Raw genomic sequence first — 143455 nt, 5'->3', positions numbered from 1 at the left:
TCCCGTTGTGCGGCACCCGCTACCCACCCCGGCTTGGACTCTGTTGTGGGTCCACAGCGAGGGAGCGGGGAGAACATAGGCCATGGCACGCAGAACGCTGCCTCTGTTTGTGGTAATGGAGGCAGTGGGTCCAAGGTGTCTGATATGGAGCATGGCGCGGAGGGCGGCCCGATGGTGGGAGTCATCAGTGGAGGTGCTCAGGCTGGATCCCCTGTAAAAGGGGGGTCTGGCCTGGCACCTGGTGCGCCTGCTGGCGTGCGGGGGGCGGCGTGTACATCCGCCGCTGCCTCCTGCGCTGCCGGCGGTGCACCGACAGCCGGGGCCGCATCTCCGGCGGCGTGTGCTGGGGTGTCTGGGTCCCTCACGCACGGATCCACTAAATCTGGATCACTTTCAGGGACCCAGAGACCTGGTAAGGTGAAGGGCGCGGGGCCTGCGGCTCCGGCAGAGCCGGCTCATAAACGAAAGGTGGGGCTTGCTCCCCTGGCAAAATCCGTGGCGAGGTCGGGGCCCCCTGCGCAGGGGCCCAGTAATGGGTCAGCGCGGGGGGCTCCACCGCCGCTGGGTGCCGAGGGGGAGTGGCCTAGCCTGGGGCCGGCCACCGGTGCTGGGGTGGCCAGGCTTTTTGTGGCAACGGGTGTGACGGTAGGGGGTGCTATGCCCCTGAGAGCTGGTGCCGCTGGTCCAGGGGCCCCTGTGAGTAGACCCGGCTCCGGGTCAGCTTCGGGGGTCCCTGCGCGGCCGGCTTCGGGGTGTGTGGCCTCCCAGCCGTCCACAGCGCCAGTGGGAGTGGCCTCTGGGGCCCCCACCGTGCTGCCTGGTGCGGGGGGCGTGGCCTCCCTGTCACCAAAGGCACCGGTGGGAGTGGCCTCTGGGGCCCCCGCCGTGCTGCCTGGTGTGGGGGGCGTGGCCTCCCTGTCATCCACGGCACCGGTGGGAGTGGCCTCTGGGGCCCCCACTGTGCTGCCTGGTGCGGGGGGCGTGGCCTCCCTGTCACCCACGGCACCGGTGGGAGTGGCCTCCGGGGCCCCCACCGTGCTGCCTGGTGTGGGGGGCGTGGCCTCCCTGTCATCCACGGCACCGGTGGGAGTGGCCTCTGGGGCCCCCACTGTGCTGCCTGGTGCGGGGGGCGTGGCCTCGCGGGTAAATCCCGCACAAGTGGGCGTGGCTTCACCCGAAAAGGGGCGGGGCTTAGCGCCGGCAGCTGCTGGGAGCAGTGGTGCCACAGTTGTGGCTAAAAATGGAGGTGGTGCCTGCCTGCCGGTGTCCTCTGTGCCCACGGGCTTATCTGGGGCAGGGGCGCCGGCAAAAATAGCTGCAGCACCAGGCTCCCAAAACCCCCCGGCAGGGAAGGTGCTGCCAGCAGGTGGCAGCAGTAGTAATGCTGGTGGAAAACCTGCTGGCAGAAAGTGTGTGGAGAAAAGAAATAACTGTGACCCCAGTGTGCATGTGAGTGGGAGTGGGGCAAGTGGGGTCACTGTCGGTATGGATGTGTCTGTGGTGGAGGAAGCGAGTGCTGGTGTGTCTGTTGCTAGTGGGGGGAGTGGGGGTGGGGCTGGTCCATCTGCCCCCCCGGCTGCTGGTCCCCGGAGTTTTGCGGGGGTAGTAGCCGGGGCCTCGGGGTCTTCTCGGGGGGCTTCCTCACCTCTGGACCTCAGGGATGGTGACTTGCGACGCCGTTTCCTGGAGGCCCTCAAGAAGGGAGAACGGACGATCCAGGTAGAGGGAAGAGAGGTGGACCTGGCCTTTTGGCTAGATAGGCATGGCCTGGCCGCCTTCCAAGATAAAAAGGAGGGGGAGACAGCGTGGTCCCTCCCGACAGCCGGGCAGGGGGTGGCCAGGAGGAATGTAGTTCGTCTTCGGTGGAGGGGCAGTGAAGCGTGCCCGCCAAGAGCAAGGGTCGTGGAGCTCCTCCTGAAGATGAACTTCAGGGCGACTGACATCTTTGCCCTGATCCATCCTTTTGGTACCCCCATCTTCGACATCAGTTTTGTTCGGCCGGAGGGCCTAGAGCTTTTTTGGTCGAATTTTGAACTGGTGAAGGGGGAGCCCGGCTGGCGAGACTTTGCCGTGCAGGCGGTGTCTCGCCAAAATGGAGTAAAGAGAGTGACCGTTCTAACTAATAACGAGTCACTCTCTGGGGTCGATATTATGACGTGGCTTTCCCGCTATGGGGAGGTCACGGACGTCCCAAAAAAGAACAGGGACGAGTTTGGCATCTGGTCAGGGGGCTGGACCTTCATGATGAGGTTGAAGGTCTCAGGCGGTACTGTCACCCACATCCCCTCCTCAGCATTCCTGGGGAGGGACAGGATCCTGATCTTCTACCAGGGGCAACCAAAGGTCTGCCACAGGTGCGGTGATCCCCGCCACTTCAGCGCGGGCTGCAAGGTGCAGAAATGTGCCTTGTGTGGCGGGGTAGGTCATCTTGCCGCGGCCTGTGGTGACATTAGGTGTCACCTGTGTGGTGACCTAGGTCACCCGTACAGCCGCTGCCCCCGCTCCTTTTCTAACACCATCTCTGGTCAGGCGGGGGAGAGCCATGGGGGGGTCCCCAGCGGTGCATCCTCTGCTGGAGCCGGAGGTGGGGGCGGGAGAGGAGCTGAGGGGTCGGTGAAGGAAGGCGTGGCCAGTACATCTGCCCACCAGTGGCATCAGGTGAGGCGCCGTGGGGGTAGGGGGCAGGATAAGCCCCAGGCGACTGGGGTGATGTCTGTACCCTCCTCGGAAGCGGCAGCCGGTGCCCCTGAGGCCCTGGGGGAGGAGGCGGTGAGCGAGGAGATCAGGAGGATGGAGAGGGAGGAGGTGGCTGCTTCTGATGACTCCTCCCAGTATGAAAGTCTGGACGAGGAGGTGGTGGAGCAGCCTAAAACAAAAGGTGACAATAAGACCAGTAAGAGTCGGAGGAGGAAACGAAAAGGGGCAAAAACATCTAAGGCCCCCCCCCTGGCCACTAAGGTGCCTACGGAAGGGCTCACCGGCTCCCCTCTGATCCCCCTCTCCAACCGGTTCCATGCCCTCGATGACTCTGCTGTGTCGGAGGTCGGGGGTGAGGGACCGGCAGTAACATCTGAGGTGCCTTCAGGGAGCGGCGGGGTCCGTCCTCCGGAGGGCTCACTTTCCTCTGGGGGGGGGACTGCCCTGGGGTCCAGGGGTGAGGAACCCGGTACTGGGAAGGTGGTGACGGGTGCTATGGACACCTCGGTGTCACTAAAGAGGAGGGGAGAGTCTGGCTCCTCCTCTGAGGGTGAAAAAGGTAAATTGAGGGGTGCGGTTAAAAAGAAGGCCGTCTAACTCAATCACCCATGATGGCGGAACCTACCCCGCTGACTCTGGCGTCGATTAATGTCGCCAGTATAAAGTCAGATGCGGCCAGATTTATGGCCTTTGATTTTTTCAACCGAGTTGAGGCTGACATTTTATTTTTGCAGGAGACCAGACTAACAGACATGGGGGCCATTTACAAAGCAAGGAGGGAGTGGAGGTGCGGGCCCTCATACTGGTCTCTTGCGGCCGAGCCGTATAGCGGGGTAGCGGTCCTTTTTAAGGCCGCTTCGGTGGAATGCAGACGGGTGATCGAGGTAGAAATGGGGAGGTGCTTGGTCCTTGACGTCTTCATGGGGGGACAGGAGCTCCGGCTCATTAACATCTATGGTCCACAGTCAGAGTGGGACCGTAAATGTCTCTTCCTGAAGATCAAGCCCTATCTTTTTACCAGCCGGCAGGTGGTCTTCGGTGGGGACTTTAATACTATAACTAGACCCCGTGATAGGGGAGGCCCCGGAGACCGAAGGCTGGCTTTTGATAGTAATACCCTCAACAGCATAGCAAGCGAAGCTCGCCTGGTGGATGTCCACATCCGGCACACCCCAGGTCACGGGGGTTTCACCTTTCATAGGGGTAGTTGTAGGTCTAGGATAGATAGGTTTTTTTTAAAGGAGGAAGCCGTCTCTTCTGCAGTGTCCGCTGTTGAGGTGGAATTCTCCGATCACTGTTTCATTTCCTTTTCTTTGAATGTTGCAGAGACTCCCCGGATAGGGAGAGGCCTATGGAAGCTGAATTCGTCCCTGTTGGAAGAAGCGGATGTGAGACAATCCTTTGAGGAATTTCTTCAGAGCCAGGTACCTCTCTTGGGTCTCTGTAGCAGTAAGTCTGAGTGGTGGGAGATCTTCAAAACAAGGGTTGCGGGGTTCTTCCGTCGGCTTTCGAGCCTCAGAGGCCTGAACAGGTACCGCCTGTATCGGGAGCTGGGGAGGAAACTCGAGCAGCTCGTCTCGACTGGAGGGGACCGTGAGGAAATCTCCAGGGTGAAGGCCTTGCTCAAGGGGTGCCAGTATGATAGGCACACATCCTTAGTTTTTGAGAGGGATTTCGGGAGGTACCGCTCGCCCGACCCCTACAGGAACTGCAGGATGTCAGTGAGTTGCAAGATGGTAACAGGACTGATCGACAGTACAGGTTCCCTGAACAGATCCAAATCAGGGATCCTGGAGGTGGTCAGATCCTTCTACTCGCATCTCTTGGGAAGGAGGGATCCAGATCGGGATGAGATGTCGGCTTTCCTGGCTGAAACCATCCCTGAACCAGGGGATGACCCCTCTCTTCATGGTTTGGCAGAAGCAATCAGGGAAGAGGAAGTGAGACGGGCCATTGATGGGCTCCGGCCCAAAAAATCGCCCGGTCCGGATGGCTTAACATCCGAGTTTTACAGGACTTTTAGGGACTCTTTGGTCCCCCTCATGACTGAGGTTTTTAATGAATGTCTCTCCTCGGACATTCTTCCCGGTTCAATGAGGAAGTCCGCCCTGATTATCCTGTCAAAGGGTAAAGACTCGTCCCGTATTGAGAATTGGCGTCCCATAGCGCTTCTCGATACGGACCGAAAGGTTCTGGCAAAGGTGCTTTTCAATCGGTTGGTGAAGTTTGCACCCCGGCTCCTTTCGGGGGCCCAGCACTGCTCTGTTCCAGGCCGCAGTACTTTTAGTGCTGTGCTCGGTGTCCGAGAGGCAGTGGAGCAGGGCAGGGCAGGTCTCTGGAAGGGGTACTTGCTGTCCTTAGACCAGGCGAAGGCCTTTGACCGGGTTAACCATGAGTACCTCTGGTCCGTCCTTCTGAGGTACGGTCTGCCCGGGAGGTTTGTTGATTGGTTGAGAGTATTATACAATGGGGCAGAGACTTTTCCGCTTGTGAACGGTTGGGTCGGACCCCCTTTTGAGGTGAGGTCTGGTGTCCGCCAGGGCTGTCCTCTGAGCCCACTGTTATACGTGTTCGCGATCGACCCCTTTTTAAGGAGAGTGGAACGCGGACCGTTGGTGGGAGTCGGGATGGACTGGGCGGAGCCAGAGGCCACCTTGAGGGTAGTGGCGTACGCCGACGACGTTTCCCTCTTTGTATCCTCGAGAGAGGAGGCGGACTGGGTCATGTCTGAAGTTGAGCGCTACTCGGTGGCTTCTGGGTCCATGATCAACCGGGATAAGTGTGAGAGTCTCTGGCTGGGAGGGGGAGATCCAAGTTTCGATCTCCCGGACACCCTCCCAGGGCCTCAGGCCACAGCAAAAATTTTAGGCATCAGTTTCGGCCCGGGGGACTATCCCCAGCAAAACTGGGAGGGCAGACTTAAGATTGCCGCCCAGAAGGTGGATCAGTGGAAGGGTTGGTCCTTGACCCTGAGGGAAAGGGTTAACCTGGCCAAGGGGTATTTGCTCCCTTTATTAATATACCTGGGCAGCGTCTGCATCTTGCCAGAACCTCTTTGGACACGGGTCTACAGCCTGTTCTTCCAACTATTATGGGGGAATAGGCTGAACCTGATCAAGAGGGAGGTCACGTACCGCACGAGGAGACTAGGAGGGTTGGGTATGGTCAACCCGGTGGTGTTTCTAGTAAACACCTTTCTTAAGGCAAACATCGCCAACCTCTGGTTAGAGAGGGCTCCTCCGTGGGTATTCTCCTGTAGGGGGTGGTTTCGGCCTTTCTTCCAGGAATGGGAGACAGGAGGGCGGGTGAAGGACCTTCGCACGCCTCATGGGCATCTTCCGGCTTATGCTACCCTGGTTGTGAAGGCGATCCGCCGGTGGGGTCTGGGAGTGTGGGAGATCAGGACCTTGTCAAGGAGGTTACTTGACAATAGGGTTCTGTTGACCCACTTCCAGAAGCCCCTGGCCCTCAAGGATTGCCCAAGCCGGGATCTGGAGGTGGGGCTCGGGTTATTAAACTCTAAGCGGATCCCCTTGAAGTTTTGGGACTTGACTTGGCGCTGCTTCCATGGGAGACTGTATGTGAGGGGCAACCTGAAGTACAGGAACTCTGATGACCGGGATTGTCCCCGCGAGGAGTGTGGCGGCATGCTTGAAAGCATGGAGCACTTCCTGCTTCAATGTCCCTTTAATACAGAGGTCTACAGTAGGGTGGGTGCTTCCATTGGCTGGCCTAGGCTGGCAGGCCTTTCCTATGCGGAGTGGGCCTATGGGGCATTCAGGTCCCTTGGTGGCCGAGATCGGGGCACTGTCTTCTTAGTTAGTTTAGTGACTAGGTTTTACACGTGGAATGCACGGTGTTTAGTGTCCACCCAGCATAAAGTCCTCCCCCGGGAAGAGGTGATTAGGAACATCCTGGGTGACCTGGCAAAAGTGCGCTCGCTGGAGTATGAGAGGCTGGGTGCAGGGAGGGCTTCCCTTCTATGGAGGGGGTTCTCATTTAATGTGCCCTAGGGAGAGTTAGGGTATGTGTGTCTGTGATAGGGTTAGTTTAGTCCTTTCTATATTTTATATTTATTTGTAGGGTCAGATGGATGTGTAGGGTCAGGGAGGGACAGGTAGGGACAGTCTTTAGGGATAGGTAGTTAGCATTAGGTTGGTAGTGAGGGCCAGAGAGGGACAGGTAGGGACAGGTAGGGAAAGATTGGTAGGGCGGTAGGGACAGGTTTTTCTTTTTCTTTAATAGGGAGGGACAGGCTGTTTGTGTGTTAGAGCAGGGTGAGAGCCTCTGTAGTCTCCAGTTTCCTGGTGGTGGGCTGCTCCCCTCACATTTGTAGTTTTTTGTTTTACGGTTCAGAATCTGAATATAGGGCTTGCAAGCACTGAACTTGGGTCTGATCCTTTGGTTCATGTTTAGTAGTCTTAAAAAATCGGTTAAGTTGTTATGTCATGATGATTTGGTTAGTTGTTGTTACATCGTTATGTTGTGTTGTATATAAATAATGTATGTGTATTGTGTGTGTGGGGGGGTTAGTTTAGGTTGGGTGGGGGGCTTTAGGGGGGAGGGGGGAGGGGTTTGCGGTGGTTTTGTGAAAAATGTGGACGTCCTGCGGGATGCCGGAAGAGGCAAAGGGACCTTTTTGTGTGTGAAATGGCCACAAACTTTAGTGGGGCTTGTTGTGATAAGGCCACAGACTCTCGTGGGACCTTGGGTGTTAAAAAATGGTGGTGGGGAAAAAAAAAAAAAAAAAAAAAAAAAAAAAAAAAATATAAAAAAACTACAAAAAAAAGGTTTGCTGTGCATTAAGTTTTGTTTCGGCCAGGTGGCCTATTTCTTTGTTTTTGGCAGTGGGCCAGTTATTTAGTTTTCCTTTTTTGTTAGGGGGTTAGGTATGAATGTGCAGGTATGGATGTTGTGTATGCTGGGGGTCGGGTGCGTTTTAGGGCGCACCCTGGAGTTATGGTAGGGTCTTCCCTTGCTGGGGGGTCTCCTACAGAGTCTGCTGGAGGACTTGAACTTTGTGTCGTCTTATATTTCTTTGTTGGACTCTATATAATTTCAGATTTTAGGTTATGTCTTGCTGGGGTTTTGTTGGTTGTTAGTTGTTTGTTTGTTGTATAATTGTATCTGTGGTTTGGTTTTTGTGTTTTGTATATGTGTTTTTGTACTTTTATAATAAAAGAGCTCCAGTTCAGCCTGTTGCAGTTCCCTACAGGAAGTGGTGGAGGTGGAGCCTGCAGCGAGCTGTGTGCAGTGTGCTTCCTGGACTGTGTGGCTGCGTTTGGAGAGAGCTCCTGGGAAGGGAGGTTTTTTTTTCCATCTGGGACTTTTTGTCTGCCCCCTTCCCAGGAAGGAAAGCTTGTGGTGGGACTGGCCTCCGGGGCCGGGCCCCCGGCTCCCACCTCCCGGTCCAAGCTGGCGGGGGGTGGGAGAAACACCAAGCCGGCTAAGGCAACAAGATCTGGCCAAGACAGCAAGGGGTCCGGCATGAGGACCCGGAGGACCCCCGAGGCTATGACCGCGGCGGCTCCTCCCTCCGGAGGTGGGTCGAGTATGAGCGGAGGTGCTGCAGCGGTGCCCCCTGATTGGGGTACCAAGGCGTCGAGGGAGGCAACCGTCACCTATGCCTCCCGTATACATGCACACCTCTGCGAGTATGAGGACGCCACAAAGAAGCTGAGTTCCCTCTGGGGGGAGTTGAGGGTGGCTCAGGAGAGGTCCGTGAGGGCCTCTGGCAGTAAGAAGCCTGAGCTATCCGCCGCGGTCCGGAAGATCAAGCGGGCCATACAGGACCTGGAGGACCGCAGGAACACCATCATGGCGGGCAGCGGACCATTTAAGGAAAAGCTGCAGAATGATAGCCGGTTCAGAGCCATGACCGGTGGGGCTCTGGAGGGGTCGCAGGGCCCCGGCCAGGCGGTGGAGGAGGAGGAAGAAGAGGTATGCGTGGAGGAGGTCGCACCCTACCCACCGCCTGGTGGCCTGGTAAGTGATCTCCAGGCATCGTATAGCGGGATAGCCCCTGAGCAGATGGCTCTCCCGTCGGATTCTAGCCCTTCAGAGGGCAGCGGGAGCGAGGGGGAGGATGAGGAGGATGGGAGCAGTAGCAGTGAGGGGGGCTGCCTTATCATGCAGCAGATCCAGCAGATCGAGTCCCCGATACGTTTTGGTCAGCTTACGTTCGGGGATGAGATCTGCGAGGATGAGGCACCCGTGAGGGGGATGAAGAGAAAAGCAAAAAAAAAGAGAAAAACAACTGTTGCACACAAATTTGTGTATGTCCCCCTCTCTGGGGCCCCCCTGTCCCGTTGTGCGGCACCCGCTACCCACCCCGGCTTGGACTCTGTTGTGGGTCCACAGCGAGGGAGCGGGGAGAACATAGGCCATGGCACGCAGAGCGCTGCCTCTGTTTGTGGTAATGGAGGCAGTGGGTCCAAGGTGTCTGATATGGAGCATGGCGCGGAGGGCGGCCCGATGGTGGGAGTCATCAGTGGAGGTGCTCGGGCTGGATCCCCTGTAAAAGGGGGGTCTGGCCTGGCACCTGGTGCGCCTGCTGGCGTGCGGGGGGCGGCGTGTACATCCGCCGCTGCCTCCTGCGCTGCCGGCGGTGCACCGACAGCCGGGGCCGCATCTCCGGCGGCGTGTGCTGGGGTGTCTGGGTCCCTCACGCACGGATCCACTAAATCTGGATCACTTTCAGGGACCCAGAGACCTGGTAAGGTGAAGGGCGCGGGGCCTGCGGCTCCGGCAGAGCCGGCTCATAAACGAAAGGTGGGGCTTGCTCCCCTGGCAAAATCCGTGGCGAGGTCGGGGCCCCCTGCGCAGGGGCCCAGTAATGGGTCAGCGCGGGGGGCTCCACCGCCGCTGGGTGCCGAGGGGGAGTGGCCTAGCCTGGGGCCGGCCACCGGAGCTGGGGTGGCCAGGCTTTTTGTGGCAACGGGTGTGACGGTAGGGGGTGCTATGCCCCTGAGAGCTGGTGCCGCTGGTCCAGGGGCCCCTGTGAGTAGACCCGGCTCCGGGTCAGCTTCGGGGGTCCCTGCGCGGCCGGCTTCGGGGGGTGTGGCCTCCCAGCCGTCCACAGCGCCAGTGGGAGTGGCCTCTGGGGCCCCCACCGTGCTGCCTGGTGCGGGGGGCGTGGCCTCCCTGTCACCAAGGGCACCGGTGGGAGTGGCCTCTGGGGCCCCCGCCGTGCTGCCTGGTGTGGGGGGCGTGGCCTCCCTGTCATCCACGGCACCGGTGGGAGTGGCCTCTGGGGCCCCCACTGTGCTGCCTGGTGCGGGGGGCGTGGCCTCCCTGTCATCCACGGCACCGGTGGGAGTGGCCTCTGGGGCCCCCACTGTGCTGCCTGGTGCGGGGGGCGTGGCCTCGCGGGTAAATCCCGCACAAGTGGGCGTGGCTTCACCCGAAAAGGGGCGGGGCTTAGCGCCGGCAGCTGCTGGGAGCAGTGGTGCCACAGTTGTGGCTAAAAATGGAGGTGGTGCCTGCCTGCCGGTGTCCTCTGTGCCCACGGGCTTATCTGGGGCAGGGGCGCCGGCAAAAATAGCTGCAGCACCAGGCTCCCAAAACCCCCCGGCAGGGAAGGTGCTGCCAGCAGGTGGCAGCAGTGGTAATGCTGGTGGAAAACCTGCTGGCAGAAAGTGTGTGGAGAAAAGAAATAACTGTGACCCCAGTGTGCATGTGAGTGGGAGTGGGGCAAGTGGGGTCACTGTCGGTATGGATGTGTCTGTGGTGGAGGAAGCGAGTGCTGGTGTGTCTGTTGCTAGTGGGGGGAGTGGGGGTGGGGCTGGTCCATCTGCCCCCCCGGCTGCTGGTCCCCGGAGTTTTGCGGGGGTAGTAGCCGGGGCCTCGGGGTCTTCTCGGGGGGCTTCCTCACCTCTGGACCTCAGGGATGGTGACTTGCGACGCCGTTTCCTGGAGGCCCTCAAGAAGGGAGAACGGACGATCCAGGTAGAGGGAAGAGAGGTGGACCTGGCCTTTTGGCTAGATAGGCATGGCCTGGCCGCCTTCCAAGATAAAAAGGAGGGGGAGACAGCGTGGTCCCTCCCGACAGCCGGGCAGGGGGTGGCCAGGAGGAATGTAGTTCGTCTTCGGTGGAGGGGCAGTGAAGCGTGCCCGCCAAGAGCAAGGGTCGTGGAGCTCCTCCTGAAGATGAACTTCAGGGCGACTGACATCTTTGCCCTGATCCATCCTTTTGGTACCCCCATCTTCGACATCAGTTTTGTTCGGCCGGAGGGCCTAGAGCTTTTTTGGTCGAATTTTGAACTGGTGAAGGGGGAGCCCGGCTGGCGAGACTTTGCCGTGCAGGCGGTGTCTCGCCAAAATGGAGTAAAGAGAGTGACCGTTCTAACTAATAACGAGTCACTCTCTGGGGTCGATATTATGACGTGGCTTTCCCGCTATGGGGAGGTCACGGACGTCCCAAAAAAGAACAGGGACGAGTTTGGCATCTGGTCAGGGGGCTGGACCTTCATGATGAGGTTGAAGGTCTCAGGCGGTACTGTCACCCACATCCCCTCCTCAGCATTCCTGGGGAGGGACAGGATCCTGATCTTCTACCAGGGGCAACCAAAGGTCTGCCACAGGTGCGGTGATCCCCGCCACTTCAGCGCGGGCTGCAAGGTGCAGAAATGTGCCTTGTGTGGCGGGGTAGGTCATCTTGCCGCGGCCTGTGGTGACATTAGGTGTCACCTGTGTGGTGACCTAGGTCACCCGTACAGCCGCTGCCCCCGCTCCTTTTCTAACACCATCTCTGGTCAGGCGGGGGAGAGCCATGGGGGGGTCCCCAGCGGTGCATCCTCTGCTGGAGCCGGAGGTGGGGGCGGGAGAGGAGCTGAGGGGTCGGTGAAGGAAGGCGTGGCCAGTACATCTGCCCACCAGTGGCATCAGGTGAGGCGCCGTGGGGGTAGGGGGCAGGATAAGCCCCAGGCGACTGGGGTGATGTCTGTACCCTCCTTGGAAGCGGCAGCCGGTGCCCCTGAGGCCCTGGGGGAGGAGGCGGTGAGCGAGGAGATCAGGAGGATGGAGAGGGAGGAGGTGGCTGCTTCTGATGACTCCTCCCAGTATGAAAGTCTGGACGAGGAGGTGGTGGAGCAGCCTAAAACAAAAGGTGACAATAAGACCAGTAAGAGTCGGAGGAGGAAACGAAAAGGGGCAAAAACATCTAAGGCCCCCCCCCTGGCCACTAAGGTGCCTACGGAAGGGCTCACCGGCTCCCCTCTGATCCCCCTCTCCAACCGGTTCCATGCCCTCGATGACTCTGCTGTGTCGGAGGTCGGGGGTGAGGGACCGGCAGTAACATCTGAGGTGCCTTCAGGGAGCGGCGGGGTCCGTCCTCCGGAGGGCTCACTTTCCTCTGGGGGGGGGACTGCCCTGGGGTCCAGGGGTGAGGAACCCGGTACTGGGAGGGTGGTGACGGGTGCTATGGACACCTCGGTGTCACTAAAGAGGAGGGGAGAGTCTGGCTCCTCCTCTGAGGGTGAAAAAGGTAAATTGAGGGGTGCGGTTAAAAAGAAGGCCGTCTAACTCAATCACCCATGATGGCGGAACCTACCCCGTTGACTCTGGCGTCGATTAATGTCGCCAGTATAAAGTCAGATGCGGCCAGATTTATGGCCTTTGATTTTTTCAACCGAGTTGAGGCTGACATTTTATTTTTGCAGGAGACCAGACTAACAGACATGGGGGCCATTTACAAAGCAAGGAGGGAGTGGAGGTGCGGGCCCTCATACTGGTCTCTTGCGGCCGAGCCGTATAGCGGGGTAGCGGTCCTTTTTAAGGCTGCTTCGGTGGAATGCAGACGGGTGATCGAGGTAGAAATGGGGAGGTGCTTGGTCCTTGACGTCTTCATGGGGGGACAGGAGCTCCGGCTCATTAACATCTATGGTCCACAGTCAGAGTGGGACCGTAAATGTCTCTTCCTGAAGATCAAGCCCTATCTTTTTACCAGCCGGCAGGTGGTCTTCGGTGGGGACTTTAATACTATAACTAGACCCCGTGATAGGGGAGGCCCCGGAGACCGAAGGCTGGCTTTTGATAGTAATACCCTCAACAGCATAGCAAGCGAAGCTCGCCTGGTGGATGTCCACATCCGGCACACCCCAGGTCACGGGGGTTTCACCTTTCATAGGGGTAGTTGTAGGTCTAGGATAGATAGGTTTTTTTTAAAGGAGGAAGCCGTCTCTTCTGCAGTGTCCGCTGTTGAGGTGGAATTCTCCGATCACTGTTTCATTTCCTTTTCTTTGAATGTTGCAGAGACTCCCCGGATAGGGAGAGGCCTATGGAAGCTGAATTCGTCCCTGTTGGAAGAAGCGGATGTGAGACAATCCTTTGAGGAATTTTTTCAGAGCCAGGTGCCTCTCTTGGGTCTCTGTAGCAGTAAGTCTGAGTGGTGGGAGATCTTCAAAACAAGGGTTGCGGGGTTCTTCCGTCAGCTTTCGAGCCTCAGAGGCCTGAACAGGTACCGCCTGTATCGGGAGCTGGGGAGGAAACTCGAGCAGCTCGTCTCGACTGGAGGGGACCGTGAGGAAATCTCCAGGGTGAAGGCCTTGCTCAAGGGGTGCCAGTATGATAGGCACACATCCTTAGTTTTTGAGAGGGATTTCGGGAGGTACCGCTCGCCCGACCCCTACAGGAACTGCAGGATGTCAGTGAGTTGCAAGATGGTAACAGGACTGATCGACAGTACGGGTTCCCTGAACAGATCCAAATCAGGGATCCTGGAGGTGGTCAGATCCTTCTACTCGCATCTCTTGGGAAGGAGGGATCCAGATCGGGATGAGATGTCGGCTTTCCTGGCTGAAACCATCCCTGAACCAGGGGATGACCCCTCTCTTCATGGTTTGGCAGAAGCAATCAGGGAAGAGGAAGTGAGACGGGCCATTGATGGGCTCCGGCCCAAAAAATCGCCCGGTCCGGATGGCTTAACATCCGAGTTTTACAGGACTTTTAGGGACTCTTTGGTCCCCCTCATGACTGAGGTTTTTAATGAATGTCTTTCCTCGGACATTCTTCCCGGTTCAATGAGGAAGTCCGCCCTGATTATCCTGTCAAAGGGTAAAGACTCGTCCCGTATTGAGAATTGGCGTCCCATAGCGCTTCTCAATACGGACCGAAAGGTTCTGGCAAAGGTGCTTTTCAATCGGTTGGTGAAGTTTGCACCCCGGCTCCTTTCGGGGGCCCAGCACTGCTCTGTTCCAGGCCGCAGTACTTTTAGTGCTGTGCTCGGTGTCCGGGAGGCAGTGGAGCAGGGCAGGGCAGGTCTCTGGAAGGGGTACTTGCTGTCCTTAGACCAAGCGAAGGCCTTTGACCGGGTTAACCATGAGTACCTCTGGTCCGTCCTTCTGAGGTACGGTCTGCCCGGGAGGTTTGTTGATTGGTTGAGAGTATTATACAATGGGGCAGAGACTTTTCCGCTTGTGAACGGTTGGGTCGGACCCCCTTTTGAGGTGAGGTCTGGTGTCCGCCAGGGCTGTCCTCTGAGCCCACTGTTATACGTGTTCGCGATCGACCCCTTTTTAAGGAGAGTGGAACGCGGACCGTTGGTGGGAGTCGGGATGGACCGGGCGGAGCCAGAGGCCACCTTGAGGGTAGTGGCGTACGCCGACGACGTTTCCCTCTTTGTATCCTCGAGAGAGGAGGCGGACTGGGTCATGTCTGAAGTTGAGCGCTACTCGGTGGCTTCTGGGTCCATGATCAACCGGGATAAGTGTGAGAGTCTCTGGCTGGGAGGGGGAGATCCAAGTTTCGATCTCCCGGACACCCTTCCAGGGCCTCAGGCCACAGCAAAAATTTTAGGCATCAGTTTCGGCCCGGGGGACTATCCCCAGCAAAACTGGGAGGGCAGACTTAAGATTGCCGCCCAGAAGGTGGATCAGTGGAAGGGTTGGTCCTTGACCCTGAGGGAAAGGGTTAACCTGGCCAAGGGGTATTTGCTCCCTTTATTAATATACCTGGGCAGCGTCTGCATCTTGCCAGAACCTCTTTGGACACGGGTCTACAGCCTGTTCTTCCAACTATTATGGGGGAATAGGCTGAACCTGATCAAGAGGGAGGTCACGTACCGCACGAGGAGACTAGGAGGGTTGGGTATGGTCAACCCGGTGGTGTTTCTAGTAAACACCTTTCTTAAGGCAAACATCGCCAACCTCTGGTTAGAGAGGGCTCCTCCGTGGGTATTCTCCTGTAGGGGGTGGTTTCGGCCTTTCTTCCAGGAATGGGAGACAGGAGGGCGGGTGAAGGACCTTCGCACGCCTCATGGGCATCTTCCGGCTTATGCTACCCTGGTTGTGAAGGCGATCCGCCGGTGGGGTCTGGGAGTGTGGGAGATCAGGACCTTGTCAAGGAGGTTACTTGACAATAGGGTTCTGTTGACCCACTTCCAGAAGCCCCTGGCCCTCAAGGATTGCCCAAGCCGGGATCTGGAGGTGGGGCTCGGGTTATTAAACTCTAAGCGGATCCCCTTGAAGTTTTGGGACTTGACTTGGCGCTGCTTCCATGGGAGACTGTATGTGAGGGGCAACCTGAAGTACAGGAACTCTGATGACCGGGATTGTCCCCGCGAGGAGTGTGGCGGCATGCTTGAAAGCATGGAGCACTTCCTGCTTCAATGTCCCTTTAATACAGAGGTCTACAGTAGGGTGGGTGCTTCCATTGGCTGGCCTAGGCTGGCAGGCCTTTCCTATGCGGAGTGGGCCTATGGGGCATTCAGATCCCTTGGTGGCCGAGATCGGGGCACTGTCTTCTTAGTTAGTTTAGTGACTAGGTTTTACACGTGGAACGCACGGTGTTTAGTGTCCACCCAGCATAAAGTCCTCCCCCGGGAAGAGGTGATTAGGAACATCCTGGGTGACCTGGCAAAAGTGCGCTCGCTGGAGTATGAGAGGCTGGGTGCAGGGAGGGCTTCCCTTCTATGGAGGGGGTTCTCATTTAATGTGCCCTAGGGAGAGTTAGGGTATGTGTGTCTGTGATAGGGTTAGTTTAGTCCTTTCTATATTTTATATTTATTTGTAGGGTCAGATGGATGTGTAGGGTCAGGGAGGGACAGGTAGGGACAGTCTTTAGGGATAGGTAGTTAGCATTAGGTTGGTAGTGAGGGTCAGAGAGGGACAGGTAGGGACAGGTAGGGAAAGATTGGTAGGGCGGTAGGGACAGGTTTTTCTTTTTCTTTAATAGGGAGGGACAGGCTGTTTGTGTGTTAGAGCAGGGTGAGAGCCTCTGTAGTCTCCAGTTTCCTGGTGGTGGGCTGCTCCCCTCACATTTGTAGTTTTTTGTTTTACGGTTCAGAATCTGAATATAGGGCTTGCAAGCACTGAACTTGGGTCTGATCCTTTGGTTCATGTTTAGTAGTCTTACGGTTAAGTTGTTATGTCATGATGATTTGGTTAGTTGTTGTTACATCGTTATGTTGTGTTGTATATAAATAATGTATGTGTATTGTGTGTGTGGGGGGGTTAGTTTAGGTTGGGTGGGGGGCTTTAGGGGGGAGGGGGGAGGGGTTTGCGGTGGTTTTGTGAAAAATGTGGACGTCCTGCGGGATGCCGGAAGAGGCAAAGGGACCTTTTTGTGTGTGAAATGGCCACAAACTTTAGTGGGGCTTGTTGTGATAAGGCCACAGACTCTCGTGGGACCTTGGGTGTTAAAAAATGGTGGTGGGGGAAAAAAAAAAAAAAAAAAAAAAATATAAAAAACTACAAAAAAAAGGTTTGCTGTGCATTAAGTTTTGTTTCGGCCAGGTGGCCTATTTCTTTGTTTTTGGCAGTGGGCCAGTTATTTAGTTTTCCTTTTTTGTTAGGGGGTTAGGTATGAATGTGCAGGTATGGATGTTGTGTATGCTGGGGGTCGGGTGCGTTTTAGGGCGCACCCTGGAGTTATGGTAGGGTCTTCCCTTGCTGGGGGGTCTCCTACAGAGTCTGCTGGAGGACTTGAACTTTGTGTCGTCTTATATTTCTTTGTTGGACTCTATATAATTTCAGATTTTAGGTTATGTCTTGCTGGGGTTTTGTTGGTTGTTAGTTGTTTGTTTGTTGTATAATTGTATCTGTGGTTTGGTTTTTGTGTTTTGTATATGTGTTTTTGTACTTTTATAATAAAAGAGCTCCAGTTCAGCCTGTTGCAGTTCCCTACAGGAAGTGGTGGAGGTGGAGCCTGCAGCGAGCTCTGCTGAGTGTGCTGTCTGGACTGTGTGGCTGCGTTTGGAGAGAGCTCCTGGGAAGGGAGGTTTTTTTTTTCCATCTGGGACTTTTTGTCTGCCCCCTTCCCAGGAAGGAAAGCTTGTGGTGGGACTGGCCTCCGGGGCCGGGCCCCCGGCTCCCACCTCCCGGTCCAAGCTGGCGGGGGGTGGGAGAAACACCAAGCCGGCTAAGGCAACAAGATCTGGCCAAGACAGCAAGGGGTCCGGCATGAGGACCCGGAGGACCCCCGAGGCTATGACCGCGGCGGCTCCTCCCTCCGGAGGTGGGTCGAGTATGAGCGGAGGTGCTGCAGCGGTGCCCCCTGATTGGGGTACCAAGGCGTCGAGGGAGGCAACCGTCACCTATGCCTCCCGTATACATGCACACCTCTGCGAGTATGAGGACGCCACAAAGAAGCTAAGTTCCCTCTGGGGGGAGTTGAGGGTGGCTCAGGAGAGGTCCGTGAGGGCCTCTGGCAGTAAGAAGCCTGAGCTATCCGCCGCGGTCCGGAAGATCAAGCGGGCCATACAGGACCTGGAGGACCGCAGGAACACCATCATGGCGGGCAGCGGACCATTTAAGGAAAAGCTGCAGAATGATAGCCGGTTCAGAGCCATGACCGGTGGGGCTCTGGAGGGGTCGCAGGGCCCCGGCCAGGCGGTGGAGGAGGAGGAAGAAGAGGTATGCGTGGAGGAGGTCGCACCCTACCCACCGCCTGGTGGCCTGGTAAGTGATCTCCAGGCATCGTATAGCGGGATAGCCCCTGAGCAGATGGCTCTCCCGTCGGATTCTAGCCCTTCAGAGGGCAGCGGGAGCGAGGGGGAGGATGAGGAGGATGGGAGCAGTAGCAGTGAGGGGGGCTGCCTTATCATGCAGCAGATCCAGCAGATCGAGTCCCCGATACGTTTTGGTCAGCTTACGTTCGGGGATGAGATCTGCGAGGATGAGGCACCCGTGAGGGGGATGAAGAGAAAAGCAAAAAAAAAGAGAAAAACAACTGTTGCACACAAATTTGTGTATGTCCCCCTCTCTGGGGCCCCCCTGTCCCGTTGTGCGGCACCCGCTACCCACCCCGGCTTGGACTCTGTTGTGGGTCCACAGCGAGGGAGCGGGGAGAACATAGGCCATGGCACGCAGAGCGCTGCCTCTGTTTGTGGTAATGGAGGCAGTGGGTCCAAGGTGTCTGATATGGAGCATGGCGCGGAGGGCGGCCCGATGGTGGGAGTCATCAGTGGAGGTGCTCGGGCTGGATCCCCTGTAAAAGGGGGGTCTGGCCTGGCACCTGGTGCGCCTGCTGGCGTGCGGGGGGCGGCGTGTACATCCGCCGCTGCCTCCTGCGCTGCCGGCGGTGCACCGACAGCCGGGGCCGCATCTCCGGCGGCGTGTGCTGGGGTGTCTGGGTCCCTCACGCACGGATCCACTAAATCTGGATCACTTTCAGGGACCCAGAGACCTGGTAAGGTGAAGGGCGCGGGGCCTGCGGCTCCGGCAGAGCCGGCTCATAAACGAAAGGTGGGGCTTGCTCCCCTGGCAAAATCCGTGGCGAGGTCGGGGCCCCCTGCGCAGGGGCCCAGTAATGGGTCAGCGCGGGGGGCTCCACCGCCGCTGGGTGCCGAGGGGGAGTGGCCTAGCCTGGGGCCGGCCACCGGAGCTGGGGTGGCCAGGCTTTTTGTGGCAACGGGTGTGACGGTAGGGGGTGCTATGCCCCTGAGAGCTGGTGCCGCTGGTCCAGGGGCCCCTGTGAGTAGACCCGGCTCCGGGTCAGCTTCGGGGGTCCCTGCGCGGCCGGCTTCGGGGGGTGTGGCCTCCCAGCCGTCCACAGCGCCAGTGGGAGTGGCCTCTGGGGCCCCCACCGTGCTGCCTGGTGCGGGGGGCGTGGCCTCCCTGTCACCAAAGGCACCGGTGGGAGTGGCCTCTGGGGCCCCCGCCGTGCTGCCTGGTGTGGGGGGCGTGGCCTCCCTGTCATCCACGGCACCGGTGGGAGTGGCCTCTGGGGCCCCCACTGTGCTGCCTGGTGCGGGGGGCGTGGCCTCCCTGTCACCCACGGCACCGGTGGGAGTGGCCTCCGGGGCCCCCACCGTGCTGCCTGGTGTGGGGGGCGTGGCCTCCCTGTCATCCACGGCACCGGTGGGAGTGGCCTCTGGGGCCCCCACTGTGCTGCCTGGTGCGGGGGGCGTGGCCTCGCGGGTAAATCCCGCACAAGTGGGCGTGGCTTCACCCGAAAAGGGGCGGGGCTTAGCGCCGGCAGCTGCTGGGAGCAGTGGTGCCACAGTTGTGGCTAAAAATGGAGGTGGTGCCTGCCTGCCGGTGTCCTCTGTGCCCACGGGCTTATCTGGGGCAGGGGCGCCGGCAAAAATAGCTGCAGCACCAGGCTCCCAAAACCCCCCGGCAGGGAAGGTGCTGCCAGCAGGTGGCAGTAGTAGTAATGCTGGTGGAAAACCTGCTGGCAGAAAGTGTGTGGAGAAAAGAAATAACTGTGACCCCAGTGTGCATGTGAGTGGGAGTGGGGCAAGTGGGGTCACTGTCGGTATGGATGTGTCTGTGGTGGAGGAAGCGAGTGCTGGTGTGTCTGTTGCTAGTGGGGGGAGTGGGGGTGGGGCTGGTCCATCTGCCCCCCCGGCTGCTGGTCCCCGGAGTTTTGCGGGGGTAGTAGCCGGGGCCTCGGGGTCTTCTCGGGGGGCTTCCTCACCTCTGGACCTCAGGGATGGTGACTTGCGACGCCGTTTCCTGGAGGCCCTCAAGAAGGGAGAACGGACGATCCAGGTAGAGGGAAGAGAGGTGGACCTGGCCTTTTGGCTAGATAGGCATGGCCTGGCCGCCTTCCAAGATAAAAAGGAGGGGGAGACAGCGTGGTCCCTCCCGACAGCCGGGCAGGGGGTGGCCAGGAGGAATGTAGTTCGTCTTCGGTGGAGGGGCAGTGAAGCGTGCCCGCCAAGAGCAAGGGTCGTGGAGCTCCTCCTGAAGATGAATTTCAGGGCGACTGACATCTTTGCCCTGATCCATCCTTTTGGTACCCCCATCTTCGACATCAGTTTTGTTCGGCCGGAGGGCCTAGAGCTTTTTTGGTCGAATTTTGAACTGGTGAAGGGGGAGCCCGGCTGGCGAGACTTTGCCGTGCAGGCGGTGTCTCGCCAAAATGGAGTAAAGAGAGTGACCGTTCTAACTAATAACGAGTCACTCTCTGGGGTCGATATTATGACGTGGCTTTCCCGCTATGGGGAGGTCACGGACGTCCCAAAAAAGAACAGGGACGAGTTTGGCATCTGGTCAGGGGGCTGGACCTTCATGATGAGGTTGAAGGTCTCAGGCGGTACTGTCACCCACATCCCCTCCTCAGCATTCCTGGGGAGGGACAGGATCCTGATCTTCTACCAGGGGCAACCAAAGGTCTGCCACAGGTGCGGTGATCCCCGCCACTTCAGCGCGGGCTGCAAGGTGCAGAAATGTGCCTTGTGTGGCGGGGTAGGTCATCTTGCCGCGGCCTGTGGTGACATTAGGTGTCACCTGTGTGGTGACCTAGGTCACCCGTACAGCCGCTGCCCCCGCTCCTTTTCTAACACCATCTCTGGTCAGGCGGGGGAGAGCCATGGGGGGGTCCCCAGCGGTGCATCCTCTGCTGGAGCCGGAGGTGGGGGCGGAAGAGGAGCTGAGGGGTCGGTGAAGGAAGGCGTGGCCAGTACATCTGCCCACCAGTGGCATCAGGTGAGGCGCCGTGGGGGTAGGGGGCAGGATAAGCCCCAGGCGACTGGGGTGATGTCTGTACCCTCCTTGGAAGCGGCAGCCGGTGCCCCTGAGGCCCTGGGGGAGGAGGCGGTGAGCGAGGAGATCAGTAGGATGGAGAGGGAGGAGGTGGCTGCTTCTGATGACTCCTCCCAGTATGAAAGTCTGGACGAGGAGGTGGTGGAGCAGCCTAAAACAAAAGGTGACAATAAGACCAGTAAGAGTCGGAGGAGGAAACGAAAAGGGGCAAAAACATCTAAGGCCCCCCCCCTGGCCACTAAGGTGCCTACGGAAGGGCTCACCGGCTCCCCTCTGATCCCCCTCTCCAACCGGTTCCATGCCCTCGATGACTCTGCTGTGTCGGAGGTCGGGGGTGAGGGACCGGCAGTAACATCTGAGGTGCCTTCAGGGAGCGGCGGGGTCCGTCCTCCGGAGGGCTCACTTTCCTCTGGGGGGGGGACTGCCCTGGGGTCCAGGGGTGAGGAACCCGGTACTGGGAGGGTGGTGACGGGTGCTATGGACACCTCGGTGTCACTAAAGAGGAGGGGAGAGTCTGGCTCCTCCTCTGAGGGTGAGCACAAAAAATCTGGGGGTACGGTCAAAAAGAAGGCCGTCTAACTCAATCACCCATGATGGCGGAACCTACCCCGTTGACTCTGGCGTCGATTAATGTCGCCAGTATAAAGTCAGATGCGGCCAGATTTATGGCCTTTGATTTTTTCAACCGAGTTGAGGCTGACATTTTATTTTTGCAGGAGACCAGACTAACAGACATGGGGGCCATTTACAAAGCAAGGAGGGAGTGGAGGTGCGGGCCCTCATACTGGTCTCTTGCGGCCGAGCCGTATAGCGGGGTAGCGGTCCTTTTTAAGGCTGCTTCGGTGGAATGCAGACGGGTGATCGAGGTAGAAATGGGGAGGTGCTTGGTCCTTGACGTCTTCATGGGGGGACAGGAGCTCCGGCTCATTAACATCTATGGTCCACAGTCAGAGTGGGACCGTAAATGTCTCTTCCTGAAGATCAAGCCCTATCTTTTTACCAGCCGGCAGGTGGTCTTCGGTGGGGACTTTAATACTATAACTAGACCCCGTGATAGGGGAGGCCCCGGAGACCGAAGGCTGGCTTTTGATAGTAATACCCTCAACAGCATAGCAAGCGAAGCTCGCCTGGTGGATGTCCACATCCGGCACACCCCAGGTCACGGGGGTTTCACCTTTCATAGGGGTAGTTGTAGGTCTAGGATAGATAGGTTTTTTTTAAAGGAGGAAGCCGTCTCTTCTGCAGTGTCCGCTGTTGAGGTGGAATTCTCCGATCACTGTTTCATTTCCTTTTCTTTGAATGTTGCAGAGACTCCCCGGATAGGGAGAGGCCTATGGAAGCTGAATTCGTCCCTGTTGGAAGAAGCGGATGTGAGACAATCCTTTGAGGAATTTCTTCAGAGCCAGGTGCCTCTCTTGGGTCTCTGTAGCAGTAAGTCTGAGTGGTGGGAGATCTTCAAAACAAGGGTTGCGGGGTTCTTCCGTCGGCTTTCGAGCCTCAGAGGCCTGAACAGGTACCGCCTGTATCGGGAGCTGGGGAGGAAACTCGAGCAGCTCGTCTCGACTGGAGGGGACCGTGAGGAAATCTCCAGGGTGAAGGCCTTGCTCAAGGGGTGCCAGTATGATAGGCACACATCCTTAGTTTTTGAGAGGGATTTCGGGAGGTACCGCTCGCCCGACCCCTACAGGAACTGCAGGATGTCAGTGAGTTGCAAGATGGTAACAGGACTGATCGACAGTACAGGTTCCCTGAACAGATCCAAATCAGGGATCCTGGAGGTGGTCAGATCCTTCTACTCGCATCTCTTGGGAAGGAGGGATCCAGATCGGGATGAGATGTCGGCTTTCCTGGCTGAAACCATCCCTGAACCAGGGGATGACCCCTCTCTTCATGGTTTGGCAGAAGCAATCAGGGAAGAGGAAGTGAGACGGGCCATTGATGGGCTCCGGCCCAAAAAATCGCCCGGTCCGGATGGCTTAACATCCGAGTTTTACAGGACTTTTAGGGACTCTTTGGTCCCCCTCATGACTGAGGTTTTTAATGAATGTCTCTCCTCGGACATTCTTCCCGGTTCAATGAGGAAGTCCGCCCTGATTATCCTGTCAAAGGGTAAAGACTCGTCCCGTATTGAGAATTGGCGTCCCATAGCGCTTCTCGATACGGACCGAAAGGTTCTGGCAAAGGTGCTTTTCAATCGGTTGGTGAAGTTTGCACCCCGGCTCCTTTCGGGGGCCCAGCACTGCTCTGTTCCAGGCCGCAGTACTTTTAGTGCTGTGCTCGGTGTCCGAGAGGCAGTGGAGCAGGGCAGGGCAGGTCTCTGGAAGGGGTACTTGCTGTCCTTAGACCAGGCGAAGGCCTTTGACCGGGTTAACCATGAGTACCTCTGGTCCGTCCTTCTGAGGTACGGTCTGCCCGGGAGGTTTGTTGATTGGTTGAGAGTATTATACAATGGGGCAGAGACTTTTCCGCTTGTGAACGGTTGGGTCGGACCCCCTTTTGAGGTGAGGTCTGGTGTCCGCCAGGGCTGTCCTCTGAGCCCACTGTTATACGTGTTCGCGATCGACCCCTTTTTAAGGAGAGTGGAACGCGGACCGTTGGTGGGAGTCGGGATGGACTGGGCGGAGCCAGAGGCCACCTTGAGGGTAGTGGCGTACGCCGACGACGTTTCCCTCTTTGTATCCTCGAGAGAGGAGGCGGACTGGGTCATGTCTGAAGTTGAGCGCTACTCGGTGGCTTCTGGGTCCATGATCAACCGGGATAAGTGTGAGAGTCTCTGGCTGGGAGGGGGAGATCCAAGTTTCGATCTCCCGGACACCCTCCCAGGGCCTCAGGCCACAGCAAAAATTTTAGGCATCAGTTTCGGCCCGGGGGACTATCCCCAGCAAAACTGGGAGGGCAGACTTAAGATTGCCGCCCAGAAGGTGGATCAGTGGAAGGGTTGGTCCTTGACCCTGAGGGAAAGGGTTAACCTGGCCAAGGGGTATTTGCTCCCTTTATTAATATACCTGGGCAGCGTCTGCATCTTGCCAGAACCTCTTTGGACACGGGTCTACAGCCTGTTCTTCCAACTATTATGGGGGAATAGGCTGAACCTGATCAAGAGGGAGGTCACGTACCGCACGAGGAGACTAGGAGGGTTGGGTATGGTCAACCCGGTGGTGTTTCTAGTAAACACCTTTCTTAAGGCAAACATCGCCAACCTCTGGTTAGAGAGGGCTCCTCCGTGGGTATTCTCCTGTAGGGGGTGGTTTCGGCCTTTCTTCCAGGAATGGGAGACAGGAGGGCGGGTGAAGGACCTTCGCACGCCTCATGGGCATCTTCCGGCTTATGCTACCCTGGTTGTGAAGGCGATCCGCCGGTGGGGTCTGGGAGTGTGGGAGATCAGGACCTTGTCAAGGAGGTTACTTGACAATAGGGTTCTGTTGACCCACTTCCAGAAGCCCCTGGCCCTCAAGGATTGCCCAAGCCGGGATCTGGAGGTGGGGCTCGGGTTATTAAACTCTAAGCGGATCCCCTTGAAGTTTTGGGACTTGACTTGGCGCTGCTTCCATGGGAGACTGTATGTGAGGGGCAACCTGAAGTACAGGAACTCTGATGACCGGGATTGTCCCCGCGAGGAGTGTGGCGGCATGCTTGAAAGCATGGAGCACTTCCTGCTTCAATGTCCCTTTAATACAGAGGTCTACAGTAGGGTGGGTGCTTCCATTGGCTGGCCTAGGCTGGCAGGCCTTTCCTATGCGGAGTGGGCCTATGGGGCATTCAGGTCCCTTGGTGGCCGAGATCGGGGCACTGTCTTCTTAGTTAGTTTAGTGACTAGGTTTTACACGTGGAATGCACGGTGTTTAGTGTCCACCCAGCATAAAGTCCTCCCCCGGGAAGAGGTGATTAGGAACATCCTGGGTGACCTGGCAAAAGTGCGCTCGCTGGAGTATGAGAGGCTGGGTGCAGGGAGGGCTTCCCTTCTATGGAGGGGGTTCTCATTTAATGTGCCCTAGGGAGAGTTAGGGTATGTGTGTCTGTGATAGGGTTAGTTTAGTCCTTTCTATATTTTATATTTATTTGTAGGGTCAGATGGATGTGTAGGGTCAGGGAGGGACAGGTAGGGACAGTCTTTAGGGATAGGTAGTTAGCATTAGGTTGGTAGTGAGGGTCAGAGAGGGACAGGTAGGGACAGGTAGGGAAAGATTGGTAGGGCGGTAGGGGCAGGTTTTTCTTTTTCTTTAATAGGGAGGGACAGGCTGTTTGTGTGTTAGAGCAGGGTGAGAGCCTCTGTAGTCTCCAGTTTCCTGGTGGTGGGCTGCTCCCCTCACATTTGTAGTTTTTTGTTTTACGGTTCAGAATCTGAATATAGGGCTTGCAAGCACTGAACTTGGGTCTGATCCTTTGGTTCATGTTTAGTAGTCTTAAAAAATCGGTTAAGTTGTTATGTCATGATGATTTGGTTAGTTGTTGTTACATCGTTATGTTGTGTTGTATATAAATAATGTATGTGTATTGTGTGTGTGGGGGGGTTAGTTTAGGTTGGGTGGGGGGCTTTAGGGGGGAGGGGGGAGGGGTTTGCGGTGGTTTTGTGAAAAATGTGGACGTCCTGCGGGATGCCGGAAGAGGCAAAGGGACCTTTTTGTGTGTGAAATGGCCACAAACTTTAGTGGGGCTTGTTGTGATAAGGCCACAGACTCTCGTGGGACCTTGGGTGTTAAAAAATGGTGGTGGGGAAAAAAAAAAAAAATATAAAAAAACTACAAAAAAAAGGTTTGCTGTGCATTAAGTTTTGTTTCGGCCAGGTGGCCTATTTCTTTGTTTTTGGCAGTGGGCCAGTTATTTAGTTTTCCTTTTTTGTTAGGGGGTTAGGTATGAATGTGCAGGTATGGATGTTGTGTATGCTGGGGGTCGGGTGCGTTTTAGGGCGCACCCTGGAGTTATGGTAGGGTCTTCCCTTGCTGGGGGGTCTCCTACAGAGTCTGCTGGAGGACTTGAACTTTGTGTCGTCTTATATTTCTTTGTTGGACTCTATATAATTTCAGATTTTAGGTTATGTCTTGCTGGGGTTTTGTTGGTTGTTAGTTGTTTGTTTGTTGTATAATTGTATCTGTGGTTTGGTTTTTGTGTTTTGTATATGTGTTTTTGTACTTTTATAATAAAAGAGCTCCAGTTCAGCCTGTTGCAGTTCCCTACAGGAAGTGGTGGAGGTGGAGCCTGCAGCGAGCTCTGCTGAGTGTGCTGTCTGGACTGTGTGGCTGCGTTTGGAGAGAGCTCCTGGGAAGGGAGGTTTTTTTTTTCCATCTGGGACTTTTTGTCTGCCCCCTTCCCAGGAAGGAAAGCTTGTGGTGGGACTGGCCTCCGGGGCCGGGCCCCCGGCTCCCACCTCCCGGTCCAAGCTGGCGGGGGGTGGGAGAAACACCAAGCCGGCTAAGGCAACAAGATCTGGCCAAGACAGCAAGGGGTCCGGCATGAGGACCCGGAGGACCCCCGAGGCTATGACCGCGGCGGCTCCTCCCTCCGGAGGTGGGTCGAGTATGAGCGGAGGTGCTGCAGCGGTGCCCCCTGATTGGGGTACCAAGGCGTCGAGGGAGGCAACCGTCACCTATGCCTCCCGTATACATGCACACCTCTGCGAGTATGAGGACGCCACAAAGAAGCTAAGTTCCCTCTGGGGGGAGTTGAGGGTGGCTCAGGAGAGGTCCGTGAGGGCCTCTGGCAGTAAGAAGCCTGAGCTATCCGCCGCGGTCCGGAAGATCAAGCGGGCCATACAGGACCTGGAGGACCGCAGGAACACCATCATGGCGGGCAGCGGACCATTTAAGGAAAAGCTGCAGAATGATAGCCGGTTCAGAGCCATGACCGGTGGGGCTCTGGAGGGGTCGCAGGGCCCCGGCCAGGCGGTGGAGGAGGAGGAAGAAGAGGTATGCGTGGAGGAGGTCGCACCCTACCCGCCGCCTGGTGGCCTGGTAAGTGATCTCCAGGCATCGTATAGCGGGATAGCCCCTGAGCAGATGGCTCTCCCGTCGGATTCTAGCCCTTCAGAGGGCAGCGGGAGCGAGGGGGAGGATGAGGAGGATGGGAGCAGTAGCAGTGAGGGGGGCTGCCTTATCATGCAGCAGATCCAGCAGATCGAGTCCCCGATACGTTTTGGTCAGCTTACGTTCGGGGATGAGATCTGCGAGGATGAGGCACCCGTGAGGGGGATGAAGAGAAAAGCAAAAAAAAAGAGAAAAACAACTGTTGCGCACAAATTTGTGTATGTCCCCCTCTCTGGGGCCCCCCTGTCCCGTTGTGCGGCACCCGCTACCCACCCCGGCTTGGACTCTGTTGTGGGTCCACAGCGAGGGAGCGGGGAGAACATAGGCCATGGCACGCAGAACGCTGCCTCTGTTTGTGGTAATGGAGGCAGTGGGTCCAAGGTGTCTGATATGGAGCATGGCGCGGAGGGCGGCCCGATGGTGGGAGTCATCAGTGGAGGTGCTCAGGCTGGATCCCCTGTAAAAGGGGGGTCTGGCTTGGCACCTGGTGCGCCTGCTGGCGTGCGGGGGGCGGCGTGTACATCCGCCGCTGCCTCCTGCGCTGCCGGCGGTGCACCGACAGCCGGGGCCGCATCTCCGGCGGCGTGTGCTGGGGTGTCTGGGTCCCTCACGCACGGATCCACTAAATCTGGATCACTTTCAGGGACCCAGAGACCTGGTAAGGTGAAGGGCGCGGGGCCTGCGGCTCCGGCAGAGCCGGCTCATAAACGAAAGGTGGGGCTTGCTCCCCTGGCAAAATCCGTGGCGAGGTCGGGGCCCCCTGCGCAGGGGCCCAGTAATGGGTCAGCGCGGGGGGCTCCACCGCCGCTGGGTGCCGAGGGGGAGTGGCCTAGCCTGGGGCCGGCCACCGGAGCTGGGGTGGCCAGGCTTTTTGTGGCAACGGGTGTGACGGTAGGGGGTGCTATGCCCCTGAGAGCTGGTGCCGCTGGTCCAGGGGCCCCTGTGAGTAGACCCGGCTCCGGGTCAGCTTCGGGGGTCCCTGCGCGGCCGGCTTCGGGGGGTGTGGCCTCCCAGCCGTCCACAGCGCCAGTGGGAGTGGCCTCTGGGGCCCCCACCGTGCTGCCTGGTGCGGGGGGCGTGGCCTCCCTGTCACCAAAGGCACCGGTGGGAGTGGCCTCTGGGGCCCCCGCCGTGCTGCCTGGTGTGGGGGGCGTGGCCTCCCTGTCATCCACGGCACCGGTGGGAGTGGCCTCTGGGGCCCCCACTGTGCTGCCTGGTGCGGGGGGCGTGGCCTCCCTGTCATCCACGGCACCGGTGGGAGTGGCCTCTGGGGCCCCCACTGTGCTGCCTGGTGCGGGGGGCGTGGCCTCGCGGGTAAATCCCGCACAAGTGGGCGTGGCTTCACCCGAAAAGGGGCGGGGCTTAGCGCCGGCAGCTGCTGGGAGCAGTGGTGCCACAGTTGTGGCTAAAAATGGAGGTGGTGCCTGCCTGCCGGTGTCCTCTGTGCCCACGGGCTTATTTGGGGCAGGGGCGCCGGCAAAAATAGCTGCAGCACCAGGCTCCCAAAACCCCCCGGCAGGGAAGGTGCTGCCAGCAGGTGGCAGCAGTAGTAATGCTGGTGGAAAACCTGCTGGCAGAAAGTGTGTGGAGAAAAGAAATAACTGTGACCCCAGTGTGCATGTGAGTGGGAGTGGGGCAAGTGGGGTCACTGTCGGTATGGATGTGTCTGTGGTGGAGGAAGCGAGTGCTGGTGTGTCTGTTGCTAGTGGGGGGAGTGGGGGTGGGGCTGGTCCATCTGCCCCCCCGGCTGCTGGTCCCCGGAGTTTTGCGGGGGTAGTAGCCGGGGCCTCGGGGTCTTCTCGGGGGGCTTCCTCACCTCTGGACCTCAGGGATGGTGACTTGCGACGCCGTTTCCTGGAGGCCCTCAAGAAGGGAGAACGGACGATCCAGGTAGAGGGAAGAGAGGTGGACCTGGCCTTTTGGCTAGATAGGCATGGCCTGGCCGCCTTCCAAGATAAAAAGGAGGGGGAGACAGCGTGGTCCCTCCCGACAGCCGGGCAGGGGGTGGCCAGGAGGAATGTAGTTCGTCTTCGGTGGAGGGGCAGTGAAGCGTGCCCGCCAAGAGCAAGGGTCGTGGAGCTCCTCCTGAAGATGAACTTCAGGGCGACTGACATCTTTGCCCTGATCCATCCTTTTGGTACCCCCATCTTCGACATCAGTTTTGTTCGGCCGGAGGGCCTAGAGCTTTTTTGGTCGAATTTTGAACTGGTGAAGGGGGAGCCCGGCTGGCGAGACTTTGCCGTGCAGGCGGTGTCTCGCCAAAATGGAGTAAAGAGAGTGACCGTTCTAACTAATAACGAGTCACTCTCTGGGGTCGATATTATGACGTGGCTTTCCCGCTATGGGGAGGTCACGGACGTCCCAAAAAAGAACAGGGACGAGTTTGGCATCTGGTCAGGGGGCTGGACCTTCATGATGAGGTTGAAGGTCTCAGGCGGTACTGTCACCCACATCCCCTCCTCAGCATTCCTGGGGAGGGACAGGATCCTGATCTTCTACCAGGGGCAACCAAAGGTCTGCCACAGGTGCGGTGATCCCCGCCACTTCAGCGCGGGCTGCAAGGTGCAGAAATGTGCCTTGTGTGGCGGGGTAGGTCATCTTGCCGCGGCCTGTGGTGACATTAGGTGTCACCTGTGTGGTGACCTAGGTCACCCGTACAGCCGCTGCCCCCGCTCCTTTTCTAACACCATCTCTGGTCAGGCGGGGGAGAGCCATGGGGGGGTCCCCAGCGGTGCATCCTCTGCTGGAGCCGGAGGTGGGGGCGGGAGAGGAGCTGAGGGGTCGGTGAAGGAAGGCGTGGCCAGTACATCTGCCCACCAGTGGCATCAGGTGAGGCGCCGTGGGGGTAGGGGGCAGGATAAGCCCCAGGCGACTGGGGTGATGTCTGTACCCTCCTTGGAAGCGGCAGCCGGTGCCCCTGAGGCCCTGGGGGAGGAGGCGGTGAGCGAGGAGATCAGGAGGATGGAGAGGGAGGAGGTGGCTGCTTCTGATGACTCCTCCCAGTATGAAAGTCTGGACGAGGAGGTGGTGGAGCAGCCTAAAACAAAAGGTGACAATAAGACCAGTAAGAGTCGGAGGAGGAAACGAAAAGGGGCAAAAACATCTAAGGCCCCCCCCCTGGCCACTAAGGTGCCTACGGAAGGGCTCACCGGCTCCCCTCTGATCCCCCTCTCCGACCGGTTCCATGCCCTCGATGACTCTGCTGTGTCGGAGGTCGGGGGTGAGGGACCGGCAGTAACATCTGAGGTGCCTTCAGGGAGCGGCGGGGTCCGTCCTCCGGAGGGCTCACTTTCCTCTGGGGGGGGGACTGCCCTGGGGTCCAGGGGTGAGGAACCCGGTACTGGGAGGGTGGTGACGGGTGCTATGGACACCTCGGTGTCACTAAAGAGGAGGGGAGAGTCTGGCTCCTCCTCTGAGGGTGAAAAAGGTAAATTGAGGGGTGCGGTTAAAAAGAAGGCCGTCTAACTCAATCACCCATGATGGCGGAACCTACCCCGTTGACTCTGGCGTCGATTAATGTCGCCAGTATAAAGTCAGATGCGGCCAGATTTATGGCCTTTGATTTTTTCAACCGAGTTGAGGCTGACATTTTATTTTTGCAGGAGACCAGACTAACAGACATGGGGGCCATTTACAAAGCAAGGAGGGAGTGGAGGTGCGGGCCCTCATACTGGTCTCTTGCGGCCGAGCCGTATAGCGGGGTAGCGGTCCTTTTTAAGGCTGCTTCGGTGGAATGCAGACGGGTGATCGAGGTAGAAATGGGGAGGTGCTTGGTCCTTGACGTCTTCATGGGGGGACAGGAGCTCCGGCTCATTAACATCTATGGTCCACAGTCAGAGTGGGACCGTAAATGTCTCTTCCTGAAGATCAAGCCCTATCTTTTTACCAGCCGGCAGGTGGTCTTCGGTGGGGACTTTAATACTATAACTAGACCCCGTGATAGGGGAGGCCCCGGAGACCGAAGGCTGGCTTTTGATAGTAATACCCTCAACAGCATAGCAAGCGAAGCTCGCCTGGTGGATGTCCACATCCGGCACACCCCAGGTCACGGGGGTTTCACCTTTCATAGGGGTAGTTGTAGGTCTAGGATAGATAGGTTTTTTTTAAAGGAGGAAGCCGTCTCTTCTGCAGTGTCCGCTGTTGAGGTGGAATTCTCCGATCACTGTTTCATTTCCTTTTCTTTGAATGTTGCAGAGACTCCCCGGATAGGGAGAGGCCTATGGAAGCTGAATTCGTCCCTGTTGGAAGAAGCGGATGTGAGACAATCCTTTGAGGAATTTCTTCAGAGCCAGGTGCCTCTCTTGGGTCTCTGTAGCAGTAAGTCTGAGTGGTGGGAGATCTTCAAAACAAGGGTTGCGGGGTTCTTCCGTCAGCTTTCGAGCCTCAGAGGCCTGAACAGGTACCGCCTGTATCGGGAGCTGGGGAGGAAACTCGAGCAGCTCGTCTCGACTGGAGGGGACCGTGAGGAAATCTCCAGGGTGAAGGCCTTGCTCAAGGGGTGCCAGTATGATAGGCACACATCCTTAGTTTTTGAGAGGGATTTCGGGAGGTACCGCTCGCCCGACCCCTACAGGAACTGCAGGATGTCAGTGAGTTGCAAGATGGTAACAGGACTGATCGACAGTACGGGTTCCCTGAACAGATCCAAATCAGGGATCCTGGAGGTGGTCAGATCCTTCTACTCGCATCTCTTGGGAAGGAGGGATCCAGATCGGGATGAGATGTCGGCTTTCCTGGCTGAAACCATCCCTGAACCAGGGGATGACCCCTCTCTTCATGGTTTGGCAGAAGCAATCAGGGAAGAGGAAGTGAGACGGGCCATTGATGGGCTCCGGCCCAAAAAATCGCCCGGTCCGGATGGCTTAACATCCGAGTTTTACAGGACTTTTAGGGACTCTTTGGTCCCCCTCATGACTGAGGTTTTTAATGAATGTCTTTCCTCGGACATTCTTCCCGGTTCAATGAGGAAGTCCGCCCTGATTATCCTGTCAAAGGGTAAAGACTCGTCCCGTATTGAGAATTGGCGTCCCATAGCGCTTCTCAATACGGACCGAAAGGTTCTGGCAAAGGTGCTTTTCAATCGGTTGGTGAAGTTTGCACCCCGGCTCCTTTCGGGGGCCCAGCACTGCTCTGTTCCAGGCCGCAGTACTTTTAGTGCTGTGCTCGGTGTCCGGGAGGCAGTGGAGCGGGGCAGGGCAGGTCTCTGGAAGGGGTACTTGCTGTCCTTAGACCAAGCGAAGGCCTTTGACCGGGTTAACCATGAGTACCTCTGGTCCGTCCTTCTGAGGTCCGGTCTGCCCGGGAGGTTTGTTGATTGGTTGAGAGTATTATACAATGGGGCAGAGACTTTTCCGCTTGTGAACGGTTGGGTCGGACCCCCTTTTGAGGTGAGGTCTGGTGTCCGCCAGGGCTGTCCTCTGAGCCCACTGTTATACGTGTTCGCGATCGACCCCTTTTTAAGGAGAGTGGAACGCGGACCGTTGGTGGGAGTCGGGATGGACCGGGCGGAGCCAGAGGCCACCTTGAGGGTAGTGGCGTACGCCGACGACGTTTCCCTCTTTGTATCCTCGAGAGAGGAGGCGGACTGGGTCATGTCTGAAGTTGAGCGCTACTCGGTGGATTCTGGGTCCATGATCAACCGGGATAAGTGTGAGAGTCTCTGGCTGGGAGGGGGAGATCCAAGTTTCGATCTCCCGGACACCCTTCCAGGGCCTCAGGCCACAGCAAAAATTTTAGGCATCAGTTTCGGCCCGGGGGACTATCCCCAGCAAAACTGGGAGGGCAGACTTAAGATTGCCGCCCAGAAGGTGGATCAGTGGAAGGGTTGGTCCTTGACCCTGAGGGAAAGGGTTAACCTGGCCAAGGGGTATTTGCTCCCTTTATTAATATACCTGGGCAGCGTCTGCATCTTGCCAGAACCTCTTTGGACACGGGTCTACAGCCTGTTCTTCCAACTATTATGGGGGAATAGGCTGAACCTGATCAAGAGGGAGGTCACGTACCGCACGAGGAGACTAGGAGGGTTGGGTATGGTCAACCCGGTGGTGTTTCTAGTAAACACCTTTCTTAAGGCAAACATCGCCAACCTCTGGTTAGAGAGGGCTCCTCCGTGGGTATTCTCCTGTAGGGGGTGGTTTCGGCCTTTCTTCCAGGAATGGGAGACAGGAGGGCGGGTGAAGGACCTTCGCACGCCTCATGGGCATCTTCCGGCTTATGCTACCCTGGTTGTGAAGGCGATCCGCCGGTGGGGTCTGGGAGTGTGGGAGATCAGGACCTTGTCAAGGAGGTTACTTGACAATAGGGTTCTGTTGACCCACTTCCAGAAGCCCCTGGCCCTCAAGGATTGCCCAAGCCGGGATCTGGAGGTGGGGCTCGGGTTATTAAACTCTAAGCGGATCCCCTTGAAGTTTTGGGACTTGACTTGGCGCTGCTTCCATGGGAGACTGTATGTGAGGGGCAACCTGAAGTACAGGAACTCTGATGACCGGGATTGTCCCCGCGAGGAGTGTGGCGGCATGCTTGAAAGCATGGAGCACTTCCTGCTTCAATGTCCCTTTAATACAGAGGTCTACAGTAGGGTGGGTGCTTCCATTGGCTGGCCTAGGCTGGCAGGCCTTTCCTATGCGGAGTGGGCCTATGGGGCATTCAGATCCCTTGGTGGCCGAGATCGGGGCACTGTCTTCTTAGTTAGTTTAGTGACTAGGTTTTACACGTGGAACGCACGGTGTTTAGTGTCCACCCAGCATAAAGTCCTCCCCCGGGAAGAGGTGATTAGGAACATCCTGGGTGACCTGGCAAAAGTGCGCTCGCTGGAGTATGAGAGGCTGGGTGCAGGGAGGGCTTCCCTTCTATGGAGGGGGTTCTCATTTAATGTGCCCTAGGGAGAGTTAGGGTATGTGTGTCTGTGATAGGGTTAGTTTAGTCCTTTCTATATTTTATATTTATTTGTAGGGTCAGATGGATGTGTAGGGTCAGGGAGGGACAGGTAGGGACAGTCTTTAGGGATAGGTAGTTAGCATTAGGTTGGTAGTGAGGGTCAGAGAGGGACAGGTAGGGACAGGTAGGGAAAGATTGGTAGGGCGGTAGGGACAGGTTTTTCTTTTTCTTTAATAGGGAGGGACAGGCTGTTTGTGTGTTAGAGCAGGGTGAGAGCCTCTGTAGTCTCCAGTTTCCTGGTGGTGGGCTGCTCCCCTCACATTTGTAGTTTTTTGTTTTACGGTTCGGAATCTGAATATAGGGCTTGCAAGCACTGAACTTGGGTCTGATCCTTTGGTTCATGTTTAGTAGTCTTAAAAAATCGGTTAAGTTGTTATGTCATGATGATTTGGTTAGTTGTTGTTACATCGTTATGTTGTGTTGTATATAAATAATGTATGTGTATTGTGTGTGTGGGGGGGTTAGTTTAGGTTGGGTGGGGGGCTTTAGGGGGGAGGGGGGAGGGGTTTGCGGTGGTTTTGTGAAAAATGTGGACGTCCTGCGGGATGCCGGAAGAGGCAAAGGGACCTTTTTGTGTGTGAAATGGCCACAAACTTTAGTGGGGCTTGTTGTGATAAGGCCACAGACTCTCGTGGGACCTTGGGTGTTAAAAAATGGTGGTGGGGGAAAAAAAAAAAAAAAAAAAAAAAAAAATATATAAAAAACTACAAAAAAAAGGTTTGCTGTGCATTAAGTTTTGTTTCGGCCAGGTGGCCTATTTCTTTGTTTTTGGCAGTGGGCCAGTTATTTAGTTTTCCTTTTTTGTTAGGGGGTTAGGTATGAATGTGCAGGTATGGATGTTGTGTATGCTGGGGGTCGGGTGCGTTTTAGGGCGCACCCTGGAGTTATGGTAGGGTCTTCCCTTGCTGGGGGGTCTCCTACAGAGTCTGCTGGAGGACTTGAACTTTGTGTCGTCTTATATTTCTTTGTTGGACTCTATATAATTTCAGATTTTAGGTTATATCTTGCTGGGGTTTTGTTGGTTGTTAGTTGTTTGTTTGTTGTATAATTGTATCTGTGGTTTGGTTTTTGTGTTTTGTATATGTGTTTTTGTACTTTTATAATAAAAGAGCTCCAGTTCAGCCTGTTGCAGTTCCCTACAGGAAGTGGTGGAGGTGGAGCCTGCAGCGAGCTCTGCTGAGTGTGCTGTCTGGACTGTGTGGCTGCGTTTGGAGAGAGCTCCTGGGAAGGGAGGTTTTTTTTTCCATCTGGGACTTTTTGTCTGCCCCCTTCCCAGGAAGGAAAGCTTGTGGTGGGACTGGCCTCCGGGGCCGGGCCCCCGGCTCCCACCTCCCGGTCCAAGCTGGCGGGGGGTGGGAGAAACACCAAGCCGGCTAAGGCAACAAGATCTGGCCAAGACAGCAAGGGGTCCGGCATGAGGACCCGGAGGACCCCCGAGGCTATGACCGCGGCGGCTCCTCCCTCCGGAGGTGGGTCGAGTATGAGCGGAGGTGCTGCAGCGGTGCCCCCTGATTGGGGTACCAAGGCGTCGAGGGAGGCAACCGTCACCTATGCCTCCCGTATACATGCACACCTCTGCGAGTATGAGGACGCCACAAAGAAGCTGAGTTCCCTCTGGGGGGAGTTGAGGGTGGCTCAGGAGAGGTCCGTGAGGGCCTCTGGCAGTAAGAAGCCTGAGCTATCCGCCGCGGTCCGGAAGATCAAGCGGGCCATACAGGACCTGGAGGACCGCAGGAACACCATCATGGCGGGCAGCGGACCATTTAAGGAAAAGCTGCAGAATGATAGCCGGTTCAGAGCCATGACCGGTGGGGCTCTGGAGGGGTCGCAGGGCCCCGGCCAGGCGGTGGAGGAGGAGGAAGAAGAGGTATGCGTGGAGGAGGTCGCACCCTACCCACCGCCTGGTGGCCTGGTAAGTGATCTCCAGGCATCGTATAGCGGGATAGCCCCTGAGCAGATGGCTCTCCCGTCGGATTCTAGCCCTTCAGAGGGCAGCGGGAGCGAGGGGGAGGATGAGGAGGATGGGAGCAGTAGCAGTGAGGGGGGCTGCCTTATCATGCAGCAGATCCAGCAGATCGAGTCCCCGATACGTTTTGGTCAGCTTACGTTCGGGGATGAGATCTGCGAGGATGAGGCACCCGTGAGGGGGATGAAGAGAAAAGCAAAAAAAAAGAGAAAAACAACTGTTGCACACAAATTTGTGTATGTCCCCCTCTCTGGGGCCCCCCTGTCCCGTTGTGCGGCACCCGCTACCCACCCCGGCTTGGACTCTGTTGTGGGTCCACAGCGAGGGAGCGGGGAGAACATAGGCCATGGCACGCAGAGCGCTGCCTCTGTTTGTGGTAATGGAGGCAGTGGGTCCAAGGTGTCTGATATGGAGCATGGCGCGGAGGGCGGCCCGATGGTGGGAGTCATCAGTGGAGGTGCTCGGGCTGGATCCCCTGTAAAAGGGGGGTCTGGCCTGGCACCTGGTGCGCCTGCTGGCGTGCGGGGGGCGGCGTGTACATCCGCCGCTGCCTCCTGCGCTGCCGGCGGTGCACCGACAGCCGGGGCCGCATCTCCGGCGGCGTGTGCTGGGGTGTCTGGGTCCCTCACGCACGGATCCACTAAATCTGGATCACTTTCAGGGACCCAGAGACCTGGTAAGGTGAAGGGCGCGGGGCCTGCGGCTCCGGCAGAGCCGGCTCATAAACGAAAGGTGGGGCTTGCTCCCCTGGCAAAATCCGTGGCGAGGTCGGGGCCCCCTGCGCAGGGGCCCAGTAATGGGTCAGCGCGGGGGGCTCCACCGCCGCTGGGTGCCGAGGGGGAGTGGCCTAGCCTGGGGCCGGCCACCGGAGCTGGGGTGGCCAGGCTTTTTGTGGCAACGGGTGTGACGGTAGGGGGTGCTATGCCCCTGAGAGCTGGTGCCGCTGGTCCAGGGGCCCCTGTGAGTAGACCCGGCTCCGGGTCAGCTTCGGGGGTCCCTGCGCGGCCGGCTTCGGGGGGTGTGGCCTCCCAGCCGTCCACAGCGCCAGTGGGAGTGGCCTCTGGGGCCCCCACCGTGCTGCCTGGTGCGGGGGGCGTGGCCTCCCTGTCATCCACGGCACCGGTGGGAGTGGCCTCTGGGGCCCCCACTGTGCTGCCTGGTGCGGGGGGCGTGGCCTCCCTGTCATCCACGGCACCGGTGGGAGTGGCCTCTGGGGCCCCCACTGTGCTGCCTGGTGCGGGGGGCGTGGCCTCGCGGGTAAATCCCGCACAAGTGGGCGTGGCTTCACCCGAAAAGGGGCGGGGCTTAGCGCCGGCAGCTGCTGGGAGCAGTGGTGCCACAGTTGTGGCTAAAAATGGAGGTGGTGCCTGCCTGCCGGTGTCCTCTGTGCCCACGGGCTTATCTGGGGCAGGGGCGCCGGCAAAAATAGCTGCAGCACCAGGCTCCCAAAACCCCCCGGCAGGGAAGGTGCTGCCAGCAGGTGGCAGCAGTGGTAATGCTGGTGGAAAACCTGCTGGCAGAAAGTGTGTGGAGAAAAGAAATAACTGTGACCCCAGTGTGCATGTGAGTGGGAGTGGGGCAAGTGGGGTCACTGTCGGTATGGATGTGTCTGTGGTGGAGGAAGCGAGTGCTGGTGTGTCTGTTGCTAGTGGGGGGAGTGGGGGTGGGGCTGGTCCATCTGCCCCCCCGGCTGCTGGTCCCCGGAGTTTTGCGGGGGTAGTAGCCGGGGCCTCGGGGTCTTCTCGGGGGGCTTCCTCACCTCTGGACCTCAGGGATGGTGACTTGCGACGCCGTTTCCTGGAGGCCCTCAAGAAGGGAGAACGGACGATCCAGGTAGAGGGAAGAGAGGTGGACCTGGCCTTTTGGCTAGATAGGCATGGCCTGGCCGCCTTCCAAGATAAAAAGGAGGGGGAGACAGCGTGGTCCCTCCCGACAGCCGGGCAGGGGGTGGCCAGGAGGAATGTAGTTCGTCTTCGGTGGAGGGGCAGTGAAGCGTGCCCGCCAAGAGCAAGGGTCGTGGAGCTCCTCCTGAAGATGAACTTCAGGGCGACTGACATCTTTGCCCTGATCCATCCTTTTGGTACCCCCATCTTCGACATCAGTTTTGTTCGGCCGGAGGGCCTAGAGCTTTTTTGGTCGAATTTTGAACTGGTGAAGGGGGAGCCCGGCTGGCGAGACTTTGCCGTGCAGGCGGTGTCTCGCCAAAATGGAGTAAAGAGAGTGACCGTTCTAACTAATAACGAGTCACTCTCTGGGGTCGATATTATGACGTGGCTTTCCCGCTATGGGGAGGTCACGGACGTCCCAAAAAAGAACAGGGACGAGTTTGGCATCTGGTCAGGGGGCTGGACCTTCATGATGAGGTTGAAGGTCTCAGGCGGTACTGTCACCCACATCCCCTCCTCAGCATTCCTGGGGAGGGACAGGATCCTGATCTTCTACCAGGGGCAACCAAAGGTCTGCCACAGGTGCGGTGATCCCCGCCACTTCAGCGCGGGCTGCAAGGTGCAGAAATGTGCCTTGTGTGGCGGGGTAGGTCATCTTGCCGCGGCCTGTGGTGACATTAGGTGTCACCTGTGTGGTGACCTAGGTCACCCGTACAGCCGCTGCCCCCGCTCCTTTTCTAACACCATCTCTGGTCAGGCGGGGGAGAGCCATGGGGGGGTCCCCAGCGGTGCATCCTCTGCTGGAGCCGGAGGTGGGGGCGGGAGAGGAGCTGAGGGGTCGGTGAAGGAAGGCGTGGCCAGTACATCTGCCCACCAGTGGCATCAGGTGAGGCGCCGTGGGGGTAGGGGGCAGGATAAGCCCCAGGCGACTGGGGTGATGTCTGTACCCTCCTTGGAAGCGGCAGCCGGTGCCCCTGAGGCCCTGGGGGAGGAGGCGGTGAGCGAGGAGATCAGGAGGATGGAGAGGGAGGAGGTGGCTGCTTCTGATGACTCCTCCCAGTATGAAAGTCTGGACGAGGAGGTGGTGGAGCAGCCTAAAACAAAAGGTGACAATAAGACCAGTAAGAGTCGGAGGAGGAAACGAAAAGGGGCAAAAACATCTAAGGCCCCCCCCCTGGCCACTAAGGTGCCTACGGAAGGGCTCACCGGCTCCCCTCTGATCCCCCTCTCCAACCGGTTCCATGCCCTCGATGACTCTGCTGTGTCGGAGGTTGGGGGTGAGGGACCGGCAGTAACATCTGAGGTGCCTTCAGGGAGCGGCGGGGTCCGTCCTCCGGAGGGCTCACTTTCCTCTGGGGGGGGGACTGCCCTGGGGTCCAGGGGTGAGGAACCCGGTACTGGGAGGGTGGTGACGGGTGCTATGGACACCTCGGTGTCACTAAAGAGGAGGGGAGAGTCTGGCTCCTCCTCTGAGGGTGAAAAAGGTAAATTGAGGGGTGCGGTTAAAAAGAAGGCCGTCTAACTCAATCACCCATGATGGCGGAACCTACCCCGTTGACTCTGGCGTCGATTAATGTCGCCAGTATAAAGTCAGATGCGGCCAGATTTATGGCCTTTGATTTTTTCAACCGAGTTGAGGCTGACATTTTATTTTTGCAGGAGACCAGACTAACAGACATGGGGGCCATTTACAAAGCAAGGAGGGAGTGGAGGTGCGGGCCCTCATACTGGTCTCTTGCGGCCGAGCCGTATAGCGGGGTAGCGGTCCTTTTTAAGGCTGCTTCGGTGGAATGCAGACGGGTGATCGAGGTAGAAATGGGGAGGTGCTTGGTCCTTGACGTCTTCATGGGGGGACAGGAGCTCCGGCTCATTAACATCTATGGTCCACAGTCAGAGTGGGACCGTAAATGTCTCTTCCTGAAGATCAAGCCCTATCTTTTTACCAGCCGGCAGGTGGTCTTCGGTGGGGACTTTAATACTATAACTAGACCCCGTGATAGGGGAGGCCCCGGAGACCGAAGGCTGGCTTTTGATAGTAATACCCTCAACAGCATAGCAAGCGAAGCTCGCCTGGTGGATGTCCACATCCGGCACACCCCAGGTCACGGGGGTTTCACCTTTCATAGGGGTAGTTGTAGGTCTAGGATAGATAGGTTTTTTTTAAAGGAGGAAGCCGTCTCTTCTGCAGTGTCCGCTGTTGAGGTGGAATTCTCCGATCACTGTTTCATTTCCTTTTCTTTGAATGTTGCAGAGACTCCCCGGATAGGGAGAGGCCTATGGAAGCTGAATTCGTCCCTGTTGGAAGAAGCGGATGTGAGACAATCCTTTGAGGAATTTTTTCAGAGCCAGGTGCCTCTCTTGGGTCTCTGTAGCAGTAAGTCTGAGTGGTGGGAGATCTTCAAAACAAGGGTTGCGGGGTTCTTCCGTCAGCTTTCGAGCCTCAGAGGCCTGAACAGGTACCGCCTGTATCGGGAGCTGGGGAGGAAACTCGAGCAGCTCGTCTCGACTGGAGGGGACCGTGAGGAAATCTCCAGGGTGAAGGCCTTGCTCAAGGGGTGCCAGTATGATAGGCACACATCCTTAGTTTTTGAGAGGGATTTCGGGAGGTACCGCTCGCCCGACCCCTACAGGAACTGCAGGATGTCAGTGAGTTGCAAGATGGTAACAGGACTGATCGACAGTACGGGTTCCCTGAACAGATCCAAATCAGGGATCCTGGAGGTGGTCAGATCCTTCTACTCGCATCTCTTGGGAAGGAGGGATCCAGATCGGGATGAGATGTCGGCTTTCCTGGCTGAAACCATCCCTGAACCAGGGGATGACCCCTCTCTTCATGGTTTGGCAGAAGCAATCAGGGAAGAGGAAGTGAGACGGGCCATTGATGGGCTCCGGCCCAAAAAATCGCCCGGTCCGGATGGCTTAACATCCGAGTTTTACAGGACTTTTAGGGACTCTTTGGTCCCCCTCATGACTGAGGTTTTTAATGAATGTCTTTCCTCGGACATTCTTCCCGGTTCAATGAGGAAGTCCGCCCTGATTATCCTGTCAAAGGGTAAAGACTCGTCCCGTATTGAGAATTGGCGTCCCATAGCGCTTCTCAATACGGACCGAAAGGTTCTGGCAAAGGTGCTTTTCAATCGGTTGGTGAAGTTTGCACCCCGGCTCCTTTCGGGGGCCCAGCACTGCTCTGTTCCAGGCCGCAGTACTTTTAGTGCTGTGCTCGGTGTCCGGGAGGCAGTGGAGCAGGGCAGGGCAGGTCTCTGGAAGGGGTACTTGCTGTCCTTAGACCAAGCGAAGGCCTTTGACCGGGTTAACCATGAGTACCTCTGGTCCGTCCTTCTGAGGTACGGTCTGCCCGGGAGGTTTGTTGATTGGTTGAGAGTATTATACAATGGGGCAGAGACTTTTCCGCTTGTGAACGGTTGGGTCGGACCCCCTTTTGAGGTGAGGTCTGGTGTCCGCCAGGGCTGTCCTCTGAGCCCACTGTTATACGTGTTCGCGATCGACCCCTTTTTAAGGAGAGTGGAACGCGGACCGTTGGTGGGAGTCGGGATGGACCGGGCGGAGCCAGAGGCCACCTTGAGGGTAGTGGCGTACGCCGACGACGTTTCCCTCTTTGTATCCTCGAGAGAGGAGGCGGACTGGGTCATGTCTGAAGTTGAGCGCTACTCGGTGGCTTCTGGGTCCATGATCAACCGGGATAAGTGTGAGAGTCTCTGGCTGGGAGGGGGAGATCCAAGTTTCGATCTCCCGGACACCCTTCCAGGGCCTCAGGCCACAGCAAAAATTTTAGGCATCAGTTTCGGCCCGGGGGACTATCCCCAGCAAAACTGGGAGGGCAGACTTAAGATTGCCGCCCAGAAGGTGGATCAGTGGAAGGGTTGGTCCTTGACCCTGAGGGAAAGGGTTAACCTGGCCAAGGGGTATTTGCTCCCTTTATTAATATACCTGGGCAGCGTCTGCATCTTGCCAGAACCTCTTTGGACACGGGTCTACAGCCTGTTCTTCCAACTATTATGGGGGAATAGGCTGAACCTGATCAAGAGGGAGGTCACGTACCGCACGAGGAGACTAGGAGGGTTGGGTATGGTCAACCCGGTGGTGTTTCTAGTAAACACCTTTCTTAAGGCAAACATCGCCAACCTCTGGTTAGAGAGGGCTCCTCCGTGGGTATTCTCCTGTAGGGGGTGGTTTCGGCCTTTCTTCCAGGAATGGGAGACAGGAGGGCGGGTGAAGGACCTTCGCACGCCTCATGGGCATCTTCCGGCTTATGCTACCCTGGTTGTGAAGGCGATCCGCCGGTGGGGTCTGGGAGTGTGGGAGATCAGGACCTTGTCAAGGAGGTTACTTGACAATAGGGTTCTGTTGACCCACTTCCAGAAGCCCCTGGCCCTCAAGGATTGCCCAAGCCGGGATCTGGAGGTGGGGCTCGGGTTATTAAACTCTAAGCGGATCCCCTTGAAGTTTTGGGACTTGACTTGGCGCTGCTTCCATGGGAGACTGTATGTGAGGGGCAACCTGAAGTACAGGAACTCTGATGACCGGGATTGTCCCCGCGAGGAGTGTGGCGGCATGCTTGAAAGCATGGAGCACTTCCTGCTTCAATGTCCCTTTAATACAGAGGTCTACAGTAGGGTGGGTGCTTCCATTGGCTGGCCTAGGCTGGCAGGCCTTTCCTATGCGGAGTGGGCCTATGGGGCATTCAGATCCCTTGGTGGCCGAGATCGGGGCACTGTCTTCTTAGTTAGTTTAGTGACTAGGTTTTACACGTGGAACGCACGGTGTTTAGTGTCCACCCAGCATAAAGTCCTCCCCCGGGAAGAGGTGATTAGGAACATCCTGGGTGACCTGGCAAAAGTGCGCTCGCTGGAGTATGAGAGGCTGGGTGCAGGGAGGGCTTCCCTTCTATGGAGGGGGTTCTCATTTAATGTGCCCTAGGGAGAGTTAGGGTATGTGTGTCTGTGATAGGGTTAGTTTAGTCCTTTCTATATTTTATATTTATTTGTAGGGTCAGATGGATGTGTAGGGTCAGGGAGGGACAGGTAGGGACAGTCTTTAGGGATAGGTAGTTAGCATTAGGTTGGTAGTGAGGGTCAGAGAGGGACAGGTAGGGACAGGTAGGGATAGATTGGTAGGGCGGTAGGGACAGGTTTTTCTTTTTCTTTAATAGGGAGGGACAGGGTGTTTGTGTGCTAGATTAGGGTGAGAACCTCGGTAGTCTCCAGTTTCCTGGTGGTGGGCTGCTCCCCTCACATTATAGTTTTTTGTTTTACGGTATTGGAAACCCGAATATAGGGCTTGCAAGTACTGAACTTGGGTCTGACTTTTGTTCATGGTTATGGTCATTTGTTTATATTGTGCTATTGTTATGTTGTGCTTGCTTTGGTTATGTTGAGTACTGTATATATATATGTATAGTTTTGTGTATTGTATGTATGTGTAATTTGCGCACGGGGGGGTTTAGTGTAGGTTGGGTGGGGGGTTTCAGGGGGGGAGGGGGAGGGGTTTTTGGGAGAATGGACGTCCTACGGGATGCGGGAAAAAGGACCCGTTATTTGTGGGCCACAAACTTTCGTGGGACCTAAAAAGAGATGCTGTGATAAGGCCACAGACTTTCGTGGGACCTTGGGTGTTTTAAAAAATGGTGGTGGGAAAAAAAAAAAAAAAAAAAAAAAAAAAAATATATAAAAAAAAACTACAAAAAAAAAAAAGGTTTGCTGTGTAAGTTTTGTTTCGGCCAGGTGGCCTATTTCTTTGTTTTTGGCAGTGGGCCAGTTTGTTGTTTTGTTTTGGGGGTTTAGGTATGAATGTGGAGTGAAGGGGATATTTTTGGAAAAAAAAGGTTTAAGGTCTTCCCTTGCTGGGGGGATTTTGGGAAATGGACTTTATATTATGAACATTGTAGGACATTTTTGCTTTGCTTTATAATTTATACTGGACATTATAATTTTGGATTTGTTTGTGTTTCATTGGGGTTTGTGTCTTGGTTATTTGTGTAGTGTGTTTTTATGGTTTGTTTTATATTTTTATAATAAAAGAGCTCCAGTTCTGTCTGCTGCTGGTGCTTTTACAGATATTTCTAGAAATAGCCCCAGGTATCAAGGGTCAGAAATTTTTCTTTTGGGATCTTAATCCTGATCATTTGCTTAAAAAGCAATCCAGAGAACATGATTTTTCTGCACCATTTGCTTGTTGGCACTGCAGAATACAGCCAGGTCCTTTCCATATTACAGCGCTAGAAATCCAGCTATTTAAAACTGTGGTTTGTCCATCACACGGATCACATATAATTGCGCTGAAAATTCTGCCATTTCTGGCCTCCATTGAAATTTTGTTGCAGTGTGTCAGCAAAGTTATTGACACCAGTCTGCTGTGAAAAATAGTTACCTACAGGCTATTTAAAACTGTGGTTTTCCATCACATGTATCACATATCACTGTGGTTCAAATCCAGCCACTTGTAGTGAATGTGGAAAATATTGTCCTCCATTTAAAATGGGCAAGGCGCGTGGCAAGGGACGGGGAAGTGGATGTGATGGTGATGATGGTGCATGCAGAAGAAGAGGCAGTGGACTAGCTGAAATTGTACCACAACAAACACCCACATCTTCTCGCTCGACCTTCCTGTCCCAATTAATAGGGGACCGCAGGACACCACTATTGAACCCAGAGCAGTGTCAAAAGGTTATTGGTTGGATAGCAGATAATGCTTTCAGTCACTTAGCCACCACCACCACCCTGTCTTCCACACGGTCAAGTGTCAGTAGCCGTGAGTCTGGACCGCATATTCCTCACCCTGATCCTCCTTCCTCCCACCATGCCGAGTGCCAGGAGACAACTGATCCCACATTTGGACACTCCGAAGAGCTGTTCACTTTTCCCATTTATAGATACGGGCCTCTCGTGCGGTCCACTTGAAGCAAGGCAAGAGGAGATTGCATGGAGTGATGCCCAAATATTTGAGCAGCCACGGTCACACGAAGGCGACGGTGGGAAACTGTCACAAGAGGTGGACGATGATGAGACACAATTGCCAGAAAATCAGGAGGAGGACCAGGGTGCGGAAGTGGAAGACGAGGTGGTGGATGATATAGTAACTGACCCAACCTGGCAGGGAGACATACAGAGCGAGGACAGCAGCACACATGGGGGAGGGAGGCGTAGCACCACAACAGGCAGGAAGAAGCAGTGTGGTGGCCGAAGACAGAAGGCGGGCAACCGTTCCCAGTAACATCAACATGACGGAAGTTGCCAGTACAACTGTTAGGTCTTCCTGAGTTTGGTTGTTTTTTTAACCCAAAAGGCCATTTGCACCACCTGCCAGGCTAGCATCAGCAGGGGTAGCAAAACTAGCAGCCTGACCACCACCAGCATGATCCGGCACATAGCAGCAAAGCACCCCACTAAGTGGGCAGAACCCCAGGGTCCAGGAACAGTGTCTGCGGGTGGCATCACTGCTTCTTCTGCTGTTGTGCGTGCAAGCCAATCCCTGTCCATGGCGCATGCGAAGATGCCTCCTGCCCTGCACCTGTCGTTGCACACTCTCAACTAGCACCTTCAGCAAGCACATCCACGTCCTTCTTCGAGGAGGTGGAGAAGGCAGGACACTTAAGGTACCGTCACACTTAGCGATGCTACAGCGATGCCGACAACGATACGACCTGGCAAGGATCATTGCTGCGTCACTATGTGGTCGCTGGTGAGTATCAAATCGCCAGGACTTGACGGGCTTCCCACAGAAATATATAAGAAATTTGGAGATATTCTACTTCCCCACTTACTGGCTACATTCGAGGAAGCGGTGAGGTGGGGAACCCTACCCCATTCAATGCAAGAGGCGGTGATAGTAGTCATACCTAAGCCAGGTAAAGACCCTTTAATCCCTGACTCATACAGGCCCATATCCTTGTTATCAACTGATGTTAAAATTATTGCGACGGTTCTGGCATCTAGATTGAATACAGTAATTTCTACAGTTATCCATACTGACCAGTCAGGCTTCATGCCTGCTAGATCCACAGCTCTTAACATCCGGAGATTGTTTCTTAATCTTCAATTGCCGGTGGATGGTGATAGAGCTGTACGTTCTCTGGACGCCGCTAAGGCATTCGATTCTGTTGAGTGGGAATATTTATGGGCGGTGTTGGAAAAGTTTGGTATAGGACCTAGTTTTATTTCATGGGTTAACCTGTATGGTAGGCCGGTGGCTAGAATTTGGCTTTTGGATTGAGTAGAGGAATGAGGCAGGGGTGCCTATTGTCCCCCCTGCTCTTTGCAATGGCCATTGAACCCCTGGCATCGGTTATCAGGGAGCATCCAGGAATAGTTGGATTTCGTAGAGGGAACAGCGAAGATAAGGTCACTTTATACGCTGACGACACTCTATTATTTTTGGCTAAAACTTCTGAGTCCCTTCCTATAGCAATGGAAACGATATAAACATTTGGAAAATACTCTGGTCTGAAGATAAACTGGAGCAAATCAGTCATACTTCCAGTGGATAATACAGATGAGAATGCTTCCCACTACATTAACTCAGGTTTACAAGTGGTATCGGAGTTTAGGCTTCAATATATCGGCAAAAATAAATGATTATGAGAAGTTGAATCTTGATCCAGTCTTAATTAAATTTAGAGGTAAACTAGGCGCCTGGTCTAAGTTACCGTTGTCGGTGGTGGGCCGTGCTGAACTGGTCAAAATGATCTGGATGCCACAATTGCTGTATGTTCTACACAACTCCCCAATATGGATAAACCGGACACTTTTCAGTCCGTCAGGAGTTTAGAAAATTAATATGGGTCAAACAGACTCAGAATTAAACTGGAAACATTGCAAAGAAACAAAACAATGGGAGGGCTTGCGTTTCCTAACCCATGGGTATATTATATGACATCTCAGCTTCAACATATCCGGGGATGCGACGACCCTGGGGGAGGGGGAGCTCAGCGTATGTGAAGATGCGACGACCCTGGGGGAGGGGGAGCTCAGCGTATGTGGAGATGGGACGACCCTGGGGGAGGGGGAGCTCAGCGTATGTGGAGATGGGACGACCCTGGGGGAGCGGGAGCTCAGCGTATGTGAAGATGCGACGACCCTGGGGGAGGGGGAGCTCAGCGTATGTGAAGATGCGACGACCCTGGGGGAGGGGGAGCTCAGCGTATGTGGAGATGGGACGACCCTGGGGGAGGGGGAGCTCAGCATACGTTGCTACAGCATTATTTCCAATCAGATAAACTCTATGAGGTACTGGAGGCGCATAAGTTTGGGACACTTGGAGCCAAAATACCGTCTATGCTGTTATGTCACAAACTTTGAGGGAAGGTAAAAAAATTATAAGGATTAAAATGGTGTTTCGCAATTTACTTCATTATGGAACACTCCATGGCATCCAAACCTATACCAATTGGTGGGATTTGGTTCCTGGAGCGCCAAGGGATTAAACAGACTTAATCAAGTGCTGACAGGTGATGTGATTAAGGACTTCTCACAGCTGCAAAACGAATATGGGTTACCTCCCTCTGAATTCTATAGATACTTACAATTTAGGCATGCAGAAGGCTTTGTTCTGGAAGGAGGGATACCTCGAAACTCAATAATACAGAGAATAGCTAATCTACACAGTTCTCGTGGACTGATCTCATTACTTTATAACATTCTCTTAGACATTATATTGACAAACCAGCCGATGCGATCAAAAGAGAAATCGAGAGTGTAATGGGACCCATAGAGGAAAATCACTGGTCAGATATACTGGAAAGAGTTCCACAACTGTCTTTAAGTGAATCCCATAGACTGTCCCATATATATGTGACACACCAGGTATACAGGACACCTCAATTCTTATTTAGCATAGGATTTCGCTCAAGTCCCCACTGTCCTAGATGCAAGACTAACATAGCAGATATGCTTCATATGATGGGGAACTGTCCTAACTTGGTGTCCTTTTGGAAGAGTGTTGTAGCAATGATTAACAGGGTTTATTCAACTGATGTGGAACTTTCACCATTGGTATGTATACTGGGATATGTTGAAGATCTGACTACTGATGAGTATGGCACAATTGCGGTGGAAGGTATGTTATACATGGCAAGAAAATCGATAGCCCAAAAATGGATAGCAGATCAGGAGCCTATGATATCAGAATTTATTGATAAAGTTAACTGGCTAGTAAATTTGGGAAAATGTATATACCTAAAAAGAGATGCTAAATTTGACAAGATATGGTGTTTATGGATTGATGGTGTAGCATCGGCGTCTCTGCCCCCTGACAGGTAGAGACGCCGCCCCCCTTACCGCCGTGCTCCCGGCGTCTTCCTGCTCTCCTGCTGCTGCTGCTGCCAGCGCTCGCACCTTCCCGGGCACTGTGCTTAGGGCGCATGCGCGCTCCCTCTTAAAGGGGCCGCACGCGCCGTCCTAAGGAGTCCCTGGCCAATGGCCGGAGGACCTCTCATATAAAAGGCACCTCCTCCAAAATGGAGGTGCCCGTGCAAGGTTGTAGCTTTGTGTTCTAAACTCTGCTTCAGCCCTCAAGTCCCGCTGCTAGTCTAACTACCAGTCCAGCCCGCCAGCCTGACTACCAGTCCAGCCCGCCAGCCTGACTACCAGTCCAGTCTGTCAGCCTGACTACCAGTTCAGTCTGCCAGCCTAACTACCAGTTCAGTCTGCCAGCCTGACTACCAGTCCAGTCCGCCAGCCTGACTACCTGTCTCCGCCAGCCAAATGTACTCTCCAGCCCGACAGTCTGCCTACGATCCAAATCCGCCAGTCTGTCTATGGGCCAGGCTTGCCACCCTACCCGGAGAACGTACCAGTTACATGCCGTGCCTACCAGCCAGCCTACCTGGAGGCTCCTACCAGTTACCTGCCGTGCCTATCTGCCAACCTACCTGGAGGATCCTACCAGTTACCTGCCATGCCTACTAGCCAGCCTACCTGGAGGCTCCTACTAGTTACCTGCTGTGCCTACCAGCCAGCCTACCTGGAGGCTTCTGCCAGTTACCCGTGGGAGTCACCTGCTCTCATACAAGGACTGGCCCAGAGTAGCACCTGGTCCCTCTGCTCGGTCCTTCCCTGGTTAACGGAGTCGATTGAGCCGCCGTGCGACCTTGGTCAGTCCAAGTTGATACCTAGTTACGCCCCTCTAGTCCCTCCTTGCACCGCAGCACAGAGGTTCCACCACCCGGATCCATAACAGTTTGCACGGGCCATGGAACCCGGTGGCCCCCAGGCTCCTTCGCTTGCTAACCTGTACCAGGAGGTTTCTCGTCAGAGATCCCAACAAGAAACCATCCTGACCTACCTGCGGTCTGTCAACTCTCGCCTTGACACGCTGTCTGTCCCACCTGTGCCCGCCTTGAGCCGAGCGACACCCGCTCCGTCAACGCCTCTCCCTACCAATACCACGGCATCCAGCTTAGGACCCCGGCTTTCTGCGCCTCCTCGTTTTGGGGGTGACCCCATCTTATGTCGGGATTTTCTGAACCAGTGCACGCTGCACTTTGAACTTCTGGCACATCAGTTTCCCTCCGACCGGGCCAAGGTGGCGTTCATCATGTCTCACCTCACCGGGGAAGCATTGGCATGGCTAAACCCTCTATGGGATAGAGGGGATTCCCTGGTGTCTGATCTTCCGGCTTTCCTCACTGCCTTCCGGAGGGTCTTCAATGAGCCCGGACTTAGGACTTCTACTGCCTCCTCATTGCTCCGTCTCCGCCAAGGGAGTCTCACCGTGGGCCAGTATGCCATACAGTTCCATACCCTCACTTCTGAGCTTGCCTGGAACAACGAGGCCCTGGTGTCCACCGGCCGGGACATTCCTACTACCCTGGATGACCTGGTGTCACTAGCTACCCGGATTGACATCCGTTTCCTAGAACGTGCTAAGGAGACTACCCGGGAGAGAAGATTTCCTTGTCTTGCTCCTGTTTTCCAGAAATCTGCCTCCCAACCAGCAGCTCCCCGGGCACGCTCGCCCGAACCCATGCAGATCGACCAGATCAAGATGGTCAAGTCTCGCCAAGAAACACGCCGAGCCGAGGGGAGCTGTTTCTACTGTGGTAGTAAGGAGCACCTGATCCGTTCCTGTCCGGTGAAGCCGGGAAACTCCAGTGTCTAGGACCGCTCGGAGAGGTCATCCTAGGCAAGAGTAAATCCTCTCCGTTCTTGACTTTATCCATCTCTATTTCCTGTGGAGAGAACCGCTTCTTTGAAACCGCCTATCTGGATTCCGGAGCCGCTGGGAATCTCATTTCCCAGTCCCTTGTAGAGAAGTATCAGATTCCTACCAAACCTCTGGCTGAACCATTGGCAGTCGCTTCCGTGGATGGAAGACTCCTTCCGGTGACCATCTTGCTCATCACTGAGCCCGTAACTCTTCAGGTGGGAATGCTGCACTCAGAGAGGATTTCCTTCCATGTGCTTTCTGGACTCTCTCACTCCCTTTTGCTAGGTCTACCCTGGCTACAGAGACATGAACCCGTTCTGAATTGGCAATCTGGTGAGGTGCTCCATTGGGGGCAGGATTGCCATGAGACCTGCCTGGTCCCGGTTCGCCCGGCTCGACCTCCGTCTACCGGCACCTTACTGGTCCTATGCAGATGTCTTCAACAAGAAGGAAGCAGAGACACTGCCACCTCATAGGCCATATGATTGCCTTATCGACCTGGTACCCGGTGCCACTCCACCCCGTGGGCATATCTACCCGTTGTCGTTGGCCGAAACCCGGGCCATGTCGGAGTACATCAAAGAAAATCTGGCTAGGGGATTCATCCAGAAATCTACCTCCCCGGCTGGAGTCGGATTCTTCTTCGTAAAAAATAAAGACGGTTCACTACGCCCCTGTATCGATTATAGAGGACTCAACCAGATTACCATCAAAAACAAATACCCCCTGCCGCTCATCTCTGAGCTGTTCGACTGCCTTAAAGGCGTGAAGATCTTCACCAAGCTCGATCTTCGTGGGGCGTATAACTTGTTCCAGATCCGCCAAGGAGACGAGTGGAAAACGGCATTCAATACCCGGGATGGCCACTATGAATACCGTGTGATGCCCTTCGGCCTCTGTAATGCTCCAGCCGTCTTCCAAGAATTAGTTAACGACATCTTCCGTGACCTTATATTCTTGCGTGGTGGTGTACCTGGACGACATCTTGGTCTTCTCTCCGGATCTTCCCACACACCGGAGGGATGTTCGTCAGGTCCTGCTTAGGCTCAGGCCGAATCACCTATACGCAAAATTTGAGAAATGCCTCTTCGAGCAGACCTCTCTTCCGTTCCTGGGCTATATTATCTCTAAGACAGGTCTACGGATGGACCCCGAGAAGGTCTCTGCCGTCTTAAAGTGGCCCCGTCCGGAGGAGTTGAAGGCGATTCAGCGATTCCTGGGCTTCGCCAACTATTACCATCTCTTCATCCCACATTTCTCTTCCCGGACTGCTCCCATCTCTGCGCTCACCCGTAAGGGAGCAAATCCTAAGGAATGGCCGCCCGAAGCGGAGGAGGCCTCCCTCTCCTTAGAACAAGCCTTCTCTTCTGCCCCAGTGCTGCACCGTCCGGATTGCAACAAACAGTTCTTTCTGGAGGTTGATGCTTCCTCTTCCGGAGCCGGAGCGGTGCTCACCCAGAAATCTCCGTCCGGGAGAATTGTAACCTGCGGCTTCTTCTCCAAGCTCTTCTCCTCGTCCGAGCACAACTACTCCATAGGAGACCGAGAACTGCTAGCCATCAAATTGGCACTGGAGGAGTGGTGTTACCTGCTTGAGGGGGCTCTGCACCCGGTGGTCATCTACACTGACCACAAAAACCTGGCATATCTACAGAATGCCCAAAGACTCAATCCGCGTCAGGCCCGGTGGTCTTTGTTCTTCGTCCGCTTCAACTTTACCCTACATTACCGCCCTGCGGACAAGAACGTTAAAGCCGACGCCTTGTCCCGATCCTTCCTGTCTTCCGATCAAGAGGAGGAGCCTATGCATATCATCGATCCCTCCAAAGTGATGAATGTGGCTCCCTTGGACCTGTCTCGTCTCCCACCCGGTAACACGTTTTTAGCGGTTCCGGATCGTAAGAAGGTTCTTCACTGGGGTCATTCATCTAAACTAGCCGGCCATGCTGGCCAGAAGAAGACCTTCCTGCTCATTACCCGGCATTACTGGTGGCCTACCCTGTGCAAGGATGTTGTAGACTTCGTCACGGCCTGTTCGTCCTGTGCCTGCAACAAGGTTCCCAGACATCTTCCAGCCGGCCGTCTCCTGCCTCTTCCAGTACCTGCTGCCCCGTGGCAACACATTGCTATGGACTTTATTATTGATCTCCCTGTTTCTGCCGGTTGTACTGTCATTTGGGCGGTCGCTGACCACTTTTCTAAAATGGCCCACTTCATCCCCCTGCCTGGTCTCCCGTCTGCTTCTGTGCTGGCTAAGGACTTCATCCATCATATCTTTCGTCTTCAAGGCCTACCCCTCTACATTGTGTCTGATCGCGGGGTCCAGTTTACTTCACGTTTCTGGAGAGCTACATGTAAGCTGCTAGATGTCACCCTGGATTTCTCCTCTGCTTACCATCTACAGGCCAATGGCCAAGTGGGACATATCAACCAGATCCTTACCAACTTCCTCCGGCACTTCGTCAACGCTCACCATACCGATTGGGTAGAGCTCCTACCATGGGCCGAGTTCTCCTATAACAACCATGAGAGCGAATCTTCTTCCAAGTCCCCGTTCTTTGTGGTCTACGGTCAACATCCCCGGATTCCGTTTCCCGTCTCCACTTCAGTGGACAACCCTGCCGCGGAGTCTCCGGTCAGCGAATTTTCCACCATTTGGGAGGACACTAGATCCGCACTTCTTCAATTCTCCGAGCGGATTAAGAAACATGCTGATAAGAGACGCCTGGACCCACCTCAATTCCATCCGGGAGACTAGGTTTGGCTCTCCTCCAAACATGTTACTCTCAAAATACCCTCCTATAAGTTGGGTCCACGGTTCATGGGTCCATTTGAAGTCCTCAAGCAAATCAATCCAGTAGCCTACAAGTTAAAACTCCCGGCCACCTCCTTACGGATTCCCAATTCCTTCCACGTATCTCTCCTCAAACCAGTTGTGCTTAATTCTTTTTCCGACAATCCAGCTACCTCCCAAGCTCCGGTCTCCGCTGTGGACGTCTATGAGGTAGAGAACATTCTGGACACCAAGAGGGTAAGAGGAAAAACCTTTTTTCTGGTGGATTGGAAGAGGTTTGGCCCAGAGGAGAGAACTTGCGAACCCAGGGAGAACATCCAAGCCCCGCTTCTCCTTAAAAAAATTTCTTTCCGGCCTAAAAAGAGGGGGTGTAAAGGGGGGGGGTACTGTAGCATCGACGTCTCTGCCCCCTGACAGGCAGAGACGCCGTCCCCCTTACCACTGCGCTCCCTGCCCGGCGTCTTCCAGCTCTCCTGCTGCTGCCGGCGCGCAGCTTCCCGGGCACTGTGCTTAGTGCGCTCCCTCCCTCTTAAAGGGGCCGCGCGCGCCGTCCTAAGGAATCCCCGGCCAATGGCTGGAGGACCTCTCATATAAAAGGCACCTCCTCCAAAATGGAGGTGCCCGTGCAAGGTTGTAGCTTTGTGTTCTAAACTCTGCTTCAGCCCTCAGGTCCCGCTGCTAGTCTGACTACCAGTCCAGTCCACCAGCCTGTCTACCAGTTTAGTCCGCCAGCCTGACTACCAGTCCAGTCCGCCAGCCTGACTACCAGTCCTGTCCGCCAGCCTGACTACCTGTCTCCGCCAGCCAAGTGTACTCTCCAGCCAAACGGTTGGCCTACGATCCAAATACGCCAGTCTGTCTATGGGCCAGGTTTGCCTGCCTACCCGGAGAACGTACCAGTTACCTGCTGTGCCTACCAGCCAGCCTACCTGGAGGCTCCTACCAGTTACCTGCCGTGCCTATCTGTCAGCCTACCTGGAGGCTCCTACCAGTTACCTGCCGTGCCTACCAGCCAGCCTACCTGGAGGCTCCTACTAGTTACCTGCTGTGCCTACCAGCCAGCCTACCTGGAGGCTCCTACCAGTTACCTGCCGTGCCTACCAGCCAGCCTACCTGGAGGCTTCTGCCAGTTACCCGTGGGAGTCACCTGCTCTCATACAAGAACTGGCCCAGAGTAGCACCTGGTCCCTCTGCTCGGTCCTTCCCTGGTTCATGGAGTCTATTGAGCCGCCGTGCGACCTTGGTCAGTCTGAGTTGATACCTAGTTACGCCCCTCTGGTCCCTCCTTGCACCGCAGCACAGAGGTTCCACCACCCGGATCTGTAACAGATGGCTCTGGTTTCACGTCTAGAGAACTGAGGAGATGTCGCCTTGGCTCGCTTTGAGTTACGTTTATATGATCCTCAAATCAAACTTCTCTGAATATTAAAAAGCATGTTATTATTGCTTCCACAAGTTATGTTTGGTTGGATTGACTATCGTTATTATGTTCAAATATTCGTCAGTCTAATTATGCTGGTTTTGCAGAGCCAAGATGTATAAATAACTCATGTTTAATGTTTCTGTATGTTGGGGGTGGAGAACTGTGCTTCTCCAATGTTTGTCTTGTTGAGTTTTTTTTTATTTTTACCTTTTTGAGAATCTTTATAAAAATCAATAAAAAAACATTTGATTTAAAAAAAAAAAAAAAAAAGGACAGACCACTATTTGTATAACCCTGATTGTTGTCTTCTCTTGGTTCTGAAACAATGAGGTTTGTTACCATGCTAATTGCATATAATACTAAAGCCTGCTAGATGTTGATTTAAAGAGCCCCCCCCTGCTATGACGACTGTGTGGGTTTATTGAACACTCAAACAATGAGACCTGAGCCCTGTGGAATAATACCCTCCTCATCCCTTGCCCTTTGGATGTGTACTTGGAAGAACAAATGTGAACTATTTAAGGTAACATATGCCTCTGTAGCAGCCATATTTGAAACAGAGAATTGAAAGAGACTTTACAAGGGTTAGGGTTATGCTATCAGACCATCAGCTTGATAGCATGGCTTTATCCAAAGAGACACAGATTTGGATTCTACATGATTCCAGCTTAACGGTAAATTACCCTGACTGGAAAGATACGGATCTGCTCCATTGACCATCAGAGAGCCTATGGATACATTTGGGAGACCAGGTTAGGGCGATGAAGTCATCTGGCCCAATGGATATGTTTTTGGGGTTGCCTGGTGGGACCCTCAGGTCACCTGGAACCCATGGAGACATTCAGAGAAGCCAGATTGGGACCAGCAGGCTATTTTGATGATGGCTCCTCACATGCCCAGGCCCCCTTGAAGGACACCAATGACTATCTGGATGATCCAGAGGAGGCATCGGAGAATGTCATTTGGTCAGATGAGACCAAAATAAAACTTTTTGATATCAACTTCACTCACTGTGTTTGGAGGAAGAAGAAGGATGAGTACAACCCCAAGAACATCGTCCCAACAGTGAAGCATGGTGGAGGAAACATCATACTTTGGTAGTGCTTTTCTGCAAAGTGGACAAGACGACTGCACCGTTTTGAAGGGAGTGGCTCCGTAAGAAGTATTTCAAGGTCATGGAGTGGCCTAACCAGTCTCCAGACCTGAACCCAATAGAAAATCTTTGGAGGGAGCTGAAACTCAATGTTGCTCAGGGACAGCCCTGAAACATGAAAGATCTGGAGAAGATGTGTATGGAGGAGTGAGCCAAAATCCTAGCTTCAGTGTGTGCAAACTTGGTCAAGAACTACAGAAAACGTCTGACCTCTGTAATTGCAAATAAAGGTTTCTGGACCAAATAATAAGTTCTGTTTTTCTATTGTAGTAAATACTTATTTCATGCAATAAAATGCAAATTAATTATGTAAAAATCATACAATGTCATTTTCTGTTTTTTAATTTTAGATTCTGTCGCTTACAGATGAAGTGTATCTACGATAAAAATTACAGACCTCTCAAGTCTCAAACTTGCAAAATTGGAAGTGTATCAAATACTTATTTTCCCCACTGTACACACACATATAGCACATACGGTACATACCAGCCCATCTCCTCTTCAGTCCCTATAGACTCACATGACCGTGATGTCACCAAAGGTCTTTAAGCAGTCTTAACCTCAGAACAGAAATACTGATGGCTCCTAGGAGAGTGAGAACCTTGAAAAATTGCCCAGTGTGTCCTCCCCCTTCCCTCCAATACCAGCCCTGCATACCAGCCCGTCTCCTCTTCAGTTCCTCTAGACTCCTGCAGTTTAAGAACCTTTTTGGCATATGACTACTTTGCCGGTAACTATTGTATTTTTTGTATGATCTGTCAAATGAATACGTTTAAAAAAATAAAAATGATTATTTCCCCTTGTGAGCGCTTTGAATACTATGAAGTTGTGTGGGTAAACATTTCCAACATACTAAACATAATTATGATTTACCCACAATGTGAGTTTTTAAGATGGTGTATAAGACTTGATCTCCTGCTAAAACATTTCTCACATTCTGGGCATGAAATGGCTTTTCCCTTGTGTGGCTTCTTTGATGTGTAACGAGATCTACTTTACCCCTGTAACATTTCCCACATTCTGAACATCACTATGGCTTCTCCCCGTATGAATTCTGTGATGTATAACAAAATCTGATTGACAGCGAAACCATTTCCCACATTCTGAAAATGAAAAAGGCTCCTCCTATGTGTGAGTTTTCTCATGCTCAACAAGATTTGATCTCCGATAAAAACATTTCCCACATTCTGAACATGAAAAAGGCTTCTCCCCTGTGTGGGTTCTCTGGTGGATATCAAGATCCGCTTTCCGAATAAAACATTTCCCACATTCTGAACACGAAAAAGGCTTCTCCCCTGTGTGGGTTCTCTGGTGGATATCAAGATCCGCTTTCTGAATAAAACATTTCCCACATTCTGAACATGAAAAAGGCTTCTCCCCTGTGTGGATTCTCTGATGTTTGATAAGAGTTGATTTCTCTGTAAAAGATTTCCCACATTCTGGGCATGAAAAAGGCTTCTCCCTTGTGTGGGTTCTCTGGTGGATATCAAGATCCGCTTTCCGAATAAAACATTTCCCACATTCTGAACATGGAAAAGGCTTCTCCCCTGTGTGGGTTTTCTGGTGGTAATCAAGTGGTTCTTTCCGAATAAAACATTTCCCACATTCTGAACATGAAAAAGGCTTCTCCCCTGTGTGGGTTCTCTGGTGGATATCAAGATGTGCTTTCCGAATAAAACATTTCCCACATTCTGAACATGAAAAAGGCTTCTCCCCTGTGTGGGTTCTCTGGTGGATATCAAGAATCGCTTTCCGAATAAAACATTTCCCACATTCTGAACATGGAAAAGGCTCCTCCCCTGTGTGGGTTTTCTGGTGGTAATCAAGATGCTCTTTCCGAATAAAAGATTTCCCACATTCTGAACATGAAAAAGGCTTCTCCCCTGTGTGGGTTCTCTGGTGGATATCAAGATGCGCTTTCAGAATAAAACATTTCCCACATTCTGAACATGAAAAAGGCTTCTCCCCGGTGTGGGTTCTCTGATGTTTGATAAGACTTGATTTCTCTGTAAAACATTTCCCACATTCTGAACATGAAAAAGGCTTCTCCCCTGTGTGGGTTTTCTGGTGGTTCTTAAGATGCGCTTTCCGAATAAAACATTTCCCACATTCTGAACATGAAAAAGGCTTCTCTCCTGTGTGGGTTTTCTGGTGGTTCTTAAGATGCGCTTTCCGAATAAAACATTTCCCACATTCTGAACATGAATATGGCTTCTCCCCTGTGTGAATTCTCTGATGCATAACAAGATCTGATTTATAATGAAAAGGTTTCCAACATTCTGAACATGATAGTGGCTTCACCCCTGAGTGAGCTCTCCGCTCCTTAGCTTCCTTTCTGTGACTTTTACTTTGCTCAGCATTCTGTAATGAATCAGAAGATAAGACCACTTGATCATAAAATAGATCTTTTCTGTGAAGAGCTGAGGTTATATCTGAAGCAATGGCATGCTCTTCATATGTATCTGGTGTGATACCGTGATCATCGGCTTTCAAATCTAAGGATATCATATGTCTCTCTGAGTTCCCGGTAAAGACATCTGCCAAGAATAAAACAAATATATTTGTAATAATGTAACTGTATCTTTATATTGTTAATGTTATATTTATTAGTATTTCTATATGAAATAGCAAAATTCAGTTATTAACCAACTAAAAGTGTGATGCCAAAATAGATCTCAATCTATCGATAGAGCAAGATACTGATATTAGGGCACTACACAGTTTTCTAGCAGTTTTCTGATTTCACAGTTGACCGTTAAATGCACTTCAGCAGAGAGCAGGGCAGCGCGGTGGAGCAGGGCAGCGCGGAGGGGCAGGGCAGCGCGGAGGGGCAGGGCAGCGCGGTGGAGCAGGGCAGCGTGGTGGAGCAGGGCAGCGCGGTGGAGCAGGGCAGCGCGGAGGGGCAGCGCGGTGGAGCAGGGCAGCGTGGTGGAGCAGGGCAGCGTGGTGGAGCAGGGCAGCGCGGTGGAGCAGGGCAGAGCGGAGAGGCAGGGTAGTGTGGTGGAGCAGGGCAGAGCGGAGGGGCAGGGCAGCGCGGTGGAGCAGGGCAGCGCGGTGGGACAGGGAAGCGGTGGAGCTGGGCAGCGAGGTGGAGCAGTATGGTAATGAATGGAGAAGCACTGCCATTGAACGTGATGCAAGACTGAACTTATTTTTTAATCTATTTGCAATCACATAATGTAAAATTATGCCATGCGGTCGAGGCGGTGTAGGAATTTTGTTACACAGTCCCCAGTGGCTCCCAATGCGCGGACGGTGTACAGAAGACACTGGCTGTATGATGTCGGCCAGGTACGTTTCATTCTGAAACACTGCAGTATTTCAGAGAAATTCATACTTTAATAGACTAGTCGGACAGGCGGGTTCCCGGCGGCTTCTCTCCGCCCGCTGTCTTGGATTGACAGGTCTCTGCCTACGTGATCTATTACTTGTATATGGGGAATTATTTTTGCATAAAGAGCTTTGGTTTTTAATTTATTGGCAGAATTGGGAATTTGGGCATTTTTCTACATTGCTTAACAATTTTTTTTAGATTTTATTTTCAGAATAATGTAATTGATTGTTTAGATAATACAGCGCAGAACCAGAATAGATTCTTAGTTAGAAAAAATATATTGGCACAATAGAGGGGCACAGGGCCGGCGTCAGCACCCGGTGCACCCGGGCAAGTGCCAGGGCCAGAGCAGGCGGGGGGGGGGCCCACTCGCCGTCGGGCTCCCAGCCAAGCTATGGGACCCGTGAGTGGAGGAGAGCGGTGTCAGCGCCCGCCACCCCCCGCTAGCTCAGGGCCCCGGCACAATATTTACCTCTCCCCGTGCCTCTGCAGCAGCTCCGGTCTCTACCGCGTCCTCTGACTGTCGTCTCAGGTCAGAGGGTGCGGTGACGTCTTTACACCGTGCTCTCTTCTGAGCAGTCACAGCGCAGAGCAGGAAGACGCCGGCGACGCTGAGGGGTCTGGAGCAGCGGCAGCAAGTGAGAAGTGAGGTGAGTATTTGATTTTTTTTTATTTAATGCATGGGGCATTATATGGAGGGGGGGGCTGACATCCTGTATGGGGCATTAAAAGGTGGGGAAGTGACATCCTGCATGGGGCACTATAAGGGGGGGGTAGAGAGGTGACATCCTGCATGGGGCATTAAAAGGAGGGGGGAGTGACATCCTGCATGGGGGCATTATAAGGGAGGGGGGTCACATCCTGCATGGGGCATTATAAGGGAGGGGGGTCACATCCTGCATGGGGCATTAAGAGGGGGGGAGTAAGTGACATTCTACATGGGGCATTATAAGGGAGGGGGTGACATCCTGCACGGGGCATTAAGAGGGGGGAAGTGACATCCTGCATGGAGCATTATAAGGGAGGGGGGTGACATCCTGCATGGGGCATTAAGAGGGGGGGAGTAAGTGACATTCTACATGGGGCATTATAAGGGAGGGGGTGACATCCTGCACGGGGCATTAAGAGGGGGGAAGTGACATCCTGCATGGGGCATTAAGAGGGGGGGGGAGTGACATCCTGCATGGGGCATTAAAAGGGGGGGGGGGGGAGTGATATCCTGCATGGGGCATTAAGAGGGGGGGAAGAGACATCCTGCATGGGGCATTAAGAGGGGGGGGAAGTGACATCCTGCATGGGGCATTAGGAGGGGGGGAGTGACATCCTGCATGGGGCATTATAAGGGAGGGGGTGACATCCTGAATGGGGCATTAAGAGGGGGAGAAGTGACATCCTGCATGGGGCATTATAAGGGGGGGGTAGAGAGGTGACATCCTGCATGGGGCATTAAAAGGAGGGGGGAGTGACATCCTGCATGGGGGCATTATAAGGGAGGGGGGTCACATCCTGCATGGGGCATTATAAGGGAGGGGGGTCACATCCTGCATGGGGCATTAAGAGGGGGGGAGTAAGTGACATTCTACATGGGGCATTATAAGGGAGGGGGTGACATCCTGCACGGGGCATTAAGAGGGGGAAGTGACATCCTGCATGGAGCATTATAAGGGAGGGGGGTGACATCCTGCATGGGGCATTAAGAGGGGGGAAGTGACATCCTGCATGGAGCATTATAAGGGAGGGGGGTGACATCCTGCATGGGGCATTAAGAGGGGGGAAGTGACATCCTGCATGGGGCATTAAGAGGGGGGGGGAGTGACATCCTGCATGGGGCATTAAAAGGGGGGGGGAGTGATATCCTGCATGGGGCATTAAGAGGGGGGGAAGAGACATCCTGCATAGGGCATTAAGAGGGGGGGGAAGTGACATCCTGCATGGGGCATTAGGAGGGGGGGAGTGACATCCTGCATGGGGCATTATAAGGGAGGGGGTGACATCCTGAATGGGGCATTAAGAGGGGGAGAAGTGACATCCTGCATGGGGCATTATGAGGGCGGGAAGTGACATCCTGCACGGGGCATTAAAAGGGGGGGAAGGGACATCCTGCATGGGGCATTATAAGGGAGGGGGGTGACATCCTGCATGGGGCATTAAGAGGGGGGGGGAGTGACATCCTGCATGGAGCATTATAAGGGAGGGCGTTGACATCCTGCATGGGGCATTAAAAGGGGGGGAAGTGACATCCTGCATGGGGCATTATATGGGGGAAGTGACATCCTGCATGGGGCATTATAAGGGAGGTGGGGTGTGACATCCTGCATGAGACATTAAAAGGTGGGGAAGTGACATCCTGCATGGGGCACTATAAGGGGGGGGGAGAGGTGACATCCTGCATGGGGCATTAAAAGGGGGGGTGACATCCTGCATGGGGCATTATAAGGGAGGGCGGTGACATCCTGCATAGGGCATTGAAAGGGGGGGAAGTCACATCCTGCATGGGGCAATATATGGGGGGAGAAGTGACATCCTGCATGGGGCATTATAACGGAGGGGTGGTGTGACATCCTGCATGGGGCATTAAAAGGGGGGGGGGAGTGACATCCTGCATGGGGCATTATAAGGGAGGGGGGGGTGACATCCTACATGGGGCATTATAAGGGGGGGGACATCCTACATGGGGCATTATAAGGGGGGTGACATAATGTATGGGGCATTATAAGGGGGGGTGACATCCTGCATGGGGCATTATTGGGGGGTAACAGCCTGCATGGAGCATTATATGGGGGCACAGCCTGCATGGAGCATTATATGGGGGCCAATATCCTGTATGGAGCATTTTATGGGGACCAGTATTCTGTATGGAACGATTCGCCAGTTTCTGAGCTATTGTGGAATTTACAATAGATATCACTGATATAATGTAAGAAGTGAAATCTTTGGCATTGTACTATATATACAGTGGGTATGGAAAGTATTCAGACCCCTTTCAATTTTTCACTCTTTGTTTCATTGCAGCCATTTGGTAAATTCTAAAAAGTTCATTTTTTTTCTCATTAAAGTCCACTCTGCACCCCATCTTGACTGAAAAAAACAGAAATGTAGAACTTTTTGCAAATTTATTAAAAAATAAAAGCTGAAATATCACATGGTCATAAGTATTCAGACTCTTTGCTCAGCAATGAGTAGAAGCCCCCTTTTGAGCTAGTACAGCCGTGAGTCTTCTTGGGAATGATGCAACAAGTTTTTCGCACCTGGATTTGGGGATCCTCGGCCATTCTTCTTTGCAGATCCTCTCCAGTTCCGTCAAGTTGGATGGTGAACGTTGGTGGACAGCCATTATCAGGTCTCTCCAGAGATGCTCAATTGGGTTAGGTCAGGGCTCTGGCTGGGCCAGTCAAGAATTGTCACAGAGATGTTCTGAAGCCACTCCTTTTTTATTTTAGCCATCTGCTTAGGGTCATTGTCTTGTTGGAAGGTGAACGTTTGGCCAAGTCTGAGGTCCAGAGCACTCTGGAAGAGGTTTTCATCCAGGATATCTCTGTACTTGGCCACATTCATGTTTCCCTCAATTGCAACCGGTCTTGTCCCTGCAGCTGAAAAACACCCCCATAGCATGATGCTGCCACCACCATGTTTCACTGTTGGGATTGTATTGGGCGGGTGATGAGCATTGCCTGGTGTTCTCCACACATACCGCTTACAATTATCACCAAAAAGCTCTATCTTCATTTCATCCGACCAGAGAATCTTATTTCTCATAGTCTGGGAGTCCTTCATGGGCTTTTGAGCAAACTCTATGTGGGCTTTCATATGTCTTGCACTGAGGAGAGGCTTCCATCGGGCCACTCTGCCATAAAGTCCCGGCTAGTGGAGGGCTGCAGTGATAGTTGACTTTGTGGAACTTTCTCCCATCTACCTACTTCATCTCTGGAGCTCAGCCACAGTGATCTTGGGGTTCTTCTTTACCTCTCTCACCAACGCTCTTATCCCACGATTACTCAGTTTGGCTGGACGGCCAGGTCTAGGAAGACTTCTGGTGGTCCCAAACTTCTTCCATTTAAGGATTATGGAGGCCACTGTGCTCTTAGGAACCTTGAGTAACGCAGAAATTCTTTTGTAACCTTGGCCAGATCTGTGCCTTGCCACAATTCTGTCTCTGAGCTCCTTGGGCAGTTCCTTTGAGCTCATGATTCTCATTTGGTCTGACATGCACTGTGAGCTGTGGGGTCTTATATAGACAGGTGTGTGCCTTTCCAAATCACGTCCTATCAGTTTAATTAAACACAGCTGGACTCCAATGAAGGAGTAGAACCATCTCAAGGAGGATCACAAGGAAATGGACAGCATGTGACTTAAATGTGAGTGTCTGAGCAAAGGGTCAGAATACTTATGACCATGTGATATTTCAGTTTTTCTTTTTTAATAAATTTGCAAAAAATTCTACATCTGTTTTTTTCAGTCAAGATGGGGTGCAGAGTGGACTTTAATGAGAAAAAAAATGAACTTTTTAGAATTTACCAAATAGCAGCAATGAAACAAAGGGTGAAAAATGTAAAGGGGTCTGAATACTTTCCGTACCCACTGTATATATATTTCTCTGCGGTATCTGTGCATCATGAATCGTGGTATGTGTTAAAGGGGCCACTGAGACTCTTTTGCCCGGGGCCCACAAAAACCTTGAGCCGGCCCTGAAGGGGCATTCATTTTATATAATTCATCAATTAAGTTTACAAAACTCATTCCAGATATTTTCGACCTGCAGCACTTGCCACAAGAACAGTATCCATGTCGGCCTTCTATAAAGTCATCTAAGTGGCAGTATTCTTTAAGAAACAATTAATATACAGATAACAAATCCGGTCAGGACACAGATTATTACATGATTTTATTTCACCTGTGACCTCTATGCATTTAGTGGTCTCTACTCACCTGGGTGGTCATATGTAGGAATCTCCTCTTTACACCGCTCATCACCCCTCACATATGTCTCTGTAGTATTAATATGGGCCAGACCTTCACCCTGAAACAAATATTGTAAAAGTCACAGACAGGTGGAGAAGTCCCATCTATGATCAGCTCTAATCCTGCCATCTCCACCGTTCTCAAGTATAAAACATATAATACTGGTGGATAAAATCTTAGTTACTTACTGGTAATGGGATTTTACAGAGGCCATGACAGCACCACCTGATAGAGAGGGTATCCACCCATCAACGACGGAAAACCTACTGAATAGGCGGTACCTCTCCTCCGCATCAGTTGGGTTTCAGAGCATGAGAGGACCTCCAGATAGTTACTAATACAATCATCACCAACCAAAACATTCCCAACTATACACCCAATAACGTAGAGCACACCAACCAGTGATAAAAGGGAGGGAATATAAGGGTGCGGTCATGGGCTCTGTAAAATCCCGTTACCGGTAAGTAACTACAATTTTTCCCCTTCTCCCATGACAGCACCACCTGAGAGATTTATATAGAACAAACACCTTAGGGAGGGATCACAACGCTTATAACACCTTTCTTCCAAAGGATAGATCATCAGAGGAAGACATCAAGTCGGTAATGCTTATAGTAGGTGGAAGGAGAGGACCATGTAACCGCCTTACATATCCTGCCGATAGACACTTCCTCCTCCTCTGCCCAGGAGGTCGCTACGACCCTAGTAGAATGAGCCTCCAAGTTCTCTGGAACTGACCTATTACTAGAGGAGTAGGCTAACCTAATGGCCTCCCTGATCCATCCAGCTAGGGTACCCCTTGTTACTTTCCTAACTCCCTGGAAGGAAACAAACAAAGTTTCATTTATTTCTCCACTGTTTTGTCACAGCCAAGTACTCAACCAGAACCTGTTTAGCATCTAGGGGGTGAAGCCGCTGCTCCTCTGCATTTTAATGATTACTAAAAAAAGGAGGGGGGAGAACAATTTCTTGGCTTCTATGAAATTTGGTGGCCACTTTCAGAAGATAGAGTTGTATTAAGACTAGACCCAGCCTATCATCAGCAATGTGCGTAAACGAGTGGTTAACCGATAACGCCTGTGTGTCGCTGATTCTACGGGCCGAAGTTAGAGCTACCAATATCACCATCTGTCTTGACTGGCAATCCTTTTAGTGGTTTAAAGGGGGCTTTAGTTAATGCTTCCAAGACAAGATGTAAATCCCAGGGAGGTATTCTTGGGGCAGGTTTTGGCCTGCATCTGTTTTGATGAATCTAATAATCCACCTGTTAACCACCTAATTATAGTTATATAAGGCCCCATAGGGCCGACACCTGCACCGTAAGAGTACTAGTAGCTAAGCCCATTTCCATACCTTTCTGGAGAAATTGTAATATGGCATTTATTGGTATTTCACCTCCCAAGTTTTGTCCCGACCTAGCCCAAAGCTTTACCCAGGTTCTACCATATATCTTAGTTGTTACTGGTTTTCTTCTTTTAAGCAGAGTAGTGACTAAGTTCAGAGAGAAACCCTTGTGAATCAAGAATGCCTTTTCAAACTCCAGGACGTCAAATGAAGGTTCGATCTCTGCGGATGGAAAACTGGACCCTGACTGAGGAGATCTGGAACATCTGGGAAGATCCATGGATCCGATAATGACATCATCCTTATCCATAAGAACCTTGGTCTCTTGGGACAGAATGGAGCAATCAGAATGATCCGCGCTTGCTCCTCCCTGACTTTCCTCAACACCGTGGGAATCAACATCAATTGGAGAAATCCGGAGGACAGGTTGAAGTCCCAAGGAATCTGCGGAGCATCCACTGCGTAGGTTTTATTTCTTGGATCTAGAGAACAGAACTTCCCTATTTTCCTGTTTTGTCTGTTTGCAAACAGGTCTACATTTGGCTGACCCCAACGATCCACAATCTGTTGGAATACTGCCGTATTTAGTTCTCATTCCCCGTGTTTTAGTGGGATTCGATTCAGGAAATCTGCTCTTTCGTTTTCCTTCCCCTTTATGTGAAGTGCTGTCAGTATCAACCAATGTTGTTCCGCAAACTGAAGGATCTCTTCTGCCACCACCATTAGAGAGCGGGATCTTGTGCCCTCTTCATGATTGATGTAGGCGACTCTTGTCCGGTTGTCTGTCATGATGCAAACATGATGCCCTTGCAGGAAATAAAGGAACTTCATTATTGTGTTCCTTACTGTTACTGTTCCTTACTTCCTTAATATGAAGCAACTCCTTCATATTTGACGAATAACCTTTTTCGGTTTTTGACCAGACTCCCTGGACTACGCAATCCCTCAGAAGTGCACCCCAGCCATCCGAGCTTGCATCTGTCGTTATTGTATCCTTGATCTGATATGGCCAAGGGACTCCCTGTGACAGATTCTCTAGTTCCGACCACAATGTCATGGAATCGATAGTCACCGGGGAAAGTGTTTCCCTCCAAACAGCCCTTGAGTCTTTTTCGCCCCTTAGAATGTCCTGTTGTAAAATCCTGGAGTGTATCTGGGCCCATTGAACTGCTGGAATACAGTAAGTCACTGTCCCTAGTAGTGACATTGTCCTTCTTAGAGTCATAACAGGTTTTGTGACTGCTGCTGAGACTTAGACTATGAACTTGTCCTTCTTTTCTTCCGGCAGTAGATAAGTATGCTCCCTTGCGTTCAAGATAAGTCCTGAGAAAGATTGAACCCTCTGTGGTTCCAGTTTTGATTTTTTCAGGTTTAGTAGTCCTCCCAGCCTGGTCAGGATGGTCCTGATTGTTATCAGTTGACAACGGCAGTGCTCTATTGACCTGCCCACCACTAGAATATCGTCCACGTACAGGACTATTAGGGTACTAGATGGTGGCCCGACCGGGCGCTAACAGCAGAGCGGTGTTTAAATTTGGCGGCAATATCGGTGATTGGTTGCAGGCGGCGGCCGCGACCAATCAGCAAACCGTGTTAGTGAGGACTGGAGAGCATGTTTAAATTTGGCGCCATAATCGCTGATTGGTCACGGCCAGCGAACGTGACCAATCAGCAGAGCGGTGTTTAAATTTGGCACCAATCATGCTGATTAGTCGCGGCCGGCAACCGCGACCAATCAGCAGAGCGGTGTTTAAATTTGGCACCAATACTGCTGATTGGTTGCGGGCGGCGGCCGCGACCCATCAGCGAACCGTGTTAGTGAGGACTGGAGAGCATGTTTAAATTTGGTGCCAAAATCGCTGATTAGTCGCGACCAATCAGCAACGCGGGGTTTAAATTTGGCGCCAATACTAGTGCTGCTGATCTCCCGACGGTGGCCTGCGTGTTTAAAATCCGGCGCCAATTTGCGGCCGTGCTGCGGCAGTCGCTGATTGATCGCGGCCGGCTGGACGCGACCAATCAGAGAAGCGGGCTTTTAAATTTCACGCCAATATCGCTGATTAATCGCGGCCGCGACCAATCAGCTTCGTATTAGTGAGGACCGGGGAGCGGCGCTGCCTGTGCGGGTACTTCCGCTGCGAGCAGCTGGGAGATGAGCGGCTGCTCGCAGCAGAAGCATCTCGACCGGCGGCGCCGCTCCCCGGTCCTCCGTTCGCACTTGCCGTCGGGAGATCAGTGGGCCAAGCCGCTGATCTCCCGACTTTAGCCGCATGGAGGTTAGCGGCGCCGCCGGTCGGGGTAGTTCTGCTTCTAGCGCCGCTCATCTCCCGACTGCATTGCCGCTGAGCTCCGTGCGGCAGATGAGCCACTAACGGCCGCCATCTTTTTTCTGAAATCCCGCGTCGCTGATTGGCCGCGGCCGGACCAACGAGCGACGCGGGATTTCCTGGACAGACAGCGGCCGGACCAATGAGCGACGCGGGATTTCCTGGACAGACAGACAGAAGGGATAAGACAATTATATATATATAGATTCTGCTCCCGAAGATGCGCTGCGACTTCCGTATAATTTTTGTAAATACCCTCTGAGCCATAGATAGGCCAAAGGGTAGCGCTCTGTACTGGAAGTGCCCGACTTGTTAGTTTATATACAAGGCCAAGCTCAAGAATTTCTGTTCTTCCATATAGATTGAGACGTGGTAATACATGTCCTTCTGGTCTAGCAATCTCATAGAACACTCTGGAAATAGCATTTTTATGGCCGATTTTATGGTCACCATTTTGAAGGGCCGGTAAACTAGAAATTTGATCTCCCCTTTCTTTCAAGTTCACTATGGTCCTGAAGGTGCCATCTATTTCTTTTTTATTAGGAATAAGGGGAACAGAATCCCTTCCCCTGCTCCTGCACTGGCACCTCCGTCAGCACTTGCTTCTGTACCAGGTTCAAAACTTCCGCCTCCAGAACCAATTATTCCCTGGGACCCCAGGGAGATGATATTCTGAAGGTGTGCCGGGGATCAGATTTGAATCACAGTCTTAGCCCTGATCGTACTATCCCAAGAATCCAGGTGCTGGATGAAATCTTCTCCCAGGCACGCAGTAAGTGGGACAGCCTTCCTCCTACCTGGGGAAGCCTGCCACTTGGAAGTCTTCCTTGTCTCAGAGGAAGGGTCCCCAAACATGAAACTTCCACTTTTTGGTTTCCTATCTTTCCTGAGGGGATTTGTTTCGATTATGCCTTCTTTTATGAAAGCACTTCCTATATTGTGGCATGGGCACACTGGGAAATCTTTTCTTCTTGTCTCCCGCCTAGTCCAGTATATCATTTAGTACTCGTCAAAGAGAAACTCTCCTTCGCATGGAATCAAGCATAGCTTGGCCTTGGACTGAACATCTCCCAGCCAGCTCTTGAGCCATAGTGCTCTATGGGCAGCATTTGACAGGTTTGCTGACCTGGCTGCAAACCTCACTGAATCTTCCAAGGCGTCTGCGAGGAAGGTAGCCGATTCTTACATTAACGGGAGATTAGACAGGATCTTATCCCTAGGGACGTTGTTCTTAATCTCATCCTCTAACTGCTGTAACCAAATCAGCATTGATCTGGCCGTGCAGGTTGCCCAAACTGCTGGTTTTAATGCCCCTGCTGAAGACATCCATGTCTGCTTCAGATACACATTCACTTTTTTATCAAGAGGATCCTTAAGAGTTCCCAGATCTTCAAAGGGCAGTGTGGATCTTTTGGATGACTTGGCCACCATCATGTCTATTTTAGGGGGTTTTGTCCCACATGGCCGCTTCTTCCTCAACAATCGGACACCTCCTTTTGGATGACGAGGGCAGCGGATCCTTCTTCTGAGGCTTCCTCCATTCCCTATTAATGAACATTTTAATTTTCTCGGAAATCTGCTTCTTTTCTTTTGTTCTAAACCCCGAAACATAATGTCGTGGACTGTTCTTGGGGTTTTAGGATCGGATATGCCCATAGTGGTTCTAACGGCCTTTACCAACTTATCTGTTTTCTATCTGTAAGTGACGCAGGAAAACACGACCTACCCCGTCTATCACTATCAAAGGATGAGTAGGAGGAAGAAGAGGAGTCCGATTCTTCTCTATCCTCAGATATTACCGACTCATCTGAATCAGCTGCCTGCCGTTTGGATCTTTTCTCCCTTTTACCTCTTTCCTGCTGAATCAGTGAATTAATTCCACCCCAATTACGGATTTTAAATCCATGGCAAAGTTGGGGGTTTCTTCGGAGATGGTCTTCAGAATACAATCAGGGCAGAGTCTCTTCATATATGTGCTGGGTAAGTTATCCCCGCACAGCGCCTTCTTAGGCCCCTCCTAGCAAAGATCACAGAGAGAAAGTCATAAGTTACTCACCGGTAACGGGATTTTTCGGAGACCATGACAGCACCACGAGAGACGGGATCCGCCCACCAAGGACAGGAAACCTACAGGCTTAAAAGGGGGCGGCGCTCTCTCTCGCCTCAGTTTGGATTACAGAGCATTGAGAGGACCACCAGGTTAGTAGACATAGCAAACAATCATAGAAATAATATTTTTATACAACACCACTAAGTGAGAAAAATTGTAATTAATAGATGAGGAGTGCTCCCATAAAGTGAAGGGAGGGAATATAAGGGTGCTGTCATGGTCTCCGAAAAATCCTGTTACCGGTAAGTAACTTATGACTTTATCGGTCGACCATGACAGCACCACGAGAGAATTGCAGAGATAAAAAAGTCTAGGGAGGGACCACAGCCTGGAGCACCCTTCTCCCAAATGTGAGGTCAGATGAAACACCCAAATCCAGTCTATAGTGCCTATAGAAGGTAGATGGAGAAGACCAGGTAGCAGCCTTACATATGTCTTCCATCGCCCATGAGGTTGCCGCTGCTCGGGTAGAGTGAGCCTTCAACCCCTGTGGCGCTTTGTCACCGCTGGAGACATAGGCTAGGGTAATAGCCTCCCTGATCCACCTAGTTATGGTGGACTTAGCAACCTTAAGCCCCGTTTTAACCCCTTGGTAGGAGATAAACAAGGAACTATCTTTCCTGAAAGCCTGGGGACCTATTTAACATGGTGAACATATATGAAGATCACTCACCACTCTGCCATTCAGTCTAGGGTACCGGAGATGGAGGCTGGATCAGTTCACATGGCCGTTCTCCCCTGGAGATTTCCCTCTCCACCCCCCCCCCCCTTTTTTTTCCTCCCTCTCCATTTTTATCCCCTTTTCTTTCTTTTTCTAACAAACTAGACTACTATACGTAGATCATTATCCCATTTATTATTTTTTTTTTATATATACCGTATTTTTCGGATTATAAGACGCACTTTTTTCCCTCCAAATTTGGGGGGAAAATGGGGATGCGTCTTATAATGCAAAATCACCGGCATTGATGGAGCCAGGATCGCTGCAGTCGGAAGATGACTTGCGATGCCCTGCGCTTGCGGTTCCCTGCGCTGCGGTCTGGTAGGAGCCTGGTGGTGCGGGCCGACATTTTGTAGACAAAGGAGCCCCGCACCTTCCATACTGTTACATGCAGCGGTCTCCGGGAAAATGGCCGTAGGAGGCGGCGCATGCGCAACCGAGATCTCGGTGCCGTGATCTCAATCTGAGCATGCGCCGCCTGAGGCGGCCATTTCCCGCCGCATGTAACAGTATGGAAGGTGCGGGGCTCCAGCGTTTACAAAATGTCAGCGGCGCCCCCGAACCACACGACACCTGCCGGACCGCAAGACAGTGCAGGCAAGTCAGGGGACAGCAGCCCAGGGCATCGCAAGCCAGGGGACCGCAGCCATCCTCCGACTCCTGCCTCTGCCGGAAGGCTGAAACTTCCGGCAGCACCGATCTCCCGACTCCTGCCTCAACCCTGCCACCTGGGACCCCGCTCCACCCAACACCTCAGCCCCCCAGGTAAGCCCATTATAACATGCACTGGTTTATTAAAAAACATTTTTTTCCTATTCTTCTCCCCAAAATTTGGGGAGCATCTTATATACCCGATGCGTCTTATAATCCGCAAAATATGGTATTTCAAAAAAAAATTTTCATCACACCCGCAATTTTCATAAATATATTTCATACATATTCAGAATGACCTGAGTTACATGCCTCCCACCCATATGATGTGATTAAACAAACACTTGATTCATTTCATGCCATGATTGACAATGACTGGAAATCTACAGCACCCTGAAGTCCCTACCATCAGAATACCTGCATTCTATCATTTTCTATGAACATTTGCCTATATTGCTACTGAATAAAAGAAGTTGTATAGTTTCGATGGAGCGCATTATCCTATGTAATATTTATTTAATTTTTTTTCTCTTTTTCTTTGTTTAATTTTCTATTTTGTTTTTTGTAGTCTGATGAAGGTCAGAATGTTATGGCCGAAACGTTACACATATAATGGATTGCAGGTTCCGAATAAATTATCTTCTCTTCTGCATAAAGAGTTTTATCCTTTATATCATAAGGAGTAGTTTCCTTTCTGTGCACCAAATACCACAGAGAGTGACGTATATATCCAAATCCATCTACCTTGTTCTTCTGGCCACTTGTATGGCCGCCGCTGCTGCGTCTCTGATGATGACGCTGCAGCTGCCATGGTGGCTATGGCATCAGGAAGAAAGTTGCAGACCTCCACCATCTGGTAGTCATCCCTCCATTACATACCAGAGGGACGCCACAGCCACATCTCCAACGTCCGCTCCCGACCTCACCCAGAAATCTCACATTATTTCCGGGTCAGACTTTTCCTTTCGGCGCGTCGTTTGCAGGGAGCCGACTGGCGAGCCTTGCGCATGCGTAGACCCAACATTTTACTGCTTCATTGCTTTCTGGCACGCTTCATCACCAGGGCCACACTGGATATCTCACTAGCGTGCCACGCGCTTGCACAGACCCGGGTTGCCGTGGAGCCTGCGCACTCAACACATGGCATGCCAACCACATGGTGCCCCGGCATGCGTAGACAAGGGACAGCGTGTCGGATGGAGGTCAACAATGAGGTCATGTAACCACACACCCCAACCTCCTGGCCGGCAGTGGCGTCTCCATACCTGTCAGCATCCCGGATCCTTGTGGACACTAACCAGACTTGGGTAAGTTCAATCGTAGAGTTCCTTTACTCTTTAAGTTCCTTCAAGGACAGGAAGCCAAACTGACGCGGAGGAGAGGTACCATCCTTTTGTTCAGTAGGTTTCCTGTCCTTGATTAGCGGATACCCTCTCTCTCAGGTGGTGTTGTCATGGGAGAAGGGGAAAAACAAGACTGAGAATAAGACCTTCACAGCCGTCTACACATCATAGGGGAGATCTCATGACACCTTCTCTCCATCTACCTGATGATCCTGAGGAACATTGGGATCTTCTTGTTTACAGTCCTGTGGAAGAAGAGGACGCGGACATCTCTCTGGTGTTGTCCTCTTACTGGATAGATCTGGAGGAAACACATACAGGGACTGAATTCATTCTTTACATTCAGATACTTATAGGCCGTGTGTATTTAGTCCTGTCTATTACCTGGTGTGGGGTGCATGCACGTGTCTTCTTCAGCAAAGTGTCCTGTTCGACAAATGTCTGACAGTCATTTCAATGGCAGTCATTCAGGGCAGGAGTCCGGTAACTCACACTTTGTACTCTCGTCTAACTATGTACTTTATTCCTGCCTCCATATTCCTGTGTGCTTTTTTCATCCACATTCACCGCCCTATCCTCCCTCCATCACCACTCATCCATATCTGCCCCACTCTCCTTCCCTCTCCCATGTACAGCTCCCATGCTCTTTTGAACTTCATGACAAATCTCACTCTGTCTCATCCAAAGGTATTGCACAAGAAACCATGTCACAAATCCAAAAACTATCTGCTCTTTCTCTTTTTACTGCTACTACTCATTTCAGGGGATATCTCTCCTAACCCCGGACCACCCTCTGCCAACCTGAACCCTCCCCCCACCTCATATCGAAACCCTGCTAACCTTATTAACATCAGCTGTACTCCTTCGTCTCCCTCCTTCAGTTGCGCACTGTGGAATCCACGGTCTATATGCAACAAGCTTCCTTTCCTGCACAATTACTTTCTGACCAACTCTCTCAATCTGCTGGCCCTCACTGAAACCGGGATCGAGGATTCTGACACTGTCTCCCCTGCCGCTATTTCTCATGGTAGCTTGCATTTTTCCCATTCCCCGAGACCTGCAAACAGACTTGGTGGTGGGGTCGGCATACTCCTGTCCCCACATTGCACCTTCCAGGTCATCCCCCCTGTACCATCACTCTCATTCCCTTCTTTTGAGGTCCACACCATCAGGCTCTTCCATCCCCTCTCCCTCAGAGTAGCGGTCGTATACCGTCCCCCAGGCTCACCCACCCAGTTCCTTGACCATTTTTCTGCCTGGCTGCCGCACTTCATGTCCTCAGATTTACTGACCCTTATCCTGGGAGACTTCAACATCCCCATAAACAGCACCACCTCCTCATCCGCATCCCAGCTTCTATCTTTAACCACTTCTCTTGGCCTCTCACAGCTTTCAACCTCTGTGACACACAAACATGGAAACACCCTTGATCTGGTCTTTGTCCGGCTTAGTTCAATCCCCCACCTAAATAACTCTCCTCTTCCCCTCTCTGATCATAACATTCTCTCCTCCACGCTCACAAATCCTCGCCCGCCCCAGCACACTCCTATCTATCACACATTCAGAAATCTACAAGCCATTAACCCTCATACACTTACAGACTCCCTTCACTCATCACTGTCCCCAATCTCCTCTTTTTCCTGTCCTGATCTGGCTGTAAACCACTACAATGACACTCTCAGAAGCACGCTGGACCAAGTAGCGCCCCTCACCCTCAGAACCTCTAAACACAGAGTAAAACAGCCCTGGTTCACACCGCAAACCCGATTTCTCCAGCGTTGCTCTAGAAGTGCCGAAAGCCTATGGAGGAAAACTCGGACACCATAAAAGTTTATCCACTACAAATTTATTTTAAAAACATATAACTCTGCCCTTCACCTCGCCAAACAGACCTACTTCACCACCCTGATATCCTCACTATCCAACAACCCCAAAAAACTCTTTGATACCTTTCACTCCCTCCTCAGTCCTAAAGCACAGGCCCCCATCACGGACATTTGTGCCGAGGACTTGGCCTCCTACTTCACAGAGAAAATAGACACCATCCGTCAGGAAATCAGCTCCCAGCCACCAAGTGCATTGACTCCCATCCCCCCCCACATCACTTCTGGATCACTCTCCACATTTGACCCAGTCACAGAAGACGAAGTCTCCAGGCTCCTCTCTTCTTCTCATCCCACTACATGCACCACTGACCCCATCCCCTCTCATCTACTCCAGTGTCTTTCTTCAGTCGTCACTACTCACCTAACTAAAATTTTCAACCTCTCCGTCTCTTCTGGTATTTTCCCCTCCTCCTTCAAACACTCCATCATTAAAAAATCCCTCTCTTAACCCTTCCTGAACAAACAACTACAGACCAGTCTCCAATCTTCCCTTCATCTCTAAACTCTTGGAGCGCCTGGTCTACTCCCACCTTACCAGTTACCTCTCCACTCACTCTCTTCTAGACCCATCACAGTCCGGCTTCCGCCCCCTACATTCTACAGAAACTGCACTCATCAAAGTAACCAATGACCTTCTGACAGCAAAACGTAATGGCGATCACTCTCTGCTCATTCTTCTTGACCTCTCTGCTGCCTTCGACACCGTTGACCACCACCTCCTACTCTCTATGCTCCACTCAATCGGCATAAAAGACACTGCTCTCTCCTGGTTCTCCTCCTACCTATCTGACCGCTCTTTCAGTGTATCGTTTGCTGGCTCCACTTCTTCCCTTCTTCCGCTCACTGTTGGGTTTCCTCAGGGTTCAGTCCTTGGCCCTCTTCTCTTCTCTCTCTACACAGCCCCAATTGGACAGACCATCAGCAAATTTGGTTTGCAGTACCATCTTTATGCTGATGACACACAACTATACACCTCATACCCTGACCTTACCCCTGCTGTACTACAGAACACCAGGGACTGTCTGGCCGCAGTTTCTACCATCATGTCCGCTCTCTACCTGAAACTGAACCTTTCCAAAACTGAACTTCATCTACTCCCGGCGTCTACTCACCTCTCTAAATCTGACATCTCTCTCTCTCTGTGTGGCACCACAATTATGCCGAGCCAGCAGGCGCGTTGTCTGGGCATTGTGTTTGACACCAATCTCTCCTTCACCTTCCACATACAATCTCTTGCCCGCTCTTGTCGCTTGCACCTGAAGAACATCTCTAGAATCCCCCCCTTTCTCACCTTGGAAACAACAAAAACCCTCACTGTTGCCCTGATCCACTCCCGCCTTGACTACTGTAACTCTCTATTAATTGCCCCCCCCCCCCCCCCACTCGACTCTCCCCCCTCCAGTCCATCCTTAATGCTGCAGCCAGGAACATCTATTTGGCTAACTGTTACTCAGACTCCTCCGCTCTGTGCCAGTCATTGCACGGGCTACCCATGAATTATAGGATCCAACTTAAATTGCTTATTCTCACCCACAAAGCCCTCCACAGTGTGGCACCCCCCTACATCTCTTCCCTCATTTCTGTTTATGGGCCCACCCGTTCTCTACGCTCCGCAAGCGACTTTAGACTAACATCCGCACTAATCCGTACCTCCCACTCCCGGCTTCAAGACTTCTCCCGAGCTGCACCTATTTTTTGGAATGCTCTACCCCAAGAAATTAGGATGAACCACAACTTACGCAGTTTTTGGCGCTCCCTAAAAACACACCTGTTTAAAGCAGCCTATCACCTTCCCTAATAGAAGTCCTTTTATATTCTTATAGCCCATCCCTTATTTCTCCAAACATAAGTCTCCACCGAACCCAAAAGCACTACAGATACTGGCTGGTGATGAGCTCATGCAGCCTTTATCTATCCCTCATCCCCTCAAGATGGCCGGACCATCCTTGTAAATAAGCCATTGTCCGTTGTGTCACCCCCACCTCATTGTAGATTGTAAGCTCTTACGAGCAGGGTTGTCATTATTTTTGCTGTAACTATTGTATTATCTTTAGCTATGTTACTTATGACTGTTGTATATGAACCTGTGAATTGTTAAGCGCTGCGGAATATGTCGGCGCTATATAAATAAAGATTATTATTATTATTACCTGGTGATGTGAGGGGCTGGGGATCCCCCATCATGACGTCCTTGTACAGATCTTTGTGTTCTTCGAAATACTCCCACTCCTCCATGGAGAAATAGACAGCGACATCCTGACACCTTATAGGAACCTGACACACACAATGATACCGTCATCCCCCCGATCCCTCCATAGCGTTACTGTATAATGTCCCAGCATTCCCAGCAGTGTCACCTCTCCAGTCAGCAGCTCAATCATCTTGTAGGTGAGTTCTAGGATCTTCTGGGCATTAATGTCCTCATGTATCAGGGGGTGAGGTGGAGGCCCCGTGATTGGGCTCAGGGGTCTTCCCCATCCCTCAGACACAGGGTCCTGACAGCGCTCACTAGAGGTCTTCTTCACTACTGTGTAATCCTGGTTATGGAGAGACACATTAATAAATCTCCCTCCAGACATTTCCAGAGTCCTCACCTCTCCAGTTCTGTCCATCTGTTATTCCCATAGATAAGAATGATGTAATGTGACGTCATCAGAATCTCTCACCTCTCCAGTAATCCGGAAGAGGATCTCTAGGGTGAGGTGGAATATCCTCTCCGCCATCTTCTTCTTGTCCTTCTCCATCCACTAAGGTTTAAGGTAAATTTTCTAGAAGATGGAAGATAATGATGAGAACGACTGAATCTACAGGATCCTAAATGGAAGGAAGATGGCTGCTCTGTGCGCCCAGGAGCTGTGATGAGGTCACAGGAGGGGAGGAGTCAGGGGTCACATGATCAGGGGCCTCAGTGGATGCAGGACTCTGCTGTGCTGGTTGTCATGGTGCTGGATGAGCTGAAGTTTATGTGTGGGGTCAGGAGGGGTTTACAGTGTGGATGTAGCAGAGCCGCGTGTGTACGAGGTGTACGGAGCAGAGCCGTGTGTACGAGGTGTACGGAGCAGAGCCGCGTGTGTACGAGGTGTACGGAGCAGAGCCGTGTGTACGAGGTGTACGGAGCGGAGCCGTGTGTGTACGAGGTGTACGGAGCAGAGCCGCGCGTGTACGAGGTGTACGGAGCGGAGCCGCGCGTGTACGAGGCGTACGGAGCGGAGCCGCGCGTGTACGAGGCGTACGGAGCGGAGCCGTGTGTGTACGAGGTTTACGGAGCGGAGCCGTGTGTACGAGGTGTACGGAGCAGAGCCGCGTGTGTACGAGGTTTACGGAGCGGAGCCGTGTGTACGAGGTGTACGGAGCAGAGCCGTGTGTGTACGAGGTGTACGGAGCAGAGCCGTGTGTACGAGGTGTACGGAGCAGAGCCGCGTGTGTACGAGGTGTACGGAGCAGAGCCGCGTGTGTACGAGGTGTACGGAGCAGAGCCGCACGTGTACGAGGTGTACGGAGCAGAGCCGCACGTGTACGAGGTGTACGGAGCAGAGCCGCACGTGTACGAGGTGTACGGAGCAGAGCCGTGTGTGTACGAGGTGTACGGAGCAGAGCCGCACGTGTACGAGGTGTACGGAGCAGAGCCGCACGTGTACGAGGTGTACGGAGCAGAGCCGCGTGTGTACGAGGTGTACGGAGCAGAGCCGTGTGTGTACGAGGTGTACGGAGCAGAGCCGTGTGTGTACGAGGTGTACGGAGCAGAGCCGCGCGTGTACGAAGTGTACGGAGCGGAGCCGCGCGTGTACGAGGTGTACGGAGCAGAGCCGCGCGTGTACGAGGTGTACGGAGCGGAGCCGCGCGTGTACGAGGTGTACGGAGCGGAGCCGTGTGTGTACGAGGTGTACGGAGCAGAGCCGCGTGTGTACGAGGTGTACGGAGCGGAGCCGTGTGTGTACGAGGTGTACGGAGCGGAGCCGCACGTGTACGAGGTGTACGGAGCAGAGCCGCGTGTGTACGAGGTGTACGGAGCGGGGCCGCGCGTGTACGAGGTGTACGGAGCAGAGCCGCGTGTGTACGAGGTGTACGGAGCAGGGCCGCGCGTGTACGAGGTGTACGGAGCGGAGTCGCGTGTGTACGAGGTGTACGGAGCAGAGCCGTGTGTACGAGGTGTACGGAGCAGAGCCGCGTGTGTACGAGGTGTACGGAGCAGAGCCGCGTGTGTACGAGGTGTACGGAGCGGAGCCGCGTGTGTACGAGGTGTACGGAGCGGAGCCGCGCGTGTACGAGGTGTACGGAGCGGAGCCGCGCGTGTACGAGGTGTACGGAGCGGAGCCGCGCGTGTACGAGGTGTACGGAGCGGAGCCGCGCGTGTACGAGGTGTACGGAGCGGAGCCGCGCGTGTACGAGGTGTACGGAGCGGGGCCGCGCGTGTACGAGGCGTACGGAGCGGGGCCGCGCGTGTACGAGGCGTACGGAGCGGGGCCGCGCGTGTACGAGGCGTACGGAGCGGAGCCGCGCGTGTACGAGGCGTACGGAGCGGAGCCGCGCGTGTACGAGACGTACGGAGCGGAGCCACGTGTGTACGAGGTGTACAGAGCGGAGCCGCATGTGTACGGAGCAGAGGCGTGCGTGTACGAGGCGTACGGAGCCCCGTAGCCAATTTTGTAAAGCTGAAAAACCCAACCACATCTGCCATTGTTGTATGAGCTTGTATCGTACCTTCCATACTCCGTGAATATTATATGCCTTACAGCATACATGTCAAACTCTGGCTTGTGGGCCAAATCTGGCCAGCAGGGTTGTTATATTTGGCTCGCAACACCAGAACCGCCACCCCCATGTGGGGCTATTATTTGTATGGAGAACTATATGGAGCCCATCATACTATATACTGGTTGACCCGTGACTTTGTCCTATTTTTTCATTTTGGGCCTCTGTGTGTTGGATCTTGACATCCCTGCCTTACAGCAATGTTCTCAGGATTATATACTTTGCCAAACTGTCTTTATCTGGTAATAAACATCACAAGAAGGGGTTAAACAATAAAGTCCCAGTTTGTTTTCTTGTACCATATACCCCCCATAATAAAACCTTCAGATAAGCTTTAGTGGTTCCTGAAATGACCCCGATAGAGGACTCAAACCTGCACAATGGCTACAAGACTGAAGAATGTTCAAGTTACCTCTGTGTCAAAAGAACTGGGGTGAATATGGAGAGTTGTGTCCAGTGGCGGAAAACTGAGGCTTCAGATGATGGGCAAGCTCAGATGATGTTCATCACCATTATACACAAGCTTGTGAATCAACTTGTGAAGACTCAGCATGATGGGGAGTACAGATGATTAAAGTGGTTGTTTGGTCACAGAATACTGATTCATTGGATCGGTCATCCATAGGAGATCGGTGGGGTTCAACATCTAACAACCCCGTAATCAACTGTTATTTGTTCTGGTGTCTGCAGGTTAGAAACACTAAGAGCAAAGCTGCAAAGTATAGCTGCATTTAATCTGTAGTAGTCACTACAAATTACTTGTGAGGCCACATCTAGAATGTGGGATCCAGTTTTGGGCTTCGCATTTTAAAACAGATATTCAGAAGTTAGAGCTAGTTCAAAGGCGGCAGCTAGATTATTACAAGGGACGGAGGCCTCTCATATGATGAGGGGTTGGAACAGTTGGGCTTGTTTAGCTTAGAAAAAAGACGTCTCCAGAGGAGATCTCACTTATATGTATAAATACACGTGAGATCAATACAAAGGACTTGTGTAACGGGACGGGTGGTGGAACCACTGTGCCATGGTGTGAGGAGAGCCTAGGGGTGTAACTAGAGACCTCACCAAATCCAACTTGGTATCTACAGCGGCTTGTCTACTCCGTGACCCAAGGAGGGACGAGGAATGTGGACAACGTGCTACTCCAGGACTGACCCCGGGAGGATGGCAAATGACCCCCAAGTGACAAGAGGCAGGCACGGCTGGTGGACAGGCAGGCAGGCACAGTTGGTAGACAGGCAGGCTGATAGACAGGCAGGTGGGCATGGCAGGTTGACAGGCATGCTGATGAACAGGCAGGTAAATGGAGATACATGCACTGGGACCTGAGAACTAACAAGAGTGTGTAGCAAACAAACTTACAACTTTGCACAGGCTCCTCCATGTTGGAGGAGGTGCCTTAAGTAGTTAGTGTAATCCAGTCATTGGCCGGGGACACTTCAGAATTGCGTGCGGCCCCTTAAGAAGCAGGGAGTGCGCGTGCCCCCCAAGCACAGTACTCGGGGATCTGTTAGTTGTGCGTGTACCCCGGGCAGTGTCAGTGTGTAAGGAGGACGGAGGAGTGGGACACTCTAGGCGGGGGCCGCAGCGGTAAGGGGGTCGGCGTCTCTGCCGGGGGAGAGGGGCAGGAGGCAGAGATGCCGGCGGTACAACTTGCACATGGCTTATTCCTTCCAAGAACCACGGGCACTCATTACGTTTGGAGGAAAGGAGATTCCGGCAGCTAAATAGGAAAGGGTTCTTTACAGTTAGAGCAGTCAGACTGTGGAATGCCGACCACAAGAGGTAGTTGTGGCTGACACTAGAACAGTTTTTAAAAAATGGCTGAATATTTTTATCACAACAAATGGCATTGTGGGTTTTACATAATCTAGTGATAGAGAATGTATAACTGGTGGAGGAAGGTTGAACTTGATGGACCGGAGTCTTTTTTTTACAATCTATATAACACCAGCTACTTAAGCTTGGCTACTATTGTTTGCGGCCACTGCAGCTCAGCTCCATTGCAGTGACTGACAGAGGGCGGAAATGTAGAGGGAGAAATTGTGCGAATGCCTGTACAGGTCAAATAAACTTGTTCATAAGATCCTTGCGAAAAGCGCGATATCCATTGAAGATGTTGATTAGGGTTAAGAGAATCAGCTGCTCAGTGGAACTCTGTCTCATAGTAATGGTTATCTCATTCACTTGAGTAGGATGGTACGTCAAGAGGAGGCAAGAATATATGCAAGAGAGCAGAAAGTAGTCATAGCTAAGATTGTAACTTTCATTACTGATGCTTCGCAGAGGTAAAATCTAGTACCATTGGATGGGAGACTCAGGGAGGAAACCTGAATCAAATGAATTATCAAGAAAATGGAAAATCTGTGAATCTGAGAAGGGAGTTGGCAAAATCCTGCTTTGACTCCCACAAAGACAGCTATTTATGAAGTACAACCAAAAGAGTCATTCCACAAACAGTTCCTGATGGTTTAAATGGGAATGACTCCACAACAGTTTCTAGGTGTCCATCATTTTTGAAGGTTGGTACTGTAAAATCTTTGGAAGTGCCCCCCCAGCCACCACCATGCTTCACCGTAGGCAGGGTGTTCTTTTTAGCATTTGCTTCATTCATCCTCTTTCAATAATATTTTTATCCATAGGCCTGAAAATGTTCAGTTTTGTTTCATCGCTCGACAGGACAGAATCCCCAAATTTCTGTGACTTATTGACATGATTTTGACAGTATTAGAGCAGACAACTCTTGTGCTTTTGGGTCAGTGAAGGTGTACTTCTTGGAGATGGGTCATGTTTCCTTCAAGTCCAGGTAGTGTAGCCAGTGTTCCTGGGACTTTGAATGTTCTTAGAGTTACAGCTGGAAGCAGTCTTTACAAGTTCAATGTCTTTGCAATCCTTTTGTATTCTTTTCCATGTTTCCAATAAGCAATGGTCTCTTCACAACTTTTTCAACCACTCTCGAGAACACAAGAATATTAATGAACCGAAGGGAGTTAACCATAAAGACTGGGCTAAGATTCCTCAGGAATGCAGCAAAGCCGATGTCTGGGTATGTAGCAATGTTTACAGCTGGTGATAACTGCCATAATAATAATAATTTTTATAGCGCCAACATGTTCCGCAGCACTTCACAATTTTAGGGGGGACTTATATAGACAATACAGACGTTACAGAATAAGCATAACTCATATCAAAAGGAGTGAGGGCCCTGCTCGCAAGCTTACAGTCTATGAGGACATAGGAGGTACACAAAAGGTATCATGTACATATGTTATATAATATAGCCATAATATACTGATATGGAATAACGTCTCAGTCTCCCAAAGGATGAGTGCACACACTTTCTCTGTAGATTAAAGAAAGTTTTATTGTAGCCAAAGGAATAGTATCTTCTGCCCTCTCTCCGAAAAGGAGGTATTTCAGAATTTTCATTTGCCGGAAGGAGATGAACGTTTAAGACGTTCTTGGGTCTTCGGATTTTCTTTATGGCCCACTTACATAATTTTATGAGCAATATGATGATGAACGCAAACAGACAAATTTGTAGGAACATGTGACCTACACCGACAATCCATCCTCCTATACCTTTAAACCAGTTAGCAGGGTTCAACCATTGTAACCAACTGCTAAAAATGGTTTCATCATCATGGGAATGTTCTTCTCTGAATCTTTCTTTTAATTCCATGGCTTTGGCGATGTGTTTATCTACTCTGACTGAAAATTTGGCATCTACATAGTTGCAACAGAGATAAGGGGGGGATTGTTCCTCTGTGAAGCAGAGAAACAAAAAGATGGCCACACAAGTTCAAAATTGTAAAGAAGTAAGAAAATTCCCTTGAAAAAGGTTTTCCTACCGAAACGTGCGTCGGGGTGACGGTAGCAGAGCCTGTCTGGTGGCCTTACCCAGGTACATAGCTATTTTAGCTTATTTATGACCAATTGGTTGTATTACTTCCATCTGTATAAGGGTTTTAACCCTTTTGTTTCTGGGTATTTTGATTGTGATGGGATATTATTGCTTTGGGGGTACTATTTGTAAAAGGTATTCATGATGGGTGGTATATATTTATTAATACATGTGACCCTGTCGCTCCCCCCCCTTATATTTCCACTTGCTATATAGGCTGACCTTTCGGGCGCTGTGTCACAGTTTTTAACATTGTTTTATTCATGTGGATCCAGCACTCTGTGTCCACTCTGTCGTCCGCATTTATCTTTGTAATTTGTGTTTACTACATGTGTTAATAAAGGAATTTTCTTACTTCTTTACAATTTTGAACTTGTGTGGCCATCTTTTTGTTTCTCTGCTTCACAGAGGAACAATCCCCCCTTATCTTTATTGTTACAAGATGATGGCCCGTTCTCTTTATTAGTCCTATATGCAATAACATGGGTCCATTGGGATTAGATTTATCTTCACTGTGTTGTTTGCATCTGAGTTTCTGTCTCTCACTATATAGTTGCAACAGGCAGGACCGATTATCTGACACCTACCTCCTTGACTGGCCGTTAAATAGTCCAATACTATAGTATGTTGATTTAGTACTTTTGCATGAAACCGAGTTTGATTGTTTAGTATTAGGATGGCATCGAATACTTCATCTGTGACATTATCAAACAATTCTGCTAATTGTTCAATGTTATGAGAATTGTGGATGGCCAATCCTGTAATTGTGAGAGTGAGTCCAAACTTTGTGTACCATGGAGTGTGTATCAAAGGCTGGGTTTTAGCTCTTCTCTTCTGCATCATATGTCTTGGTATCTGATCAAGGTCTATCTCATCATGGGCGATGGTCCATGTAGCTAGGGTCAATCTTGCTAGGGTACATGTACCAACGCCATCATAAGGTAGAAATTTGTAAGCAAAAGTTCCACAAACATAATACATATTTTCTGGAAGAATGATATGTTCTCCACCTAAATGGGATAGTAACCTATAAGAAATTTCAGATGCATACCATATGAGGGGTTGTAACCTCGGGGACGGGCACCAGGGGTGTCTTAGTATTCCTCTTACTGTTTGATTGCATGTATTCGTATCTTCATTATATCCTGAACTATTTATTAAATCATGCAACAAACCTGATGTTCCTTCGGTTAATTCGTATACTAGGCCCCCGAATATAGTAGATCCTTCATTATTTTCTGATGTATAGGGGACATGACTTGGTAGAAATATAACCTGTAATGATTCTAGATTAACAGGTATAGATCCCAACTCATTATTTGTAATATTAATTCTATTACATCGTATGCTGGTAGATCCTGGGCCACATATAGCTATGCTGTGGGGTGTAATGAGGGATAGATCTCGAATCGCTACCCACCATGGTGGAGCTGTCCATCCTGCTATTGGAAGGGACACACGAGTGTTGTTATATCGTGAAGCACTTAGATTTGTGGGGAATGTGAAAGTTTCTTCCAATGACAGGATAAGTTCCTCCATTGGTACAGGAGTAGCTAAGAAAGGCATAGATTTTGAGGATATTGGTGAATGAGTGCATATCCAACAATCTTTAGTTCCTGTGCGCTTGGCTATAGTGTCATGCATATTTAACAATTTATTGTCCCAGGGCTCTTGTAGGTGTTCATGTAACTCCCGTTTACCTCGAAGGAATTCTCTATCATCAAAACACCAAACTATGCACCGGGCTTCATAACCATTAGGTTTACAATAGTATTCTATACAGTCATGAACATCTGGGATACCTCTTTTCTTCCTCCCTCCCAAGAATGGATCTAGTGGTATTATTGGATTATCAGTATCTGTGGACGTAGAACATTCACTTAAACTGTGTAAACACACCATTATCACCAAAAGACTACATAGGCCGATCACCGCTCCCCAGAGTCTTTTGCTCGCATGTGGTCCATATAACTGCTCATAGAGTGACATCTTCTTCTTTGTTTTATCCTGTTCACACGATGGAAGAACAGCGCTGGAATTATCTTCAGCTGTTACAGCAGCGACTTAGGTGGCAGCCTGAGAGAAGCGTATTTCTGCTTTGTCTCAGACCACAAAAACTTACTTAGGGGTGCAGCTCAGGGTGTGTGGTACAGATGATGTCAGCTGGATCTTCTTTATCTGGCGCAGATGAAGATGTCGTCTCGGCAGTGGGTTGCACTCTTTTGCAGTGAGATGCGTGGATCCACGTCCCTCTTCCTTCTACCTTAACGCTGGTAGGGGTTGTCAACAGGACTTGGTATGGACCTTCCCACCGTTCTGTAAGGGAACCAGATCTCAAGAATTTACGTACCAACACGTAGTCTCCTGGCTGTGTGGCACCCCAGGGGTCTGGTTTCCACAGTAACAAGCAATGTTATGTCTGAGAGCAGGTGGGAGGTCCTTTGGTCAGGGATCCTGTGCATGCCACACCTCCTGCCCAGTCTTGGGAGGGGAAGACCTTCCCCTATATAAACCCGGGGCTGAAGCAGGGTTAGTGAGTCAAGGAGAGTAGAGACAAGAAACAGTCACAGGAAGAAACAGCAGAAGCTCAGTGGGAGCAATACTACTACAAGTCAGGGGCTGGCAGCTGCAGAGCTCGCCCTGACTGAGAAGCTTTCTTACCAGACCCGGCGTCCGAGGCTGTGGGGACTAACTCCTACCCAGCAGCAGAAGCCGACCGGCAGGGGATTTCAGGTCCTCAGGCCCAGAAACCCAAAGGCACGGTCACACGCGTGGGACCAGCGCCGCCATCGTGGAGCGGAAGCCATTAGAAGGCCGCGAGTCACCGGCCATACGGGTGAGCACCACACGGTACACTCAGGGACGTGGGCTACTTATATCCGCTTCTAGCAAGGTAGCCAGAAGAGTACAGTCAGTTTGGGAGGCCTACAACTCCGCCTGGCCAGGGGAGATCCCATCTGCTCAAGGACTGACCAGGCCCCGTTCGCTAGCAAGTACTCCGGGAGGGTCTATCGTTGTTACCAGTAAAGACCCTGAATTACACCGCACCGTCTCTGAGTGGTTCCTGCTACCCTCATCTTCCACGTTGGCTGCCCTGAGGCCATACCCCTCCCGTTGGGGGTTATACCATCATGCTGCACAATTCTACACCGGCCTCAGCGGTCTGCCCTGCAGCGGCAGCTCCATAGCTGCAAATCAACGGGTGGTGTAGTCGACACTCAAATAACATCTATCAAGACTGCCACACACTGAGTTGACTCCCTGGGCACGGACCGGGTCCCCGCCACTCGGAGACTACAACCCACATCTGATCCGGTTCCGGGTAAGCCCCCGTGCGCGAGACGCTGCACGACACAGCAGGCCCAGGGGCGCGTCAACTTTGGCGTAGTCGGCAGGATTTCGTGCTCGCAATCACCGGGTACTGCGTGCCTGAAAAAGAGACTTTTAAAACTTACCATCCGTGAAGTTTTCCCGCCATCGGTGAAGATTCCCGCCATCCGGCGCCATTTTCAGCCTTCTTCCCGCCATCTGTGGAGATTCCCGCCATCCGGCGCCATCTTCTGCCTTCTTCCCGCCATCCGTGGAGTTTTCCCGCCGTTGGACGCCATCTTGAGGACGCCGCGCGGGAAGAAGAGGGGCGTGGACTCCGAAAGCGCGCGAGAACTGAAGCCCCGCCTCACGTCCGGACGTTGCGTAAGGTCCTGGAAGGAGCCCAGCAGACGCCGACGTCACCGGAGCGCGACGGAAGGTCCTCAACCCTGACGATCTACTGCGGAGCCGCGGCCTACGGAACAGGATCATCGCAAGGTAGGCCACGGTCCACTAGGGGGGAAGAAGATGTCGGATGCGGAGGAAAGCTTCATTGCCTCAACCCCCGCCAGCGCCACCGCTGCTGCAGTTATGCCCTTCACCATGCCCTATATCCCGGGAGCAGCTTGGCTACCCCAGTACTCAGGGGAGTCACATACCCTGCATGACTTTAGAGAAAAGCTGGATAGCCTCTTCCAGGTGTACCCCCTCACAGAAGAGCAAAAAGTGAGCATCCTGGTGGCCCAACTAACCGGGGCAGCCAAAAGGGAAGTAAAATCCTGGCCACCTGGGAGGAAGACTGTCGCAGGGATACTAACCCGGCTGAAGGATACCTTTGATACCCGCACCTCAGCCGAGATTAAGCTTAGATTCTACGGGTGCAAGCAGCGAGCGCATGAGAGTATAAGGGACTATGCACTAAACCCACAAGAGGCCCTGAGGGCCATTAAGCAGACCGACCCTGATGGAGTGGGAAACGAGGACAGGCTGTTGACCGAACAATTTATAGAGGGACTATATTGTAATGCCCACCGAACCCAGTTGCGGGCGATGGCCTTACAGGATCCCCATCTGGGCTTTGCACAGTTCAAGGACAGAGCCATCCGGGTGCTCCGAGAACCGGCACCGGGTGGCGTTGTGACCCACAGGCGCCCAGCTATCACTTACCACCAGGAGGCGGTGCCCTTGTCGGCAGGGCCTGTGGGAGCTGATGCGCAGGCTTTGGACAATGACCCGGCTCCAGACCTACACCATCAGGTCCAAGAGCTAGCTAAGAGCGTTGCTGCGCTAACCCGAACTGTGCAGTCTTTACAGGTTTCCACCCCAGGGAAGATCCAGCTGGCATCCGGACCGGAGGACATCCCGTGGCGTCGACCAAGGAGGACCCCACCGGCCAGAGGAAGACCCAGTGACCGATACAGCGAAGACGAACGACCCATCTGCCGCCGCTGCAATCAACCCGGACATATGGCAAGGTACTGTTCTTTAAACGGGCACAACCTGGGGTAGAGGGCCAACCCCCAGGAAAAAGATCACCAGGCCCATCGAACTGGCGCGACAGATATGTGGGAGGACGTCCAGTCTTGCCTGTGGTACTGGATGGCATTCCCATGAGTGCCCTACTGGACACCGGGTCACAGGTCACCACCATCCCGTACGTGCTCTTTAAGCAGTACTGGAATGACTCGGATATTACCCGCTACCCTGACGACGACTTGAGTATCATCGCCAGCAATGGCCAGCCCGTGCCACAGATCGGATTTAAAGAGGTGACCATCAAAATCGGTAGAGTCGAACTGGCAGCACAGGGACTGATCATTGTAGATATTGACAAACATGAGAGTCACCCAAAAATAACTCTAGGAACTAATGTAATTGAAAATTGTCTTGCAGAGGTGATTTTCCTTTTACAGCAGGTTGCCAAGAACGCCAGCTCCGGCGAGCAGCGGGTGCTCCAGAAAGAGATCCGGGCACTGATGCGACGGCAACAGGTGGAACTCTCCGGCGGTGAGATTGGTAGCGTAAGAATGTGTGACCCTTTTCCTATTGCCATGCCCCCAAAAAGTGAAATGATGATTTGGTGCCGGGCAGCTATTGGTCTGAGAGGTAGAGATTACCAGGCAATGGTAGAACCAGTTTACTCAGACAGTAGGCCCACCATCTTGACAGCACGGGGGGTGGTTAATGTACGCCATGGGAGGGTGCCCGTTCGCATAATCAATATCGGGAAGAGGGAAGTGTACCTGCCCCGGTATGCCACGCTAGCCAAATTATATACCATTAACCAAAATGCTATACAATCTGTGGAACCCTTGCCTCCATCTCACCCGGAGGAAGGTAACGGCTCTAAGAAAACAATGGAGGACTGGTGTCAGCAACTACATTTGGGTACTGACTCCACTCCCTCACATCAGAAACAGGGAGTCTATCGGGTGGTTCAAGAGTACGAGAGAGTGTTTAGTAAACACCCGTTAGACTTCGGGCGAGTCAAGGGGGTAGAACACCACATCCCCACGGGAGACCATCCTCCCATAAAAGAGAGGTATCGACCCGTACCCCCTGCACACTACCAACACGCCAAGGGGATGCTTAGAGACATGAAGGAGGCTGGGGTGATCAGGGATAGCTGTAGCCCCTGGGCAGCTCCACTAGTCTTAGTCAGAAAAAAAGACAACACCATGAGGATGTGTGTAGATTACCGGAAAATCAACCGTATCACACACAAGGATGCGTACCCCTTACCAAGGATAGAGTCATTGGCTGCTTTAAGATCTGCTAACTTCTTCTCTACCTTGGATCTCACTAGCGGGTACTGGCAGGTTCCTGTAGCAGAGGCGGACCGGGAGAAGACCGCATTCACCACCCCGATGGGACTTAGCGAGTTCACCTGCATGCCGTTCGGACTCTGCAACGCACCAGGAACCTTCCAACGACTAAGGGAGTGTTGTCTGGGCCACAGAAACTTCGAGACGGTCCTGTTGTACCTGGACGATGTCATCGTATATTCCAAGACGTATGAGGACCACCTGAAACACCTGGCGGAAGTGTTCGAAGCTCTGGCGAGTTACGGCCTAAAGGTGAAACCCTCCAAGTGTCACCTCCTGAAACCAAAGGTGCAGTACCTGGGACACGTGGTGAGCGCTGACGGAGTGGCTCCCGACCCTGATAAGATCACCGCAATTAAGGAATGGCCAAGCCCCTCCAGCGTAAAAGAAGTGCGGCAGTTCCTCGGGTTGGTAGGCTACTACCGAAGGTTTATTCCCGGTTTCACCAAAAAGGCAGCACCTATGCAGGACCTCCTGATAGGCCAGTCCCGGAAGGCCAAGAACCAGAAGCCGCCCTTCAAATGGGAGGAGCTGGAAGAAGAGTCCTTCCGCCAGCTGAAGATGGCCCTCACGGGGGACGAAATCCTGGCGTACCCGGATTATAGCCAGCCCTTTATCCTCTACACCGACGCCAGTAACATCGGGCTAGGAGCCGTACTGTCCCAGATCCAGCAGGGGAAGGAACGAGTAATCGCCTACGCCAGCCGAAAGCTGCGACCCACCGAAAGGAACCCCGAGAATTACAGCTCATTTAAGCTAGAGTTCCTGGCCGTAGTATGGGCAGTCACCGAGCGCTTTAAGCATTACCTCGCTTCTTCCCGGTTCACCGTGTACACGGATAACAACCCGTTGACACACCTGGACACGGCAAGACTCGGTGCCCTGGAGCAGAGGTGGATGGCCCGTCTGTCCAACTACGAGTTCACAATCAAATACCGGGCCGGACGCTCCAATACCAACGCGGACGCCCTGTCCAGGATGCCCAACCTGCCGGACGAAGGAGAAGATCCGGAGGGACTGGAAGAAGTTGAACTCCCTGCGTTCCACCGTCATGGGACTATCCAGTACTCCCACCGGGTAAGGAGTAAGCAGGCTGCTACGTTGAACCCCTTACCTCACTACAACTGGGCGGAAACGCAAGACAGCGACCCTGCCGTCCGACTGGTGAAGGAGATGCTGACTCGCCCGGAGGCTTGCCTTGAACCAGACGCTCCGGAGGAAGCCAAACAACTATGGGCAGAGAGGAGTCGACTGTTCCTTTACAAGGGGAAGTTGTGCCGCAGAATGGTTAACTCCCGGACGCATGAACTACTCTGGCAAGTAGTGGTGCCACGAAGAGACGCAGCCATGGTGATGGAGGCATACCACGACGGAGCTGGACACTTCGGGTGGAAGAAGCTGGAGTTCCTGCTGCGCGAGCGATTCCACTGGGTAGGCATGAGGGGAACCATTGAGAAGTGGTGCAGAGACTGTGGCCCGTGCAACCTAAGAAGGAAGGACCGTGCCAGCCAGAAGACTCCCCTGCAGTCCATCGTCACCCGGCAGCCGTTGGAACTGGTAGCCTTGGATCATGTAAAACTGACCCCAAGCAGAAGTGGCTACGTCTACGCACTAACCATCGTGGATCACTACTCCCGGTTCTTGGTTGTCGTCCCCGTCAAGGACTTAACAGCTCGAACAGCAGCGAGAGCCTTCCAGCAGCATTTCTGCCGTCCACACGGGTACCCGGACCAAGTGTTGACAGACCAGGGACCTGCCTTTGAAGCGGAGGTCTTCCAAGAATTCTGCACTCTGTATGGCTGCCGGAAGATAAGGACGACACCCTATCATCCGCAAACTAATGGACTTTGTGAGAAAATGAACCAGGTGGTAATGGATCTTCTGAAAACGTTGCCCCTGGAAGAACGCAGTCTGTGGCCTGAGAAGCTGCCCGATCTGGTGGACCTATACAACCACATCCCGGTAGGTTCCACCAACTGTACCCCGGCTTACCTAATGAGGGCAAGACCTGGTAAGTTACCTGTTGACCTGGAAATGGGAGTCCTGACACCCGAGGACACTTCACCAGAAGCAGACTGGGACACAGAGAGGCAGCAGCAGTACCGGAGAGTACAGGAGAGCGTGGAGCGAAGTCTCTGTCAGGCTAGGGAAAGACAAGAGAAAACTTACAACCAGTATGCTCCCGCTGTTCCCCTGGTACCCGGAGAGCAGGTCTTGAAGAGGAAGAGACGGCTCCACAAGTTGGACGACCAGTGGGAGAAGGACCCGTACACCGTACTGCCCTCAAGCCACGAGAACCCGAAGGTTTGTACCATCAGTAAAGACGGAGGGGAAACTACAGCCATTGTATCCCGGGACCACCTGAAGAAGTGTCCCGAACAACTGAGGAACCCTGAAGAGGAACAAGAAGACCATCGACCCGTAGAGGAAAGGGAAGATATGGTTAGTACTGTGCTCGGGGACTTCCCTCGGTCTTGGACTCAAGTCGATGGTGCAGTTGTGGTACCCGTACTCACCTTCCTCCAACCAGCATCCCAAGCACCTACGGAGCAACAGGTAGAGCTGGAAGAACAGCCGGTCCAGGAGGCAGAAGACCCCACACCCGCAGACCAGGAGGATCAACCCTCTGCTTGCAGTGAGCCTGCCATATCCCTAGTGAGCCAAAGAGCCGGTAGACAGCTGCCCAGTTTACCCTTGACAGTAGTTCAGGGCTAGACAGTCAGCTCCGTAGGTCCACTAGGGCCACTAGAGGCCAGTTACCCGCACGCTGGAGGATTTAAAGTGTATAAATTGTTTTATTTATGTTTACCTGTGTATTGTTGCTTGTGTATAATTTTGTGTTTCTAGTTATTTTTAGGAATCCTTGGTGGATCTACCGGGAATCCTTGTACAATTAGTTGGAGCGTAACCCAGGATGGACTAGAGACTGTTAAGGACTCGGGGTAGGACAGACCCCTACCTGGTTACGTCTCCCTGTTTTGGTGAAATGGACACCTTTGTTTCTTCAAAGACTGCACCCGGTTACGGACATGCCGTGACCACCTTTATGTGTTTCTTTATTGTATTGTTATTGTTATATCTTGTTATGTTTTTCTAAAATATGTTTAGTCCCGGAGTACTAAATTTCACTAGGGGGGAATGTGGCACCCCAGGGGTCTGGTTTCCACAGTAACAAGCAATGTTATGTCTGAGAGCAGGTGGGAGGTCTCTTGGCCAGGGATCCTGTGCATGCCACACCTCCTGCCCAGTCTTGGGAGGGGAAGACCTTCCCCTATATAAACCCGGGGCTGAAGCAGGGTTAGTGAGTCAAGGAGAGTAGAGACAAGAAACAGTCACAGGAAGAAACAGCAGAAGCTCAGTGGGAGCAATACTACTACAAGTCAGGGGCTGGCAGCTGCAGAGCTCGCCCTGACTGAGAAGCTTTCTTACCGGACCCGGCGTCCGAGGCTGTGGGGACTAACTCTTACCCAGCAGCAGAAGCCGACCGGCAGGGGATTTCAGGTCCTCAGGCCCAGAAACCCGAAGGCACGGTCACACGCGTGGGACCAGCGCCGCCATCGTGGAGCGGAAGCCATTAGAAGGCCGCGAGTCACCGGCCATACGGGTGAGCACCACACGGTACACTCAGGGACGTGGGCTACTTATATCCGCTTCTAGCAAGGTAGCCAGAAGAGTACAGTCAGTTTGGGAGGCCTACAACTCCGCCTGGCCAGGGGAGATCCCATCTGCTCAAGGACTGACCAGGCCCCGTTCGCTAGCAAGTACTCCGGGAGGGTCTATCGTTGTTACCAGTAAAGACCCTGAATTACACCGCACCGTCTCTGAGTGGTTCCTGCTACCCTCATCTTCCACGTTGGCTACCCTGAGGCCATACCCCTCCCGTTGGGGGTTATACCATCATGCTGCACAATTCTACACCGGCCTCAGCGGTCTGCCCTGCAGCGGCAGCTCCATAGCTGCAAATCAACGGGTGGCGTAGTCGACACTCAAATAACATCTATCAAGACTGCCACACACTGAGTTGACTCCCTGGGCACGGACCGGGTCCCCGCCACTCGGAGACTACAACCCACATCTGATCCGGTTCCGGGTAAGCCCCCGTGCGCGAGACGCTGCGCGACACAGCAGGCCCAGGGGCGCGTCAGCTGCACCTCGTGACAGGACAAAGTGACTTGTGGTTGCTGTAGATGTACACTCTGGGCAATGTCTTTTAGTTGTTTTTGCAAGCGTAAGACGTAGTCCACATTCAAGGTATTCTGAGCAGCCTGGGCAGTTTCTGGGGGTGAAAGTGGGTGATTAGGTATCTTGCCATACAGAATCTCAAAAGGTGATAACTGTAAAAGACCTCGTGGTGTTATTCTGATATCCATTAATACCAAAGGTAGGGCATCTGGCCACTTCATACCTGTTTCTTTACAACATTTTGCTAGTTTCTCTTTTATGGTTCGGTTATACCTTTCCACTTTCCCACTAGCTTGTGGGTGATAAGGAGTATGCAATTGTTGTTTTACTCCTATCATTGAACATACTTTTTGGAACACTTTACCTGTAAATGCAGGACCTTGATCACTAGATATTATCTGTGGAATACCATATCTACACACAAATTCCTTACATATCTTTGAAGCAGTTACTTCTGCTGTCTGTGAGGCTGTTGGATAAGCCTCCACCCACCCTGAGAATTGATCAACACATACCAAGACATATTGCAATCTACCGACTTTAGGTAGTTGAATGTAATCAATCTGCAGAATTTGGAAAGGACCCGTGGTGGATGGGAGGTGAGAAGGTGGGGCTTTCACAGCTCCTCCAGCATTTTGCTGGAGACATGTTTGACAAGACAAACATTTTCTTTTTGCAATAACTGTGAAACCTGGTGCACACCAGTACGTATATACCAAATTTCGCATCGCGGTTTTACCTCCATGGGTTAAACCATGTGCAGCATCTGCTAACGCTGTCAGCAGAGATTTTGGGGCCACTGGTTTACCTTCACCGTTTCTCCAGAGGCCTTCTGAATCCTGGGTGCATCCTATTTTCCTTCCATCGGGCCTTTTCCTGAGGAGAACAATTATTTTGCATTGTTTGCAGTTTTTCCCAATTTGGGATTTCAATCAGATTCATCATATGGGTGTTTAAAGTTTTGCTTGCTGCCGTTTTTGCAGCTGCATCAGCTCGGTTGTTTCCTTTTGCTACTGGATCTTGTCCAGTGGTATGAGCTTGACACTTGATGACAGCAATCTCCTTTGGGAGATTCACTGCATCAAGTAACTGAGCAATTTCTCCTGAGTGGCTTATTGGAGAACCACTAGTAGTGAGAAAATTTCTCATTTTCCATATAGTACCAAAATCATGTATTACACCAAATGCGTACCTTGGGTCTGAATAAATGTTAACACGTTGTCCTTCTGCTAGCTGGCATGCTTTTGTGAGTGCAATTAGTTCTGCTCCTTGTGCTGAGTGTGGTGTTCCTAATGCTTCAGCATGGACCACATGGTGGTCATCCACTACTGCAAACCCAGAATTCAATTCTCCTGTGTCTGTTTTTGCCTGTGGCAACTTCCATCAACGTAAAACACCACATCTGGGTTTTGCAGCGGTTCTTCTTGTAAATCTGCCCTAGGCAGTGTCAATGTTTGCGTGTGAAGTACACAATCATGTTCATCTGGGCATGCCATTCTGTCAAACTCACTGTCTGTGTCAAATTCACCAGTCTCGCCATTCACTCCCTCTCTCTGAGACAAGAGTGTCTCATATGGTAGTAAAGTTCAACTGGGAACATCTGCGTAAAGTGATGTTACTTGGCCTGGGTGACATGCTTGGTCCTCTGGCAGTTGAGCAGTGCATACACAGAGTTGGGGGACCCATACAATCAAGGAGTCTAGTCCAACTCTGTTTATCTTCTTCCTGCTTTTGTTGTTTCTTTGGTTTCTTGCAATACCTGGCAATGTGACCCTTCCCATTGCAATTGAAACACCTAAAATCCCTTCTTTTCGAGTTGTCATCCTTGTTAGCAGCGCCTGTGGTTTTCAGAGTCCTCTCTGCAGCAGATATTTGTAACTGCATTAATCTTTCTTTTGTGCCCCCTCTAGATTTTTCTCGTGATGATATAAATCCGCTAACACACTATCCATAGTTAAAAGTTTTCCAATGAGTGGTTAATCTGCTTTTTAACACCTTAGTTAACCCATCAACAAATGTTTGGATAAGAATTATAGCTACTTCAGGAACTTCAAATAGACTTTTTTTCACCAACTGACTGAATCTGTGTGAATACTCTCTTACTGATTCAGTTGACCCCTGTTGGATATTGCTTATAGTATTCCAATCAGGGGTTTGCTTAAACATTTCCTTATAATTGTGACGAATTTTATCCCACTGATTTTGTACCTCATCAATTTTGAACTCTGGATTAGGTCCAGTATATTGAGTATTCTTAAGTAATTCTACAACCTCTGCAGGTGTAAATACAGTATGCAAGATTTGTAGACTATCTTGACCATATAGTTGATGTGTATGAAAGATCTTATCGAACATTTCCCAAGATCTTCTGGGATTTTTCCTATATTCACCCACTTGCTTATTTATCTCAAACAAATCAGTGCAAGTGTAAGGTTTTCTCATCTTCCATGACTGGTTACCTGGGCCTGTGATTTCTTGCATGGGGTACATTTGAGCAGGGGGGATTGTTTTGTAGGCGCCTTCTACCTTCAGTTATAATGTTATCTGTGCTTACATTGGTATAATTTTTATCTATTATTGGTGTTTTGTCAGAATATTCTTCCAATTCCCTATTTGGGTATAATTCTTCTCTTACTACAGTGGTCCTAGCGAGTGTTCCTTCATGCACCTTCTCATCTATACTAGCACCAGATGATGATGATGGGCTTGTTTTTATAAAACCAGTATCTGTGATCATGGATAAAGGTGCATCGGGACCTATCGGGGCAGAAGCTTGCAATGGGGAAGGTGTGGTTACGGATGCATAAGGCTGAGCTGCTTGTGCAACTCTGGCAGCCCGGGCTTGGTCTATCAGGCTCTGGGCCACGCAGGCTATCATTTGTTCATCATCACAATCCATCATATTTAATAATTTTGGTTTACTAGAATAATATGATGGTGGGGCACGAGGCATAAGAGGAGTCACGGATACTGGATTAGTGGTAGATGCAGCTACTTCTAACCAAGAACAGTACATTTTCTGTTCTTCCTCACTGATACAGTAAGGTGATATAGTCTTTAATAGAGTAACATCTAATGTGCCTTCGATTGGTAGATCAGGCAAAACAGATCTCCATCTAGTCCATATATTGAATGCTGGTTGCCCATATGTATCAATCATATAAATCATCGGAACTCCCTTCTGAGTATTGTACACATTTAATTTCCTTCTGTGGGGTTTTGCCGGGTTTAGCACAATTGCTATGGACATTCCCCATTTCCTCTTTGGAGTTATTTTATTACAGGAAATAAATGTGGGTCTCGTCAGACCAACTTATGAGTTAACAATATTCAGTGTAACTGTATATATATGAATGATGCTAAGTTTCTTATCACTTTTCAAACTTATTTTTCTAAACTAAGTTATTAGTTCAAACAATTAATGACAATAACCGTATTTTTATCTGGTTATTCCAATATGTTTGCTCAGAGTGCTGTGCAATATTAATACCACTGTCACCTGCAGCGCGCTTTTGTAGTAGTGATCCACCTGTCCAGCCAGCATACAGCTTGCAATTCTCCCGTCCAAAGTAGCGGCGTGAGGTCCCGGTTTTCGGCACCAACTGCTGGTATAAATAGGGTATGTACATAACACTACATGAACTGTTCGCCAGCCAGTACGTATACATTACAGACTATTAAGTGCATGGATGGTATGAACATGAATTTGAAGAAAATTTTAATATGGGCTAAACTAGGACAGTTAGATAAGTATATTGAGGTGATAGGCCAGTCTAAAGAAATGGGTTTTTAGGGCACGCTTAAAACTGTGGGTATTGGGAATTAATCGAATTGTCCTGGGTAGTGCATTCCAAAGAATTGGTGCAGCACATGAGAAATCTTGGAGACGAGAGTGGGAAGTTCGGATTATGGAGGATTTTAGTTTAAAGTCATTGGCAGAATTGAGGGCCCAGGTAGGGTGGTAGACTGCGACGAGGGAGGAGATGTAGGACGATGCTGAAGCATGGAACGCTTTGTGAGTAAGCGTGATAAGTTTATATTGAACTCTGTAGTGGATGGGTAACCAGTGCAATGACTGGCATAGGGAAGAGGCATCGGTGTAGCGGTTGGCGAGGAATATGATCCTGGCTGCTGCATTCAGGAAGGATTGGAGAGGGGAAAGTTTAGTAAAAGGGAGACCGATTAGTAATGAGTTGCAGTAGTCCAGACGAGAATGAATAAGAACTACAGTAAGAGTTTTTGCCGAGTCAAAGGTAAGAAAAGTCCTGATTCTAGAGATGTTTTTGAGGTGTAGATGACATGAACGAGCGAGCAAGTGATTTGATATGAGGAGTGAAAGAAAGATCTGAATCAAGGATGACCCCAAGACAGCGGGCTTGTTGCTAGAAAGTAATGGTGGAGCCACAAACGGAAATAGCAATATCTGGCACAGGTAGGTTAGTGGAGGGAGAAAATAGGAGTAGTTTAGTTTTTAACAGATTCAGTTTTAGATAGAGGGAGGACATAATGTTAGAGACAGCGGAATGACAATCACTGGTATTTTGTAATAATGCAGAGGTGATGTCTGGAGAAGAGGTGTATAATTGGGTGTCATCAGCATAGAGATGGTACTGAAACCCAAATCTGCTGATTGTTTGTCCAACAGGAGCAGTGTATAAGGAGAAAAGAAGGGCCTCTAGGACTGATCCTTGAGGAACCCCGACAGTAAGGGGAAGGAGAGAGGAGGAGGAGCAGGCAAAAGATACAGAGAAGGAGCGGTCAGAGAGATAGGAGGAGAACCAGGAGAGAACAGTGTCCTTGAGGTCAATAGTGCGGAGCATAGTGAGGAGGAACTGGTGATCCACAGTGTCGAATGCTGCAGAGAGATCCAGGAGAATCAGCAGGGAGTAGTGACCATTAGATTTAGCTGTTAGTAGATCATTAGAGACTTTAGTGAGTGCAGTTTCAGTAGAATGTAAAGAGCGGAAACCAGATTGTAAAGGTTCTAGAAAAGAGTTATCTGAGAGATAGCGGATTAGATGGGAGAGGACCAGGCATTCCAGGAGTTTAAAGATAAAGGGAAGATTGGAAACACGTCTGTAGATAGTAGCGCTGTTCTGGTCAAGGAATAGTATTTTTAACTAATGGATGTATGCTGGCATGTTTAAAAGAGGAGGGAAAAATACCAGATGACAGGGAGAGGTTGAATATTTTAGTTAGGTGAGTGGTGACAGCTGGAGAAAGGGACTGAAGGAGATGTGAGGGAATAGGGTCACTGGTGCAGGTGGTAGGGTGAGAAGATGCAAGAAGCCTGGTCACTTTTTCTTCCGTGACTGGTTTGAAGTCAGAAAGTGCGCAAGATGCACTGTGGGAGGGAGCAGCATGCATAACATTTGGGGATTGGGAGAAAATTTCCTATCGGATATGATCAAATTTTTCATTGAAATAATTGACCAGATCGTTAGCGCTGAGGTCGGTGGTCGGGCCTGTGCTGTTTGAGTAAGGAGAGAGTGAAAAGTGTCAAAGAGGCGTTTAGGATTATTGGACCATGAGATGATGAGGTTGTTAAAGTAGGTTTGTTTGGAGAGGTGAAGCGCAGAGTTATATGTTTTAAGCATAAATTTATACTAGATGAAATCTTCGGCCAGATTAGATATTCTTCACAGCTGTTCGGCACACCTGGAGCACCGCTGGAGAAAACGTGTTTGCGGTGTGTGCCAGGGTTGTCCTCATCTGCGCCGAGTTGTTCTATATGTAGGAGGTGCGGCTCCATTCAGGGCGCATTGCAATATTTCCTTATAATGCTTCAATGCAGAGTCAGGACATGAGAGGAAGGAGATTGTGGCCAATGATGATTGCAACGTTTTCATAAATCTCTGGCGCCAAGCAAATGTGGTACCAATATTCAAAAAGGGGTCTAAAAGTGACCCTGGGAACTATAGACCAGTCAGCTTAACGTCTGTTGTGGGTAAATTGTTTGAAGGATTTCTTAGAGATGTTATTGTAGAATATCTTAATGATAATAACTGTCTAACTCCATATCAACATGGATTCATGAGGGATCGCTCCTGATGGCCTTCTACGAGGAGGTGAGCTCACAGCTGGACCGGGGAGAGTCAGTGGATGTTGTAGACCTGGACTTCTCCAAAGAGTTTGATACCGTGCCACACAAAAGGTTGGTATATAAAATGAGAATGCTTGGTCTGGGGGATAATGTGTGCAAGTGGGTAAATAGCTGGCTGAGTGATAGAAAGCAGAGGGTGGTTATCAATGGAGTAAGCTCAGGGTGTGTCAGGGTTACTAGCGGGGTGCCTCAAGGGTCTGTCTTGGGCGCTATATTATTTAATATATTTATTAATGATCTAGTGGAAGGGTTGCATAGTAAAATAGCAATATTTGCAGATGATACTAAACTTTGTAAAGTAGTTAATACAGATGAGGATAGGGCACAGCTACAGGAGGATTTAGATAAATTGGGGAGTTGGGCCAAAAATGGCAAATGGGGTTCAATGCTGATAAATGTAAGGTCATGCACATGGGAAAGAAAAACAGCAGTCACCCATACATATTAAATGGGAAACAATTGGGGAAATCTGACATGGAGAAGGACCTGGGCGTCTTGGTTAACAGCAAATTAAATTGGAGTGCCCAGTGTCAGGCAGCAGCTGCGAAGGCAAATAGAGTCATGGCATGCATCAGAAGAGGAATAGGGGCATATGATGAGAACATTGTTCTTCCTCTGTATAAAGCGCTGGTAAGGCCGCACTTAGAATATTGTGCACAGTTCTGGGAGCCGGTGCTCAGGAAAGACATATTGGAGCTAGAGAGGGTACAAAGGAGGGCGACTAAGGTAATAAAGGGAATGGAGGGACTAGAATACCCAGAGAGGTTGTCAAATTTAGGCCTATTTACGTTGGAAAAGAGAAGGCTTAGGGGAGACCTCATAAACATGTATAAATACATCAGGGGGCAGTACAGAGATCTCTCCCATGACCTGTTTATACCAAGGATGGTGACAAAGACGAGGGGGCACACTATGCGTCTGGAGGAAAGGAGGTTCCTGCACCAGCATAGAAGGGGATTCTTTACGGTCAGAGCCGTGAGACTCTGGAACTCTCTGGGAGAGGAAGTGGTGATGTTCTCAAGAGAGGCCTGGACGCTTTTCTTGAGAACAATAAAATTACATCTTATGCTTAGTGACAGTTAATTAATCCAGGGATTTAATCTGACTGCCAGATTGGATTCGGGAAGTGAATTTTTCCTCAATGATGTAAATTGGCCTATACCGCATGGTTTTTTTTTGCCTTCCCCTGGATCAACGCTGCGGAAATGCTGCAGTGCACAAGAAATAGGCTGAACTGGATGGACGCTTGTCTTTTTTCGGCCTTATAAACTATGTAACTATGTTAATGGCACGTATATTTCTATAAGTGTGGAAAGTGGGGGTGTCATGAGTAGGGTTACAATTCTTGACAGAGAACGAAAGAAGGTTGTGGTCAGAGGGCGGAAGAGGAGAGTTAGTAAAGTCATGTACTGAGCAGAGGCGGGAGAAGATCAGGTCCAGTGTGTTCCCGTCTACATGTGTAGGAGTATTAGTAAGTTGTGAAAGGCCGAAGGAGGAGGTTAGTGATAAAAGGTGAGCGGCAGATGGGGAAAGGGGATCGCCAGTTGGGATGTTAAAGTCCCCCATAATGAGAGTGGGGATGTTGCAAGATAGAAAATTTGGAAGCAAAGTGATCCAGAAACTGACTGGAGGTGCCCGGAGGGTGATAAGCAACCGCCACTCGCAGGGAGAAAGGCCGGTAGAGTCTGACAGTCTGGACCTCAAAAGAAGGGAAGATAAGGGAGGGTACTGGGGGAATAACCTGAAAAGTACATTTTGTTGAAAGGAGCAGACCAACACCTCCGCCTGATCTGTTGTCAGTTCTCGGGGTATGAGAGAAGTGTAGGCCACCATAGGAGAGAGAGCAGCAGCAGCGGTGGTGTCCGACTGCTGGATCCATGTTTCAGTGAGAACATAAAGGTTGAGGGAATTGAGAGGAAAAAGTCCTAGATGTAGGAGAGTTTATTACATGCTGCCTGCATGTTTCAAAGGGCACAATTGAAAGAGACAGAAGGCATGCAAGGAATATTAATGAGGTGAGCAAGGTTTCTGAATGTAGCAGTGAAAGGGTTCTACTAAGTACTCAAGATGCAGCTCATGAAGGGATGGAATCACTCTTGGATGGCAGGAGTCATTAAACGTGCAATTTTGTGGTGAATTTAGAGAAACCACATGTTATATTAGTTGTGTTGAGCTTTTTATATTGTTCTTGTTTCATTAGTTTATTAAAACGTTTGTAAATTTTGGAAATAAACGGAATTTGGAAAGGAAGTTGAATAATTTTTATTGCAACTATATGTATAATAATTACTTTTATATTTGGCAGCACTTTACAATTCACAGGGTACTTGTACAAATAAGACTTTTCCATAGAATAAGCTTGGTTATTATTCAAGGCAGCTCATAAAATGGTAGAGACAGAATCTAAAAATAAAAAACAGAAAATCCCATTGTATGATTTTTGCATAATTAATTTGCATGATATAAGTATTTGATCACCTACCAACCAGAAAGAATTCTGCTGTTTTTTTGGTTTAAGAAGCCCTCCTACTGTGCATTCATTACCTGTATTAATTACACCTGTTTGAACTCGTTACCTGTATAAAAGACGCCTGTCCACTCAATCATACTCCAACCTCTCCTCCATGGCCAAGACCAAAGAGTTGTGTAAGGACACCAGGGACAAAATTGTAGAACTGCACAAGGCTGGATTGGGCTACAGGACAATAGGCAAGCAGCTTGGTGAGAAGGCAACAATTTTTGGCACAATTATTAGAAAATGGAAGAAACACAAGATGACCTCAATCTTCCTCGGTCTGGGACTCACCTCGTGGAGTAAGTATTATTCTGAGAGAGGTCAGTAATCAGCGCAGAAATACACGGGAGGATCTGGTCAATGACCTGAAGAGAGTTGGGACCACAGTCTCAAACATTACCGTTAGTAACACACTACGCCGTCATGGATTAAAATTAAAATCCTGCAGGGCACCCAAGATCCCCCTGGTCACGTCAGCACATGTTCAGGCCTGTTTGAAGTTCACAAATGACCGTATGGATGATCCAGAGGAGGCATGGGAGAAGGTCATGTGGTCAGATGAGACCAAAATAGAACTTTTTGGTATCAACTCCACTCGCCATGTTTGGAGGAAGAAGGACGAGTACAACCCCAAGAACACCGTCCCAACCGGGAAGTATGGTGGGGGAAACACCATACTTTGGGGGTACTCTTCTGCAAAGTGGACAGCACGACTGCACTGTATTGAAGGGACGATGGATGGGGTCATGTATTGTGAAATTTTGGCCAAAAACCTCCTTCCCTCCTCTTTCTGCATGATGACATGAAACACATAGCCAGGGCAACTAAGGAGTGGCTCCGTAAGAAGCATTTCAAGGTCCTGGAGTGGCCTATCCAGTCTCCAGACCTGAATCCAATAGAAAATCTTTGGAGGGAGCTGAAACTCAATGTTGCCCACCGACAGCCCCAAAACCTGAAAGATCTGGAGAAGATCTGTATGGAGGAGTGGGCCAAAATCCTAGCTTCAGTGTGTGCAAACTTGGTCAAGATCTACAGGAAACGTCTGACCTCTGTAATTGTAACAAAGGTTTCTGGACCAAACATTAAGTTCTGCTTTCTATTGTATCAAATACTTATTTCATGCAGTAAAAGGCAAATTAATTATGTAAACATCATACAATGTGATTTTCTGGTTTTTATTTTTAGATTCTGTCTCTCACAGATGAAGTGACCTACGATAAAAATTATAGACCTCTCCATGCATTGTAGGTGGGAAAACTTGCAAAATCGGAAATGTATCAAATACTTATTTTCCCCATGGTACACACATACAGCACATTCCAGCCAATCTCCTCTTCAGTTCCTATAGACTCCTGCTGTTAAAGGACCTTTGGTGACATTATGGTAAAATGACCGTGATGTCACCAAAGGTCTTTAGCAGTCTTAACCTCAGACTAGAAATACTGAGGGCCCCTAAAAGAGTGAGAGCCTTGAGAAATTGCCCAGTTTGCCCTCCCCCTTCCCTCCAATACCAGCCCTGCATACCAGCCTGTCTCCTCTTCAGTTCCTCTAGACTCCTGCAGTTAAAGAACCTTTTTGGCATATGCTGGTAACTATTGTATTTTTTGTATGATCTGTCAAATAAGTACGTTTAAAAAAATAAAAATGATTATTTCCCCATGTGAGCAGTTTGAATACTATGAAGTTGTGTGGGTAAAAATTTCCAACATACTAAAAATAATTATGATTTTAATGTGAGTTTTTAAGATGGTCTAGAAGACTTGATCTCCTACTAAAACATTTCTCACAATCTGGGCATTAAAATAGCTTTTCCCTTGTGTGGCTTCTTTGATGTCTAACGAGATCTACTTTACACCTGTAACATTTCCCACATTCTGAACATTACTATGGCTTCTCCCCTGTGTGAGTTTTCACATGCTCAATAAGATTTGATCTCTGATAAAAACATTTCCCACATTCTGAACATGAAAAAGGCTTCTCCTCTGTGTGGGTTCTCTGGTGTCGATCAAGATCCGCTTTCCGAATAAAACATTTCCCACATTCTGAACATGAAAAAGGCTTCTCTCCTGTGTGGGTTTTCTGGTGGTTATCAAGATGCTGTTTCTGAATAAAACATTTCCCACATTCTGAACATGAAAAAGGCTTCTCCCCTGTGTGGGTTTTCTGGTGGTAATCAAGATGCGCTTTCCGAATAAAACATTTCCCACATTCTGAACATGAAAAAGGCTTCATCCCTGTGTGGGTTCTCTGGTGGAAATCAAGATGCGCTTTCCAATTAAAACATTTTCCACATTCTGAACATGAAAAAGGCTTCATCCCTGTGTGGGTTTTCTGGTGGCTATCAAGATACTCTTTCCGAATAAAACATTTCCCACATTCTGAACATGAAAAAGGCTTCTCCCCGGTGTGGGTTCTCTGATGTTTGAGAAGATTTGATTTGTCTATAAAACATTTCCCACATTCTGAACATGAAAAAGGCTTCTCCCTTGTGTGGGTTTTCTGGTGGTTACTAAGATGCGCTTTCCGCATAAAACATTTCCCACATTCTGAACATGAATATGGCTTCTCCCCTGTGTGAATTCTCTGATGCATAACAAGATCTGATTTACAATTAAAACGTTTACAGCATTCTGAACATGATAACGGCTTCTCCCCTGTGTGGCTTTTCTGGTGTCGATCAAGATCCGCTTTCCGAATAAAACATTTCCCACATTCTGAACATGAAAAAGGCTTCTCCCCTGTGTGGATTTTCTGGTGGTTATCAAGATGCTCTTTCTGAATAAAACATTTCCCACATTCTGAACATGAAAAAGGCTTCTCCCCTGTGTGGGTTTTCTGGTGGTTATCAAGGTGCTCTTTCCGAATAAAACATTTCCCACATTCTGAACATGAAAAAGGCTTCATCCCTGTGTGGGTTCTCTGGTGGATATAAAGATGCGCTTTCCAATTAAAACATTTCCCACATTCTGAACATGAAAAAGGCCCCTTCCCTGTGTGGGTTCTCTGGTGTCGATCAAGATCCGCTTTCCAAATAAAACATTTCCCACATTCTGAACATGAAAAAGGCTTCTCCCCGGTGTGGGTTCTCTGATGTTTAAGAAGATTTGATTTGTCTGTAAAACATTTCCCACATTCTGAACATGAATATGGCTTCTCCCCTGTGTGAATTCTGTGATGTATAACAAGATCTGATTTATGATTAAAACATTTACAACATTCTGAACATGATAGTGGCTTCACCCCTGAGTGAGCTCTCCGCTTCTTAGCTCCCTTTCTGTGATTTTTACTTTGCTCAGCATTCTGTAACGAATCAGAAGACAGGACCTGTTGATCATAAAATAGATCTTTTCTGTGAAGGGCTGAGGTTGTATCTGAAGCAATGGCATGCTCTTCACATGTATCTGGTGTGATACCATGATCATCTGCTTTCAAACCTGAGGATATCATATGTCTCTCTGAGTTCCCGGTAAAGACGTCTGCCAAGAATAAAACAAATATATTTGTAATAATGTAACTGTATCTTTATATTGTTAATGTTATATTTATTAGGATTTCTATATGAAATAGCAAAATTCAGTCATTAACCAACTAAAAGTGTGATGTCAAAATAGATCTCAATTATCGATAGAGAAAGATAATGATATTAGGACACTACACAGTTTTTCAGCAGTTTTCTGATTTCAGTGTTGACCGTTAAATGCACTTTAGCAGAGAGCAGGGCAGCGCGGTGGAGCAGGGCAGCGCGATGGGGCAGGGCAGCGCGATGGGGCAGGGCAGCGCGATGGGGCAGGGCAGCGCGATGGGGCAGGGCAGCGCGATGGGGCAGAGCAGCGCGGTGGAGCAGGGCAGCGCGATGGGGCAGGGCAGCGCGATGGGGCAGGGCAGCGCGATGGGGCAGGGCAGCGCGGTGGAGCAGTACGGTAATGAACGGTGAAGCCCTGCCAATAAACCAGATGCAAGCCTGAATTTATTAATCTATGTGCAATGACATAATCTAAAATTATGTCATGCGGTCGAGGCGCAGTAGGAATTTTGTTACACAGGCTGCATCTGCCTTTAGCAGCAGTGGCTGAGTGGCATTTAAATAGTTAGGTACACATCGCTTCCCCCCCATGAGTTATTATTGCAGCTGTGGGTCTGCTAAAGTCCCCCGTGGCTGCCATGTTGGTCCCCAGTGGCTCCCAATGCGCGGACGGTGTACAGAAGACACTGGCTGTATGATGTCAGCCAGGTACGTTTCATTCTGAAACTCTGCGGCGTTTTAGAGGAATTCATACTTTAATAGACTAGTCGGACAGGCGGGTTCCTGGCGGCTTCTCTCCGCCCGCTGTCTTAGATTGACAGGCCTCTGCCTACGTGATCTATTATTTCTATATGGGGAATTATTTTTGCATAACGAGCTGTGTTTTTTAATGGTGTATTTTTTGTGTTTTGGTCACTTTTTGATTTTTTTTTATTATGTAGAATAATTCATGTCTGTAATTCAGACATAGTTTCTCAACTTTTTTTTAAGTCTGTTCATCGTGCTACATAAATATTGAAATAGTTTTATACATACAACTTGTTATGGAAATGGTGATACCAAATATTCCAGGTTTGTTTTTTTTCTTTCAAATTAAGCTATTTTTTATTGGCAGCATTGGCCATTTGGGGATTTTTTTCTTGCATTGTTTAACACTTATTTTTAGACTTTATTTACAGAATAATATAATTAATTATTGAGATAATACAGTGCGGAACCAGAAAATTTCACCCGGCATTTCAATTTTTGTTCTCATATTTTTCATTATAAAGTCTTACCGATAACAGGATTATGACCGCACCATGAGAGAGGGGATCCGCCCTTCAAGGACAGGAAACCTACAGGCTTAAAAGGTTGGCACCTCTCCTCCGCATCAGTTGGATTACAGAGCACGATAGGACCTCCATTGGTTGTTGCCAAAACACAAATCACAACTAAAACTGTGAACTTATAACACTAGTGAAAGAAGTGCTCACACACACGTGACGGGAGGGATTATAAGGATGCTGTCATGGGTTCCGAAAAAACTCATAAGACTCACCCATGACAGCACCATGACAGAATTATAGAGAAAATTAAGAATTTAGGGAGGGATCACAGCCTGGAGAACCCTTCTTTCAAAGGTGAGGCCACGCCATCAAATGAAGATTGGCTACTTGTGGATGGTGAATTGGCCCCAGAGAGGAGATTTGGAATCTGCGGGAGGACCCACGAGTCAGTGACAGACATTGTCACTCTGTAGGAACACAAGGAGTCTTCTTACTGCCAACTCAACTGCAAGTAATTCCTTCAAGTTTGAGGAAAAAACTCTCTCGTCCCCTGTCCAAAAGCCCTGGTTTACTACGTCTTCTGGATGAGCCCCCCAATACCTGTGATTCACATCCGTGGTGAACAACGGTGTGACTTTCCAGGGAGCCCACCTGGACAGATTAGTGACATCCAGCCACCAAAGGAGGGACTGCATTGACGTTGGGGATAGCGTCAACCTTCCTTCCAGGTGTCCTCTAAAGGAAATGTCATTTCTTAACACATCCCACTGCAAGGCTCTTGTTATGATCTGCTACAAGCACTAAGGAAAGACAGGAGATCTGTCCCTACAATAGAACTAAGCTAGATCCCTACGATGTAACGGGGAACCTGATCCTGCGATCAGACCCGCTAAAGTCCTCGGCTAGTCTGAACGAAGACCTATAGATGTGAGGGAGGGATCCCTACAAGAACTAGGACTGGGAGAAAGATGGACACCTCCTAGCAGAAATTGTAGCAGTAAAAAGACAAACAAACAACATAGAACATAGAGGTCCAAAGACCTAGCTAAACAGACTGAGAAAGGAAACAAAGCACCTGGCTAGCTTAAGAGTAGAAATTACAATGAGGTCCAGCATGGCCAGGAGGGCGGAGCAGGATTAAATAGGCAAAAAAGGTCATGTGACCAGCAAGATAGAAGAAACCTAACAGGAGAGTTCTAACAGCTCTAGTATGGAACTGGGCTCACAAGACTGCTGAAATGCACGAAGTTAGAAACCTAGAAGGGACATAGCGCTTCTAAGGGACAGGATGAGGAATTTCAGGGCCCTTAACATCTGGCCTCAGATCTTTTCTTTTCTATTGCTTGGGAAATGATACTCCTGCACCTCTGAGTCCAGCAGAAGCCCAAAATAGTCCTGTATTTTTAGGGGCTCTATCTTTGACTTTTTAAGGTTCAATAGCCAACCTAAACATTCTTAGGTGGATATCACCTCCTGTAACTGACTAGTGCAATGCCGGGTCGAATTGCCTACAACCAGAAAATTATACAAATACAGGATAATCAATACATTCTTCTCCCGGAGACGGGCCATCACCTCTTCTGGGAAGAGTAACTTTATTGCAGATTTTACACATTCCATTTTGAATGAAAGGATTCTCAGGAATTTAATAAAGCCCTTCAAATTTATTATCATCCTGATGAGCAGTCTGGTTTCTTGATTAGAAAGAGAGGGGCTTAAAACCCCTTCCCTCTTTCTGACACTGAAACTTCTAATAGGACAGCCTTCTGTACCAGCTGAGACTTCGGCCTCTGGGGTCCGTTGCCCTGCTGACAAAGACCTAGAGGGTATTACCACGAATGTTCCATGCGGGATTGAGCAGAACTCCATTTCTAGACCGGATTTTATCAGGCCGAGAATCCAACTGTTTCCCGATATTTTTTCCCAGGCTGGGAAGAAGGACGAAAGTCTCCCCCCACCTGGGCTGGAAATCACTGACTTTTTTGGAATCCTGGGAAGAGGTTCCGAACATGAAGCTGCTACCTTTTCTTCTTTGATCTTTCCATTTGTCTTGATCTGTGGAGGTCTTCCTTTGAATGAACCTTCTTTTCTGGAAGGATCGCTTGTAGGCTGGGATGGACAAGTTAGGATATCCCTTTTTAGCATCGCCAGCCTTTTCCAAAGCTGGGCCAAACAGGTGTTCCCCCTCACACGAAATGGCACACAGTCTCAATCTAGCCTGGAGTTTCCCTGGCCAACATTTTAACCATAAGTGTTAGAAATGGCTGCTGACCTTGCCGCTAAACAAACTTGAATCAGCCGAAGCGAAGATAGAAAAGCTGCAGCCCCTCGCATAAGTGGGACAGTGGCCAAGATATTGTGTCTTGACATTGTCTTGACATAGTTTCTTTTAACTGTTTCCAGATGATCCAACCAGATGATTAAGGATCTGGCTGCACATGTAGCAGCCATTGTTGGCTTTAAAGCACCAGTCAACATCTCCCATGTACATCTAAGCCGCCTTTCCTATGGCCGCATCCAGTTTTGGGGCTTTGTCCCCCTTTGACAAGGAAGGCTCATCCAAGGGATATCTCCTCTTAATTGATAGGGGAAGGGAGCCTCTCTTTTCAGATCTTTTCCATTCCCTCTAAATTAGGGGGCTGATTTTTTCATTCACAGGAAATGACCTCTGCTTTTTTTGGTCCCATAATGTCCTGAACTGATTTCTCGAGTTTGGACTCGACTATCCCCATTGTGGTCCAAACTGCCTTTACGAGTTTGTCCATCTCATCTATAGGAAAACAAAGAATGCCAGCGCTACAGTCTGAGGAGGATTCGTCATCATTATTTGAAACGCTAGACACATGTAACCCCGGGACCACTGGCTAGCCCTTTTGGCTCTTCTTACCTCTATGAACCTCTTCCTGGGAAAGGGATTTAAGGGACTTTCGCCATGATAATTGATCTTAAATCGGTGGCAGAGTTAGTGGTCTCCTCCGCTACTGTCTGCTCTATACAAGACTGGCAAAGTTTTTTTTTGGTTGGAGTCAGGCAATAGATTTCTGCAAAGCGCACACTCCTTGTGTTTAGACTTTGCTGTACACTTCTTTCCCTGGCAATAACTGACAAAAAAGGGAAAGGCTACATCACTGAGTGAACTTTCACAAAGATCACTTACCAGTGTGAGGCAATCAAATAGTACGAGATTTAGAGGGGAACCCACCTCAGTCAAAAGACCATCTCTAGAGGCCGAAAACTCGTCTACTTTCCTGGAGCTCCTCTGTCTGGATTCGCCAATGCCCGCAGACCTCTGTCTCTCACAGACACTGCCACCAAAACTACTGCTACGGGGTCGACGGTGTTCCGCCTGCTTCTGGGGCTTCTTATCAGGCTGCTGCTGCTCAGTGATATCCATTATTCTGGAGGGAACAATGAGCAAGGAAGCACCGATTGATGCTCCTGCCGTTATTTAGATGCCGGAGAAACGCTATTCCCCACCTCTCCAGGCCCTTCCGGAACGCCCGGTTCCCTCACACTTCCGGTCAAGCGGCTCACGCTTCATCCAGGCATGCCCCAGTTGCACTATCTGGGCACGCCCCGGCCGCTGCTAAAATGGTGTTCAGGCGCATCCTGGCATCGAACACGCCTTCTTCGCATCAGAGAGGCGCACCTTCAGACCGGAAAACGCCAGCTGGCCTGAATTCCAAGGAAGCACTGCACATGCTGCTGCCCTGTATCTCGCTTCCAGGCATGTGCCAACACCCGATGAGCCACGCTATCCTCGCCCAGGATGCTGCTCACCTGCACCCGCACACAACCGTTAAAGTCCTCCTGGACCCACTGTGGCGCTTCTAGGGACCCTGCACTGGCCAAGGCAGGGAAAATACCGCTGCCTGAACCGTCCGTCTGGGCCTGGGAAAATGATCTTCCAGTACAAAGATTCACTCATCAAGGACAGGAAAACAACTGATCTGTGGGAGAGGTGCTGCCCTGTTAAGTCTGTGGGTATCCTGTCCTTGAAGGACGAATCCCCTCTCTCGTAGTGCTGTCATGGGTGATCGATACAATTCATTTTATATAATTCATCAATTATATTTTACATAATGCATCTGTGGCGCCCCTGCGGGTTCAGTCGCCACAGAGGTACTGCATCTCACGCTCAGGTAAGGAAGGAGTACTGCCCGGGACCCTAACACCTGCATCCAACACTACACTACTCCAGACCGGCAGGAGGGGCAAGATGCATCGCTTCCTGCTGAGCCCTGTCCCTGGCTGGAGGGGGGGGGACCAAAGTGATCGGGAACCATGTAGTGGGTGTGGGTGGAGGAAGAAGTTCAGGGGAGCACTTGTTAGGGATAGTATATAGAGAGAAGCCATCTTGAAGAGATCAGCTCAGTCAGAGGAGGACAGTGAGAGGAGCAGGAGCTCTGTAGGAGCTCTGCTCTGGAGGAGGGCCTAGCCAGAGAGGCCCAAGGCTGGAGAGAGAGAGAGAGAGAGGAGCAGGAAAGGCTCCAGGAATGTGGAAGGGACCCCAGGGGTACAGATAGTGCTGGAGGCCACCCATACGCCCGAATCTGCCAGCAGGTGGAGGGGTCAGGTCCCTAAATTAGCAGAGTTCTTTAAGCCTCAACTAGGAAACCAGAGGCTGCAGTATTTCAGGTACTGTAGCCACAAGCCACATCTAATCACCAGAAAGGTGGCCATAGAGGACCCAGGGGACAGAGAAGACGTCGCCCGGCAAGGTCCGCAGCCACTGGCCTGAGACACTGGGTGCGAGGTGCAGGGAGACGGCCAGAAGGAAGACACAGAAGGGGGTCCCGTTACGTACTCCGGAGAGACCTGGGAGTTTGCTGAACCCCTCCTTGAGTAAGCACAGAACGCCGTGGGAAGTTACTCTAGTACTGGTAACTGGAAGTCTAAGAAACCGTGAGTAAACCCTGAAGGACTGCACCTTACTGTCTCTGTGATCATTATCTGCGCCATCCTCTGCACTACACCATAACAGCAACATCTACACTGCACTGGAGCTACGCTCTACCTGTGGAGAGCTGAACCAACTCTGCTGCATTACCAACACCTCCAGAGGACCTGCTCCGCAGCGGCGGCTCCCTTTAGCCGCATACCACAGGTGGCGTCACGAACTGTATCTAAGAACTATAAATCCCCTGTAAATAAATATTCCCCTTTTGATTGACCGCCCTGGGTCACGGACCGGGTCACCGCCACTGTGACATCTCCCCTAGCAACGACCAGCCCGACACCGTGTACCCCACGGCCCAGGGGGTGCGTCACATCTAGTAGTTCGGGCCTAGGTAAAATAGGAGGCAGGTCAGTGAAGGCACAGTGAGCTGTCATAAGAGCATACAGATGAATATGTAAGCAGCGCACCAGATAGAGCACCCCCCATAGACTGCCCCAAAGCATAGCATTATCTCCAAACTGAAAGTAAAGATTACACAAGAACCACAAGATTTCATCAACCAAGGTATTGTATTAACCAGTGTAATGTCACCCACCAGACAGTGTATGTAGTTTACGGAGCACAATCCTGCTGACAGGTGCGCTTTAAGTTTACCAAGTCATTCCAGATATTTTTGACCTGCAGCACTTGCCACAAGAACAGTATCCATGTCGGTGTAACATAAAAGTCATTTAAGTGGCAGTATTCTTTAACCCCTTTACACCCGAGGGTGGTTTCTACGTTAATAACGGGCAAATTTTTACAGTTCTGACCACTGTCACTTTATGAGGTAATAACTCTGGGACTCTTCAACGGATCCCACTGATTCCAAGACTGTTTTTTCATGACATATTGTACTTCATGATAGTGGCAACATTTATTCGATATGACTTGCGTTTATTTGTGGAAAAAAAATCTGAAAATTTGTCAGAAAATTTAGAAAATTTTGCAATTTTCTAAATTTGAATTTTCATGCCCTTAAATCAGAGAAATATGTTACACAAAATAGTTAATAAATAACATTTCCCACATGTCAGCTTTACATCAGCACAATTTTGGAATCAAAATTTTTTTTTGTTAGGGAGCTATAAGGGTTAAAAGTTGACCAGCGATTTCTCATTTTTCCAACAAAATTTACAAAACCATTTTTTTTTTTTTTTAGGGACCACATCACATTTGAAGTGATTTTGAGGGGCCTTTATGACAGAAAATACCTAAAAGTGACACCATTCTAAAAACAGCACCCCTCAAGGTGCTCAAAACCACATTCAAAAAGTTTATTAACCCTTCAGGTGCTTCACAGGAATTTTTGGAATGTGGAAGAAAACAATGAACATTTAACTTTTTTTCACAAAAATGTTAATTTAGACCCAAATTTATTTATTTTCGCAAGGATGACTGGAAAAAAATTGACCGCAAAAATTGTTGTGCAATTTTTCCTGAGCACGCCGATACCACATATGTGGGGGAAAACCACTGTTTGGGCGCACTGCAGGGTTCGGAAGGGAAGATGCGCCATTTGACTTCTTGAATGTAAAATTTGCTTAAATAATTAGAAGATGCCATGTCGCGTTTGGAGAGCCCCTGATGTGCCTAAACAGTGGAAACCGTCCACAACGGACCACATTTTTTAAACTAGACCCCTCAAGGAACTTCTCTAGATGTGTGGTGAGCACCCTGAACCCCCAGGTGCTTCACAGAAGTTTATAACGTAGAGCTGTGAAAATAAAAAAAAATTAACTTTTTCCACAAAAATTATCTTTTAGCTCCAATTTTTTTATTTTCACAGGGGTAAGAGGAGAAAATTGACCCCAAAAACTGTTGTGCAATTTCTTCTGAGTACGCAGATACCCCATATATGGAGAAAATACGCTGGGCGCACGGCAGGGTTCAGAAGGCGAGGAGCACTGTGTGACTTTTTGAACTCAAAATTGGCTGGAATCAAGAGGGGACGCCATGTAGCGTTTGGGGAGCCCCTGATGCGCCTATATAGTGGAAACCCCCCAAGTGACCCCATTTTGAAAACTAGACCCCTTAATGATTTTATCAAGGGGTATGGTGAACATTTTGAACCCAGAGGTACGACACAGAATTTGATAACATTAGGTCATCATATTGAATAAGTTGTCATTACTCTTGAGTGCAAGTGCTCGCTACTTGAGTTTGCATCGGGTACTCGGGTATGCACCATGTATCGCGGGTGCTTGAGTGACATGTGCGAGTCCCCGCCCCGCATGTTTCACGGTTGTTAGACACCCAAAAAAAACATGTGAGGATCGCTCGTACATGGCAAGCAATCCCCGCAAGGTTTTTTTGGCCGCAAAGCATATGGGGCAGAAACTCGAGCATGTCACTAAAGCACCCGCTATACTTGGTGCATACCCGAGCACCCGATGCAAGCTCAAGTAGCGAGCACTTGTGCTCAACACTAGTCATCATTTTTTTCTTTACTTTTAAAAAAATCATAACCCCAACACAACCCTAACCCCAACCCTAACACAATCCTAACCCCAGCACAACCCTAAGCCTAGCACAGTCCTAGCACAACCCTAACCCTAGCACAACCCCAACCCTAACACAATCCTAACCCTAACACAACCCTAACCCTAGCACAACTCTAACCCTAGCACAACCCTAACAGTAACACAAACCTAACCCTAGCACAACCCTAACCCTAACACAACCCTAACGCTAACACAAACCTAACCCTAGCACAACCCTAACCCTAGCACAACCCTAACACAAACCTAACCCTAGCACAATCCTATCCCTAGCACAACCCTAACCCTAACACAAACCTAACCCTAGCACAACCTTAACCCTAACACAACCTTAACCCTAACCCTAGCACAATCCTAACCCTAGCACAACCCTAACAGTAACACAAACCTAACGCTAGCACAACCCTAACCCAAACCTAACCCTAGCACAACCCTAACACAATCCTAACCCTAGCACAACCCTAACCCTAACACAAACCTAACCCTAGCACAACCTTAACCCTAGCACAAGCCTAACTCTAGAGTTTATTTTTTACACCGTTCCTCGTGCGGTATAAGTGATTAGACAACTTTATTCTTCAGGTCGGTGCGAGTACAGCGATACCAGATTCATATCGGGTTTCTATATTTGGCAGCTGTCACACCCTAAAGGGCAGAAAAATAATTTTTCCATATTTCGGCTGAAGAGTCATACAAGGGCTTGTTTTTTTGCGGCACAAGTTGACGCTTTTCTTGGTACCGTTTTCGGGCACATGACATTTTCTGATCGCTTTCTATTCTGATTTTTGGGAGGCAGAATAAACAAAAACCAACAATTCAGAAATTGCTTTTTGTTTTTTATGCCATTCCGCGTGTGGTAAAATTTATTCTTCGGGTCAGTACGTTTACAGCGGTACCACATTTATATAGTTTTTTATGGTTTGGGGCTTTTATACAATAAAAACTATTTTATAGAAAAAAATATTTTTTTGTATCGCTTTATTTTGAGGGCTATAACTTTTATTTTTCGGCTGATGGAGCTGTATGGCGGCTTGTTTTTTGCAGGACAAGATGACGTTTTCAGCGGTACTATTTTTAATTACATTCGTCTTTTTTATCGCGTTTTATTTCATTTTTTGTTTGGCGGTATGATGATGAAGCATCATTTTTTTCTTCGTTTTTTTATTTTTTTACCGTGTTCACTATAGGGGTTAACTAGTTGGACAGTTTTATAGGTCTGGTCGTTCCGGATGTGGCGATACCAAATGTGTGTACTTTTAATGTTTTTTTTTTTTTATAATAATATTTATTTATGGGTACACTATTTTTATTTTTTCATTATTTTTCATTTTTTTAATATTTTTGCAATTTTTATTTTAATTTTACCCACTTTCTAGCACTTTTTTAATTACTTTTACACTTTGTCCCACTATGGGACTTTCACTTTTTGCAGCCTGATCACTTGCATAGCATAGAGGTGCAGGAGCATCTCTGTGCTATGCGGGCTGTCAGTCCTGCACTGGCACAAGTTAGTTAGAACGTGCACTGAGAACGATCTAACTAACTTGCTGATGCCTGGTGACCCGGATGTCGTCATGATGACATCAGGTCACCATGGCAACTACCAGACCCAGCAGAGAGAGCGCGGGATCCTGGATACAAGGTAAGAGGGGTTACCTTCCCTTGCTCCCGGAATGCTGCAATCGACTTCGATCGCAGCATTTTGGGGATTAATGTGCCACTGTGGGACCGCTCCTGGCACATATTACCGGGTGTTAGCCATAAGGCCCAGGGCACAGGGACGTACTATTACTGACATTGTCAGTAAGGGGTTAATAAACAATTAATATAAAGATTACAAATCCGGACAGGACACAGATTATTACATGTAACACAATTTTTTTTAATCTGTGACTTCACTGCATTTAGTGGCAGTACTCACCTGGGTGGTCATATGTAGGAATCTCCTCTTTACACCGCTCATCACCCCTCACATATGTCTCTGTAGTATTAATATGGGTCAGATCTTCACCCTGAAACAAATATGATAAAAGTCACAGACAGATGGAGAAGTCACATCTATGATCAGCTCTAATCCTGCCATCTCCACCGTTCTCATTACACAAGTAGAAAACATATAATACTGGTGGATAAAACAAGACTGAGCACAAGACCTTCACAGCCGTCTACACATCATAGGGGAGATCTCATGACACCTTCTCTCCATCTACCTGATGATCCTGAGGAACATTGGGGTCTTCTTGTTTACAGTCCTGTGGAAGAAGAGGACGGGGACATCTCTCTGGTGTTGTCCTCTTACTGGATAGATCTGGAGGAAACACATACAGGGACTGAATTCATTCTTTACATACAGATAATTATAGGCCATGTGTATTTAGTCCTGTCTATTACCTGGAGATGTGAGGGGCTGGGGAAGCTCCATCATGACGTCCTTGTACAGATCTTTGTGTCCTTCTAAATACTCCCACTCCTCCATGGAGAAATAGACGGCGACATCCTGACACCTTATAGGAACCTGACACACACAATGATACCGTCATCTCCCCGATCCCTTCATAGCGTTACTGTATAATGTCCCAGCATTCCCAGCAGTGTCACCTCTCCAGTCAGCAGCTCAATCATCTTGTAGGTGAGTTCTAGGATCTTCTGGTCATTGATGTACTCATGTATCAGGGGGTGAGGTGGGGGCCCTGTGATTGGGCTCAGGGGTCTTTCCCATCCCTCAGACACAGGGTCCTGACAGCGCTCACTAGAGGTCTTCTTCACTACTGTGTAATCCTGGTTATGGAGAGACACATTAATAAATCTCCCTCCAGACATTTCCAGAGTCCTCACCTCTCCAGTTCTGTCCATCTGTTATTCCCATAGATAAGAATGATGTAATGTGACGTCATCAGAATCTCTCACCTCTCCAGTAATCCGGAAGAGGATCTCTAGGGTGAGGTGTAATATCCTCTCCGCCATCTTCTTCTTCTCCTTCTCCATCCACTAAGGTTTAAGGTAAATTTTCTAGAAGATGGAAGATAATGATGAGAACGACTGAATCTACAGGATCCTAAATGGAAGGAAGATGGCTGCTCTGTGCGCCCAGGAGCTGTGATGAGGTCACAGGAGGGGAGGAGTCAGGGGTCACATGATCAGGGGCCTCAGTGGATGCAGGACTCTGCTGTGCTGGTTGTCATGGTGCTGGATGAGCTGAAGTTTATGTGTGGGGTCAGGAGGGGTTTACAGTGTGGATGTAGCGGAGCCGCGTGTGTACGAGGTGTACGGAGCGGAGCCGCGTGTGTACGAGGTGTACGGAGCGGAGCCGCGTGTGTACGAGGTGTACGGAGCAGAGCCGCGTGTGTACGAGGTGTACGGAGCGGAGCCGCGTGTACGAGGTGTACGGAGCAGAGCCATGTGTGTACGAGGTGTACGGAGCAGAGCCGCGTGTGTAAGAGGTGTACGGAGCGGAGCCAGGCGTGTACGAGGTGTACGGAGCGGAGCCGCGCGTGTACGAGGTGTACGGAGCGGAGCCGCGCGTGTACGAGGTGTACGGAGCGGAGCCGCGCGTGTACGAGGTGTACGGAGCGGAGCCGCGCGTGTACGAGGTGTACGGAGCGGAGCCGCGCGTGTACGAGGTGTACGGAGCGGAGCCGCGCGTGTACGAGGTGTACGGAGCGGAGCCGCGCGTGTACGAGGTGTACGGAGCGGAGCCGCGCGTGTACGAGGTGTACGGAGCGGAGCCGCGCGTGTACGAGGTGTACGGAGCGGAGCCGCGCGTGTACGAGGTGTACGGAGCGGAGCCGCGCGTGTACGAGGTGTACGGAGCGGAGCCGCTCGTGTACGAGGTGTACGGAGCGGAGCCGCGCGTGTACGAGGTGTACGGAGCGGAGCCGCGCGTGTACGAGGTGTACGGAGCGGAGCCGCGCGTGTACGAGGTGTACGGAGCGGAGCCGCGCGTGTACGAGGTGTACGGAGCGGAGCCGCGCGTGTACGAGGTGTACGGAGCGGAGCCGCGCGTGTACGGAGCGGAGCCGCGCGTGTACGGAGCGGAGCCGCGCGTGTACGAGGTGTACGGAGCGGAGCCGCGCGTGTACGAGGTGTACGGAGCGGAGCCGCGCGTGTACGAGGTGTACGGAGCGGAGCCGCGCGTGTACGAGGTGTACGGAGCGGAGCCGCGCGTGTACGAGGTGTACGGAGCGGAGCCGCGCGTGTACGAGGTGTACGGAGCGGAGCCGCGCGTGTACGAGGTGTACGGAGCGGAGCCGCGCGTGTACGGAGCGGAGCCGCGCGTGTATGAGGTGTACGGAGCGGAGCCGCGCGTGTACGAGGTGTACGGAGCGGAGCCGCGCGTGTACGAGGTGTACGGAGCGGAGCCGCGCGTGTACGAGGTGTACGGAGCGGAGCCGCGCGTGTACGAGGTGTACGGAGCGGAGCCGCGCGTGTACGAGGTGTACGGAGCGGAGCCTCGCGTGTACGAGGTGTACGGAGCGGAGCCGCGTGTGTACGAGGTGTACGGAGCGGAACCGCGTGTGTACGAGGCGTACGGAGAGGAGTATCCCGATTTATCTATCTGCACCCTCTGAATAGAGCGAGTTCTGGTCACTAAGACGAATGATGATGGGAGTGTACGTGCATGAAGGAAGCTGTCAGTTTCTATGCACCTTCACTTACCTCACTATGGCTGTATACATGTTTGTATGTATTTCAGCCATTAACTCCTTGTTCGGTCTAAGATGATGTAAGGTGGCTTTCGGACACATAGTTGATGGGAATTATGTATCACAGAGGTGGTTGTCCTAGACCAGGGGTCTCAAACTCAGCTGGGTATAAGGGCCGCACACGGAAAAACATTTAATTTGGGGGGCCGCATTGTTTGCATGACAAAGTGACATTTTTAGTGATACCATTTTATTTTCTATACACCTTTTGAACTGGTCCTCATCTTGCAGACATGGTCTCCCCTCCAGGTCCCCCATATTGCAGACATGGTCTCCCCTCCAGCTCCCCCATATTGCAGACATGGTCTCCCATGCAGGTCCCCCATATTGCAGACATGGTCTCCCATCAAGGTCCCCCATATTGCAGACATGGTCTCCCATCCAGGTCCTCCATATTGCAGACATGGTCTCCCATCCAGGTCCTCCATATTGCAGACATGGTCCCACATATTGCCGACATGGTCCCCCATTCAGATCCCCCATATTGCAGACATGGCCTTCATATTGCAGACATGGTCCCCATATTGCAGACATGGTCCCCCATATTGCAGACATGGCCTTCATATTGCAGACATGGTCCCCATATTGCCGACATGGTCCCCCATCCAGGTCCCCCAATATTGCAGACATGGTCACCCATCCAGGTCCCCCATATTGCAGACATGGTTCCCCATATTGCAGACATGGTCCCCCATCCTGGTCCTTATGTTGCAGACATGTCCCCCATCCAGGTACCCATGTTGCAGACATGTCCCCCATCCAGGTGTCCCCCTATACTGCGCACAGGGCCGCCCCCCCATACTGCGCACAGGGTCCCCGCCCCCTCCCCCATACAGCGCTCAGGGTCCCAGCCCACCCCATACAGCGCTCAGGATCCCCCCCCCCATACAGCGCTCAGGGTCCCCCCCCATATAGCGCTCATGGTCCCCGTCCCCATCCCCCCATACTGCGCTCAGGGTCCCCCCCCCATACTGTGCTCATGGTCCCCGTCCCCCCATACTGCACTCAGGGTCACCGCCCCCCCATACTGCGCTCAGGGTCCCCGTCCCCCCATACTGCGCATGGTGCCCCCCCCCTATACTGAGCACAGGTCCCCTGTGCTGTATCTCGCATGACAGAGAAAAAACTAAAAAAAGATTCTCACCTGTCCTCCGTTCCCTCGGCGTCCTTTCTGCACCTGTGGCCGCAGGCACAGACCCCGTAACGATCGCGGCTTTCTCCAGCAGCCGCCGATATCAGCGCTGTAGTGCAGTGTATTGCCGCGCGGAGGCCAGCAGCTGACATCTGCCCATGTCAGTGACGTCATACGCCGCCGCGCTGGGACGCAGATGTCAGCTGCTGGCCTCTGATAGGCTGGCACTGATATTGCTGTGCACAGAGCCGGTCTCTGCACGGCCATATACTGCACTACAGCGCTGATATCGGCGGCTGCTGGAGAGAGCCGCAATCATTACGGAGTCTATTTGCCTGCGGGCCGCAAGAAGCAGCCGGAGGGGCCACATTTGGCCGCGTGTTTGAGACCCCTGTCCTAGACTGTCTCTAAAGTGTCATTGTTGGAACGGTTTACTTTGCTTTGCCTCCATTGAAAGGCCGTTTATTTTCCTATGCTTGTGATGTGGTTTATGAAGAACCAATAACCCAGCAAGGACATATAAATGGAAACAGTTCCTGTGTTACCTCACCACGCACCAAAGTGAGTAGCATTCCCACAATTGGTGTTAGAATTGCGGGCAGCGTTCCTAGGGAACATGTGTAACTACTACAGAGGTACTGCATGCCCCCAGTGAAGGCGGCCATAAGCCAGTAAATAACGTCAGATAGCATGGAGAACCTAGTGAAACACCTGGTACAAGCCCAGCTGTAGCAGCAGTACCAACAACAGCTGGCGCAACAGGAGCCAAATAAGCTGCTTATGCAACAGAGGTTCGTGGCATGGCGGCAGCTTCGACTCCAAGGTCAGCTGATTTCTCCATCCAGAAGGCAGTAAGGAGAGCTCTGCAGAAAATGACCAAGGGTGATGACACAGAGGCCATTTTTGAAAGATTCGCCGAGAGGGAGAAACTCTCGCCAGAGCAATGTGCTGATGCAATACTTAATGGGGGAGCTCCAGAAGGCCTACTCTGACTTAGCCTTAAAAGATGCGCTTAGGAGTGACAATGACTGCCAGGGTACAACGTGTCCACCGCTGGGCATATCACTGTGACAAACCCCCTCCCTACCAAGTGTTTGATTTGCTGAACCACGTCCAAAAATGGTTGCAGGCAAAGACCTCTACCCCTGTGCAGATGGTAGAGCGAGTGGTAATGTACCGGTTTGTGCACTCCTTTCCGAGGCCAATACAGACTTGGGTTGCCCAGGGGGATCCCCGGAATGCAGATGACCTGGTCAGACTGTTCGAAAGATATCACGGGGTCGATGGTTCCTTGGGGACCCTCAAAAAGGGGTGGGGCGTCCAAGGTCAAAAGGCTCAGGGGAGGTTATACCAAAGGTCCCAGCTGGCAATATATGCTGGAAATATCACGGCCCAGGCCATATAGCCCCCCATTGTCCCCTGACTTCCGAGCAGATGGACTGTAGCCTGGGTTGCCACTGTTCATACTATGTGTATCCAGTTTGCAGTTCGATCTTTCCACGCAACAAGGGGCCACAAGCTTGTCCCGTAATCGGGAATGGCCGGCAAGTGACTGGACTGCTAGGCTTAGAAAGTTTGTTGACCCTCGTGAGGGCCACATTTCCTCTCCAGCTGATCCCTGGAAAGAAGGTTGACGTCAATTGCTTTCACGAGGATGCTAAAGGCTATCCAGTGGCGAGAGTGGACATTGGAATGGGCCAAGGTACTGAGTCCCACGAGATTGGCGTGGTCTAGGACTTACTGCACCCCATTATTATAGGCCAGGACTTTTGTTTGTTTTGGGACTTTTGGGGGAGGGTGACAGTGCTCGATTAAGAGACGGGTCGCCCCTAAAGAACTGTCACCACACTCAGAGTCTGACGGGTTTCCCTTCTGTGTCCTTGTGGGGGATGACAAGGTAGTGTCCCTTGGGGCCAACATACCTGATGTAGGGGTGACTAGTGAAAATGTTAGGTCCGCCCTTGATAGGGAGCTAATGCTAAAGGAGGCATTCAATAATGTAACCGTCTTAAACAGTATAGCGCAAGAGCCAGGGGCTGACACCAGGTTTACCTATTTTATGTTGAGTGGGGAGTTATTGTACAGCGTTATTAAGGTCAGAGAGGAAATAGTGGAGCAATTGTTGGTACCCTGACCATGTAGACGAAGGATGATGGACATGGTCCATTCACATGTCTTGACCATTTGGATGTGGATAAAAGTGGATAAAACTTTAGAACAGGTTGTGCGGAGGTTCCATTGGCCTGGTTGTCACCAGGAAATCTTAAAGTATTGCAGGTCCTGTCCCACCTGCCAGATAATCGCCCCCTCCTCTCACTTTCGACATCCCCTCGTACCATTACCCATCATAGAAGTGCCGTTTGAGCGAATTGCCATGGACTTGGTCCATCACCTGGTTAAATCTGCTTGTGGGCATCAATACATATTGTTCATCCTTGACTATGCTACGTGGTGCCCTGAAGCGGTTCCCCTGAGAAACTCCTCGGTGGTAAGTAAAGCCCACGAGTTGGTACACATTTTATCCTGGACCGGATTACCGGGGGAGATACTTACCGACCAAGGAAAACCCTTTATGAGTAAGGTGATGAGGGAACTGTGTAAGGCCCACAAATTACACAACTGAAGACATCCATGTACCATCCCAGATGGACGGCCTTGTGGAAAGGTTAAATAAAACATTGAAGAGTATGCTTAAGAAGGTCATATAGGACGGTCAAGACTGGGACTGTCTCCTCCCGTATCTGTTGTTTTCTATCCGGGAGGTTCCACAAGCCTCGACCGGATTCTCTCCATTTTAACTACTATATGGTCGACATGCAAGGGGTCTCCTTGATATAGCAAAGGATTCCTGGGAAGCCGAGGTTACGCCCCATCGGAGCATCATTGAGGATGTCACCAAAATGTAGGAGATGATTGCGAAGGTGATGCCCATAATAAAAGGACATTTCCTCCAGGCACAAGGGGCTCAATCTAGGGTCTACAACTGGGCAGCCAGGGTGAGGCAGTTCAGGCCCGGGGACAGAGTCCTTGTACTAATTCCCACAGTGGAGAGTAAGTTTTGGGCCAAATGGTAAGACCCCTATGAGGTGGTAGAGAAGCTTGGTGAAGTGAACTACAAGGTTCATCACAGATCTACCTCTCTGTACTCGATATCAACTCCTTACTAACCAGAATACCACAATGTCTGTCTGCTATTTCATCTTTCTTCTCTGCTAGATTCCTAAAACTTAATATGGATAAAACCAAATTCATCATATTTCCACCATCTCACTCAACCCCCCTCCTGACCTATCTATCAAAGTCAATGGCCACCCACTCTCCCCAGTCTCGCAAGCTCGCTGCCTCTGGGTAACCCTTGACTCTAATTTCTCCTTCAAACCTCATATCCAAGGCCTTTCCACTTCATGCTGACTCCAATTCAAAAATATTTCCCGGATCCGCACATTCCTCAACCATGAATCTGCAAAAACACTAGTGCGTGCCCTCATCATCTCTCTCCTCGACTACTGCAACCTCCTGCTCTGTGGTCTCTCTTCTAACTCTCTCGCACCCCGGCAATCTATCCTAAACTCTGCTGCCCGACTAATGCACCTGTCCCCCCGCTATTCTCCTGTCTCTTCCCGCTGCCAATCCCTGCACTGGCTCCCCATTGCCCAGAGACTCAAGTTCAAGACCCTAACCTTGGCATACAAAACCATCCAAAGCCTATCTCCTCCATATATCTATGACCTAGTCTCCCGGTACCTACTTGCATGCAACCTCCGATCCTCACAGGACCACCTTCACTACTCTGCTCCTTTCTCCTCTTCCCACAATTGCATACAAGATTTCTCCCATGCATCCCCCCTACTCTGGAACTCTCTACTCCAACACGTCAGACTCTCGCCTACCGTGGAAACCTTCAAAAGGAACCTGAAGACCGACCTCTTCCGACAAGCCTACAACCTGCAGTAACCCTCACTGCATGACCAGCTGTACCCTCACCTACGGTATCCTCACCCACCCCTTCTACACTGTGAGCCCTCACGGGCAGGGTCCTCTCGCCTCCTGTGCCAGTCGGTGACTTGTTTTTGTTTAAACTATTGTACTTGTTGTCTGCTATGTATACCCCTTTTTCACATGTAAAGCGCCATGGAATTAATGGCACTATATTAATTAATAATAATAACCAGGAAGACTAAAACTGTACCAAGTGTACGTAGGTGGCAAGATAGGGAGCCAGTTGAAACTCCGTGTTTTCTGGACAAGCCTGAAACAGATGTTGAAAGAGTCATAATAGCAAAGATGCCATTGAAGGCTCAAAAATAGCAGTGCGGGAGTTGTTGCAGCAGAACAGGGACCTGTTCTTAGATTTGCTTTTTTGTACAAAGGTCATAGAACATGAGGTTCTGATTTAATCCCATGTGCGGGTGAACTTGAAGCCCTATCTAATTCCTGAGGCCTGGCGAGAGCTATTCTCCAAGGAATCTCTGAGTCACTGAGGAATCAGAGAGGGTGGTCTAGCCCTATTGTCCTGGTTCCAAAACCTGATGGCGAATGGAGGTTCTGTAACGATTATAGGAAGCTGAATGAAGTCCAAGTTCAACGCATATCAGATGCCGTGTGTCGATGACCTGATCGTGAGACGTGGGCTGGCAAGGTATACAACTGTGTGACCCACTACTACTCAGGTAGCGTTAGCCCTCCCTGGGAAAGGTGTACTCGGACTGCGGGCCGGTGGCAGAGGGGGATGCAGTCGTGGCCTTGGCCCGGTCCGTGGCCAGGGAGCACACATTAAAAATATAGGGTAGTGGATGAGTGGTTATTTGTCTGCAACGCCTCCTGTGGTTTCTGCTGAGGACCACCAGCGCTGCGACAGTCCTCTGAGGCCGGTGTTCTAGCAGCTTGGGATGGAATAGCTCCCCGCAGGTGGAGCTAGGCCTCAGGGCAGAGTAGAAGTGCAGTGCAGAGGAATGGTGGGTGCGGTGCCGCGCAGAAATGAGAGAGAAGAGGCGATGTATGAAGTCATCCAGGTTTTACTCACGGTAGACTTGTTTTCAGCCACAAAGCATCTCTTTGTTCCTCACGGCGCGCTGCGGCCACCAGGATGGGGTTCAGCTCACTCCGGGTAGCTCGGGTGCACCAGACAAAACCCCAGCACCAGTGTGTTCCTCTCACTTGCTGTACTAGAACCGCCTCGTGCCCCTACTAAGTCCCGTACGTGCACCGCAATGTCCGCTGAAGGTGGCTTGTAGCCCCCGGACCGCCTAGGTCCCTTATTGGTGACTGGGGTGTAAACGTGGCGTAATGCTGGGGTCCCTCTGGATAGACGCAGATTAAGGGGATACAGGTGACGACTCTGCTCCATCCGTATTCCCCCTGGGATCCACTTCAGCCTCCGGACTTTTCTGACAGAGACCTGGAGTACAAAGTCAGATAATCGGGGACCGGTACCCCCTCTTGCGGCAGGAGTCTCTCTGGCGGGGCCAGAATAAGGGTAGCAGGTGGCGACTCCGCTCCGTCCACATCCCCTGAGATCCTTTCGCCTGTGGAGCTCTTCTCCTCTGCTCCCCTCCTAGGCCTTCTGGTGTGAACTAAGACATAGGACACAGCCAGCTGTAACTCAACTCTGCCCCAGCCCCCAATCTCAAGGCCTGAGACCGGGAATAGCAGCATCTTGAGGCAGCTGCAGCTTGTACTAACTGTCACCTCCAGGGAACTGCGACAAAAGACCCGGTATTAAAGATGGCATCCATATTTATATGGATGTATTAGTGTAACCGTAAAGTGCTTCCTCCACCCTACTCACTACAAGGTTCCCCCTACTTTTGGTTCCCCCCTTACTCCTCCATTCAGGACCGGGGCAGCACATTGTGCTCTAAACCCCCTTCAGAATGGGAGTGTGTAGTGTTGGATGTGTGGTGGGGTCCTGTGTGGTGCTCCATCCTTACCTCGGAGAGGAGATACCACACCTCGTTCCATGAAGTGCAGTACCCCTGTGGCGACTGAACTCTCAGGGGCGCCACATAACCACCTTGGATTTAACTAAGAAATATTGGCAAATCCCCATGTCACAAGAAGCCAAGAAGAAGACTGCCTTCTCTATGCCCGACGGATGTTTCCAATATGTCCGGATGCTGTTTGGTCTGCAGGGAGCCCTGGCCACCTTCCAGAGTGCCATGGACTGGATCCTCGCAATCCGTAAGAATTACACTGCATCATACTTTATATATCGTAATCTTCAGCCCAGATTGGAGATGTCACCTGCAAAAGGTCCAGGCGGCGTTTGATCCTCTCAGGAAGGCAGGGTTTTCTATAAATCTGAAAACATTTTGCCATGGGAAATAAAGAGGCCAAATAACTAGGATATGTAGTAGGTAGAGGCGAGATCAAACCCCAGATCAGTAAAGTAGATGCAATCCAAAACTGGCCAAGACCACTCTTAAAGAAGCAAGTTAGAGCCTTTCTGAAAATGAAAATAACGGACAGTGAGTCATGTAATGTGTGGTCTCTAAGTAAAGGTAATGTGACGGGAGCTAGTTACCCCATCCGCAGATGTCCAATCTTCTTCTGCCGGCCCCTGACATGGAAAGGCTTTTCTTACACTGGGATATATAAAATATGACTATCGCACTGTGTCTCCAAGATGGACTAAAACTTTTATTCTTACAAGCAGGTTTTATAGAGAATCACACAGGCTATTTTTTAGCACCCATTGTTCTCACCAGATAATACCCACAGTAGGCTCCCAGACAGCAGTTATGCAACAACCCATTAATCAGCACATTGTCTGTTGGCCCCTGCTAAGTGAGCACAGGAAGGTGGGGGTCAGGAGTGCTTCGGTCACATCACAGCATGTCCAACAATATGCGATCCACAATATTCACCCCACTTTGTAACATTATGTCCCATTAGCTGCATAGGCGCTACGACAACCCCCATGTGGCAAAATCTTGGAGTACGGGGTTGATCCGTCACAATCCTCCCCCTTCTCGGACATGATCGGCCTACCCAGTCTGCTCCCCGACGGATCAGCTGGAGGAGGTCCACGATTTATGAGGTTGGTAGCAGGTCAGTTTGTCGGCTTAGTCCATCGGCGTTACCATTTTGCTTGCCGGGTCTATAGTGGATGGTGAAGTCTAACGGTTGTAGCGCCAAACTCCACCGTAGTAGTCTGGCATTGTCCCCGGAGACCCGATTAAGCCATACCAGGGGGTTATGATCCGTTATGAGGGAATACTATCTTCCATACAAATATATTTACAAATACTACTGCCAGGCATTCCTTTTCGATGGCCACATAGCTGACTTCTCGAGGCAGTAATTTCCGACTCAGATAAGCTATTGGGTGTTCTTGGCCGTCCGGCCCAACTTGGCTCAGTACTGCCCCTAACCCAAACATAGATGCGTCCGTGTGAACAAGGAAACATTTAGTTGGATCGGGTGCGGCCAATATCGGGGTATTTGTGAGAGCGTCCTTTAGCTGGCGGAAGGCTTCCTCACACTCGGGGGTCCAAGTTAACTGGCGGGGGAGGTTCTTACGTGTCAGATCAGTGAGGGGCTTGGCAATGCTGCTGTAATTAGGGACAAATTTCCTATAATACCCTGCTGTCCCTAGAAAGGCCATGACTTGGGTTTTAGCATGTGGGGTGGGCCACTTGGCTATGGCCTCAATCTTGGCGGGTTCCGGTCGTTGTTTTCCACCCCCCACCCAATGTCCTAAATACTGCACCTCTGCTTTGCCTACGTGACACTTGTTGGGATTCAGGGTGAGTCCGGCTTTGTGGATCCTATCCAATACTGTCTCTAGATGATTTAGATGCTCATCCCATGTCGCGCTGTAGACGGCGATGTCATCCAGGTAGGCACAAGCATAGTCCTGGAGACCATCCAGAAGCCGGTCAGCCAGCCTCTGGAAGGTCGCGGGGGCATTCTTCATCCCAAATGGCATAACCCAAAACTGGAATAAGCCAAACGGGGTGACAAATGCAGACTTGGGAATAGCATCAGGACTTAGGGGAATCTGCCAATAGCCTTTGCATAGATCGATGGTGGTCAAATACTTTGCCCCAGCCAGCCGGTCTAACAACTCGTCCACACGCGGCATGGGATACGCATCTGTCACAGTTTTCTCATTTAGCTTGCGATAGTCTACCCAAAACCGGGTAGTCCCATCTTTCTTAGGCACTAACACTACAGGGGACACCCAGGGACTATCTGACTCCTCAATGACCCCTAAACGCAACATCTCCTGTATCTCTTGTCGCATCCCTTCTCGTACAGACTCCGGGACGCGGAAGGGGGGTTGTCTCAGGGGGGTCTGATCTTGTGTCTCAACCTTGTGTTGTGCAAGTCGGGTGAACCCCGGTCTCTCTGAGAACATCCTCTGACGCTGCCTCAGCAATGTCTCGGCCTGCTGTCTCTCCCGGGTCCCTAGGTTTTCTCCTAAGTGTACCTGGTCCCAGGTTTTCGACTGAGTCCTCTCACCTAAGACATCAGGTAAGGGGAGTTCGGCTAAATCCTCTGCTTCGGGTGCGCAGATGGAAGCTACCTCTTCAGGGCGCTCCCGGTAGGGCTTCAGCATATTCACGTGGAACATGCGGATAACCCTGGGGTCGTCACAATCGGCGACATTGAAGGTGGTGTCGGCTATTTTCCCCACTACCCGGTAAGGCCCCTGCCATGCGGCCTGGAATTTGTTCTGCCTAACTGGTTCTAGTACCAGGACCTTCTGTCCTATCTCGAAGGTGCGTTCTCTAGTCCTCTGATCGTACCATACGCGCTGGAGCCGTTGGGCCGCCTGCATGTTCACGCACACAGCCTGAGTCAACTCCTGCAGGCGGTCCCGGAGTTCCAGCACGAAGGGCACGATAGGGGTTCCTGCTATGGTTTCCTCCCCTTCCCAGAGTTCTCGTACTAAGTCTAGGGGCCCCCTCACCCGCCTCCCATATAACAGTTCAAATGGGGAGAACCCCGTAGATTCTTGGGGCACCTCCCGATAGGCGAACAGGAGGTGCGGCAAGAATTTCTCCCAGTCCCTGTAGGTCCGGGTGAACGTCCCAATGAGTTGTTTTAACATTCCGTTAAAGCGCTCACACAACCCATTGGTTTGCGGGTGGTATGGGGCGCTTCTAATGGACTTTACACCACACAGTCTCCACAGTTGGCTGGTCACCTCTGCCGTAAATTGGGTGCCCTGGTCCGAGATAATCTCCCGGGGAAATCTAACCCGTGAGAAAACCTGGAGCAGAGCAGCCCCCACCGTCTCTGCCAGTATGTTAGGTAAGGCAACCGCCTCTGGATACCGCGTGGTGTAATCTATCACTGTCAATATATACCTTTTCCCTGATGGACTGGGTTTGGCTAACGGCCCTATCAGATCGACCGCTACTCGGCTAAATGGCTCCTCCACAATGGGAAGGGGGTGTAATTTGGCCTTGCAGCGATCTCCCCTCTTGCCAATGCGCTGGCAACTGTCACAGGTCTGGCAGTACTGACGAACATCATGGAATAACCCTGGCCAAAAGAAGTTTTGTGTCAGATGATGCCTGGTGGGGCTGACTCCGAGGTGCCCCGCCAAGGGTATGTCATGAGAGATTCGCAGCAACTCCTGCCTATACTTTTTGGGAACTACCAGCTGTCGTTTTACAGTGGGGCTCGTCCCTGAGTGAGTTTGCCCGGTAACCCTAGCAAAAAAGAAGCAAGACGAAAATATATCTCATACCCTACCATAATTATATATAAATGTAAAGCAAAGTTGCATAATAAATATAGGGTACTTAGTGAACTATTTTTGATCAAAAAAAGTATACAAGCCGTCCCACCAGCGGCAAGGTGACCCTAAATTGGGACGGTACCTATACTGCCTATATTAAAAACCTTACTGTATATCAAAGTTGAAGTAATGCATATAAAAGGGTAGACAAATAGGACCGGGTCCCAACTTTTTTTGATCAAAAATAGTTCACTAAGTACCCTATATTTATTATGCAACTTTGCTTTACATTTATATACATTTATATATAATTATGGTAGGGTATGAGATATATTTTTGTCTTGCTTCTTTTTTGCTAGTGTGAACATGCCTCTGTTTCTTGTATGTCTGCCATCTTAGACCTCAGTTCACATTGTCTGTTTTTTTGACTTGTTTGCATTCTGTGCAATTTAAGGGTGTGGCATGCCCTTTGTTGAGCTGATTGGTATATATGTAGCTTACCACGGGCCTAGGTGGTCTGGAGTTGGGACCCGGTCCTATTTGTCTACCCTTTTATATGCATTACTTCAACTTTGATATACAGTAAGGTTTTTAATATAGGCAGTATAGGTACCGTCCCAATTTAGGGTCACCTTGCCGCTGGTGGGACGGCTTGTATACTTTTTTTGATCAAAAATAGTTCACTAAGTACCCTATATTTATTATGCAACTTTGCTTTGCATTTATATATAATTATGGTAGGGTATGAGATATATTTTTGTCTTGCTTCTTTTTTGCTAGTGTGAACATGCCTCTGTTTCTTGTATGTCTGCCATCTTAGACCTCAGTTCACATTGTCTGGTTTTTTGCCCGGTAACCCTGTAGAGGAGTCCCTGATGCCATATAAACTGTTCACCTTCCAGTACCCCTCTTCCCTCCTGTGCCTTCCCGCGATACCCCTGCAATGAGGGATCCTCTAGTACCTCCTTCCTAAATTCTGCTGGGGTGTCCCATGAAATGTGTCTGGCTATGGGAATACGAGAAGAGCTGTAGTGTCTTACCTGGGCCTCCTCCGAGTGTGATTCCGCCTCCGCAGCTCGAGCTTGTCTCCGGGTAGTGACAGGATATGTTTCAGCCATAGCCACCGATGCCGGGTCGGCTTCGTCTTGGTAGCAGTGTACAGCGGCCCGGTTGAAGGTAGTCGTTTCCGGTTTTGGCCACTGGGTGCGCTGGGTCCGGTTGGGACAGTGTCTCTGCAGGTGACCCAGTTGATGGCAGGTGTGGCATCGCACCCCAGGAGGACTCTGGTAGGCCGGGGTATTGGTGGGTCCCCCGCCAAGCTTCTGTGGTTTAGGGGCCTCCAGACCCATGGGAGGGCCCCTTGAGACAGTTTTGGACCCTGACAATTGGGCCCTCCTGGCATCATAATGTTCATCGGTCAGTCCCGAAGCCATTCTTGCGTCTCGGGAGTTAACCCAGTAAAAGAATCGTTCTAACATGATGAGCTGTAGGACGTCCTCCTTCGTGTCTGCTTTGCTACCTTGTACCCACTGTAAGCGTGACTGCCATAGTTTACAGGCCCATTCAGCGTGGGTATCCGTTTCCCGTTTTGTGGTTTTGCGGAACTTTTGACGGTATGCCTCTGGTGTTAGAGCATACCGGGCCAAGATCACTTCTTTGACTCGCTTATAGTCCATACAGTCCTGATCCGATACAGTGCGATAGGCATCCGCTGCCCGGCCTGTCAGCTTGTTGGCCAGAATCTGGACCCAATCCTCCGGCTCCACTTTATGAAGTGTACACTGCCGCTCAAAGTCCTGCAGAAAGCCATCAATGTCTTCCTCTGCCTCCCCCAACTGTCGGAAGGCATTGTATTGGATCATTTTGTGGCTTACCCCTGCTGGTACCGGGGAGGAAGCCAGGGCTTCCCCAGCTCGCTGTATCTCCTGTCTCCGCTCCGCCATCTCCATCTTGGCTAGCTCTATCTTGGTCCGCTCTGCCATCTCCATCCTGGCTAGCTCCATCCGCTCTGTCCTCTCCATCTCCATCTTTTTATCCAGATCAGTACGCACATCAGCCATCACCTTATCTATGATCTGTACTGCCGGGTTGGGAGCATAAAGTGCCAGTCTGCTCTTTACCTCCCTCTGGAATTCAGTCTCTTCCACGTTCCCGTTGGAGGTTGTTGCATTGTCGAGCTCCATAATGGCTGCTATCAAATCCGCTTTTGTTTTGTTGCTGGCGGTTAACCCTCGAGCTTCCACAAGGTTCTTCAAAGTATTCCTCTTTAGCTTCCGGTAGATATCTTCCATTCAGTCCTTGGTTCCTGAAGAAGATGGACCGCATCCCACCGCTGCCACCAGTGTGACGGGAGCTAGTTACCCCATCCGCAGATGTCCAATCTTCTTCTGCCGGCCCCGGACATGGAAAGGCTTTTCTTACACTGGGATATATAAAATATGACTATCGCACTGTGTCTCCAAGATGAACTAAAACTTTTATTCTTACAAGCAGGTTTTATAGAGAATCACACAGGCTATATTTAGCACCCATTGTTCTCACCAGATAATACCCACAGTAGGCTCCCAGACAGCAGTTAGGCAACAACCCATTAATCAGCACATTGTCTGTTTGCCACTGCTAAGTGAGCACAGGAAGGTGGGGGCCAGGAGTGCTTTGGTCACATCACAAAATGTCCAACAATATGTGATCCACAATATTCACCCCACTTTGTAACATTATGTCCCATTAGCTGCATAGGCGCTACGACAACCCCCATGTGGCAAAATCTTGGAGTACGGGGTTGATCCGTCACAGGTAAATTTGCAATAAAAAAGATGGCATCACTTGCTAACTTCTGCGATCAACCAGTGAGGAGTTATCGCAGAAAATTAGAGATTTAATAAAACCAAGAAGGGCGGAGACCAGACCACGTGAGGTCATCACAGGGGAGTGTGTGGGCAGTGCCCCTGTCGGCATAAAAGATCAGGCCGAATATTGATCTATACTCATGCCGGGTTATACATATTTGTGTAAGCGGGGGTCCTGTTCCATAACGGTTCGTTTGACTGCTTCCCTCCAGCTAAACTGAATCGTCTCTGCGATCGGCCTAGTAAGTCCTTATATTAATCCCTTTTTATTTTGTGTAACTGTATATGCTGTATTAAACATGAACCCTGCGTGAAACATTTCCCACATTCTGGACATGAATATAGCTTTTCTCCAGTGTGAATTCTTTGATGTTTTTGAAGATCTGGTTTCCGGATAAAACATTTCCCACATTCTGAACATGAATATGGCTTCTCTCCTGTGTGAATTCTGTAATGTTTATGAAGATCTGGTTTCTGGATAAAACATTTCCCACATTCTGAACATGAATATGGCTTTTCTCCAGTGTGAATTCTTTGATGTTTTTGAAGATCTGGTTTCCGGATAAAACATTTCCCACATTCTGAACATGAATATGGCTTCTCTCCTGTGTGAATTCTTTGATGTTTATGAAGATCTGATTTCTGGATAAAACATTTCCCACATTCTGAACATGAATATGGCTTCTCTCCTGTATGACTTCTGTAATGTTTAAGCAAATTTGACTTATTGCTGAAACATTTCGCACATTCTGAACATGAAAATGGCTTTTCTCCTGTGTGACTTCTTTGATGCATAAGCAATTTAGATTTATGTTCAAAACATTTCCCACATTCTGGACATGAATATGCCTTCTCTCCTGTGTGAATTCTTTGATGTTTATGAAGATCTGATTTCTGGATAAAACATTTCCCACATTCTGAACATGAATATGGCTTCTCTCCTGTGTGAAATTTTTGATGTTTATGAAGATCTGGTTTCTGGATAAAACATTTCCCACATTCTGAACATGAATATGGCTTCTCTCCTGTGTGAAATCTTTGATGTTTAAGCAATTTATATTTAGTTTTAAAACATTTCCCACATTCTGAACAGGAAAATGGTTTCTTCCCTGTGGGAATTATTTGATGTTCGACATCCCTTCTCTGGCTTTCATTTTGCTTAACAGTCTGTGATGAATCCAAGTAGATGACGGATTGAAAAGGCTCAGATGATTGATTTTTGCTCTGAAGGGCTGGAGGTATAGCTGGAATAATGGCACGCTTTTCATGGGTATCTGGTTTGACACCACAGTCATCTGCCAAGAATAAATCTGATTTTATTATTTTTTTATATCAATTCCTTATATTTTATAACATTTCTCTATACATACATACAGGCAGAAACGTTTCAGGCAATAAAAGGAGGATTAAAAATAAGCTTTATTACATTACAATCTACAGCAACAGATAAAAATACACGCCATAAAAACATGTAAGATGGGGTATTCACATCTCCGAGAAACTATACCAATATGTAGGAGGTGTAATAAAAATAAGATTAGCAAATATCTCCAATTAGAAATGTAGTATAGTTCTTCTGATTCGCTATGTCACTTACCCCAAGTTCAGGGCATTGCAAGTTAGTTGCTAGTGGTCATAACTATGGATACCTAAGCTACTGCAATGCTCTGCACATGGGGTAAGTGACAAAGAATCAGGAGAACTATACCACATTTCTAATTGGAGTCTGAATAAACCTCGACCTCACACATCGACAGGTACTCCGAGGGTCATGGGATCACCATGCTGACGTAGCGACCCTCCATCCCCTTACAGCAGAAGGACAAGGTGGCAGAGACCACATTCGTGACTGTGCCGCGTACTGGAATGTTATTGTCGGGGGAGTTCCCGATTCGGACCTCGGCCCCCATCAGTCGCTCAGGGCAACAGTCCATCCTGTTGGTTATGGCGACGCTGGATGTCTTGTAGCTCTTGCCCAGGTCCAGCTTCCACCAGGGATCCTTCTCCAGGTTGGTGTGGGTGCAGAAGTCACTATTGAAGTCGGTGTCTTTGTTCTCATCGATGGCGTTCTTAGCCAATATGCTCCTGGTGGCATACGGATAGTCCGACACCTGGGAGGCCACTCCGGTCCTTGCTATGTTTGTGGTCCAGGTGCAGGAGCAAATCCCAGAGCCAGAACCACAGATCCCAGTAGAATCAGAGAAGATACAAGATTCATCCTGCAGGAGATGTAAGTGAAGGTCCTGTGTAATCTCCACATCTGATAAATGCTGGTTCCCTGGTAATCAGTGACTATTCCCTGCAGTCTGTACTCACAGGAGCAGCTCCTGCACAATCTGGATGAATCTTGTATCTTCTCTGATTCTACTGGGATCTGTGGTTCTGGCTCTGGGATTTGCTCCTGCACCTGGACCACAAACATAGCAAGGACCGGAGTGGCCTCCCAGGTGTCGGACTATCCGTATGCCACCAGGAGCATATTGGCTAAGAACGCCATCGATGAGAACAAAGACACCGACTTCAATAGTGACTTCTGCACCCACACCAACCTGGAGAAGGATCCCTGGTGGAAGCTGGACCTGGGCAAGAGCTACAAGACATCCAGCGTCGCCATAACCAACAGGATGGACTGTTGCCCTGAGCCACTCATGGGGGCCGAGGTCCGAATTGGCAACTCCCCCGACAATAACATTCCAGTGTGCGGCACAGTCACGAATGTTATCTCTGCCACCTTGTGCTTCTGGTGTAAGGGGATGGAGGTCGGTACGTCAGCGTGGTGATCCCGGGACACTCGGAGTACATTTCTAATTGGAGGTATTTTCTGTTATTATTATCACACCTACTATATTTTGGGATAGGATTTTGGAGATGGGAATACCCCTTCAAGGCTGTACGCTTAGGACTTATCCAGGACTCATCCAGATGCCTCATTCCATTGTTTTTTTGTGATTACATTCATCCCTCTTAAATGGCTTTTTGTATTTTTATGTGTTTTCAACTGCGATCTAATAAATTGTATTTTTAATCTCTATATTGTCTCACATTTCTCTGTACACAGTCATGGTTGAAATAGTTGGCGCCCTTAAAATTGTTCCAGAAAATGAAGTATTTCTCCTAGAAAATTATTGCAATTACACCTGTTTTGTTATAGACATGTTTATTTCCTTTGTGTGTATTGTCACTGATCTTTTCTAGTGAAATGTTCAATGGAGAATAAAACCTGGGCTTTGACCAGATTATTACCTGACCCTACTTCTCAACCCTTTCCTGATCTGCCTACATACTTCTTGTTGACCGCAGAACGGTTTGGCTTCTCACTTGACTGCTCTTCCGGGACGTGTACTGCTGCTAGTTATTGACCTTGGCTTCTCCATCTTAGATGTCCACCTGCCTGACTTCTGTGTGACCCGGCTCTATTCTTGACATTCAGCTGTAATCTGGCAACTCACAACTACATTACAATTGGAGACATGGTGGCTTTCTGCAGAAAATAAAACTCTGAGCATTAAAGATTTGCTGCCAAAACGCGTTAATCAAAAAAAGTGAAAAAAAAGCTTTTGTTTTATTACGCATCAAATCTATCTGCAAGTAAAATGCACGTCAATTACTTGTGTGATCAAACTCATAATATAATGACCACAGGATCTGTGACTTCTCTGCATTTAGTGGTCACTACTCACCTGGGTGGTCATATGTAGGAATCTCCTCTTTACACCGCTCATCACCCCTCACATATGTCTCTGTAGTATTAATATGGGTCAGATCTTCACCCTGAAACAAATATTGTAAAAGTCACAGACAGATGGAGAAGTCCCATCTATGGTCAGCTCTAATCCTGCCATCTCCACCGTTCTCATTACACAAGTATAAAACATACAATACTGGTGGATAAAACAAGACTGAGCACAAGACCTTCACAGCCGTCTACACATCATAGGGGAGATCTCATGACACCTTCTCTCCATCTACCTGATGATCCTGAGGAACATTGGGGTCTTCTTGTTTACAGTCCTGGGGAAGAAGAGGACGGGGACATCTCTCTGGTGTTGTCCTCTTACTGGATAGATCTGGAGGAAACACATACAGGGGCTGAATTCATTCTTTATGTAACATACCTGGCGGCGTCCTTGCATAGTGGTCCATCTCCCACTGTGCAAGAGCGCGCACTTGATCTCCTGTCCAGAATGTCTCTCTGGCTTCCCTCCATGCTGTCTGTTTGTGTCTGTTTCTGCTGCTTAAGGGCGGCGCCCGATCACTTCCTGCTTTTTGTACCTGCTGTGGGTCACACCTCTTGTGCGTCCTCAGCCTATTGCTGTCTGTCACCTGGTATATAGCTCAGCTGCGCCCATCTATTCCTGCCTGAGCATAGTGTTTCTTTCAGTGTGTGCTTGCACTCTGAAGGTGCCAGGTCCCGTTCTGTGTTCTCTTGTCTGCCTATCCTGGAGGCTGTATTTCCAGGCCTGTCTGAACACGCTCCTAGCCTGTTCCTCCTGCCTTCTAGGGGCCGATTACCTAGACCTGTTCCTGTATCTTGTCTGACCTGTCTGAACACGCTCCTAGCCTGTTCCTCCTGCCTTCTAGGGGCCGATTACCTAGACCTGTTCCTGTATCTTGTCTGACCTGTCTGAACACGCTCCTAGCCTGTTCCTCCTGCCTTCTAAGGGCCGATTACCTAGACCCGCTCCTGTATCTTGTCTGTCCTGTCTGAACACGCTCCTTGCCTGTTCGTCCTGCCTCTCTGGGGGCCGTATTCCCAGACCCGCTCCTGTATCCCGCTGCAGTGTCGGTCTCCTCCGTACACTCAGTTCCAGTCTGAACTCTCTCCTATCCTTTACCTGTTTTGCCTCTATGTCCGTTCCCTTCCTTTTTCTGCAGAGTCTGAACTCGTACCTAACTCCTGCTTGTTGTCTCTGTACTCCCGTTTGTGAGTTTGTGGTCCACTCGCTACTTCACTGCAAGTACCCTGTGGGTGTCTGGCTCTGCCTTTCCCTTCCTGTCTGTTCCGTGTGAACAGAGCCCTGTCCCCCCTACTCAGCCTAGCCTGCTCTGACTCCTTTGCTCACCGCTCCGGCGGTTCTAGTCTGCTCTGACTCCTTTGCTTACCGCTCCGGCGGTTCTAGCCTGCTCTGACTCCTTGCTCACTGCTCCGGCAGTCCTGTCCTGCCCTGCTTCTGCCCGCTGCTCCGGCAGTCCTGTCCTGCCCTGCTTCTGCCCGCTGCTCCGGCAGTCCTGTCCTGCCCTGCTTCTGCCCGCTGCTCCGGCAGTCCTGTCCTGCCCTGCTTCTGCCCGCTGCTCCGGCAGTCCTGTCCTGCCCTGCTTCTGCCCGCTGCTCCGGCAGTCCTGTCCTGCCCTGCTTGTGCTCGCTGCTCCTGCAGCCCTGTCCTGCTCTGTTCTTGCCCACCGCTTCGGGCGTTCCCTCTCTGCTGTGGTTGTCTACCGCATCTGCGGTTCTGTGACCCAGTCTGTACTGGGTCTTAACCTTTCTGTGCTCCAGCCCGTCCTTTCGGCCAGTACCTCCCTGCCTGCATACTCGCCTGTATCCACCCATCTGCATACCTGCCGTGTTTGCTTATATCCACCAGTCTGTGCCAGCCTAACCTGCCTGTTCCTGAGTCCCAGTGTGTACTGGGTCCTATCCCGCCTGTGTTCCTACCTGCTAGTGCCTCCCTGTCTGCACTCTAGCTGTGCTTGCCTGTACCCCTCTACCTGTATTGTTCCTGAGTCCCAGTGTGTACTGGGTCCTATCCCGCCTGTGTTCCTACCTGCTAGTGCCTCCCTGTCTGCACTCTAGCTGCGCTTGCCTTTACCCGCCTGCCTGCATACCAGTCGTGCCTGCCTATACCCTCCAGTCTGTGCGCCAGCCTAACCAGCCTGATCCAGTAATCCCTGTGTGGGTCAACCCCCGTGTCCGGAGTTTGACCTGGAGTAGCACCTGGTCCCTCTGCCCGGTTTCTCCCTGGTGCACTGGCGTCGTATGCCGTCGTGCCATCTTGGTCGGATCGGCCAGATACTTAGTCACGCCCCTCCAGGCACTCTCCGGTTCATGGTCCAGTGGAATCACTACAATCACACGCACACGCCGCTCAGCCCGGGCGTGTGCATAACACTTTACATACAGATAATTATAGGCCGTGTGAATTTAGTCCTGTCTATTACCTGGAGATGTGAGGGGCTGGGGAACCTCCATCATGACGTCCTTGTACAGATCTTTGTGTCCTTCTAAATACTCCCACTCCTCCATGGAGAAATAGACAGCGACATCCTGACACCTTATAGGAACCTGACACATACAATGATACCGTCATCCCCCCGATCCCTCCATAGCGTTACTGTATAATGTCCCAGCATTCCCAGCAGTGTCACCTCTCCAGTCAGCAGCTCAATCATCTTGTAGGTGAGTTCTAGGATCTTCTGGTCATTGATGTCCTCATGTATCAGGGGGTGAGGTCGAGGTCCTGTGATTGGGCTCAGGGGTCTTCCCCATCCCTCAGACACAGGGTCCTGACAGCGCCCACTAGAGGTCTTCTTCACTACTGTGTAATCCTGGTTATGGAGAGACACATTAATAAATCTCCCTCCAGACATTTCCAGAGTCCTCACCTCTCCAGTTCTGTCCATCTGTTATTCCCATAGATAAGAATGATGTAATGTGACGTCATCAGAATCTCTCACCTCTCCAGTAAGCCGGAAGAGGATCTCTAGGGTGAGGTGGAATATCCTCTCCACCATCTTGTCTCTGTCCATATCAACCTTTGACAGGAAACGTCTCTTATATAGAAGATCTTCACTGAGAGGATCCGATATTGTAGAGACCTGAATGAGAAGAAGATGAGAAGATGTAACGTCATCAATAATTCTATGTAATAATACAATCACTGATTCTGGTATAAAGCAGTAATCTGTGGATCTGATCCTGGATGATGTCGGAAGAAGAAACTAGTGAGTAGTGGATTTTTATGGCAGCCATTAATGAATTCCGCTTTGAGGACCGGAGGAGGTTCGGCCTGAACGCTGCACTTGTGGTGTGAACACGAACATATTAAAAGTGAAAGGCAGATAGTTCCTAACTGCCTTCCTTAATGTCTGCCGGAACAGAGCGGTCACGGACTGCTCTTGCCGGTGACTCTGCGGCTCCTGATGAGTCACGTAGACGGAGCAGCGGCTTCTCTTTGGCTCTGCTTTCTTGATGGGACGTGACTGACGACATCACACTGATTGTCAGCAGCCTCCCTGCGAGCAGCCAGCTGTCAATCAGAGGGATGATTTATTTCACCATGCAAGAAAAGCAGACACAAAATAGACGCACGAGTGTGAATAACGGCTAATCCTGATAAAGAGTAATGGAGACTCCACATACCTCCACCTGCAGAGCCGCCACCACATATATGGCTGCTCTGTGCGCACAGGACCTGTGATGAGGTCACAGGAGGGGAGGAGTCAGGGGTCACATGATCAGGGGCCTCAGTGGATGCAGGACTCTGCTGTGCTGGTTGTCATGGTGCTGGATGAGCTGAAGTTTATGTGTGGGGTCAGGAGGGGTTTACCGTGTGGATGTAGCAGAGCCGCGTGTGTACGAGGTGTACGGAGCGGAGCCGTGTGTGTACGAGGTGTACGGAGCAGAGCCGCGTGTGTACGAGGTGTACGGAGCAGAGCCGAGTGTGTACGAGGTGTACGGAGCAGAGCCGTATTTGTACGGGGTGTACGGAGCAGAGCCGTGTGTGTACGAGATGTACGGAGCGGAGCCGCGTGTGTACGAGGTGTACGGATCAGAGCCGCGTGTGTACGGATCAGAGCCGCGTGTGTACGAGGTGTACGGAGCAGAGCCGCGTGTGTACGAGGTGTACGGAGCAGAGCCGCGCGTGTACGAGGTGTACGGAGCAGAGACGCGCGTGTACGAGGTGTACGGAGCGGAGCCGCGTGTGTACGAGGTGTACGGAGCAGAGCCGCGTGTGTACGAGGTGTACGGAGCAGAGCCGCGCGTGTACGAGGTGTACGGAGCAGAGCCGCGCGTGTACGAGGCGTACGGAGCGGAGCCGCGCGTGTACGAGGCGTACGGAGCGGAGCCGCGCGTGTACGAGGCGTACGGAGCGGAGCCGCGCGTGTACGAGGCGTACGGAGCAGAGCCGCGCGTGTACGAGGCGTACGGAGCGGAGCCTCGCGTGTACGAGGCGTACGGAGCGGAGCCGCGCGTGTACGAGGCGTACGGAGCGGAGCCGCGCGTGTACGAGGCGTACGGAGCGGAGCCGCGCGTGTACGAGGCGTACGGAGCGGAACCGTGTGTGTACGAGGCGTACGGAGCGGAGCCGGGCGTGTACGGAGCGGAGCCGCGTGTGTACGAGGTGTACAGAGTGGAGCAGCGTGTGTACGAGGTGTACAGAGCGGAGCCGCGTGTGTACGAGGTGTACAGAGCGGAGCCGCGTGTGTACGAGGTGTACAGAGCGGAGCCGCGTGTGTACGAGGTGTACAGAGCGGAGCCGTGTATGTACAAGATGTACGGAGAGGAGCCGCGTGTGTTCGAAGTGTACGGAGCGGAGCCGCGTGTGTTCGAAGTGTACGGAGCGGAGCCACGCGTGTACGAGGTGTACGGTGCGGAGCCGCGTGTGTTCGAGGTGTACGGTGCGGAGCCGCGTGTGTTCGAGGTGTACGGAGCGGAGCCGCGTGTGTACGAGGTGTACGGAGCGGAGCCGCGTGTGTTCGAGGTGTACGGAGCGGAGACGCGTGTGTTCGAGGTGTACGGGGCGGAGCCGCGTGTGTACGAGGTGTACGGGGCGGAGCCGCGTGTGTGCGAGGCGTACGGAGCGGAGCCGCGCGTGTGCGAGGCGTACGGAGCGGAGCCGCGCGTGTGCGAGGCGTACGGAGCGGAGCCGCGCGTGTGCGAGGCGTACGGAGCGGAGCCGCGCGTGTGCGAGGCGTACGGAGCGGAGCTGTGTGTGTACTCCGCTTCCTTCTTTTTTTCAGTTGTAAACAGAGAGGTTTTATTTGAGGTGCTCAAGGAAAGAAACAGAGTCTCCTCCATTTCATTATTATTATTTATTTTACTGCCTTTTAGGGTGAGCTGATTTTACTCCACATTTCCACAGAGAGAGCCTCCTCCATTTTTTCTGAGGTACACCGGGAGAGAGCTTCCTCCAGCGCGGCGGTGAGAGGGACGGCGTCTCTGCCTGGCAGGGGGCAGAGACGCCGATGCTACAGATGAATGACTGTTATCTACATCTTCAGATCTTAAAATGTATCGTCTGCCATACAAGGACTTTGAACAATGAATATTTGCTAAGATATGTTAAATACCATTGTAGGATGTTTGACAGACAATATTGGGGGGATGAGCTGTGGATATTCGAGCATTGTAAATTAATATCATGATCCCTGACCCTTTACCTGTGAAGGTTGGCTTGAAAGGACAAATGTGAACTATAAAATGGGGGCCTCTGCATCTGTTCACAGAGAAACAACAGGATGAGAGCCTAAGGGAGCCCAGTCCTGCTGGAAAGTTACAGAACTGCTCCATTGATCACTGCTGAACTCTCAGAGATGATGTGAACAATCCAGGTTGGGTTAATCAGGACATCTGGCCACATATCTCCCCACTCTAATCCCAGCAGGCCTCGGGAGGGTGAGACTGTAATTTTGCACCATCTTGTGTATTTGCTGGGACTGTTCTATATGTTATTAATTGCTGGTGGTTCAGTAAATTATTGCCACACTGTTTACCATCACCCTGTGTTGTCTGAGTAGTATTCTGCCAACAGAAGACCCTGTTACTTCACAATGTGGTTATATCCTTAAGAAATGTGTCAACTTCGAAACGTGTCGATGATAAAACTGCAATTAATCTGTGTATCCTGGATCCTTTAGCAGCGCAGACAATCACTGTTTTTCCTCCATCTATTTTGATTTGGTCTGACAACCTGTGGATCTGCAGCAGCTGACTACTGTAAGGCGGCGGTGTTCACACCATGCAGTAACCGAGGCAGTGACCCAAGCAAATCCAACATAAACAGCTTTTATTTCAGCAACTCACGGGTTAACAGAAAGTCCTCCGGCTCGCAGCCAGGTTAACAGGAGTCCATACACAATGGACTCATGCAGAGCCTTCCCAGGCGTGGGTTCAGCTATACAGAGTCCTGCTGAGCTTTCCTGCTATGCTCCTAGCAGGTCCCAACACTGAACAACACTAATCCTTAATACAGGGTTTTAAAAGGACCTGTGGGAGGAGCCACTGGAAAACCCGGGTTGGAGGGAGGAGGCCGCCCCACTGCCTTCCTGTAGCCTCCTCCAAGAAATGAAGGCCCTGCCGGGTTTTACTAATGTGCCTTAGCCAGATAGCCTGACCAGGTCAATGCTCACCTTCATTCCTGCATTGCAGCCGCAGGTGAGTTTGTGACTGCAATGCACTCTAATGGATTTAATAGGTCTCTGTACACATTCTGGGGGATATATAACGTCCCTCGTATACGATGCCGGTCACTGCCTCACACTACCCACGTCTTGATAACTGTTTTTGTGAACACAAACATACCAGGTTAGCATAACCCTTTGAAAAATGTTTAATTTTATACCTGATAAGACCCTATTATGCTTTCGCTGTCAAGCTTTTCTACAACTTTTAAACATCAGTGATTTTCTTATACTTCCCCAATGTGACGACACAGCATTTGTTCTTGATTAGGCCAGACGTGTTTCTTTGGTGGGTCAAGAGACATAGGCCATTGTTATATGAGCCTTAACGTTGACTCTTGAGTTGACGTTTGTTTCAGCATACGTATTGTGTTGCTATCCTTGGATGGCAGGGATGCCGGTCATTGAACAATTGATGTTTGCTAATATGTTGACTACCATTGTATCAGTCCATGCAACTTATTTACTTGCAAGCAGGGAAGGACAAATTATGCAGATTGATTAACCCCTTAGTGACGGAGCCAATTATGTCCTTAATGACCAAGCCAAATGTCACTTTATGAGGTATTAACTCTGGAACGCTTCAACGGATCCCACTGATTCTGAGATTGTTAATTCGTGACATATTGTACTTCATGATAGTGATAAAATTTCTTCGATATGACTTGCGTCTATTTGTGAAAAATACTGAAATTTGGCGAAAGTTTTGCAATTTTCCAACTTTTAATTTTTCTGCCCTTCAATAAAAGAGATAAGTCACAGAAAATAGTTAATAAATAACATTTCACACATGTCTACTTTACATCAGCACAATTTTTGCAACAAAAATTTTTTTTTTGTTAGGAAGTTATAAGAGTTAACAATTGACCAGCGATTTCTAATTTTTCCAACGAAATTACAAAACTATACTTTATAGGGACCACATCAAAATTGAAGTGACTTTGAGGCTTTTATATGACAGAAAATCCCCTAAAATGACACCATTCTAAAAACTGCACCCATTGAGGTGCTCAAAACCACATTCAAGAAGTATATTAAACCTTCACGGGAACTGAAGCAACGTGGAAGGAAAAAAATGAACATTTAACTTTTTTCACACAAAGTTTACTTAAGGCCCCAAATTTTTTATTTTCACAAGGGTAACAAGAGAAAATGGACCACAAAATTTGTTGAGCAATTTCTCCTGAGTACACCGATACCCCATATGTGGGGGAAAACC

General features: G+C 51.0%; 2 protein-coding genes and 1 pseudogene across 2 annotated transcripts; all 3 read right to left on the bottom strand.

The window, feature by feature from the left end:
* Positions 1–54925: 54925 nt before the first annotated feature.
* LOC141197765 (uncharacterized) lies at positions 54926–75990 on the bottom strand. Its single transcript, XM_073662854.1, has 4 exons — positions 75790–75990; positions 71957–72054; positions 63225–63315; positions 54926–57501 (listed from the first exon to the last, which is right to left on the bottom strand). Exons 1-4 carry the CDS (start codon positions 75872–75874, stop codon positions 56090–56092), a joined length of 1686 nt encoding a protein of 561 aa, XP_073518955.1. The 5' UTR covers positions 75875–75990; the 3' UTR covers positions 54926–56089.
* Positions 75991–101019: 25029 nt separating this feature from the next.
* LOC141197772 (uncharacterized) lies at positions 101020–138377 on the bottom strand. The gene is given in 6 exon segments (XM_073662862.1): positions 101020–104482; positions 132119–133133; positions 135519–135609; positions 135808–135905; positions 137995–138118; positions 138202–138377. Coding segments are annotated over 6 exon segments (2808 nt in total). The 5' UTR covers positions 138226–138377; the 3' UTR covers positions 101020–103026.
* On the bottom strand, positions 133554–134056 carry LOC141197686 (pentraxin fusion protein-like; annotated as a pseudogene).
* Positions 138378–143455: the final 5078 nt, after the last annotated feature.

The sequence above is a fragment of the Phyllobates terribilis genome, unplaced genomic scaffold, assembly GCF_046119375.1.
Source record: "Phyllobates terribilis strain yellow unplaced genomic scaffold, ASM4611937v1 Scaffold_86__1_contigs__length_6382490, whole genome shotgun sequence".
Classification (NCBI taxonomy): domain Eukaryota; kingdom Metazoa; phylum Chordata; class Amphibia; order Anura; family Dendrobatidae; genus Phyllobates; species Phyllobates terribilis.
This window is presented reverse-complemented; position numbering and strand designations above follow the sequence as displayed.

Bases quoted from the DNA above. Each gene is read 5' to 3' on its own strand.
- LOC141197765 (XM_073662854.1), bottom strand. From the start codon at position 75,874: ATGGAGGAGTGGGAGTATTTCGAAGAACACAAAGATCTGTACAAGGAC. The intron at 72,055-75,789 runs GTAATAATAATA...TGTTTCCTCCAG, and splicing joins CCAGCCCCTCACATCACCAG to ATCTATCCAGTAAGAGGACA. The intron at 57,502-63,224 runs GTGAGTAGAGAC...TATTCTTGGCAG, and splicing joins TCCTACATATGACCACCCAG to ATGTCTTTACCGGGAACTCA.